At 41.3% G+C, this 144179-nt stretch overlaps 1 protein-coding gene and 1 long non-coding RNA gene across 6 annotated transcripts; both read right to left on the reverse strand.

Annotated features, from left to right (window-relative positions):
* Window positions 1–1631: 1631 nt before the first annotated feature.
* Window positions 1632–14002, reverse strand: LOC129858271 (uncharacterized). Of its 3 annotated transcripts, none has more exons than XR_008760000.1 (4): window positions 13852–14002; window positions 3256–3327; window positions 2633–3047; window positions 1632–2050 (listed from the first exon to the last, which is right to left on the reverse strand). It is a non-coding gene; the product is annotated as an uncharacterized LOC129858271 (long non-coding RNA). The 3 variants fall into 3 exon arrangements; XR_008760001.1 differs by having other exon boundaries at window positions 2979–3047; window positions 13852–13997; XR_008760002.1 differs by lacking the exon at window positions 2633–3047 and having other exon boundaries at window positions 13852–13992.
* An 800-nt stretch (window positions 14003–14802) lies between these two features.
* pitx2 (paired-like homeodomain 2) lies at window positions 14803–80896 on the reverse strand. 3 transcript variants are annotated; one of them, XM_055927394.1, is made up of 4 exons: window positions 80770–80896; window positions 22976–23044; window positions 18154–18356; window positions 14803–16805 (listed from the first exon to the last, which is right to left on the reverse strand). In XM_055927394.1, the coding sequence occupies exons 1-4, from the start codon at window positions 80774–80776 to the stop codon at window positions 16242–16244; spliced, it is 843 nt and encodes a 280-aa protein (XP_055783369.1). In that variant the 5' UTR covers window positions 80777–80896; the 3' UTR covers window positions 14803–16241. The 3 variants fall into 3 exon arrangements, with proteins under 3 accessions (XP_055783369.1, XP_055783370.1, XP_055783368.1); XM_055927395.1 differs by lacking the exon at window positions 80770–80896 and adding an exon at window positions 25474–25912; XM_055927393.1 differs by lacking the exons at window positions 22976–23044; window positions 80770–80896 and adding an exon at window positions 18984–19573.
* Between the last annotated feature and the right edge of the window lie 63283 nt (window positions 80897–144179).

Below are 144179 nucleotides of genomic sequence, written 5' to 3' on the forward strand. Positions count from 1 at the left end.
GTGGTTTAATTCATTTCAAGCAGTTAACTGAAACATTTTCCAATGACCTGAACACCAAAGCTCATTTAACTTGTCATGAACATACCAACTTCTCAATTGTGTTGACTAAATTTGCTGCCCTCTTCTGGCTAGATGTGTGCATCAACACACTGAGCATGCTCATCGAGGACTGGGGTTGTGTGGAGCTACCCTTTTTTTGAGCATACAGTCCTATTAGGAATGGACATATTTGTCCCAAAATGTATTCACAGGTCCAGAAAAAGTAAGGTTGGTGAAGTCATGGAAAAGGATGAATGCGGAAGAGATGAAGGCAGGAGAAAACCGTCCAGACCAGAGTTAGCTGAAGATGCGACCGCTGAGGCCATTTACTCCACCATAGGAGCTGAAAGGAAGAAGTCAAGTCCAGCAAAAGGTCAGCAACACACTTGATTCAGGAAGGAACATGTTCATGTTAAAGGATATAGTAGACCTCAGTGGCAGCCTGCCTACACGTCAAGAGAAAACGTATTTGTTAGGCAGTTTCAGAGGCTCCACGTCATATTCTCCCGCAGAGAACACCAACACATTTGATCTGCGGTTATGTGTTGGGAGTCACATCCATCTTCCATCCATCCAATCTCTTGTGTGTCTTGCCTTACCGTTCTGTCCATTCCATTAATGATCGTGGCGCCTTCCAGCCGGGATTACCGGGTCGCACACAGTGGATTTCCCACTGCGCCCAGTAATGAGCAGCGATGTTGGAATTGGACTCCCATTATGGGAGCATGCAGCAGATTGCTTTTCACCAGAGTGTATTGTGAGAGCGGGTTCGGACGTGCCTTCCTTATTAAATATTATAATTGGCAAAGGGAGGGAGGTTGGAGATGGCCAGGTAACTGCTAATGGTTGTATGGACATAAAAAGTAATGCAATGCACGCTTGTTATCTCAACCTGCCCGGCACATATACCCGTGCGTGGCCCTTTCACCGGTGTGCAATTTCACAGCAAACAATTGAAGGGAGTCATGTCAAACTGGCCAGTTTAGGAGAGACTGCTATTCATGGTTTAGTATTGCTGAGTGAGAAACTATAGGGTGTCAATTCAATACCACTTGTTGCGCCACAAAAATGACCTTTCAGCCGCCTCAAACCAATGTACAAGCTCTATCCTGCAAAGTAGTCCAGGCCTATGTGATAATGTTGTGAAGGTTGAACTGTGTTTTGTTTGTGAGAAGATTAACTATCCCTTTAATGTTTGTGAGAAGATCAACTATCCCTTTAATGTTTGTCAGATGTTGAACTCTTTTTAATGCTCATCAAATGAGGCATGTCTTGTCTTCCTGCTGTTGTTAAAGCTCTGTAATAAAGTAAGGTAACTGAGACATGGGTTGGTTGTCGCAGAGTGCTCCAGACCTGGGTCAAGTCATACATCAAATACTTGACATGCACTTGATTATGTTTACAATGGAACTAATGGAATATATAGTCCCAAAAGTGCGATCTCCAGGCTAAATTAAGCATATCTTAAATACTTTAAAGTACTTTAAAGTCTCTTCAATATTTACTTTATCTGAACAGTTATTTGGTAGTGTTGGATATTATCTGAATTACAGAGTGGTGAAAAGCAATATAAACACCCTGTCACTTATGGGAACAGTTTAAACCTTTTTAATCCCAACATGTTTTATGGACATCTTTATTTATTGAGACAATAATCATCTTTGTGAATAACAATGTAATAATCATTGCTTGCATCTTGTCAAGACGAACCATATACATTTTAGCAACTGCATATAATGAACACTGGTACAGTAGAATGAAACTTTAACTGAAACAAACTATTTTCAATATGATTAGATTGGCCATGCAGTATTACTGGGCATCATGTTCCACTGCAGTATGAGCATGAACCACACTCTAGTGTAGAATCTAGATGAATAGAGGTAGAGCCGAGGACCGTGGTGCCATGGTTCTCCCTGGTACTGTAGCAGGTGTCTGTCAGAAGACCGTAGGTTCTATAGGAGATCCCAGTAGCTTTGTCTCACTGCAGCCCCCAGTGGAAGTGGACATCCTGTGGAGATCAGGCATAGATAATGTTACCACAGATCAATATTCTTCAGTGTATTTCCTAGATCAACTTCCTGAGATTCTACCATCTGTGACATATAGCTTGAGCCAATAAGTCGCTTCTGGGTTCCAATACTATCCATTGGTCTCTACCCTATCTCCTTGTTGATTACCCATGTTCTTCTGATCGTAAAGATCTGGGTAGGTCTTTTTGTTGACATGGTCTATTTTCTGATGATGACAATGATTTAGTTATTTGCAGATCTGCAAGGGAACAAGTTTTTGGTTTGGAATTGGGCCATATAGACACTCAATACCTGCTAACCTCAAGACTGCAAAAAATGTCATATACCATTACAATGCACTGACTTGATGTCTTACCCAGATAAATTATCTTACTGCATTGGCAGACAATTTACCTTATTTTAACCTAAAAAAGGCTTGATACAAGTCAGAATATCTTGATACGACTAAATATATGGATTCATTTTATGGGTAAGCGAGATCAAAACAATTAATTTTACCTTCATTATTTCAATACTAGACTATCAATCTAGGTAAGATTGCTTTAAAAAAAAAGTAGTACCTAGGTTGGCTTCTAGGTGCCTCAAGACAGTGAAGTGATTGTGTCTGAGTGTCTCAGCTGAAATGAGGGCTGTATTTGGGTTGTCTTGTCATTTCTCTCACCATTTAATTGACATGAATAACATTAAAGGCAAACTCAAGCATTGCCAAAAATGACTTGTTTTAACTTCTTATGGCTGGGAGCAGTATTGAGTAGCTTGAATGAATAAGGTGCCCCGAGTAGAAACTTCAGAGTGTTTTCTATCCAAATCTACTAATAATATGCATATCCTAGCATCTGGGCCTGAGTAGCAGGCAGTTTACTCTGGGCACGCTTTTCATCCAGACGTGAAAATACTGCCCCCTACCCAAGAGAGGTTAAGAGTGGGTGAGGTGGCGATGACGGGACTGGCTTCCTCTCTCACATCAAAACATATCTGCAGACGAGAGACAGATGGATAGAGAGAGCATGATTAAGCCTTGTTTTTTTATTCTACCACGGTCAGTCATCATAATCATCAGGAGGTGAAATGCAAAACTGACCTTGGATCATTAACTCTGGGACTACTAAATCTCAATCTGTATTTCAATGTAAAGCATCTCTTTAATAATACTTCCCTTTGACCCGACCAAGTGACCTCTCACCTATGATCATGCTGTGCCCTCTGTGTCAGCCAGTTCAGATGCGGGAGGGTTTACCAAAACAGCTGATATAACCTAGAGGATTTAGGGAGAAGGGGGAGAGGGATGAAGTGAAGGAGAGAGACTGTTATTGTGTGTGTGTGGTCTCACCTGGTGTCCACACTAAGAGGCTATGGAGTACTTTATGCTGAAAAACAGAGACATGATTACAAACAATAGAAGATGATGTCAATAGAAGATACTGTATGTGACGCAGATACCTATCGGGGTGTACCTGAAACATTTAAATATAGAGGGCTATGTGTCTCACCACTTGGTTATTGCAAGGCTAACCCCCAGGGAAATCATGACTTGGCAGCAACAGATAAACACAGCCATTTCACTGGACTATGTGATGTAAATCTGAAAATTAGGGTTAAGGGTTAAGATCTCATACAAGGGTTAAGATCTCGTACAACGCTGTGTACTACTCCCTTCACAGAACAACACAAACTGGCTCTAACCAGATTAGAAAAAGGAGTGTGAGGTCCCGGTACACAACTGAGCAAGAGGACAAGTACATTAGAGTGTGTAGTTTGAAAAACAGATGCCTAACATGTCCTCAACTGGCAGCTTCATTAAATAGTACCCGCAAAACACCAGTCTCAACGTCAACAGTAAAGAGGTGACTCTGGGATGCTGGCCTTCTAGGCAGACTTGCAAAGAAAAATACATATCTCAGACTGGCCAATAAAAAGAAAAGATTAAGATGGGCAAAAGATCACAGACACTGGACAGAGGAATATTGGAAAAAAGTGTTATGGACAGACAAATCTAGGTTTGAGGTGTTCGGATCACAAAGAACATTTGTGAGATGCATAAAAAAGGAAAAGATACTGGAGGAGTGCTTGACGCCATCTGTCAAGCATGATGGAGGCAATGTGATGGTCTGGGGGTGCTTTGGTGGTGGTAACGTGGGATATTTGTACAGGGTAAAAGGGATCTTGAAGAAGGAAGGCTATCACTCCATTTTGCAACGCCATGCCATTCCATGTGGATGGCGCATAATTGGAGCCAATTTCCTCCTACAACAGGACAATGACCCAAAGCACAGCTCCAAACTATGCAATAACTATTTAGGGAAGAAGCAGTCAGCTGGAATTCTGTCTATAATGGAGTGGCCAGCACAGTCACCGGATCTCAACCCTATTGAGCTGTTGTGGGAGCAGCTTGACCGTATGGTACGTAGGAAGTGCCCATTAAGCCAATCCAATTTGTGGGAGGTGCTTCAGGAAGCATGGGGTGAAATCTCTTCAGATTACCTCAACAAATTCACAACTAGAATGCCAAAGTTCTGCAAGCTTGTAATTGCTGCAAATGGAGGATTCTTTGAAGGACACAATTATTATTTCAATTAAAAATCATTATTTATAACCTTGTCAACATCTTGACTATATTTCCTATTCCTTTTATAACTAATTTCATGTATGTTTTCATGGAAAACAAGGACATTTCTAAGTGACCCCAAACTTTTGTATATACAGTATGTATATATATATATATATTATGTATTATTATTATTATTATTTTTTTACAGTTGCTTAAAACTTCTTATGGCAACAGCCAGTGAAAGTGCAGGGCGCCAAATTCAAACAACAGAAATCTCATAATTAAAATTCCTCAAACATCTTATACCATTTTAAAGGTAATCTTGTTGTTAATCCCACCACAGTGTCCGATTTCAAAAAGGCTTTACAGCGAAAGCACCACAAACGATTATGTTAGGTCACCACCAAATCACAGAAAAACTGTCACAAAAAGCAGAAATAGAGATAAATTAATCACTAACCTTTGATGATCTTCATCGGATGACACTCATATGACTTCATGTTACACAATACATGTATGTTTTGTTCGGTAAAGTTCATATTTATATAAAAAAATCTCAGTATACATTGGCGCGTTATGTTCAGTAGTTCCAAAAACATCTGGTGATTTTGCAGAGAGCAACATCAATTTCCAGAAATACTCATAATAAAAGTTGATCAAAGATACAAGTGTTATAAATGGAATTTTAGATCCACTTCTCCTTAATGCAACCGCTGTGTCAGATTTAAAAAAAGCTTTACGGAAAAAGCAAACCATGCAATAATCTGAGGTCGGCACTCAGAGCCCAAACAAGACAAAAAGATATCCGCCATATTGTGCAGTCAACAGAAGTCAGAAATAACATTATAAATATGCACTTACCTTTGATGATCTTCATCAGAATGCACTCCCAGGAATCCCAGTTCCACAATAAATGTTTGATTTGTTCGATAATGTCCATAATTTATGTCCAAATAGCTACTTTTGTTAGCGTGGTTGGTAAACAAATCAAAACTCACGAAGCGCGTTCAGACGAAATGTCAAAGAGTTCCGTTACAGTCCGTAGAAACATGTCAAACGACGTATAGAATCAATCTTTAGGATGTTTTTAACATAAATCTTCAATAATGTTCCAACCGGAGAATTCCTTTGTCTTCAGAAAAAGCAAATGGAACGGGAGCTACCTCTCATCTGAATGCGCATGACCAGCTCGTGGCTGCTGGCAGACCTCTGACTCATTCCCCTCTCATTCAGCCCCCCTTTACAGTAGAAGCCTCAAACAAGTTTCTAAAGACGGTTGACATCTCGTGATAGCTGAGGTTCATAGATTGGTATGAACATTAGTTCAGAACCTAACAAATGTGGCTCGCGTCAAATTCGTTGTTGGAACCACTCGATATGATTGGTCATATTAAAAACCTTGGGACCCAAATGCATAATGAGTGTACTCCATCTTGTGGTGGTCTGAAGTAATGAAGCCTTGACGCTGGGTACCTCGAAGTCCCACGGTGTAAGCTCGCAACTTTTAAATGAGGAACCACTATATACAGCGTTGTTTGAGATCTTCAGTTTCTTGGCAATTCCTCGCATGGAATAGCCTTCATTTCTCAGAACAAGACTAGACTGACAAGTTTCAGAAGAAAGTTATTTGTTTCTGGTCATTTTGAGCCTGTAACCAAACCCACAAATGCTGATGCTCCAGATACTCTCAACTAGTCTACAGAAAGGCCAGTTTTATTGCTTCTTTAACTTCTTTATGATAGGGGGCAGCATTTTCACTTTTGGATGAATTGTGTGCCCATAGTGAACTGCCTCCTACTCTGTCCCAGATGCTAATATATGCATATTATTATTACTATTGGATATAAAACACTCTGAAGTTTCTAAAACTGTTTGAATAATGTCTGTGAGTATAACAGAACTCATATGGCAGGCAAAAACCTGAGAAAAAATCCAAACAGGAAGTGAGAATTCTGAGACTGGTCAATGTTCAACTCATCGCCTATTCAATTCCCTGTACGATATGGATCTGTTTTCACTTCCTATGCCTTCCACTAGATGTCAACAGTCTGTAGAACGTGGAATGAAGCCTCTAGTGTGTTGTGGGGCCGGATGGGAGGTGTTTCAGTCATTGGTCTGGCAGAATGCCAGTTCCTGGTCACGCGCGCTCCAAACGATATCGTCTTGCTTTCCATAACTTCTAGAGACACAAAGGAATTCTCCGGTTGGAACGTTATTGGATAGTTATGATAACAACATCCTGAAGATTGATTCTCTACTTAGTTTGACCAGTTTATTCGACCTGTTATATAACTTTTTGAAGTTTTCGTCCGAGTTCGCCTGCATCTGCACGAGCGTTTGGACATGTGCACTAAACATGCTAGCAAAAGTAGCTACTTAGACATAAGTAATGGACATTATCGAACAAAACAACAATTTATTGTGGAACTAGGATTCCTGGGAGTGCATTCTGATGAAGATGATCAAAGGTAAGGGAATATTTATGATGTAATTTCGTATTTCTGTTGAATCCAACATGGCAGAGAAATTTTGTTATTTTTGAGTGCCGTCTCAGATTATTGCATGGTGTGCTTTTTACGTGAAGTTTTTTTGAAATCTGACACAGCGGTTGCATTAAGAACAAGTGTATCTTTAATTCTATGTTAAACATGTATCTTTCATCAAAGTTTATGATGAGTATTTCTGTTATTTGACGTGGCTCTCTGCAATTTCTCCGGATATTTTGGAGGCATTTCTGAACATGGCGCCAATGTAAACCGAGATTTGTGGATATAAATATGCACATTATCGAACAAAACAAATGTATTGTGTAACATGATGTCCTATGAGTGTCATCTGATGAAGATCATCAAAGGTTAGTGATTAATTTTATCTCTATTTCTGCTTTTTGTGACTACTATCTTTTGCTGGGAAAATGGCTGTGTTTTTCTGTGGCTATGGACTGAGCTAACATAATCGTTTGGTGTGCTTTCGCCGTAAATCCTTTTTGAAATCAGACATGTTGGCTGGATTCACAACATGTGTAGCTTTAATTTGGTGTCTTTCATGTGTGATTTCATGAAAGATTGATTTTTGAAAGATATATTTGAATTTGGCGCGCTACATTTTTTCTGGCTTTTGGCCAAGTGGGACGCTACCGTCCCACATATCACAGAGAAGTTAATCAGAACAACAGTTTTCAGCTGTGCTAACATAATTGCAAAACGGTTTTCTAATGATCAATTAGCCTTTAAAATTATAAACTTGGATTAGCTAACACAATGTGCCATTGGAACACAGGAGTGACGGTTGCTGATAATGGGCCACTGTACGCCTATGTAGATATTCCATTAAAAATCAGCTATTTCCAGCTACAATAGTCATTTACAACATTAACAATGTCTAAATTGTATTTCTGATCAATTTGATGTTATTTTAACGGACAAAAAATTTGCTTTTCTTTCAAAAACAAGGACATTTCTAAGTGACCCCAAACTTTTGAACGGTAGTGTACAGTATACACAGTGGCAAGAAAAAGTATGTGAACCCATTGGAATTACCTGGATTTCTGCATAAATTGGTCATAAAATTTGATCTGATCTTCATCTAAGTCACAACAATAGACAAACATAGTGTGCTTAAACTAATAACACACAAATAATTGTATTTTTCTTGTCTATATTGAATACATCATTTAAACATTCCCAGTGTAGGTTGGGAAACCCCTAGGCTAATGACTTCTCCAAAAGCAAATTGGAGTCAGGAGTCCGCTAACCTGGAGTCCAATCAATGAGACGAGATTGGAGATGTTGGTTAGAGCTGCCTTGCCCTATAAAAAACACTCACAAAATTTGAGTTTGCTATTCACAAGAAGCATTGCCTGATGTGAACCATGCCTCGAACAAAAGAGATCTCAGAAGACCTAAGATTAAGAATTGTTGACTTGCATAAAGCTGGAAAGGGTTACAAAAGTATCTCTAAAAGCCTTGATGTTCATCAGTCCACAGTAGGACAAATTGTCTATAAATGGAGAAAGTTCAGCACTGTTGCTACTCTCCCTAGGAGTGGCTGTTCTGCAAAGACGACTGCAAGAGCACAGCGCAGAATGCTCAATGAGGTTAAGAAGAATCCTAGCGCGTAAGCTAAAGAGTCTACAAGTCTATGATACGTAAAACACTAAACAAGAATGGTGTTCATGGGAGGACACCACGGAAGAATCCACTGCTGTCCCCCCAAAAATTGCCACACATCTGAAGTTTGCAAAAGTGCACCTGAATCTTCCACAGCGCTACTGGCAAAATATTCTGTGGACAGATGAAACTACAGTTGAGTTGTTTGGAAGGAACACACAACACTATGTGTGGAGAAAAAAAAGCACATCACGCCAACATCAAAACCTCATCCCAACTATAAAGTACGGTGGAGGGAGCATCATGGTTTGGGGCTGCTTTGCTGCTTCAGGGCCTGGACAGCTTTCTATCATCGCCGGAAAAATTAATTCCCAAGTTTATCATGACATTTTGTAGGAGAATGTTAGGCCATCTGTCTGCCAATTGAAGCTCAACAGAAGTTGGGTGATGCAACAGGACAACGACCCAAAACACAGAAGTAAACCAACAACAGAATGGCTTCAACAGAAGAAAATATGCCTTCTGGAGTGGCCCAGTCAGAGTCCTGACCTCAACCCGATTGAGATGCTGTGGCATGACCTCAAGAGAGCAGTTCACACCAGACATCCCAAGAATATCGCCGAACTGAAACAGTTTTGTAAAGAGGAATGGTCAAAAATTCCTCCTGACCGTTGTGCAGGTCTGATCTGCAACTACAGAAAACATTTGGTTGAGGTTATTGCTGCCAAAGGAGGGTCAACCAGTTATTAAATCCAAGGGTTCACATACTTTTTCCATCCTGCACTGTGAATGTTTACACTGTGTGTTCAATAAAGACATGAAAATGTATAATTGTTTGTGTGTTATTAGTTTAAGCAGACTGTGTTTGTCTATTGTTGTGACCTAGATGAAGATCAGATCAAATTTTATGCAGAAATCCAGGTATTTCCAAAGGGTTCACATACTTTTTCTTGCCATTGTATATATTTATTTTATATATTTTTTGCTATAAAAAGTGCCTTTTAGGAAATGTATCCTCCTACATAAGGTAACATTTTAACCAGCATGAAAGTATGTTCTGTATCAGAATAGTTGTCAGAGACTCTGGGTGGCTGACAGTAGGGGGTAGAGGTAATAGCCATTTAGAATGTTATAGGTGATTGCAGAAAGGAAAACATTGAGAAGCGATTGACGCTGTTTGGCCAGACGGCAGACTTACAGTGTAAACTAAAGGTGTCTGAACATGATGACTCACATGAGGGGGAGATTCAGGTTAACATGAAGGGACATGAAGAGAAAGGTATTGGTAGTTGCAGTAGATGGGGTGATTAGTGGATAATATGGCTCTGTGTTTGAGATCTTTTTTTTTAGGCATACCTCAAAAGGCACTATGAATGTGCTTATAATGTGTCTATATAGGGCAGCCAACAGAGACACAACAGACGTATGGCATATTCAATAAATGATAATGAATTAGTGTATTTTGGGTTTAAAAACCCCTCACGCTGTGAAGCACAGAAGGCTGCTTAGGAAGGACGGCTCATAATAATGGCCGGAACGAAGCAAATGGAATGGCAGTTAATATCACGAGCCCGTTCTCCCCAATTAAGGTGCCACCAACCTCCTGTGCTGTAAAGGCATAACTTGTCCCATCCACCACCAATAAACGAATGTTATCCTTTTTCTGCTCATCTGAGTTGCTTAAATATGGTATGATTCCTATTTGTTTGGTCTTACAGCAGATGTTAAAACATTCCTATGACATGTTAAATAAGGCTTTCTGACTCTGTTTTCCCCCCAGTGAAATGGATCACAGGTCGTACAGCAACTACAGAACATCACACTGACAGAAGAAAAACACAAGGTTAGGGTTAAGTTCAGGCTTTAACTCCAAATGTATAAGGTTAGGCATTCACTTAGAATGGTTAAGGTAGGGGATAGGCTTCATCTGCCCATCCGCCATTCCCGCCTACAACACACCCGCAAAACCGAAACCTACTTGAAGGTAACAGTGCTCACTGTTACCCCTAGTGGCCTGTTTCCACATCATCTCCCGACATCCTCAGACATGGATGGACATCGAATACTGACTTGTATCACTGGTGACCTGGCTGGTCTCAAGTAGGAGAGCTGATCTAGGATCAGTTCCCCCCTGTCCATGTAATTGTATTCATTGTGGTCATAAGGCACTCCTGCTCTGAGACGCTTGATACATGGTCCCATGTCACCCAAAAGACACATAGTGCACATTTCTAATAGGCTATTACCTCCCATTCCAATACATTTCTAGAAGACTACTAGAAAACTGAATAGTCAATTTAACACCACATGGTTGAAGGCAAGACTGTTAGAAAACACAAGACTGTTTATTTATCTACTGAATCCATCCTCGATACATATTATTTTTATATTCAAGGCACATTAGGGCCATGGTACCGATCCTTTGAACACACTCAAGGGTGAAGCCAACATGCTCAATGTGTAGCAATAGATTTGGAGACAAAACATCAGATAGTTTTTTTCTGCATCCTTTAATATAACTTCACAGAGCAGGAAGTGTGTGAGTCATGAAATTTGCCCTGGTTATCTGCTTTCACACGCTCCAGCCGGCCGGCCAGCTAGCAGCCCACGGAAACGGGACGAGAGGAGCTAGAGCTGTCCGAGTCACACACACTTGCATGCTCCCAGGCTTCACAGCACAAGCATATACACACACAGGCATACACAGGTGCACACACACACATAGGTGTGCACACATGCAAACATACACACACACACACACACACACACACACACAACAAGTGACTTTAGAACCCCTTTATTGTAAGGTTCTTACTTGTGTAATGTACAATTATTTACCACAAACAGGTATATCAGATGTTTTATGCAAAAATGTGTTCCCACACTGTAATTACACTGTCTATGGAACTACCATGTAACATGTATAGGTATTTTTTTGAATGTTTTCTTTATTCATACAAACAAAGACCAGGTGATGTATACACTTAGCTATGGAAGACATCTTTGTCTGAGAGGGAATAATTGTATATCATCTTGTTATGGAGGGCCTCCTTGTGAGAGTGTGTGTGTGTGTGTGGGGGGGGGGGGGGGGGGGGGGGAGAATGTGTGAGGTCAGCTCATCTGACCTCTAGCAGCGACCCCTATGCTATGATTGGTCAGAAGCCCCCCACTGACCCAGAGTGGTATGGCCAATGTGTATGTGTGTGGATTATTGTGCTTGTGTGTGTGAGAGGTGAATAATTGGAATTGATAAGCATGAACGAGTTTGTCTGAGATTATTCAATGTATTCCTACTATCCAGCCAATTCAAGAGGGCTTGCCATTCTCTTTGATATTTCACTGATTATGACAATACCAATTTGCCTTGTAATGCATAATGAAATCAAAACATCAAAAGGAAGAGGTGTACATTTCTCGGGCTGAATGGGATTTGCGTTTAGGCAACACCTCTAATGTAGGCCTGCTCAATAGTTATTTGTTTATTGCTAGCCAATTTAACTCATGAGAATGTTGAATCTGACAAAAAAGTAGGCATATTCTTCTCAAATAATGTTGTCAATTCCGCCATTGACAAGCTAGCCTACAATGCAACAGTGTTGAAAGTGTTAATAAATTGGTAGTTTTTGAAATACTGTAATTCAACTTGACACATTGGCAAAAACAAAGGATGAATATATAAATAGTTGTTTCGATAGTTAAGACCTAATTCACCCCGTTCCCAGTTCAAACGAGAAGAAACTCCATGATTCTATTGAATAATCGCCCGCCATAACCGCTTGGCGCCCACATGAAAAAAATACATTTCTATTTTGAAAACATGAATTTTCTATTTGCTTAAGATTTTTCATGTATTATATATAATAACCCACTAAGATGACCAAATCTATGCCTGATTTGGTTGATATTTGAATACAAAATTATTTGAATAGGAAATTGCTCATGCATTTTTTTCAACTTGTGCACCCGTGTATCTGAAATAAAAAATTGCAAGGGCATGTCGAGCACATTTTGCACAGAACAGAAAGACCTAAACAAGTTGACGTGCATAACAAAGTCGTTGGAAAATAGCTTTCAGAAGATCGGAGTTGCATGTAATTGGTGTGTGTAATTGGACAACAAATAGACACCATATTGGCAAAATGTCTCACATGTTTGGCACACCATGACATGAATATTGAGAGCTTGTTAATTATTTAGATTAGAAGTAACGAGTCATGCACGGATGTGTGCTCTCACTTGCTTAATTTGAATTCCCAGGGGTGGGATAGAGGTGATAGGGTCTGCATTTTCTGTAACTTTTCCTTATCATAAGAACCCCAACATGAGGTGACTAAATTAGACAACGGATTGAATCAGCATTCACATTATGTTTCGTGATATTTCTATTTCTGTAAAGAGTAAGCTACAATCACAACGGAAATAAAACAACCAAGCGAAAAAACCTGCAAAAGGGTAACACATCTTCAAAAAGGTAACAAAGCGTTGCTTATTCTCTAAAGTCGAAGTAGTTATTAGTCTTATTGGTGCTGTTTGTGGTAGCCTAATAAACTGTGAGGTTTGACTGTACGCTTGTTTATTCCATGTGTAACTCTGTGTTGTTGTTTGTGTCGCACTGCTTTGCTTTATCTTGGCCAGGTCGTAGTTGTAAATGAGAACTTGTTCTCAACTAGCCTACCTGGTTAAATAAAGGTGAAATTAATACAAAATGATTAGGCTATTAGCGAAGAAGGCCCAGCATAGTGGAGGATAAGCTCTTGAAATAACATTGACTTCATGAAACAAGGAGTTGAGTTTACTTTTGAATGGTTGTTTACATCATCTTTAAAATGAATCTCAATAATGACAGCTATCAAACCGAAGCGTTTTTAATATTATTAAGGACGTTCGTTTTGCAGGAGGTAAAATTGAGCTGCAACAAAATAAACCTGGTCAAATAGATTTCCTTCCTAAATTTTAAAAGCTAAAAGCATTTTGCATCATTTTAAATTCAAAAACGTGAAATAATTCGGTCACAAATAAAAAATGTTTGAGCAAACCACTTGTGGTCAATTACCAAAATATAAGTCTGTCAACCCTGTTATATTTTTGTAATTTATTGAAAAGATTGAAATATATTTCTTACCGGGTAGTCCATGCTTAACAGAAGGAGAGGTCTGGAGTCTTGGGCGGTTTCTGGGCGAGTGAGATGTCTCCCTGAAGACGTGTCTCTTCAGGCCCTCTTTGCCCAAATGTTGATTGGGATGTGTATTGAGACGCAGACTGCATATTCGCCAGGCTGCAAGACTTATCCTTGTCAGCCTATTATTGCTTCATGTTACCGACTCCATCAAACTCGAGCGGATCTGAAATTGAAAATGTACTGCTTCCAGGTCTTTAGGAAACATTTTTAGGGGGGCTGTTTTTATGGAAAAGGTTTGTTTGGTGTAGCCTAGGTGCTCCAGCTGGTGGATGCTGCTATAAGGGCAAAAAAAAATCAGACCAATATTTATTTCATGTCATGTTATATTTGATGAGCCTCAACGCGCATTAATATGGGCTAATAAAATTGTGATTGACTTTCGCAACAGCACAAGTAAATTAGGTCAATTATTGTTTCAAACATTGTATGAGCATAATGAATAACACATTATCAAATGAACAAGAGCTCACCTGAAAATATGAAATAATCCCTCTAGGCCAAATAAACCCCCCTGCACAGTGCATTTGATTTCGAATGGAAGGCTATTTCCCTCGACATCTGCTGAAGGTTTGAGTTTTCTTGTTAGCCACAGTGCTAACTCTTCCATTTTTCATCAGCGCTCTACAATGATCTCGAGCTCTGCGCTGACATCAGATCACAAGTCCCAGCCGCCTCCGTCCCCGAGCTACATACCTGTCTTTGTTTGTTCAAACTTGTGAATTATATTTTCTCGGTGCCTTGTAGTTGTTTTGATTTTCTATAAACACACTGGTGCATTTGATAACGGACCACATTGTAAACAGGACTGTCGAGACAAAACTACAATGCCGGATCGAACATGTCAACACAATGCGTAAAAGAAGGTGCATGGGCTCTCTGGAAAAAATAGTAGGCCACATTTAAAAATGTTTAATGTACTATTCAGCCAAGTATAACATTGTTATTATCGTAGTCATTGTTAGCCAATTGTTATTGATATTATGATTGGTGTTGTTATCTAATTGAAAATACAGATTGTTGTAGATCTGCACAACAAATATTGCAAAAGTGAAAATATTTACAATATGAACATCTACGCCCAGAACACGACGCCATAGGCCTGTCATATAGCCAATCTCTCAATAGGCTAGAGAATAGTTTTGCAATAGTTAATCGTTGTGTTTATGAGAGATTCGTAGAACATTGCACAAGTCAAAATAAAAACAAGATGCTAACATTGTATTGGTATTATTGATTATGGTAATGTTTTGTGATATAGAATGTTATGTAAGTCTATAATCACTTTCCACTGCATCAAGAGGCGCATCTTACACGTCCAGTGCTGCTCATTGTTTGGCTATATATAGCACTCGTGATTATTATGTGTCAGAAGGTAATGAGCTCGGGCCTTTGTTGTGTGGTCCAATTCCAGTTTGTTGATTCCAGTGTTATTTCAAGCACCAGTGATCACTCCGGGTCCTTGGCTAAAAAGCAGACATGTATTCAGCAGTTAATCTGGCGGGGCATCTCGCCCTCTCCACCCGTGCATCTCCCTGCGTCTCGATTCATATGTGTATTGGAGAGGGCCATTGTTTTCGCTTTAGATTAGTAGACCTAGTAGCTAGCATAATCGAACCCCGATAGACACACTGTCATTCCCTGCACTATAGACTCGACAAAACTCACACTAACACTTGGATCAGCACAAAAATCCTCAACAAAACGTTTTGAACAATATTTTTACTTCCATTAAATAAAACACAATAGTTTATTTATTTTTTTGTTGAAAAAAAACGAAACAAAATTCCGTACTAAATAGTATACACAGAGCAAAACCAATTTAATTTCGCAGGAACATTTGATGCGTCTTTTTATACGCAAGATTGCTACTCTAAATCGATATTCACACAGACATTTAATAATAAATTTATAATATGTTAGAAACACACAACTGGTGCGTTTAGTATGTACATTCCCTTGTTTGCAAGCAAAACATTATTCCTTTAGGGTTTTCACATGCTTTGTTAAATTTAACCTTGAGAAAACTGGAGAGCAACAGCATTCGCCTCAATAAACTGGAGATGATATTTCCATATATATACAACCTTTCAGTCAATTAACGTCCAAAATTAGAAACCTCAAAATAAACAAGCGTGGAAAGTAAAGTATCATACATTCTCCACTCGCCGATGTAGAACAAAATTCTAATTAGGATTGGAAAAAAAGCCTAATTACTTCCGTTTAAGTTTGAAACTCCATCGCGGGTTTCGGTGGTTTAGTATTCTAGTGCCCTTCTGAAAAAAAAAGAAGTAGTCTCTCGTTCCTCTGACTGGGGCTCGTGAAATTCTCAGGTATTACACTGGTCTATCCACGGCGTACTGGCACGCGCTCAGATTTGAGCCTGGATTCTGAACACTGGTGTATCCAAAACTCGAGTGCTGCTTGGCTTTCAGTCTCAGGCTTGCCAGACTGGAGTTACAAGTGTCCCTGTACACATAAGGAGGGGTCGGCGGGGCGTACGGGCAGGTTGGCGTGGGAACTCCCGAATTCAGAGAGGGGTTGCTAAGGTTGTTTAAATTATTGAGGCTGTTGAGGCTCGACCCGGGCACGCCAGTAACCGAGGACGGCACCATACTGGAGGTCATGCTCATTGAAGAGATGGAGTTGGGCGGGGAGAACATCGTCTGCGATGACAAAGGGTTGACGTTCATGGAATTGAAAAAAGGGAAGCTTTTGGTGGACAAGGAGGCCGAAGTTAGCCCTTTGGCGGCCCAGTTGTTGTATGTGTAGCTGGGGTACATGTCTTCATAGGGCTGCATAAGTCCATTGAACTGAGGACCGAAGCCGTTCTTGCATAGCTCGGCTTGCTGGTTTCTTTCCCTTTTCCTCCATTTTGCTCGCCGGTTCTTGAACCACACCTATGACAAAGACAAATATGAGTTCAGAATTTAATAATAGGCTATTAATGCAATATGAAGGCGGCCCCATGTGTTTATTTTATAGCCAACAGACCAACATAAGAATATTTGGACCTGTTGGCTATCCTGTGCAATTCACAAAATTGTAATTGATGGGTAGTCTAATTGGTCTGCAAGGAACCAGATGTGGTATTCATGTGTGGCCTTCAGGTGTGTCTTAAATCAAAATCAGACATACAACTGTAAATCAATTAAATTAATTTCTCACAAATGACAAATCTCGACCTTACCAATTTGCAAAATAATTTAAATATACACCTCAATTATTATTGTTAACACAGGCTTGGCAAAATAATATAAATATACAACTCAATTATTATTATTGTTAACACAGGCTATGCCAAAAATGTATAACGAGTTATTCTCAAACGTTTAATTAATTTACATAATCCCCCCAAAAAACGAGTATTGCTTGAAAAGCGCAACGCTATTTGTGATAACAATAGTATGTCGGATTGCAACTCTACCAGGCCTAATTGAGTCACTTTCTCTCATGCAGAGCAATCTGGGTTGATTCCAACAGAATCCCAATACACATCCATCGTTCCTAACTCTCTGAAGATGTGTATTCCTCCACAGGCAGAGACAAACACGTTAGTGGCTTTAGTTATACAACACGAGAATGACAAACGCAAAATACAAGCTTTGCACCTCATTCACACGAACATAGTAACAAGATTGGTATCTGTCACCCATTAATGTTAATAGTCCGAACAGCTAACAAGTTAATTAGCCTGTAATTATGCTTTGTTTCTCTAAAACAACTAATAACAACCTAATTATCTAGTTATCAGCAATGTCAGATATGTAACAAAACTGTGATATTATAGCCTAAATATAGTAAATGTGTGAAATTGCTATATTTAATCAAGTTCTATTTTATCCACTGCAGAGATATTGACAGTAAAATCGTACTGTTGTACAGGGAAAAATATATGAGTAAAGTAGGTGGATGACCTATCATTATAGATTTTCTAAATAACAATGCATTATAGGCGTAGCCATCTAATGTATGGTATTTTACTATTTTTTGACATTATAACTGAGTCATATCATTGCAAAGAATAGCCAGTCTGAGTATTTGTTTTTAGGCAGCCAATTATTTACCAAGGATATTGGGAATGCAACTTTATTTCCTTAAGACAACATGTTCTAGAGGTGAGTAATTATGCGTGCCTAAATTCCCTGCGTAATAATTGACACCCTTGCCTCGACTCCATATACGAGTGGCACAAATAACCCGAAATTATACACATAAATGGTGTTCGTTTTTTCTCAAGGGCCTTACCCTGACGCGGGCCTCTGTGAGGTTGGTCCACACGGCTATCTCCTCTCTTGTAGACATGTCCGGATAGCGATTCCTCTGGAACGTGGCCTCCAGTTCCTGTAGCTGCTGGCTTGTGAAGTGAGTCCTCTGTCGCCGCTGTCGCTTCTTTTTAGAAGGATCATCTGAAGAGTCGTCAGTTTTGCTCTGGCCCTTTGAGTCTTTCTCTGTTGAAACAGTAAACAAAATACTACATGAGTCACTGTCTGGTCGGTCACAGGCGTGAAGTAGCCTGTCCTGGGTGGTATTATAAAAGGTATCCTCATCAAATTGGAACCCATTTTAAAACTTTTGGATGAAATGTTACTCTCATGGTTAAACTACTAATAATGTAACGATTCCTTATTTGAAGCATGTAGGCTACATGAAAATTAGTTTAAAAGCCTACAACGTGACTTCAAAACAATGTCAGTATGCACAATGGTAATACTATACAAATGGTATTTAAAAACGTTTATAGATTTTGTAATTAATCGAATATAGGTTTACATTTTTTTTTAAATGTAAATGTTGTATTACAATTATTACACTTACAAAAATATGCGCGAAGACAAATAAATCAATTACTGGCGCAATCACAATATCTGCATAGTCAAAAAGAGAGTGATCCTCTGTCTGATATTTCCAATACCCAGACTATTTGCATACATAAACTAATAACGTCCTCGATCTCAAACTGTTTTTGTTGAGAGAGGCTGTAGGGAGACATCTTGTTTCCTATCATCAGAAAAACGGCCATCCATCCTCAAAAAGCCATGTGCTGACAGTAGTCTGCACCACGGGATGATTCTTACCTACGGACTCCGGACTGGAGGTGTCTGATACTGTGTGCACCTCTAACCGGTGTTTGGAGTCCACAGACCGCTGCAACGGCTGCAGACTAGAGGCCATTGCTAGTGCCGTGTGGTGCGTGGAGGAGAGTTTAGTCCCGGTTAGGTGGTGGTGGTGATGATGGTCCAAATTCAATGGATCCTTCATAGAGTTCATATGAATAGGATAGCGCGCAAAACTCGCTGTCAGAGGCGGATTAAGTTCCCTCAGTGCAAGCAAAAAAAGAGAGACGTCCGACGGATAGAGAAAAGGGGGAATCAGTGGTGTTAAGATTCACAGCAACACGTCTCCTCTGGCAAATTAATGTTTAAAAAAAGTTGTTTAAACGGCTTAAAATGTATTTAGAAGAAACCTAGCATTATTCGCGTTGGATGAAAATGCAACGGCGTTTTGATTGAAGGAAGAGCAAATATGTATCTCGGGCTGATACCGCAAGCTGTGCGGAGTACCAGAGTGACAAGGGCAGGTAGGTGATATTAGATCCAGAGGCTAGGCACACTACGCCGCTCACTCTTCATTTCAGCTGTTCGCTGTGCTCTGGCTGTCCCACTGTGACTCTCTCATACACCTTTGACGTCACCGAGAGCCCTCCCATTTTTTTGACAGGCCGTCAAAGTGGACATGACGGTTTGCCCAGCCAACCGGTGCGCGGAGAAATAAGAGACGTCTGCCAAGGGGTACAGTACCGTGCTTATTTTTCTTTTTAAAAAAGCATGTAAAGAGAGACGGGATGCACCGTGTAGTGTAGCCTACCCAAGACGAACCGAATGCCCGTTTTGCAGAATTGAACACTAACCCAACTAAGGCAATCATATCTAAAAAGCAAGTCAAACGAACAGCATGATGTATTTATTTGGTAACAATTGGCCTATTCATTGTATTCTTGCTAATCTTATCTTCTTCCCATTGAAGAAACGAAGCAATAAAGATTACCTGATGAACTGACCTTTCCATTAACAGTCATCTATCTCTAAGCAAGGCGCACAAGAGCAACGCTACATTATGTCTATGATGGGGATATGGTGATGCGCTGACCCCATGCAGGGCCCAGTTCACTGAACTGATGTTGTCACTTTCAAGTTGTTGCCCAATTCGGGCCTACCAGATAAATTATGACCAGCAAAATCAACCACATCAGAAGTAAAGTGATACAATCTAGTCACACATTTATCCTAATTTGTCACCAATTGGGTAAAAGTTAAATGGCCTTGGTTTAGGCAATAAGTAACCATTTCATTCTAGCTCGTCAAAATGACGCAGTTTATCTCGGTCCTTAGCCGATATCCTGTACGTTTGGACCTCTCAGCGGTTCTCAGGGAGTCGACTTGTAGTGGTTTTTAATCTGATAAGACTCTCATTTGCATAAGAATTTGGTATAAGGACTTTTAATGACTTAGAGCTGATTTCCCATTGCATTTTCGCTAATTCCCTCAAGATCATGACGCGTAAAAATAAAGTAAACATATGTCCAGTATCCTAGCAGATAAATGGCCTATGCTTGGAGGATATTCTCTAAGCATGCTTTTGACAGCAGTTACATGTGACCACTATACTTCCCCTTAGGTCTTTGTGTTAACATTGTAAATGCAAACAGCATTAAAATCTTCATTCATGCAACACTATACACAATAATTTGGAAGAAAACGTTGTCAGTCCCCACAAGTCAGATAATATATTAATTGATAATATAGTATTATTTATGAATGCATTGATATTATTAATTAATAATAATACAAATAATAATAATAATATCACACAAATTCTTCATAATTTGAGTTGATAAAAAAATAAAATTGTTGCATGCATTCTTGATAAGGCAATAGGCCGGCATGTAAACTGCTGAATATTTAGCCATCACGCGTCTTTTCACCCCATTCTCGTAGATATCAGGATATGGGCTACTAATACGTTATTGAGCTAATCCCGTGAAAGCCCTTGATATACACCTTATTTGCACTCTTGTGGGAGAGCCGCCCGCGGACCATGGAGGAAGGCAGCGAGAGCTGTCGAAACCAAGGGTATGATTATTCCTCCATCCTCCCTCCTTATAAAAAATTATTTCGTGCTGTGTGTTTGGCCACCCCACTGTAGGTACGTACATATGTAGACGTACATATGTAGCTGGCCGATAATATATGCAATCCTTGACTGAAGATGTGAATTTAGCCTGCATGTCTTCCGTTCATCATTTATTTCTTCAGTTTATTTGAGGATTCTAGGGAATGCCTATCCGTTCGCCCCTGTTATGCATATCAGGTGGATTTTATTTGTTTAAATCTCCCTGATATGCGATTCATTTGGGGTCTAATGCTTCATGATCTAAGTGGTGACCCATTTTATTTGAATATGACATAGGCCTAAAGCATTCACCTGCATTCTGCGTGTTGGCGAGGATTCTGAGAATTGATTTATGTTGACTGATTTGTCTTTTAATAGGCAATTTAAAAAAATAATAATTCAAAAGAAAAACATGTAAATGGCATAACAGTCCAAAGGTTTTGTGTAGGCTATGCAAGCAAGTGATTGCTCAATTATTTTCTGAAAGTAATACTAGATTTGCAGTGGATTATCGGTTTCCTCTTCTTTTTTACCTTCAGAATGCTTTATCTCTCTTCCACGGATTACCGCGCGCGATACGCCATAGAGGGCCATTAATTAGTAATTCAGTCAATATAAGGGAGACGACAAGGCTTTTTACATAAGATTAAGGGGACATCAGATTCCCCCATTAGTATATTCCTCCTCACGAATAAGCTTTCATTATACATTTAGTTTTCCCTGGAGTCAATCTATCAAGACCTGCATATATTAAGGCTGGCGTAAAACAGTTGAAAGGGGATCCCAATAATCAGGTCGCTCGAGTGTCTCTTCACTCCGGTGCCTACATTTGCAAGCCTCGTTGGCTCATCATTGCATTACCTCAAATAATTATGTTTTCTATTTATCTTATTATTGTTAATCAATGAGTGATCACAACGCCGTCCTTGCACAAGTTGCTGCTATGGAGCAAAGTAGGCTCAAGGGATGATGCGTGCTTTGTCACTTGATTAGATCCAATACAGCATGAACGAAAATAAAATGAGCTAAATTAAGAGTTGACAAACTGGTAATTCGTTTAGCACTTAAACAATATTCGTTTTATGTCATTCCCTGAAAACACAATCAATTAAATCCACTCCAACATTATTGACATGGCCCAGACGAAATAAACGGTATTTTTCGTTAATGCAGTTTATACTCATACGGACAATAGCAGTTTTTGTTTATGTGCATATTTCTGTGTATGCATTTAAAATGCGTCATCATATTTTGGCATAGGCTAACTGATATGGGCCACAACTTGGTGTAAGATACATTAATACAGCATGGAGTGCAATATCAATTACAGCTACTGTAAGTTCCAATGGGAGTCTCATAAAAGTAAGAGTTCCTTATAGGCTAATTTAATACATAAAATTAAGTAGCCTGTCATTCATAGGCCAAGGGTCGGCTATTAGACTACTTAATACGTCAAATGAAGAAAACAGACAACATGACAACAAAGAAAAGTAGTCCATATATAGTATTGCGTGTAATTTGTAACCTCTGGCACATTTAACAAAAGCTGTGTGTATGAAGATAGAATTTATGCTTAGGCCTTTCCCAGTCGCCCGCTACTGCACATCCATACCCAGCCACCAGGTGCCACTCTAAGACAGTATAAAACCACTTTTTACATATTAACTGGACTAAAGGCCTAGACTGGTCTCTGATATTTTGGGAACGAAGAAGTAGGCATATGTAACAAAAAGTGACAATTAAAGAAGAGAAATGCATCGTATTTCCTGCTATGCAACGGAAACAAAACGCGAAATTATGCTGCTATAATCTCAGCATCTGTTTTCTGCAGTGGGCGAAAAGGATGTCACGTTGAAGTGTGGTGATGGTGCGTCAAGAGTTACACATAGATACTCACCTATTTGTGCACAAGTTGATGCAAGTTTGCGGCAGTGGGAGTCCATTGTCGCAATTAGAGGAACGGCTTCTGGAAAAGAGAGGGACTGGATGTATTATGAGAATGCTGAAAATGTTGCATCGATTACACACTACATTGTGTGCTCCAAAAAAATCACACAATTATAATTAATTTACACTCAATAAATTGTAGTACAGGACCTAACACAATTTTCACCTATATGTTTTCATAATTGTTAATATATGACACTATACACAATTTTCAAGTTTCCTCAAATATCCAACATTTGAATAGGCCCCATTACATAAACTGCTCTTCAAATGTGAGGCCCATGCAGTCCCACAGAAAAGCAGTGCAACGGAGCTCTGTGACGGGGTTGGTGTAAATTGTGCCAGGCAGCATGCAGCAGTTTGGGGCGCTGGAAGTTGAGTGAATCCGCAGTAAAATCACGGGATTAATGGCTGATTGAGATGTCTGTCGGTGGGATATTACAAAATTCATTATCGCAGCTCTATACTAACTCGATATGAAGTAACACAGATGGGATTTTATTAGACCAGACTTCCGACTGTTTGCTTATGATAATTTAAGATGGGAAATTTGCATGCAATCATGCTGTTAACCGTTTTTCTCCTTCATTATTTTTCTCTCTGGACCCGCCTGCGCAGCACGGATCTGCTACTCGCCTCACCTGCTTTATAGCATACATCTGTGATTCTATTCAAACGGGTGAGAAATTGGAGGTTAGTTTTCCCATGGCGTGTACCTGCTAACCCTGGTTTGAGTGGAGTAGGTTCTCGTGTATTCCGCCGTAAAATGAAAGATGGGGTGTCAGATTGCAAGGTGTAAGGTTATTGCAAATCCCTCGTGTTATCTAATCAGCGGCAGAAATACGATTTCATTCATATTTCAGCAGGCTTCCCTTCGCCCCTTCTCTTTACAACTGATTTGGAAATGACATTGACGGGGAATAGCCGTTTCAAAGAAGTCACATATAAAAAGGAGCAGTAGCCTTGTATGCACATAGGCCTGTGTGGGAAATGTTAGAAGTTCAATTGATCATATTAATTGGATTCACGTTACTTAAAAAAAAGAAGTAATAATTCAATTAATATTGCACGATTAGGAGGTAAATGTACCTGTTTGTAGAAGTTTATTTTAACTCCAATTTAACTTGCAAGCATAGTTAATACATACTATACATTACTTTGCATTTCTCTCATTATGATAACCATTGTACTACTACTAGGCCTACTACTACTACTAGGCCTAGTACTACTACTACTACTAGGCCTAGTAGTACTACAAGACCTGCTACAACAACTACTACTACTATTATTACTACTGCTACTTCTACTACTACTGTTGCTGCAACTACTACTACGATTACTTCTGCTATGACTACTGCTGCTGCTACTATTACCACTGATCCTACTATTACTACTATTACTACTACTCCTACTACTGCTACTACTACTACTACTACTACTACTGCTATTGCTACTACTACAACAACAACAACTACTACTACTACTACTAGACCTACTACTACTGCTGCATCTACTACTACTAGGCCTACTACAAGGCCTACTACTAGTAGTTCTACTACTACTACTACTACTACTAGGCCTACTACTACTACTACTACTACTACTATTACTACTACTGGTACTACTACTGGTACTACTACTACTACTTCTACTGTTACTACTACTAGGCCTACTCTATTATCACCATTTATAAAACATGTTGATAATAATAATAATAATAAATAGGTCAATATAAATGTGTGTATTGTGACACCATGAATGTCTAATTATTTTTGTCCTAAATCATAATATTCGGTCTATATTCGTTGTTAGCCTAGTCATACGCATAAATGATCAGTATGTATCTATATCATCATTAATGTGTCTTTTACTTGTGTAAAATATTTTGAGGGTGTTACTATAATCGCCATATAAATAGCCAATATTATATTTATTTTAATCGGAGACATGGCCAGTTTGAGATTAAGAATGCAATCACAGCAATATACGCAACGCAACTGATGTGCAATCAGTCCAATAGCCCACAACCAATTGTTGAATCTGAAGCGATATTTGAAGGTTCGATGTATGCTTCTTTATTTCTTTAGTTTGCACAATTCCCTTCAAAACCACGAACAACCCCAGTCCAGCCTGTCTGCATTAGGAAAATAAAAAAATAAAAAAACAAAAACATGTGTTTTTGCATTAGGCTAATTAGAGGCGCAAGACCATGAAGTCCAGTCCCTTCCATGTTCAATTCAGTGCTAACGATACATCATTATCATCTGGCGGACTTGTAAGGTGAAACCTGCCACGAACTCACTTATCATGTCCCTTCATGTTACTGCGGTGCTGATGAAATTCACATCAGACTTTCCCAGATTACGCCGAAAACGCTAACCCAAGGTGGAACGAATTATTTCACTTGCATTAACTCACATCTCCGCAAAGTGTAGCCTCAGCACTTACCAGTGGTCGAAGACGCCAGCGCTTTTCGTCCTTTCCTGTTTTATTCTTGTCTGGTTAAGAGGTAAATTCCACACCGATGGTTCCGCTTATCACCTTTCAGATAAGAACCGGAGACAGCGAAGTTCCAGGTCCAAAATATGAAAGTTGCTGTCTGCCTCCCGAAGGAAAAAGTCTCAGAGCTACTTAGATGTATTTTCTTTCCCGCTTATTGGATAACAACTGATGCCACATACGATTTTATAACCATCTAGCTAACAGTGCGATTAAAAATGGTGAAGCAGGCGCTGTCACTTCAGTAGATAATTCTCTTCTTGGATCGTCCTCAACCTTAACAACTTTTTTTCCCAGACAGACACTCAAAGAGTGGCGCATTTTTCTCTCTCTCTCTTGAGTTTTGAGACAGAGCGCGTGGGTGTGTGTCTGTGTGAGTGTGTGTTCCTCAGTGGGTGTCTTTATCTGCGCCGACGTGCATGTGTAGTTAAAGACAGTATAAACTTAGAAACGCTCAATTCACAACCACAATGAATAATAAAATAAAATAAACGAAATGTAACAGCATTGCATAAAACCTCATTAAAACAAATAGGTTACCCTTTGTATTTTCTTGTTTTTAGGCCTTCATTAATTAAGATAATATATAAAATATGGAATTAATTCACAGTGTATGTTTGCATAAGCAAATTGGCAATGACTACATATTTCTTGACTCTATAATTCCCGTATAAAATAGCCTTTACTATTTATATCTCTCAGTAAGATTAGGGCATTTGAAGCCTATGTGCATTTATATCACTGTCATTTCAAAGTCAATCATTTCTTTGCAGCCCACATAGGCTACAAGACATTTGCTGGAAGAGAGTCTTATACATGTTGAAATTTACCAGAAACCAGTTGCTAAAGCTATATATTCAATATATTCATGAATTGATTACATTTACTAACCAGCATCACAACAATAAATCATAAAAGTAGACTAGAATTTAGTTGGCAGGTGCAAATATGAGAGTTGTGAATGTTCATATCATGATAAAACAAATATCTGCCATTTGATACAGATTTACAGTGTCAGTGTAAATTACCATGTCTTAAATGTTAATTGAAACATTTACATAAAGTTTTTGGCAGTTTAAAGTGAAAAAAAATTTGTGTGAGATTTTTGGTGTAACAGAGATAAACATTTATGAAAATCTAGTTAGTAGGCCTACATTTTAATTGACACGTTTTGGGTTAGACTTATCGAATATTTTCTGCAGAAGCGAACAGCTGGCTGGGATGCAAATGCACTTTATAGATCCTTAAAATACAGACTGATATTCCTTTCACATCTTAAATGAGCCAAGCAGACCGGATGTACATTTCACGTGCCTAATCCTTCTTTCACATTTTTAGTCATACTCTCATTTAACAAGGAATTAATGCACACAACCACATGGGAATTTCGCGGCAAGGGGGCACTGAAGCAAAACATGCACACGACAAAGGCCTTGTATATCTTATGTTTTTCCCCACATTGCCCCTTTCATTTAATGATGCGCGCAGAATACCATTACGCATACTATTTGAAACACCTTCCTAACATGTAGGCCTTATAGCCTTGTGGGTAAATTATGCATTCGACGTGCATGTCTAATGAACTATTGTAAAGATATGATTATACTGGTGCTATCATTTGCGTGTAAGGCAATCGGATTAGATCTATGGACACAGGAAATCAATTACCCTTATTTATGAGAGTTGCATCCCTGATTTTCTCTGCGTCCGATCATAGGCATAACACATGTCTATAGCCTAGTTAAATAACAAGCACATTCGTAGGCTATTATGAATTAAGACACACGCAAGGTAGCCTGTAATGCAGATATAGGACTATATTTTCTGTTCTGCGACGCCTTATTTTAATATCAGGCCACAAAATGTTCTGAAGATGACCTATATACACCCATTATATTTTATCTCCGTGTGGGCCGCAGGATTCCTAAATCCCCCAACTCTGTTATCAAATATATCAACCTGGCATGCATCCCTTTGGTACATCACGCCCAACCCCGCCTGTCATATCAGAAGGGGGGAAAGGCTGCGTCTTGAGAGTCACGTTGTTCTATAACCGCGCTTACCTTCATCTGCAGAATAAAAACGAGAGCCTGCCTTCTCTTTTTCACGAAGAAAGGTGCAAAAGAATGCATGAAGTTCAGTAAAGACTGCTTGCTGCTGGTGCTATGAAATCTTTTGCCTCGGGGGCAAACCGACGGCTTCTTTTCATTTCAAGCACTTATCGATTCGCTGTTGTCATCTTTGGCGACGCAGAAGGACACTTGAAAGAATTTCTGATGGGGCTGTGATGTGAGAAAGGAGGTGACCTGACCAAGTGCGCTCTCCTGATTCTTAACGAGCACATCATCTACTTGGCACACATTCAGCTGTCGACAGCAGTACAGTTAGACTTTTCAACTTTTTACTTGTGCATACTCTAAACTTTTAGACATGACCCTCTCCCTTTCATGTTTATGGATGTATTTGTTATTCCACTATATGAATGTGTAGCCTAATGCAGCCACCATATAACCAAAGAGAGGGCAAATAATATGGGATTGACTATCAGTTGCTGAACTAATCAATCAACTCCATAGTCTATTAATTGTGAATATGGTATAATAAACATTGCATTGCAAATGGAATTTGTAAAAACCTGTGTCACATGCAGGTGAGTGTTTTCTTGGTTGGATTTAGATTTAGCCTACATCTACCTTTTTCTTCCTAAATTATTTATGATTTGATGTATGTTACATTAGTAAATGCTTCTTTGACTGTGTTGTGCCAGAGCAGGACAGTCCTCTCTCTCTCTCTCTCTATAGGCCTTGTTGCTGTGAGCCCAATAACTAGATTGTTATGTGGGGTGGGGGGTATAGGGGGTGACTGATCACTGTGTATAGCACACATTTGTTATAGATAATTTATCACTGATTAAATTATCACTCACCTGTACTACATCAGTGGAGGCTGCTGAGGGCAGGACGACTCATAATAATGTCTGTAATGGAGTCAATGGAGTGGTATCAACCCCATCAAAGACATGGTTTCCATGTGTTTGATAGCACTCCATTGACTCCGTTCCAGCCATTATTATGATCCGTCCTCCCCTCAGCAGCCTCTACTGATACTCATGCACCAAAATCAGAAGAGTTGAGATATTGAACTATTTGGAATTGTATCATACATCTCCCTCTATTCAGCTCCATAGTGTCATTAATATTAAGCCCCCGACACAGTGTGTTATAAGTCTATTTCAAGAACACTTTATTTCTTCTGACATGTAGGATAAATAGTTTGGCATATCCAATTATTTTTCGTATCCCAGTTTCTAGTCATTAAAGTCGAATCCAGCATAGACCATGAGGAATCAATTAAAGTATTGGACTAAAAATACCCCAAAGCAGAACGTTGTGCAAATGTTTCTCACCTCCACCAATCAAATCTCTACATCACTACTGTCAATACATTCCATTCCAGGTTGACATGAATTTGTACATTTTTCATACCATCTCCCACCCCAAAACACTGGACTATGCATGATGACACCATATGGTCCACTATCAATCTGTCTTCCAGTATAAAATCTCTCTTTCAGTGGCAGGCTTTGGTAATGTGGACGTGAAGTCGATTTCTCAGGAGTGTACGTCTGCCTGAGAAACTGGTCTGCCTCGTTTTCTGCATCAGCCCTCAAACCCACATGTGATTGTCGCCTAACGTAATGTCTGGCCGGCACTCCGTGGCCATGTAATAAAATTTGGAGTCAAATTGTGTTTCCAAGGCCACAAATCTTGAAACAAATCAGTTTATGTACTGCTAATATGTTAGAAAGTAATGGCTTGGAAATCAGCTTAATTTCCCATCGCTACATTTGAGCGAGGAGGAAAGGGAGGGAGAAGAGAGAGAGAGAAATAGAAAGAGAGAGTAAGAGAGAGAAAGAGATAGAGGTAGGGAGAGAGAAAAAGGGAGAGAGAAAGATTAGAAATTCACTACTACAAACTTCTTCAATGGAAAAAACATGTATTTCAACTGACCCAGCATTATTCTAAGTCAAATGAATAATAAAAAGCTGCCTGTAAATTAACCAAATGAAAAGGATGACTCCTGGATAGCTCTTGAGCTTGTTGAATGGCTTTCCGCCTGATCCTTATTATATCCAAGCTGTGTCTCAACACCCAAAGGGAAAAGATGCAGCATGACAGTAGGCTAGGCTACTAGTACAGTCCAGCTAAACATGAGTCTGTGGTTTGAATTTAATAGAGCTGGCACATATAAGGACTTACATGGTTGCTTGCACTCCCCCTTGCCTACCAACTAATGCAGTGTATATTTAAAAAGTACTCAGATGTTTGCCTATACTATCTTCTTTGTAATTATCCTAGCCTTGAGTTCCCAAAGAAAATGCACCGCTGATGTCATGGTGGTTTTGGCCTTTGACTGCTCTAATATGAATCTCATACATTACAACGGCTTCCAATGAGAAAGGATTAGTTTGAATTAAACTTGGGCCCACGTTGACATGTGAACAAATATTCTGTTGTCATTTCTGGTCAGATTTAACAGGCATGACTGTATTCTTATTGACTTAAGACATGACATTGCTATGGTCAGACGTGATTTAAAATGTTCCAGAGAACAACAAAAAATCCCCCAGGGAAGTCAACCCACGCTCACATAGAACACAATGCAACCTTTTTTAATACAAGTGCCAATATCCCACAATCAGTCTTGCAAAATATTGACGGACACATAGATAAGGGCACGTAGCATGCAGATCTTAATCACAGATGCAAGGGGACCAATAAATTGCTCAAGTAGTTCGCTGATCAATTCCACACAAAAAAAATCTATTGCGAACTGCCACTAACCCGCCGAAGGGGAAATTGGCCAAGAATGAAATTGGTGTAATAAAAAGACCATGATACTTCCATCTTGTCAATAACATGTAAAACAGATCGGCTACACGCTAACTCCCCTGACCATGTACCTCAGGTGTATCGCAGGTTGCAATCGGAATCAGCTTAGCCGTAATTGGTCTACTGAGGCAGAGAGAGAGTATGACTGTAAGGGAAAGAGTGAGAGAGATAGAGATAGATGTTGATAGTAGAAGGGGAGAAGAGATGGAGAGATAGATGTTGATAGTAGAAGGGGAGAAGAGATGGAGAGATAGATGTTGATAGTAGAAGGGGAGAAGAGATGGAGAGATAGATGTTGATAGTAGAAGGGGAGAAGAGATGGAGAGATAGATGTTGATAGTAGAAGGGGAGAAGAGATGGAGAGATAGATGTTGATAGTAGAAGGGGAGAAGAGATGGAGAGATAGATGTTGATAGTAGAAGGGGAGAAGAGATGGAGAGATAGATGTTGATAGTAGAAGGGGAGAAGAGATGGAGAGATAGATGTTGATAGTAGAAGAGGAGAAGAGATGGAGAGATAGATGTTGATAGTAGAAGAGGAGAAGATATGGAGAGATAGATGTTGATAGTAGAAGGGGAGAAGAGATGGAGAGATAGATGTTGATAGTAGAAGGGGAGAAGAGATGGAGAGATATATGTTGATAGTAGAAGGGGAGAAGAGATGGAGAGATAGATGTTGATAGTAGAAGAGGAGAAGAGATGGAGAGATAGATGTTGATAGTAGAAGAGGAGAAGAGATGGAGAGATAGATGTTGATAGTAGAAGAGGAGAAGAGATGGAGAGATAGATGTTGATAGTAGAAGAGGAGAAGAGATGGAGAGATAGATGTTGATAGTAGAAGGGGAGAAGAGATGGAGAGATAGATGTTGATAGTAGAAGAGGAGAAGAGATGGAGAGATAGATGTTGATAGTAGAAGAGGAGAAGAGATGGAGAGATAGATGTTGATAGTAGAAGGGGAGAAGAGATGGAGAGATAGATGTTGATAGTAGAAGAGGAGAAGAGATGGAGAGATAGATGTTGATAGTAGAAGAGGAGAGGGGAGGAGATGGAGAGATAAAGGTGGTAGATAAAGATAGAAAGAAAGAAAGAAAGAAAGAATGAGGGATAAAGAGCAAGAGGAAGAGGGAGAGCGATTATGCTAAGGGCCTGGGTCCGTTTGCATAAAACATCTTAAGTGTTTCCTTTAAAGATTTCCCTGAAGAAATCATTTCCCCTTACCTAAGGAAATTTAAGGGTGTTGCATAGAGCCCCTCAAACATTTTCCTTAGGTAAGGGCATAATTTAAGGGGTTTTAGGGTAGTTTGAATGCATACTGTAGATGCGGTAAAGAGGTCAATCGATCTCAACCAAAACAATGAGCTTGCCATGGAAACACGTGGAGGAAAGGGCCATGGGGAAAAGATCCCGAGTCTTGTCATTGCCCCCCAGCAAAATTTGCCTACATGTAGGCTATTGTTTATGCGTATTTCACACTTTGTTCAGATAAACATCTGAGTATAATGCTTGTATGGATGTCAACCCCAATACATGGTCATGTTATCCTTACCAATCAACTGCATTACAGTTAAACACAAATTTGATTACCGTCACTGATTTCTGTATGCTAGCTATGCTAACCAGTTTATACGAACGGGAGTAGGCATTTAACAGTCACTTCTTCTAAACCTGAAAACTGACAACTTCTACATGTCTGCATTCCATTGACTCCTTCACCACATCTATGTATGGCAGAAAGAGTCTCTGGTTACCATGGAGATGACCTGATTTACTGACTGAACATCTTGTCATACAGATGGCATTTTGGGGATCGCAAAATAGAACTCAAGACACAAGAAACAAATACATTCAGAAAATAATAAAACGCGCTTTGTTTAGTGACTTCTTCTCAACTTATTTATATTACTTTCTAGCACGTCAAGATATCTTAAAGCGCACGCTAAGGTTAGCTGTGTAGCCATGGATTGTGCACCTTCCATTGTTTAGCTAAGTAGCTAGCTATCTATACACCTAGCTAGCTGGTTGATGTTTTACGATAAAGGCCTGATTGATGGAGTGCTGCAGTGATAGTTGTCCTTCTGGAAGGTTCTCCACAGAGGAAATCTGGAGCTCTGTCAGTGACCATTAGGTTCTTGGTCACCTCCCTGACCAAGGACCTTCTCCCCCGATTGCTCTGTTTGGCCCGGCAGCCAGCTCTAGGAAGAGTCTTGGTGGTTCCAAACTTCTTCCATTTAAGAATGATAGAGGCCACTGTGTTTTTGGGGGCCTTCAATGCTGCAGACATTTTTTGGTACCCTTCCCCAGATCTGTGCCTCGACACAATCCTGTCTCGAAGCTCTACGGACAATTCCTTCAACCTCAGAATTTTTTAAATTTTATTTAACTAGGCAAGTCAGTTAAGAACAAATTCTTATTTACAATGATGGACTACACCGGCCAAACCCAGACAACCCTGGGCCAATTGTGCACCGCCCTCTGGGACTCCAGGATTCGAACCAGGGTGTCTGTAGTGACACCTCAAGATACAATGCCTTAGACCACTGTGCCACTCGGGAGCCCAGCTCATGGCTTGGTTTTTGCTCTGACATGCACTGTCAAATGTGTGACCTTATATAAATAGGTGTGTGTCTTTCCAAATCATGTCCAATCAATTGAATTTACCACAGGTGGACTCCAATGAAGTTGTAGAAACATCTTAAAGATGATCAATGGAAACAGGATGCATCTGAGCTCAATTTCAAGTCTTATAAGAAAGGGTCTGAATACTTATGTAAATAAGGTCTTTCTGATTTTTCTTTTTAATACTTTTGCATACATTTCAAAAAATCTGTTGTCACTTTGTCATTATGCGGTATTGTATGTAGATTGATGAGCAAAATGTTTAATTTAATACATTTTCGAATAAGTCTAATGTAACAAAATGTGGAAAAAGGGAAGTGGTCTGAATACTTCCTGAATGCACTGTAGCGAGGTGTCTTTGGTCATGTGAAAGTGGCTCACTTTTTAGCCAGGTAAATTTCTATGTCAACGAATCCTTCAGAACTAACCTACTCAGAGGCTAACTCACGGCTAACTCCACTTACCCTGAATGAAATGACTGAGCCACGAGTTGAGGAAAAATTAAATCAGTTTCCCTGCCTCTTACAAAGATTGCGTCATCATCCCCTTCATTTGAGGAAGACGACTGATTAAATATTTTATTAATCAAATGTTTTTTTGTGTTAAAAAAACAATGATGTAAAAATATATCAAGGACCTCAGCCACCTGAGCCACGGCTTGTTCAACCCGCTACCATCTAGAAGGCGGAGACAGTACAGGTAAATCAAAGCTGGGACAGAGAGACTGAAAAACAGCTTCTATCTCCAGGCAGTGTTGTAGTACTCTAGACCGGTCACGGACCCCATGTTGAGTGTCTTGGTCTTGTCTCCGTGTCAGATACATTTGTACTCGGTCTCGGACAGTGAGGACCCCTAAAAAACTCAAATTAGCTTCCATTCAGTCAGCGCATAAAACCCCTTCGCCAGGTCAAATATTTCTTGAACCCTTAATACAGTATCTTAACAGCCTTTTTATCTACTATAGACATGTTTGCACAGTGGTGAATCTATAGGCCTTCAGTGTGTGACAGGTTAGTAGAGTGGCGAACCTATAGGCCTTCAGTGTGTGACAGGTTAGTACAGCGGCGAACCTATAGGCCTTCAGTGTGTGACAGGTTCATGATTCTGAAAGGAATCATGGCCAGTGGTGTAGTGGAGGCTATATGCAGGTATAAACCGTCTACACACTTATTATTCAGTGGGCATTGTGTATACTCACTTCTTAATCCCTACTGATGCGTATCAAAGTAGGGTAGTGGAGCTATACAACTTATTCATTATGTAGTACAATAGAGATATCATGCACAAAGTAGCCTACACAATTGCAAAGCATGTGAAATATATTCACATGCACACCGCACACATAGCCTCGTTTCAGCGGAATATCATCTGCAGGCAGCAAGAGTGCGCAGCTCTCGACTGGTTTTGGCTTGGAGCAGCTCGCAGAAGAATGACATCGGTAGCCTGCCGGGTAGGAAAGACATTTCAACTTATGATATCTACCAGTAAATGCCAACTAAGGCAACAATGGGTATGCAAACCAGGTATTGAAAAGGTTTAATCCAAAGTGTTGGTTAGTAAGCTATTTCTGATACACAATTGTCATCATGCACTGTTTGCATCAGGGGTGTAGACATGGATGGGCCTGGGTGGACTGAGGCACACCCACTGGGGAACCATGCCCTGACAAGCACACCCAATCAGATTGACGTTCTATAAAAAAAATGTAATTTTGAGAGTGAAAATCACCTTTGGCAGCGATTACAGCTGTGAGGTCTTTTGTGTAACTCTCTCAGAGCTTTGCACACCTAGATTGTACAGTATTTGCACATTAATTAAAACATTCTTCAAGCTTTGTCAAATTGGATGTTGATAATCGCTAGATAGACATTTTCAAGTCTTGCCATAGATATTCAAGCAGATTTAACTGTAACTAGGCCACTCAGGAATATTCAATGTCATCTTGGTAAGCAACTCCAGTGTATATTTGGCCTTGTGTTTTAGGTTATTGTCCTGTTAAAAGATGAATTTGTCTCCCAGTGTCTGTTGGAAAGCAGACTGAACCAGGTTGTCCTCTAGGATTTAGCCTGTGCTTAGCTCTATTACGTTTCATTTTATCCTAAAACACTCCCTTGCCGATGACAAGCATACCCATAACATGATGCATCCACCACCATGCTTGAAAATATGAAGAGTGGTGCTCAGTGATTCCAAACATAAAGCTATGTATTCAAGACATAAAGTGCATTTCTTTGCTGCATTTTTTGCTGTGCCTTATTGCAAACAGGATTCAAGTTTTGGAATATTTCATATTCTGTACAGGCTTCCTTCTTTTCACTCTGTCAATTAGGTTAGTATTGTGGAGTAATTACAAGGTTGTTGACCAACCCTCAGTTTTCTCCAATCACAGCCATTAAACTCTGTAACTGCTTCAAAGTCACCATTGGCCTCATTGTGAAATCCCTGAGTTGTTTTCTACCTCTCCGGCAGCTAAGTTAGGAAGGACACCTGTATCGTCATAGTGACTGGGCATATTGATACACCATCTAAAGTGTAATTAATAACTACACCATGCTCAAAGTGATATTCAATGTCTGTATTTTTTATTTGACCCATCTACCAATAGGCGTCGAGGGACCTAACATATAATTGTATGTGTGGGGTACAGAGATGAGGTAGTCATTCAAAAATCATGTTAAATAATATTATTGCACACAGAGTTAGATTCCAAGAACACAGGATGAGATGTTACTATCCTTTGTGCAAGCACTTCCAAGAGTTCATGAACAGTGAGACTGGTGAAATTTGGGGAGCGCATCGTCAGTAGTGTACCTTTGGTTCCTAGGGTGTTTCGGCCTTTCACACTATACACCCTCCCCAAAGGCGGCCAGCGACAGGGTGATCAAACCTACGCTTGCGTCCCATTCCCAATTAGTCATAGGAGTTGCCTTGTTGTTGATAGCCAACATCCCATGTGACTATGCATGGCAGGGGCGTCCTCCTCCCTGAGTCAAGCATTGTTGACTGCATACCTCCTGGCCCTCTCACTCCGGGGCCCAGCTGGGGTCTTTCCTCTTCATCCAGAGCCATTGACTGCTGCCTTCTGCCGCCTCTGATACAGCTTTGATTGCCGAACGCTGGCTCTGGCCCTTAATTTCCAGGTCTCTAAGCAGTCTGGTTGTAGATGTTGCCACAAAACCTCTGCAGACCACCTCCACTGGTCGGACTTCTGTGTTCCAGCCATGATGCCGTGCTTCGGCAGCTAGATCGGCATAGCGCAGATGTTTTCGCTCATAAGCCTCATCTACTGAGTCCTCCCAGGGTACTGTGAGCTCAATGATGAAGACCTTCTTGAGCAAACGGGACCAGAGCACCATGTCAGGTCTTAGGGTGATGGTTGCGATCTCCGGAGGAAACACAAGTTGCTGGCCAATGTCAGCTAGCATTTTCCAGTCGCGGGCCAAGCGCAGCTGGTCTCGCTATAATGGTGTAGAGCCGCTCTTCGGTGGTTTAGCCCCTTCGCGGGCAAAGGTCGTCCGTAAGGGGTGTGATGCTGCTGGGCGTGGTAGGGAGTTGGTGGCAGCTCGCTTGTCCTCCAGGGCGGACGCAAGGTTTTTAAGGACTTGGTTGTGACGCCAAGTGTAGCGTCCTTGGTGTGAGTCCTTACAACTTATTATGTGACTTGTTCTGCAAATATTTACTCCTTAACTTATTTAGGCTTGCCATAACAAAGGGGTTGAATACTTATTGACTCAGGTTTTAATTGTTTATGAATTTGTTTAAAAAAAATCCTATTTGACATTATGGGATATTGTGTGAAGGCCATTGACAACAAATCTCTATTGAATCCATTTTAAATTCATGCTTTAACAGAACAAAATGTGGAACAAGTCAAGGGGTGTGAGTACTTTCTGAAGGCACTGTAGTCATTGAAAGCAGGACAATTTAATAATGTTTACATCATGTTTTACTCACTTCATATGTATTCTAGTTAAGGCTCATCCTATATAACTTCTACACCTTTTCTATTCATATACTGTCCATAATGTCTATATACATCATCATCTACAGTACATACAGTAAACACTGAGTGTACAAAACATTAGGAACACCTTCCTAATATTGAGTTGCACCCCCTTTTGCCCTCAGAACATCCTCAATTCGTTGGGGTATGGACTCTACAAGGTGTCGAAAGCATTCCACAGGGATGCTGGCCCATGTTGGCTCCAATGCTTCCCTCAGTTGTGTCAAGTTGGCTTGATGTCCTTTGGGTGGTGGACCATTCTTGATACACACGGGAAACTGTTGAGCGTGAAAACCCCAGCAACGTTGCAGTTCTTGACACACTCAAACTGGTGCGCCTGACACCTACTACCATACCCTGTTCAAAGGCACTTCATATTTTGTCTTGCCCATTCACCCTCTGAATGGTATACATACACAATCCATGTCTCAATTGTCTCAAAGCTTAAAGATCCTTCTTTAACCCGTCTCCTCCCCTTCATCTACATTGATTTAAGTAAATTTAACAAGTTAAATCAATAAGGGATCATAGCTTTCACCTGGATTCACCTGGTCAGTCCATGTCATGGAAAGAGCAGGCGATCCTAGTGTTTTGTTCACTCAGTGTATATTTATATTCCAAATCAAATCAAATCAAGCCTTATTTATACAGCACACGTCAGACATGAAATGCAACACAATCTGCTTCACAGGAAAAAACGAATAAAAAACAATGAAAATTAAAGCTGAAATATTTACTACACAAACATAAGATAATAAACCAAAAATTACAAAAATGTAATGACTAAAAAGCATCCGAAGGAGAAGCAAAGCTAAAACGATGTGTGCTAAGATCTTTTTTAGCTATGTCCACAGTTTCGTCCCCCCCAGGTTCTCTGGCAGGCTATTCCAGAGGCTGGAGGCATAATAACTAAAGGCTGCGTCCATGCCACTTGGCCCTAGGCTTTGGGATAGTTAAAATTGCAGTGCCAGAGGACCTGTATGTTTTGCAGTTGACCAATGGCTTTCTTGGGTAGACCAGACAGGAGAGCATTACAGTAGTCAAGCCTGCTTGTAATAAAAGCATGGATGAGTCTCTCTGTATCAGCCTGAGAGAGAAACGGATGTACCTTGGCAATGTTCCTCAGGTGGTAAAAAGCTATTTTGGTCACATGATTAGAAATTTTGTTCAGAATCTAAAATAACACCTAGGTTTTTTTTACCTGCTGTTTTATTTTTATTGTCCGTGAATTAAAATGTGCAGCCAGATTCTCTCTCTCTGTGCTTTGGTTCAAACAATATGTTTAATAATACGTTTTAATAATGTCTTGATTTAGCTGGAGGAAGTTATGAGCCATGCAAGTATTTAAATCACTAATACAGTCTAATAATTTATCCGTGGAGCTAAAATCCTCTGGTGAAACAGAAATGTAAAGTTGTGTATCATCTGTGTAGCGGTGAAAATGTTGTTCTTGTTGTTCTTTCTGAAAACGTTGCCAAAGGGTAACATATATAAACTGTACGGGATCCAAAACCAAACCTTGTGGAACGCCACATGTGATATGTATTTTCTCTGAGTGATGTTTCTCCATGGTTGACAAAAAACTCTTGACTGATTAAATAGGTCCTAAACCAATTTAGAACTGGACCGGAGAGGCCAACCCACCTCTCCAGTTTGCCCAGAAGGGCATAATGGTCAAAAGTGTTGAATGCAGCACTTAAATCCAAGAGTACAAGGACAGGGAGCCGTTTGGCATCTATGTTGGCTCTAAAATAATTGACCACTTTAACTAAGACTGTGCTGTGGTGGGCACGAAAACCAGATTGGAATTTTTCAAAAATACAGTTGCCACTTAAAAAATCCTTTAGCTGTTTGAAAAACAATTTCTCAAGAATTTTGCTTAAGAATGGAAGGTTGGAGATTGGCCAAAAATTGCTAAGAGCTGAAGAATCTAGTTTACCCTTCTTCAGAAGGGGTTTCACCATTGCAGTTTTTAACCTCTTTGGGCTCAAGGGGCAGTATTGAGTAGCCAGATAAAAGGTGCCCATTTCAAAAAGGCCTCGTACTCAATTTTTGCTCGTACAATATGCATATTATTATTACTATTGGATAGAAAACACTCTCTAGTTTCTAAAACCGTTTGAATTATATCTGTGGGTGAAACAGAACTGGACTTAGAGAAATTTTCCTATGTGTATGTCAGAATGCAGAATTTTGCTGGCTGTTCTGAGACCTGTGTATTAATTTGCCTGTCCTCTATTGGTTAAGATGCACTGCATACGCCTTCCACTGGGTGTCAGCGAATAGGGAGAGTTGAAATGGAGTTTCTACGTAGTTCCCAAAGGTTATAAATTGCTTGGAACCGAAGTGTCCCATCTTTCCACTCTTCGCTCTGACGCAGGGAGGGTCTTGGCATGTCATTTTAGAAGCTCCCGTATTAGCTCCTAGATATATCCGGCTCTCTTTTTATTCGATATAGGTGTTGAAGACATCGTAATGTTGTTATTTTAAACCCGAATTATATCAGTTTATGTCAGTATATTGCGATTTTCGGGTATTTATTTTCGTGATGTTGTAGGAAGTTGGGTATCTCTGGCCCACATGGCTATTGTTTACTGCTAATTGCAACGTTGAAGACGACGTTCTCCAACCTAGCAACGAATATTTTGGACAAAGGACACATTTCCCAAGATTCTGATGGGAGTTCATCGAAAAGTAAGAACTATTTATGCTGATAATTCATTGTTCTGTTGAAAAATGTCAAATGCATAAGACGCCATTTCCTGCAGTGTAGCCTTGCGTTATCGCAGCCTGTATTGCGCAGTAAGGTTAATTTAAAAAATGTAATTCAGCGATTGCATTAAGAACTAATTTGTCTTTCAATTGCTGTCTAACCTGTATTTTTTTAGTCAAGTTTATGAATAGTTTTCGATAAGAAAAGGTGCCTTTACAAGATGGCGCCGGACAGATTGCTTGACGTTATGGACACTATTCTCATTGTATAAGCACGATTTGTGCCGCTAAATATGCAAATTTTCGAACAAACTCTATATGCATTGTGTAATATGATGTTACAGGACTGTCATCTGAAGAATTCTGAGAAGGTTAGTGAAACAATTAATATATTTTGGTGGTTTATACGTTATAGCTATTTTTGCCTTGACTCAATGCTGTTGTTATGTTTGCTATTGTGCTAAGCTAATATAACGCTATATTGTGTTTTCGCTGTAAAACACTTGATAAATCGGAAATATTGTCTGGAATCACAAGATGCCTGTCTTTCAATTGCTGTACACTATGTATTTTTCAGAAATGTTTTATGATGAGTATTTAGTTATTTGGCGTTGGTGTCTGTAATTTTTCTGTCTGCTTTCGGTGCAATTTCTGACTGTAGCTGCAATGTAAACTATGATTTATACCTGAAATTTGCACATTTTTCTAACAAAACATATGCTATACAATAAATATGTTATCAGACTGTCATCTGATGAAGTTGCTTCTTGGTTAGTGGCTATTTATATCTTTATTTGGTCGAATTTGTGATAGCTACTGATGTAGTAAAAAACTGATGGAGTAAAAATAGTGGTGTCTTTTGCTAACGTGGTTAGCTAATAGATTTACATATTGTGTCTTCCCTGTAAAACATTTTAAAAATCGGACATGTTGGCTTGATTCACAAGATGTGTACCTTTCATCTGGTGTCTTGGACTTGTTAATGTGTGAAAGTTAAATATGAAAAAAATATATATTTTGAATTTCGCGCCCTGCACTTTGAGCTGGCTGTTGTCATAAGTGTACCGACGTCGGGCTTTCACGCCAAACAGGTTTTAATGAAGTGTGGAAAGTGCCTGTGGACAGGGCATGATTAACAACTGCTTGCGCTTCTTTAGATATGCATTTAAAACTGTTTTGAAGAAGGTGGCACAAATCATCAAACTTCTCATTAAGTCTTGCTTGACTGATACCCAGCCGAATGTTGGTTATCTTATCTCTGAAATACGCCACAAACTCATCACATTTATATGTCGAGGAAAGTTCACATACAGTTGAAGTCGGAAGTTTACATACACTTAGGTTGGAGATATTAAAACTCATTTTTCAACCACTCCACAAATTTCTTATTAACAAACTATAATTTGGGCAAGTCGGTTAGGACATCTACTTTGTGCATGACACAAGTACTTTTTCCAACAATTGTTTACAGACAGATTATTTCACTTATAATACACTGTATCACAATTCCAGTGGGTCAGGAGATTACATAGACTAAGTTGACTGTGCCTTTATACAGCTTGAAAAATTCCAGAAAATGATTTCATGGCTTTAGAAGCTTCTGATAGACTAATTGACATAATCTGAGTCAATTGGAGGTGTACCTGTGGATGTATTTCAAGGTCTACCTGCAAACTCAGTGCCTCTTTGCTTGACATCATGGGGAAATCAAAAGAAATCAGCCAAGATCTCAGAAAAAAATTGAAGACCCCCACAAGTCTGGTTCATCCTTGGGAGCAATTTCCAAATACCTGAAGGTACCACGTTCATCTGTACAAACAATAGTACGCAAGTATAAACACCATGGGACCATGCAGCCATCATATCGCTCAGGAAGGAGATGCGTTCTGTCTCCTAGAGATCAACGTACTTTGGCGCAAAAAGTGCAGATCAATCCCAGAACAACAGCAAAGGACCTTGTGAAGATGCTGGAGGAAACAGGTACAAAAGTATCTATATCCACAGTAAACGAGTCCTATATCAACATAACCTGAAAGCCCGCTCAGCAAGGAAGAAGCCACTGCTCCAAAACCACCATAAAAAAGCCAGACTCCGGTTTGCAACTGCACATGGGGACAAATATTGTACTTTTTGGAGAAATGTCCTCTGATCTGATGAAACAAAATTAGAACTGTTTGGCCATAATGACCATCGTTACGTTTCGAGGAAAATGGGGGACGCTTGCAAGCCGAAGAACACCATCCCAACCGTGAAACACGGTTGTTTTGCTGCAGGAGGGACGGGGAACTTCACAAAATAGATGGCATCATGAGGCAGGAAAATTATGTGGATATATTGAAGCAAAATCTCAAGACATCCGTCAGGAAGTTAAAGCTTGGTCGCAAATGGGTCTTCCAAATGGACAATGACCCCAAGAATACTTCCTAAGTTGTGGCAAAATGGATTAAGGACAACAAAGTCAAGGTATTGGAGTGGCCACCACAAAGCCCTAAACTCAATCCTATAGAAAATGTGTGGGCAGAACTGAAAAAGCATGTGCAAGCAAGGAGGCCTACGAACCTGATTCAGTTACACCAGCTCTGTCAGGAGGAATGGGCCAAAATTCACCCAACTTATTGTGGGAAGCTTGTGGAAGGCTACCCGAAACGTTTGACCCTGTCAGAGTCCTCTACTTAATACCGATCCCGGATCCGGGATTGAAAATAGACAACATACAGTGATCGCCACAAATAGTCATATTAAACATTCCTGAAAATAAAAGTGTATCACATACTTCAAAAGCCTAGAATCTTGCTAATCGAACTTCGTTGTCAGATTTAAAAAAGGATTTACTGCGAAAGAATAGGATGCGATTATGAGCTCAGCGCTCCATAAAAAACTACTTTTCAACCAGCACTAGCGTAACATTATCACAGATTGCGTTGAAATAAATCGTTTACCTTTGAAGATCTTGCTCTGTTTGCAATCCCAAGGCTCATTGTTGCACACTGAATGGTCTTTTGTTCGGTTAAATCCATTTTTTATAGCCTAACACGAAACATTTTGTGAACGCTTATGTCGTTGAATTTCATGTCATTAAATTTTCGGCGAAACATCTTATCCAAATACACCTACTAAACCTGACGTTATCTAGTCATGTTTGGTTTCCTTGCAATCAACTGTTTGTTTGTAACACAACCAAACTTGATGGGTCATTTCGCGGGACGTATTGAGCCGGGGGAAAAAACGATTGGAAGACAACGAGTAACGAGCACATTGCGCAACAAACATAGGACCACTGTCTCGTTGATTGACTGTATTTTAACCCAATGACCACTCATCGTCTTGAAATCTAGCTGGGTAGATAGCCAATGAACAGAGGTAAATGGCACTATCAAATGGTTCTTTGTTTGGAGACCAACCCATATGGTAAACTTTGGCGTAACGGCGGTCTTTACCATCTGCGTTTCGACCAGGAAAGAACGAAAGCGATTACGCACAGCAGTATTTCGGCAACTTGCATCTTCAGCTGTATATTTATCCAACATCATAGCGAATAAGTCTGGGAAAGCTAAATCCAAGACTAGATATACCAATGTAGAGACAATTTTAGAGGAAATTGATCGTGAAAGTGATACAGAAATTTTATCTGAGGAAGATTCGATTAGCGCTCACTCGTACGATTCTGAAACTGAGGCCTATTTTTTGAAGGAGAGGACATTGTTTTGGACTGGTAAGCTCTTGTCATGCTAATGCCGTTGTTTGAAATGAATAATATAAAATGTTATTTGTGATTGTTTTTACGTTTTATTTGCAATATATGAACATTTTATGAAATGTGTAACGTACACGTAGGCTATTCATTGTGAGTGAGGATACGTTTGTATGTATGTGAACGACCCATAGCCTATGTTTGTGTGTGTGTATATATATATATAAATAAAAATGTATTGGTGTAGAATGCAACAGCAAACCCATACATCCAGCATGTTTACTCTATTTTGGCTATATATTATGGTTCAGGGAGCATGGCCGAGGCGCGTGTTGCTACACCCCACCCCAACATGAAATGGCCTATTTGAGGCAGGGCCCCAAAATGTCCACAGATATGAATTGTAACCACACTGTATGTTCCCTGTACTCTCTCTATATATAAATAAAAATGTATTGGTGTAGAATGTAACAGCAAACCCATACATCCAGCATGTTTACTCTATTTTGGCTATATATTATGGTTCAGGGAGCATGGCCCAAAATGTACATTTATTGGAACCCTCTGCTCTCTGCGCCTGACTCCAACCCACTGTTCTTAAAGGACTCTGACAGAATCCCGCACCATTAAATGGAGTCAGCAGGAGCAGCTGCACCTCCTCTCCCATCGATGGAGGAGCGACCAATCATTGGTCGAGAGCAGTCTTGAATTATTCTGATTAATAGTGATCAAGTAGGAAAAATTTGCCTATCTGGCATTTCTAACTGCCTTGCCAAAATGTAGAAAAAGGCAATGGGTCTGAATAATTTCCCGAATGCACTGTATATGCCATTTAGCAGACACTTTTATCCAAAGCAACTTACAGTCATGCATGCATACATTTTACATATGGCCCAGGGCCTGGTTGCAGAACACCCTTTAGGTTAATATTCTCCTTATCTTTTCCCTTGAAGTTTCCTGAATTTCCCCTTAAATTAAGTGAAAAAGTTAAGGTTTGACCATGATGTCCCTTAAGTGCTTAATTTAGTATAGATATCATTGTAAACAGGATTTGTGGAGGTGAATGTTGCTTTCCTCTGCCCTGGTTTCAAAAGGAAAACATCCACCAGCTAGCTGGCTAAACAATGGGAGGTGCACAAACCATGGCTACAGAGCTAGCTGGTTAGTTAGCTAGCTATCCTGTAAGCTAGCTTGACACGTGAGAAAGCACTAGAAACAAGTTGAGAAAAGGGAGCCTGAAGAAACTTGTTTCATTATTTTATGAAGCAATTTGTTTCTCCTGTCTTGACTGTAAAAGTTCTATTTTGGGATCTCACAAAATAAATGTGATCTCTTTGTTTAGTCAATGAATCAGGCCGTCTCCATGGTAATGAGATACTGTTTCTTCCATACATGCTTTCAAATTCCCTTAGGTAAGGGGAAATTATTCCTTAAGGTAAAAACCTTAAGAAAAAAACGTAAGATGTTTTATACATCCGGGCTCTGAAATCAGACTGTGTAGTACTGTATCATAAACATGAAGCTGTTGTCACTTTTGGCGATTGAACACTGGTCCTGCTATCTAGACCTGAAACACATTTTATTTATTGTTGTCAGTTTGTTCCAATTGAGGCAAAATTGGTCTCTGCTTCATGGTACTGCTTCATGGTACTACCCCCCATTGCCTCACACGGAAACATGCTATCCCTTGTGTTGACCAAGCATCTTCTTGCTGATGGTCTTCACTCTTACTCTCAGTGTTTATTTAAGCTATAAGGCCCGAGGAGGTGTGGTATATGGCCAATATACCACTGCTAAGGGCTGTTACTTATGTACAACACACCGCGGAGTGCCTGGGTACAGCCTTTAGCCGTGGTATATTAGCGATATACCATAAACCCCTGAGGTGCCTTATTGCTATCATAAACTGGTTACCAACATAATTAGAGCAGTAAAAATAAATATTTTGTCATACCTGTGGTATACGGTCTGATATCCCACGGATGTCAGCCAATCAGCATTCAGGGCTCGAACCACCCAGTTTATAAATGTAGATAAACTATGTCCTCCCATTCCTCAGTATTGTATTCCAATGACAGTCAATGCGATATAAATACAATGGTAAAACAGTTAATATTGACATGGGATAAACAACACATATCTACAGTATGTAGCCATGTCGCCCTCTCCTCAAGCCATTTAAAGAAACACTAATCCATGGGTGAGGAACTGTCGGGGAAAGGTGTGTGTGTGTGTGTTAGCTAGCAAGGAGGCGCCTAATCCAGTCCCTGTGTGAAACTGTTGACATTTGTGCTTTTTTCCCCTTCATTATGTGACTGAGGCTGTTTTGCGTTGGATTAGCTACAAATCTCCCATGCAGCACATTCAGCATGCCACTAGTAGTTTAACTTCATTAATAATGGATGAAGAGGTTGTAATCCTCAAGCAAGGGAGCAGGAGTGGCAAGACACTAGGAGAGAGGAGAGAGCGGTAGAGGGAGTCACAGTTTTTCATCCCAACACTTTCCTGAATTGTTGATTCACTGATAACATTCCCAATCATCGTTGTCCACTTGTAATATCCAATCTCCGATCAATAACATTGTTTGGGATTTAATTTGCCGGGAACTCACAAAGGTTGGGGTGTTTAAGCCAATGTCGGGAGGTGGAAAGGGGAAAATAAAGAGTGAGAGACTTCGGAAGTCTCGGCGGTGCATATCCCGGTGTCTTCCATTGATTGTGTTTACTCAAGCTTCTCATTGCTGACTATTACAGAGGACTGAGGCACACCCTGCCCTAACAGCAGGATAAGCGGGATTAGCATTCAACGTGTTCACAATCTCTCCACCGCCGGCATTGCTTTATATCAACATAATGGGATATACATGTGCCGTATAGCTGCCTATTGCCCTTAGGATAAGCATGATGAGTATGTAATGGGGAATCACCTCAGACTTCAGGATCTGCAATCACTTCATATGGTTTATTGAAACATGTTGTCATAGCTGGCTTGTTTGGATGCGGTTGGTTTGTGGTGAAGTCATTTGTTCTCCAACTATAGCCTTGTGGTGCTGGTGAACTGGCTGGCTATTGGTCCATCTGCACTGGTTGCTTATTGAGGGCTTTGCTTTGTGTTGCGGCTGCTGTCTCATTTGGATGACCGTGGGTATCAAAGGGGAGAGGTCGGTAATCCTGAGGAGACTCTCCACAACCACCATCTTTAGTAATTATGTCACATTCTGCCCTAATGGAATAATTCTAGTCAAAGAGAGGAGATAAAGAGAGAAAAAGAAGAACAGAGGCTTTGATGTTTTCCTAAACCTTTTCCCGGAGGAATGGCCATCTGAAGAGTTAGAGACACTGCTGTTATAGTATCTGATGTGCTTCTTCTTCACTCCAGTCTTCTTCTTCTCTGTCTTCTTTCTTTCATTCATTCCTTCTTTCTTTCTTTCTTTCTTTCTTTCAAGATTGCTCTTCTTTTTGTTCAAGATTCAAACCCTTGAATGTGATTGGATTTGTATCATAATATTATTCAAATATTGTATCACATAACTGATTGTTCAAATATTGTATCACATTATTGATTGTATATTAACTAATGAATTACTGTCTATTGATGTCTATTCCATACATATATTTTATTTGTATTATTATTCTTTTTTTTCTCTTTCTCTTAGTAACTAAGATGAACTGTATGACATTATACCATGGGAATCCCACACAGTATCCATTAGACACCTCAGATTCCTGTCATATATAGAGTGGAATGAGGAGTAGATTAACGTTCTTTCCCTCTATTAAATAGGTATGGACTACTTTTTAAAAAGGACAAGGGTTAAGCACCCAATGGCATAAATCTGACAGGGCAAGCTTTAACAAAGTGAATACTGTACGCTTGACAGGGGCTCCAGTATGCCTTTGATGTTTATAAACAGCTTGAGGATTGTCAATGTCTACAATTACAAGAGCAGCAAAGTACTACCGTAGCGGATTTGGAGGGTAAACCAGTGGAATTCAAAAGTGTCAAGAGTAAAATGTCACTATACATGTATGAACTATTATTGTTTATAATTTCCATGCAAATGTTTTTCATTGAAACATTACCTTTAAATATAACTTGCCCAGGAGGTCTTGCTAATTGGCTGTGGAGAACACGTTGAGAAATGAAAGGTAGGTTGGGCCTAGTGTGGCAGCTTTCAAAGCTTTTATAAATGCCAGAGAGAGGTCAGTTTTCCTTGGCACATCAACAGACTTCTCACAAAAGACACAAACTTGCCATTGGAATGCTTCTCGTTTTGAACATGTTCCTGTCTAACCATATATCAGTAATCCTGTTTGCTCATGTCATTCTAAATGGAGCTTGATTGCACAGCGAGGCAACTTGCCCCTCACTGATGACTCGCAATAAAAATAACACCACCTCGCCTTTCAAAACAAGCCAGCTGATCCAGTGTTTGCTCATGTTCAAAAATGAAAATGACAGAAGATATGGAAGTTTGGCTTTGAATGAATTCCTATGCTGAGATAAATCAAATCTATATTTAACAAAGAATATTGAAATTGTGACCTTGCAACAATGCTCCTATTAGGAAACAGCTCATAAGCTTCCAATACATGTTAATTGGTATCTAACAACAATCCATTACAATTTACCATCTACTGTCCTGAATAACATTTTTGTATCAGTGAAAATTAAACACAGTGAGTGCCAAGTTGGTTATACAAAACTTCACACTAGGCATTCCTGCAAACAGTCCTTCTTCAAGTTATCAAACCAGATCAGGGAGTGGAAACAACCCATTGCCCATTGCTGTGCCGTGCTGTGGGTTAACATCCAATGTTATGCACACCCATTGCTCTGCCCTGGGTTAACATCCAATGTTATGCACACCCATTGCTCTGTCCTGGGTTAACATCCAATGTTATGCACACCCATTGCTCTGCCCTGGGTTAACATCCAATGTTATGCACACCCATTGCTCTGCCCTGGGTTAACATCCAATGTTATGCACACCCATTGCTCTGCCCTGGGTTAACATCCAATGTTATGCACACCCATTGCTCTGCCCTGGGTTAACATCCAATGTTATGCACACCCATTGCTCTGCCCTGGGTTAACATCCAATGTTATGCACACCCATTGCTCTGCCCTGGGTTAACATCCAATGTTATGCACACCCATTGCTCTGCCCTGGGTTAACATCCAATGTTATGCACACCCATTGCTCTGCCCTGGGTTAACATCCAATGTTATGCACACCCATTGCTGTGCCTTGCATGTATTTGCATTCAATGTTGTGCAATGCATTGTTACAGTTTGGATGTGTTATTACATTTAGCCGTGGGACTATGAAATGGCATAGTAAATACTAACTGGACAGCTTTGATATGTGAGGTGCCACATTGTGACAAATAAATGTGTAATAGGCTAAGCTTAGGCTTTATCGTCATTTACTTTAATGGCAGATGTCTATCTCGTAAATACTGCTTAAAATAAAGTATTTCAGAGGACACCTTTAGACTGACACCTCGGTTTACCGCAGGGTTGGTGAACCCGGCATGCCCTGGATGCTACGGGACAACACTAGAGTTTCATTGTAACCCCCCCCACAACTAGCTTGTTCCAGCCTTGGTGTCTCTGTGAACACCATTTTGTCTTCCTGTTAGGACTGTAAAGCCTGAAGGAAATGGTGGTGTCTGTAAAGATTGCCACCATAGATGTTTTCCTGTCTATATACTTGCTATTGAAATACCAATGGGGTTAACACAGCTAGAACATTGGTCACTTGATTCTTCGCTACCCTTGATGAATGTCACCTTCATCTTCTCCATTCAAGGTCGGTTACGTATGCAAAAACACACCGGCAAGTTATGCTACTGGATTCCCACAACAAACACCAATACAACTTTGTATAGACTAATTATTGTAAGATAGATTGTGTCACTAATAGATTATTACATTACACAGTGACAAGGTTTAGTGTCATGTGGAGGGGACTGCATTTTGTCAGAGCTATATCGGCACATCGTCTCGTCTCTCCATGTTTCTCACCCCTGGCTTCCTTCCTGGTACTGCTTCAACAAGTCAATAAATCATGAAATGGTGTCCCACAGTTACCTCGAAAATAAGCCACACCAAAGCAATAACTTTGTCACGAATGGGGACATTTCTGTGGCCACGGTCTCTATATGATGCGACTGCTAATACAGAGAAGGCTGAGTACTAAGTTACATCTGGCCCCCCTGGTTGGAGGGAAAGCCAGCCCATTGACTTCAGCTAAGCTGCCGCTTGATGTCTTGCTGCTTTCCGTGTCTACGAGTCTATGTATCCTATTCGATGGCGATGTGTCAGCCAAGGCCATTTGAACTCTGCGCACATTCCACCCATCTAGCGTTACAATTAATTGCAGGGCTGTCACAAACGATGTTTAGCTAACAGGAAAGACATTGGGCCTTGACACAAAGTCCCAGATTGTTGATAGATGTCATTAGAAGTGTTAAATCTTGTTGCAGGTTGTTTCACTCCCCCGCCACAATGTACTGTACATTGTGTTTCATAAGAGACACAACAACAGTCATGTCTGAAGACATCGGGGTTGTGTGATTCCACGGGACACTCTGAAGTTCCTTCATCCTTCAAATGGGTACACATACAGTTGCCAAATGACTCATCAATAAAAATATAATGATAATGGTTATCATTTGTAATATCAAATCTTATACTTTGGAATCAGACACCTAGGAATAGAATCCAAAGAGTAGGATGACTTGTGAGGAGAGAGAGGGAAGGAAGGAAGAAAGGGAGGGAGGCTTAGAGGGAAAGAAGGAAGGAAGGGAGGGAGGGAGGGAGGGAGGGAGGTTGGTTGGTTAATAACTGAAGAGGTGTTAACTGAGTTGAGAAAAAAGCCATAGAGCAGAAAATGGTGGCTGAAGCATTTTTTCTATAACTGATAATAGCTGCTTTGATAGATCATTTAAATGAGATCATCTCTTCTCCCTATGCATATTCCTTTTTTATTTTGTTTTGCATGTCTGAGAGGGTAGACGTTTCTGGCTTGACAACTTTTGGCCCGTTGAGTAACTCCTTTATGCATTCTCACCCATGTGCAATTAAGTGCAATTAATAGGAAACATGACACAAAATACATTTGATTAACGTAATTATCATTCCTCTTTCACCCCAGCTGCCAAACTTACCCTGATTCAGATGACCATCCTACCCATGCTAGATTACGGAGACGTAATTTATAGCTCGGCGGGTAAGGGTGCTCTCGAGCTCCTAGATGTTCTTTACCATTCGGTCATCAGATTTGCCACCAATGCTCCTTATAGGATACATCACTGCACTCTATACTCCTCTGTAAACTGGTCATCTCTGTATACCCGTTGCAAGACCCACTGGTTGATGCTTATTTCTAAAACCCTCTTAGGCCTCTCTCCCCCCTGTCTGAGATATCTACTGCAGCCCTCATCATCCACATACAACACCCATTCTGCCAGTCACGATCTGTCAAACATCCCCAAAGCACACACATCCCTGGGTCGCTCGTCTTTTCAGTTCGCTGCAGCTAACGATTGGAACGAGCTGCAAGAAACACTCAAACTGGACAGTTTTATCTCAATCTCTTCATTCAATGACTCAATCATGGACACTTTTACTGACAGTTGTGGCTGCTTTGCGTGATGTATTGTTGTCTCTACCTTCTTGCCCTTTGTGCTGTTGTCTGTGTAATGTTTGTACCATGTTTTGTGCTGCTACCATGTTGTGCTGCTGCACTTTCGTGTTGCTACCATGTTGTTGTCATGTTGTGTTGCTACCATACTGTGTTGTTATATGTTGCTGCCTTGCTATGTTGTTGTCGTATGTGTCTCTTTATGTAGTGTTTTGTTGTCTCTCTTGTCGTGATGTGTGTTATGTCCTATATATAAATATATACAGTATATACATATTATCCCAGCCCCCGTCTCTGCAGGAGGCCTTTTGCCTTTTGGTAGGCCATCATTGTAAATAAGAATTTGTTCTTAATAATTGACTTACCTAGTTAAATAAAGGTTAAATAAAATAAACACAAAATATTATTGCGCCACATTGCCATTTTGACAAGTCTCAACTGCAGACAAACATTTTGAAAGCACCTTGTATTTTGACAGAGTTATCTGAAGTTCACAGTGAGGAATATATGAAAGTCTCTACCCTGATGTTGTGGGCCAGAATGCGGAAAGGTTATATTTCTGATAAATAGGGCTCAAGTGGTTTCCTTTAGGAAAATCTATCTGAAAGCCAGACAATGCATAGACAAACTGACTCAAGGGACTGCCTTAAATTAACCTAAAGTATACATGAATCATGACTAATGAAGGACTTGAAATGACGTGGTGATGCTCACTATCCTCTTCTACCATCAATAGTGAGGTGCTTTTTTCATCCATGTAAGGATGGAGTTACATGGAGAAGGCTTCTATTGAAGTATAGGTAATGGTTTACAGTAAAGTACCCTTCATAAGGGGTTTATATATGTTTTGTAAGTAGCTCATATTAGGTTCATTTTTCATCCTGTAGTTATGTTTCTGAGTTATAACTGTCTATAAACTAATAATTAATAGCCTATAACCCCTTTTGAACCTTGGGTACCTTAATATAAAGTGTTACCATGTTGGGCTATACAACAATGCAATGCACATACATGTGGTTATTCCTCACCAAAGGTGCACTTTGCAGCACCTTCACATTGCTGCACAAGATTTACTGTCATGGGAACATGAGTGATGTTGGATGCTAATATATGCACAGTGTAGATGCAACTGCCATTTGTTGATAATGTGTCAGGTTGACTTTTTCTGATAGATCTGCCAGCTGAAAAGTCAAAATTGGCAATATTGTAAAAATGTATGAAAACAAAAACATTATTTTGGTCTAAATTAAAGGTTAGGGTTAGCAGTGTGGTTACAGGTAAGGTTAGGGTTAGCAGTGTGGTTACAGGTAGGGTTAGGGTTAGGGTTAGCAGTGTGGTTACAGGTAGGGTTAGGGTTAGCAGTGTGGTTACAGGTAGGGTTAGGGTTAGGGTTAGCAGTGTGGTTACAGGCAAGGTTAGGGTTAGCAGTGTGGTTACAGGTAGGGTTAGGGTTTGGGTTAGCAGTGTGGTTACAGGTAGGGTTAGGGTTAGGGTTAGCAGTGTGGTTACAGGTAGGGTTAGGGTTAGGGTTAGCAGTGTGGTTACAGGTAAGGTTAGGGTTAGCAGTGTGGTTACAGGTAGGGTTAGGGTTAGCAGTGTGGTTACAGGTAGGGTTAGGGTTAGGGTTAGCAGTGTGGTTACAGGTAAGGTTAGGGTTAGCAGTGTGGTTACAGGTAAGGTTAGGGTTAGCAGTGTGGTTACAGGTAGGGTTAGGGTTAGGGTTAGCAGTGTGGTTACAGGTAAGGTTAGGGTTAGGGTTAGGGTTAGCAGTGTGGTTACAGGTAAGGTTAGGGTTAGGGTTAGGGTTAGCAGTGTGGTTACAGGTAAGGTTAGGGTTAGGGTTAGGGTTAGCAGTGTGGTTACAGGTAAGGTTAGGGTTAGGGTTAGGGTTAGCAGTGTGGTTACAGGTAAGGTTAGGGTTAGGGTTAGGGTTAGCAGTGTGGTTACAGGTAAGGTTAGGGTTAGGGTTAGGGTTAGCAGTGTGGTTACAGGTAAGGTTAGGGTTAGGGTTCGGGTTAGCAGTGTGGTTACAGGTAGGGTTAGGGTTATCAGTGTGGTTACAGGTAGGGTTAGGGTTAGGGTTAGCAGTGTGGTTACAGGTAAGGTTAGGGTTAGGGTTAGCAGTGTGGTTACAGGTAAGGTTAGGGTTAGGGTTAGGGTTAACAGTGTGGTTACAGGTAGGGTTAGGGTTATCAGTGTGGTTACAGGTAGGGTTAGGGTTAGGGTTAGCAGTGTGGTTACAGGTAAGGTTAGGGTTAGCAGTGTGGTTACAGGTAAGGTTAGGGTTAGGGTTAGGGTTAGCAGTGTGGTTACAGGTAAGGTTAGGGTTAGGGTTAGGTTTAAAATCAGATTTTATGACTTTGTGGCTGTGGCCAGTATGGGTGAGTCACTCTGCAGAGCTGCTCCAGTGCAAGATTAATGACAATAAATGCCAATCTACGATAATGTGCCCCTAGAATCACTTGCATTAGTGCACGCTGTGGTGTGACCGCATTTGTTGAATAAAGGGGGCTATGTGATGCTTGACTGTGATGAATTTCAATGACGTTAGGCTTAGCACTAGAGCAAGGTATAAGCTAGGGGTTAATTTGACGACGCTACTAATAATGTTGACTAAATCAAACAAAAGTCTGCATGATGTCCAAGCGTGATTAAGCTTGCAGGTGTGCATTTCGGTGGCCGTGTCCAAATACCTGTACTTGCGTTCTAAATAGGCATTTGGGTATGTATAAAGTTTATAGTATTAGATTAAATTTGATTGTCCTCCCAGGAGGAAATTCATTTCCACATGCTCGTACATAACATTTAGTCATAATAGTCATAACATTCTAAATATAGTCATAACATTTACGATACCAAACCAAACTCCTGACAGCAAAGCCACCGGTACCTGTGGCCAAAGGAGAGTCTTTCAAGACAGTGGTGGAGTGGGTGGTCCAGGTCAGAGGCAGTGGTGGAAAAAGTACTCAATTGTCATACTTGAGTAAAAGTAAAGATACCTTAATAGAAAATGACTCAAGTAAAAGTGAAAGTCACCCAGTAAAATACTACTTGAGTAAAAGTCTAAAAATAAATGGAATTGCTAAAATATACTTAAGTATCAAAAGTTAAAGTATGAACCATTTAAAATGACTTATATTAAGTAATCCAGACGGCGCAATTGTCTTTTTAAAATGTTTGTTTGACGAATAGCCAGGGGCACAGTCCAACGCTCCAATTTACAAATGAAGCATTTGTGTTTAGTGAATCCGCCAGATCAGAGGCAGGGGATGCCAGGGATGTTCTCTTGATAAGTGTATGAATTGGACCATTTTCCTGTCAAAATGTAACGAGTACTTTTGGGTGACAGGGAAAATGTATGGAGTAAAAAAATGACATAATTTTCTTTTGGAATGTAGTGAAGTAAAAGTTGGCAAAAATATAATTAGTAAAGTAAAGTACAGATACCCCAAAAAACAACTTAAGTAGTACTTTAAAGTATTTTTTACCTAAGTACTTTACACCACTGGTCAGAGGCCCTGTGAAATTTAGAAAATTGTGTATGCTTTAAATGCCAGGATGTTATAATAGTTTCGGTTAGTATAATCTAGTAGAATTCACTGCATGTTATGGAGAACGAGAATTGTCCTTTCAGACCCACGTGTGTTTGACAACAACTGGTAATCACGGCAATGGCCCATTAGATGACTCCTTCTCAGTATCGGGGAGCCAAGTATGTTGATATTTGTTCCTTACTGCAGACATTTTTACTAAACAGTGCATTCTAAATAGTACAATTAGTAAACAGTATTTTGTTTTAGTAAGTAGTAGGCAAGATAGATTTAGGACACGGCCAATGTGTGCCTAAGATACATTATCACACCTTTGGGGAGAAAAGGGGGGGACCATTGTTGCAGATGACCCTAATACAGTAAAACATTAGTACTGGTCATGGGATAGAGTGAATAATCTATATTAACAGTTCCTGTGGCACCATAAATGACCTGCTCTGTATCCATTCAAACTCCATGTGTGAGGTGGGTTCCATAGTGTGCTTACAGAAGGGTGCTATAGGGGCAGGACCATGATCCTAGCAGAAAGAAGTGACTATCCTCCAGTGAGTTCAAGGCCCTGCAGAGCACCCCAGTCTTAACCTCCTTTATGGTGCTCATGGGTACAACACCGGGCCTCAAGTTCAAATACCGCCAGTTCACTCAACTGCAAGAGTCTTTAGGGGAAGGAAATCCATCAACTTCTATATGACTCCATGACGGTACCGTGACAATCGAGAGCTAAGACAGTTTATAGTTACACTCAGTTACCATCACTTACTAAATTTAAACAAAACCAACAACAAGGAGGACTATTTCTAACATTAAAGACAAAGGGAGGAACAAGCTAGATTAAGATGCTCTCTGAACAATTTCCCAGGAAACCAAATAGAAAATGGCAGCCGTATCTCCTGACACCCAATGAAGTTTTCATCCAATTACAGTAGCACACAACACACACACACACACACACACACACACACACACACACACACACACACACACACACACACACACACACACACACACACACACACACACACACACACACACACACACACACACACAGATCCCCCAAGTCTTTCAACCCAAGGATCTAACGAAAATTACATCTTGAAATCTGAGCAGGCACATCGTTCAACAAGACAAACTGAATGGGGGTCATAAGTACAGTTCCCCCTGTGTTGATGTGGGGGAATGGAGAAACATTGCAGGAACACTGCAGTGCAGCAGCAAGCAGGCAGGAGTTGGCACCGAAGGTGGATCCCGCCGCCCAACGCTTCAGAAGGTCACAATTGGGCATTTTTTCCCCCTCGACTCTCGACATGGTGTGAATGGAGTGGAGCACTCTGGGTCGCCTGTCAGCTCTGCAGCCCAGGGCCAACAGCTTCATGCTGACCCACTCCGTCACGGCTCCAGAGCTCCAGAGGCTGCAGCCATGCAACTCACAGTGGGGCAGAACAGTGGACAGAAGTAGAGATGGCTGAAGCTTGCACCTGTTCACCTCAGCCAAACATCAACCCCTTCACTGTCCTCCCTCCCATTGTCCCTTTCTCCATTGCTCACGCTCAAGTTTCCTCAAAGTGTTCTACAAATCAGTGTTATGAAACACCATTCAAATAGATCAGAGGTAAGCAACCCTGTTCCTGGAGTGCCACAGGTACAGCAGGATTTTATTCCAACTAGGCGCAACACCTGACCAACTGAGCTAATTGATCAGGGATTGCCTAAATTCAACACAGCTGGGTCGTTTAAATCAAAAATATGAAGCCCCTGAAAAAGATGGTGACAGACTGGGATGTACCTGTTTTGATTTGTGATTGGAGTAATGGAAGCATACCCTGAATCATAAGGCTCCCTACTATGAATGACGTATTCCAATGCCATTGGGATCCTCACATAGTTACATGACAGTGTGATAGCATCACTTAATAAGTGAAGTGCTATCTTCCTGCTTGGTTTGGATAAACAATTTCGCCCAAGTAGGGACATGATGCAGTGGAGACACGTCTTCCGTATTGGTTAGCACAAGGCACAATTATGATGTGCTTTGCAAAATCCCCTTATTAAGTTCCCCCATTTTGGTGTATTTGGATGTTTCAAGGATTACCAGGTCGTATTCTAAGGAGTGTCGCTCTAATTCTAGTTGAGCCTACGAGAGCTAAATCTGAATGTGCACTTGGGATGAATATGCATCCTGTAAAGTACAGGCAGCACATATCATCTCATGCCATATAACCATGGAGACCCCACCGTTAATCTGAGCAACAAACAGCGACTGTTGAAAGGGGGCACGGTTTGGAATTAACGATTAAGCCTCTTTCCTGACAATTGCATGACGCACAAATGGAAATAACATCAGAAAATCCAAACCAATTTATTATTTATTGTGTCCCTATGCAGAAGCCTCGCTACCAGGTGATGAAAGCCGATGGAGATGGAGGAGATGTGAGTATATCACCTGGGACTTTGATATATCGCTATCGAGACCAGTGAACTGGAAAAGACAGGATTTAATATGGTATCTGCTCCTACTAAGTCCCTACTAATTCAATAGCATTATGCTTATGATTTATTAGGCATCATCCGATTTAGCATAAACACATTTGCATGTTAAATTTCCAAGCTGTGGCACATGTACTCCTAGGTGGATAAAGTTCCAGAGTTTCAAAATGGTTTGCTTGTGTAGACCAGACCTGGGGTCAAATGACATTTTCAATCGTTTAAATACAAAGCTGGGCTTGATTGGGCTTGCCTGGCACAGTGGAATCAATGGAACAGCCCTGGAAGTCAACGCCCACTGTTCTGGCACTCCAGGAAGGCTCAAGCAACTGCTGAAAGTATATGAAAGATTTATCTGTAACATGTATGAACATAAACAATGAAACAGCCTATAATACGCCCACATATTAATTGAATGACTGAACCAACTTTTCAGTGCCTTTGTTATGGCCTGTGTAGTCTCTAAGATTGCAGTAGTCTCTCCACATGAGTAGCTCCAATGTTGAGTTTATTTGAGTGTCATCCGTACCCTTCTAGGTCGGGGGATGATGATGTCTGTTGGATGAGTGCTGGGGTCTGCCGTTGTACCACTCCCACTCGCCCACTGTACCATTACTAACCTCATTATCAAGGAATGTGTTGAAGTTCCTACCCATTTCCTTTAGTTCTCCCACTCTGCTATCACTTGCTGGCAGGGTACGGAGCGCTAGCTATCTCTTTATAGAGTGTTCAGGGGGAAATTAATAAACGAATCAAATGGAAATGGATTCCTCTAATCTTTTTTAATGTGTACTCTTGTCCCTCCTCTTATAGTTGTCAAGTTGTAAAAGGTACACGGAATGAGTTTCAGAGAGACACATTTAATGGCCAGACCACCTTCTCTCCTGGAATCCATTAAGAAGTATATTATAAGGCTTCCTAGCAGTTTGATTTGTGGTTTGAGTGTTAACCCCCCGAATGTCGGTCTGAGATCCTTGTGAATTTGAAACCCCAGAAGTGAGTGATTGTTTCATTGTAAATGGGGTATGAAAGTTCTTCTTTAACTTTAGTTTTTGGTCTTGTCATGCTTGATTACAATTCTCCAGAGACGCCTTTCCTTCGTTGTAGGTTGCTCCTTGTGACTTGCAGCACCCTATGTACTATTAAGGCAGTCAAACAAAACATACACTACATGACCAAAAGTTTGTGGACACCTGCTTGTCGAACATCTCATTCCAAAATAATGGGCATTCATATGGAGTTGGTCCCCCCTTTGCTGCTATAACAGCCTCCACTCTTATGGAAAAGGCTTTCCACTAGGAACATTGCTGAGGGGACTTGTTTCCATTCAGCCACAAGAGCATTAGTGAGGTCGGGCACTGATGTTGGGCGATTAGTCCTGGCTCACAGTCGGTGTTCCAATTCATCCCAAAGTTGTTTGATGGTGTTGAGGTCAGGGCTCTGTGCAAGCCAGTCAAGTTCTTCCACACCGATCTCGGAAAACCATTTCTGTATGGACCTCGCTTTGTGCACAGGGGCATTGTCATGCTGAAGCAGGAAAGGGCCTTCCCCAAAGTTGGACAGCACAGAATTGTCTAGAATGTCATTGTATGCTGTAGCGTTAAGATTTCCCTTCACTGGATTTCCCTTCACAATAACAGCACTTACAGTTGACCGGGGCAGCTCTAGCAGGGCAGAAATTTGACAAAATTACTTGTTGGAAAGGTGGCATCCTATGACAGTGCCACGTTGAAAGTCACTGAGCTCTTCAGTATGGGCCAATTTACTGCCAATGTTTGGCTATGGCGATTGCATGGCTGTGTGCTCAATTTAATACACCTGTCAGCAAATGGGTGTGGCTGAAATAGGCGAATCCACTCATTTGAAGGGATGTCCACATACATTTGGCGATGTAGTGTATCACAATCACCAGGAAAAATATAATCTGATCAATTCCAATTCTATCCTGGTTGATGTGTCAATTTCTATTTGTTGCTAGTCACAAAAAAAGAGGTCTAGTCTTTCCTTGTACAGTCACAGGAGGCTCCGTGTCAACATGGGATGTGTGTTGTGACAGGGGGATGGCTGTGTGCACAAACACAGGGCTAGTTTTTGTGGGGAGGTAACTAAAGCTGGCGTGGTGTTGACACCTCCAGCTGTCTCCAGGGTGGAATAAAGATCTGACACCAGCAACAGTATAGAGCTACAGACACCAGCTGGGCCTGGAGCCAGAGGAACAAGGAACTGTCTGTCTTCTCTCCCGTTATTCTCTCCTCTCTCCCTTCCTCTATCCTCTCCTTTCTTTCTCTTTGGTTTTTGTTCTCTCTTATCCCCTGCTTCTGTCTCACCTACCCTATCCCCTGCTCCTGTCTCACCTACCCTATCCCCTGCTCCTGTCTCACCTACCCTATCCCATGTTCCTGTCTCACCTAACCTATCCCCTGTTCCTGTCTCACCTACCCTATCCACTATCCCCTGTTCCTGTCTCACCTCCTGTATCCCCTGTTCCTGTCTCACCTCCCTTATCCCCTGCTCCTGTCTCACCTCCCCTATCCCCTGTTCCTGTCTCACCTCCCGTATCCCCTACACCTGTCTCACCTACCGTATCCCCTGCTCCTGTCTCACCTACCCTATCCCCTGTTCCTGTATCACCTCCCGTATCCCCTACACCTGTCTCACCTACCGTATCCCCTGCTCCTGTCTCACTTACCCTATCCCCTGTTCCTGTATCACCTCCCGTATCCCCTACACCTGTCTCACCTACCCTATCCCCTGCTCCTGTCTCACCTACCCTATCCCCTGTTCCTGTCTCACCTCCCGTATCCCCTGTTCCTGTCTCAACTCCCGTATCCCCTGCTCCTGTCTCACCTCCCGTATCCCTTGCTCCTGTCTCACCTACCCTATCCCCTGTTCCTGTCTCACCTCCCGTATCCCCTGTACCTGTCTCACCTACCGTATCCCCTGCTCCTGTATCACCTACCCTATCCCCTGTTCCTGTCTCACCTACCCTATCCCCTGTTCCGGTCTCACCTACCCTATCCCCTGTTCCTGTCTCAACTACCCTATCCCCTATCCCCTGTTCCTGTCCTAACTCCCGTATCCCCTGTTCCTGTCTCACCTCCCTTATCCCTTTCCTGTACAAGGAAAGACTGCTCCTGTCTCACATCCCCTATCCCCTGTTCCTGTCTCACCTACCGTATCCCCTGCTCCTGTCTCACCTACCTTATCCCCTGTTCCTGTCTCACATCCCCTATCCCCTGTTCCTGTCTCACCTACCGTATCCCCTGCTCCTGTCTCACCTACCTTATCCCCTGTTCCTGTCTCACCTACCCTATCCCCTGTTCCTGTATCACCTCCCGTATCCCCTGCTCCTTTCTCACCTACCCTATCCCCTGCTCCTTTCTCACTTACCCTATCCCCTGCTCCTGTATCACCTACCCCATCCCCTGCTCCTTTCTCACTTACCCTATCAACTGTTCCTGTCTCACATCCCCTATCCCCTGTTCCTGTCTCACCTACCCTATCCCCTGTTCCTGTCTCACCTACCTTATCCCCTGTTCCTGTCTCACCTACCCTATCCCCTGTTCCTGTCTCACATACCCTATCCCCTGTTCCTGTCTCACTTACCTTATCCCCTGCTTCTGTCTCACCTAACCTATCCCCTGTTCCTTTCTCACCTACCCTATCCCCTGCTCCTTTCTCACTTACCCTATCCCCTGCTCCTGTATCACCTACCCTATCCCCTGCTCCTTTCTCACTTACCCTATCCCCTGCTTCTGTCTCACCTACCCTATCCCCTGCTCCTGTCTCACTTACCCTATCCCCTGTTCCTGTCTCACCTCCCGTATCCCCTGCTCCTGTATCACCTCCCGTATCCCCTGCTCCTTTCTCACTTACCCTATCCCCTGCTCCTGTATCACCTCCCGTATCCCCTGCTCCTTTCTCACTTACCCTATCCCCTGCTCCTGTATCACCTACCGTATCCCCTGCTTCTGTCTCACCTACCCTATCCCCTGCTCCTGTATCACCTACCCTATCCCCTGCTCCTTTCTCACTTACCCTATCCCCTGCTTCTGTCTCACCTACCCTATCCCCTGCTCCTGTCTCACTTACCCTATCCCCTGCTCCTGTCTCACTTACCCTATCCCCTGCTCCTGTCTCACTTACCCTATCCCCTGCTTCTGTCTCACCTACCCTATCCCCTGCTCCTTTCTCACCTACCCTATCCCCTGCTCCTGTCTCAACTTCCGTATCCCCTGCTCCTGTCTCACCTCCCGTATCCCTTGCTCGTGTCTCACCTCCCCTATCCCCTGTTCCTGTCTCACCTACCGTATCCCCTGCTCCTGTATCACCTACCCTATCCCCAGTTCCTGTCTCACCTACCCTATCCCCTGTTCCTGTCTCACCTACCCTATCCCCTATCCCCTGTTCCTGTCCTAACTCCCCTATCCCCTGTTCCTGTCTCACCTCCCGTATCCCCTGCTCCTGTATCACCTCCCGTATCCCCTGCTCCTTTCTCACTTACCCTATCCCCTGCTCCTGTATCACCTCCCGTATCCCCTGCTCCTTTCTCACTTACCCTATCCCCTGCTCCTGTATCACCTACCGTATCCCCTGCTTCTGTCTCACCTACCCTATCCCCTGCTCCTGTATCACCTACCCTATCCCCTGCTCCTTTCTCACTTACCCTATCCCCTGCTTCTGTCTCACCTACCCTATCCCCTGCTCCTGTCTCACTTACCCTATCCCCTGCTCCTGTCTCACTTACCCTATCCCCTGCTCCTGTCTCACTTACCCTATCCCCTGCTTCTGTCTCACCTACCCTATCCCCTGCTCCTTTCTCACCTACCCTATCCCCTGCTCCTGTCTCAACTTCCGTATCCCCTGCTCCTGTCTCACCTCCCGTATCCCTTGCTCGTGTCTCACCTCCCCTATCCCCTGTTCCTGTCTCACCTACCGTATCCCCTGCTCCTGTATCACCTACCCTATCCCCAGTTCCTGTCTCACCTACCCTATCCCCTGTTCCTGTCTCACCTACCCTATCCCCTATCCCCTGTTCCTGTCCTAACTCCCGTATCCCCTGTTCCTGTCTCACCTCCCTTATCCCTTTCCTGTACAAGGAAAGACTGCTCCTGTCTCACATCCCCTATCCCCTGTTCCTGTCTCACCTACCGTATCCCCTGCTCCTGTCTCACCTACCTTATCCCCTGTTCCTATCTCACCTACCCTATCCCCTGCTCCTGTATCACCTACCCTATCCCCTGCTCCTTTCTCACTTACCCTATCCCCTGCTCCTGTATCACCTACCCTATCCCCTGCTCCTTTCTCACTTACCCTATCCCCTGCTCCTGTATCACCTACCGTATCCCCTGCTTCTGTCTCACCTACCCTATCCCCTGCTCCTTTCTCACTTACCCTATCCCCTGCTTCTGTCTCACCTACCCTATCCCCTGCTTCTGTCTCACCTACCCTATCCCCTGCTCCTGTCTCACTTACCCTATCCCCTGCTCCTGTCTCACTTACCCTATCCCCTGCTCCTGTCTCACTTACCCTATCCCCTGCTCCTGTCTCACTTACCCTATCCCCGGCTCCTGTCTCACTTACCCTATCCCCTGCTTCTGTCTCACCTACCCTATCCCCTGCTCCTTTCTCACCTACCCTATCCCCTGCTCCTTTCTCACTTACCCTATCCCCTGCTCCTTTCTCACTTACCCTATCCCCTGCTTCTGTCTCACCTACCCTATCCCCTGCTCCTGTCTCACCTACCCTATCCCCTGTTCCTGTCTCACCTCCCGTATCCCCTGCACCTGTCTCACCTACTGTATCCCCTGCTCCTGTCTCACCTACCCTATCCCCTGCTCCTGTATCACCTACCCTATCCCCTGCTCCTGTATCACCTACCCTATCCCCTGCTCCTGTCTCACCTACCCTATCCCCTGCTCCTGTCTCACCTCCCGTATCCCCTGCTCCTGTCGTACCTCCTCCAAACGGTCTCTCTACTCTCCTCTGCTATTTTGTCTCCTCCCTCCCTCCGTGTTTTTCTTCAGCCTGTGCTTTCCAGTCCCCCTTCTCCTCCTCCAATTCTCCAGTTCTCAAGAGACACTCACAGACTCTGCCAACTTTACTTCCCTCCTCTAACATTGCTATCAGTGACACGGTAGCTTTTTACTCCAGTGATGACTTCATTCCACTACTCCCTTGGCCAATGTGACAGACTGAGAACTTAACCAGGGAATGAGGAATAGTAATACTATCTTAACGCTACCGGCAGGCCTCTTCCAGTAGTGTTATGGAAGCGTGATATATTGCTGATAAGACATTTAAGTGTTACAAAACGGCAACAATGGGAGATATACCTACTACACCCTTAGAACAAATGTTTCCAAGCTATGTTAATTTTGGTTTGTTTATCAGCAGTAATTGTTCCTTGGTAGTTGTGACATTATGCATCATGCCACTAGGACTGCAATCGTACACACAGCATACTGTTGCAGAAAAGTACGGCATCACTCATACGTACTGTTAATATTTTTTGCTTTAGCCAAATGTGCCATTACAACCTCTTCATAACTGACTATTCCTTCAGCCTAAACCCATTTTGATACTGAAGAGTAGAACATTAATATTTAAATTAATATAATATACGAACCCTCCACCTCCAAATCGATCGCGCTCCAGAGTATTGGCCTCGGTGTAACGCTCATTCCTTCGACGATAAACGCGAATCCGACCATCACACCTGGTGAGACAAAACCGCGACTCGTCAGTGAAGAGCACTTTTTGCCAGTCCTGTCTGGTCCAGCGACGGTGGGTTTGTGCCCATAGGCGACGTTGTTGCCGGTGATGTCGGGTGTCATTGCCTTACAACAGGCCTACAAGCCCTCAGTCCAGACTCTCTCAGCCTATTGCAGACAGTCTGAGCACTGATGGAGGGATTGTGCAGTTGTTGTTGCCATTCTGTACCTGTCCCGCAGGTGTGATGTTTGGATGTACCGATCCTGTGCAGGTCTTGTTACACGTGGTCTGCCACTGAGAGGATGATCAGCTGTCTGTCCTGTCTCCCTGTAGCGCTATCTTAGGCGTCTCACAGTACGGACATTGCAATTTATTGCACTGGCCACATCTGCAGTCCTCACGCCTCCTTGCAGCATGCCTAAGGCACGTTCACGCAGATGAGCAGGGACCCTGGGCATCTTTCTTTTAGTATTTTTCAGAGTCAGTAGAAAGGCCTCTTTAGTGTCCTAAGTTTTCATAACTGTGACCTTTATTGCCTACCGTCTATAAGCTGTTAGTGTCTTAACGACTGCTCCACAGGTGCATGATCATTAATTGTTTATGGTTCATTGAACAAGCATGGGAAACAGTGTTTAAACCCTTTACAATGAAGATCTGTGAAGTTATTTGGAATTTAACTAATTGTCTTTGAAAGACAGGGTCCTGAAAAAGGGACGTTTCTTTTTTTTGCTGAGTTTATATACAACTATATTTCTAAGTTACATTTCGTGCTTTTGTAAGAAAAAAAGGTTCAATGTATAACCTTCAATGCAGATTCAATGCAGACGTGGAATTGCAGAGTGCTTTGTGCATTCTTTTCCCGCAGCCGAAAGCTGCCAAAGTAAACTGGTAGAACACTGACATGTAACATATCAGACAGAACAAAAATTATCCTGTAGCTTTTGCAGCCTGTAAGATAGTGGCTAACAACAAAAAGAGCAACCTTTTGACACTGAAGAAAAAACTGTCAGCAAGAGCTCAATCAGTTACATTAATTTACAATTGGGCAGCGGTCTTAGGCACTGCATCTCAGTGTAAGAGGCAACACTACAGTCCCTGGTTTGAATCCAGGCTGAATCACATCCGGCCGTGATTGGGAGTCCCATAGGGCGGCACACAATTGGCCCAGCGTCATCTGGGTTTGGTCGGGGTAAGCCGTCATTGTAAATAAGAATTTGTTCTTAACTGATTTGTATAGTTAAATAAAGGTTAAATAAAATAAAAAGCTATACTGCATGATTATAGCCAAGAAACAGAAAGAAGGAAAATACACATGCTCAGCCACACAGGCACAAAAGACAATAACAGCATGTTTGTTTCTAATTTATGCCTCTCTTTAGTCAATGAGATGTAAGTCATCATTGTGTACTTCAAGCATCACTGTCCCAGCAAATACATTGTCAACCATATACAGTAGTTCATGGCCCTAGTTCATTCAACCAAAATCACAAAAAGATAAAGATGAGGATTAAACAGAAACACATTACTAGTGGTAGAAAATGTACACAATTGCCATACTTGAGTAAAAGTAAAGATACCTTAATAGAAATGACTCAAGTAAAAGTGAAAGTCACCCAGTAAAATACTACTTGAGTAAAAGTCTAAAAGTATTTGGTTTTAAATATACTGAAGTATGAAAAGTAAACGTACAAACCATTTCAAATTCTTTATATTAAGCAAACCAGACGGTACCATTTTCTTGTTCAGAAATAATTTACAAACAAAGCATTTGTGTTTAGTGAGTCCGCCAGATCAGAGGCAGTAGGGATGACCAGGGATGTTCTCTTGATAAGTGTGTGAATGTCAAAATGTAACGAGTACTTTTGGGTGTCAGGGAAAATGTATGGAGTAAAAAGTGCATTCTATTCTATAGGAATGTAGTGAAGTAAAATTAAAAGTTGGCAAAAAATATAAATAGTAATGTACAGATACCCCAAAAAACGACTTAAGTAGTACTTTAAAGTATTTTTACATAAGTACTTTACCCACTGCACACTACACAGAGTGTCATAAGTACTGCATCACATGACATCACATGAGCAGAAATTTACACAGAGACTTTCACAGTGATGTGGCCCATGGGACCCAGTCAGTTTGCTGCAGTAGCAAGACCCGAAACTATAAAAGATCATTGTTATTTTAAGAAGTTTCATTGAGAAAGTCACCAACCCAGATTTGCTGGAATACCAATCAACCCAGAAAAGTCTAGACATGCAAGGAAAAGGGCAACATTTGCATTTTCTCTCAACTGCAGCACAGAATAGTCCAATTCATTAGCTGTCTTTTGTGGTCACCGAAACCACATATAAGAAACATCCGATCTACGAACAGAGCTTTCCACTCCATGAATTTATCCCTCAGCTCTCTCGCTCTCTTACTTTACTCTCTGAAAGGTTTCATTATACATATAAAGGCTGAATAACTGTAATGATAAAAGTCAACAAACTTCAATTGAGGGGGTACTTTTACATTTCTTCTGTAGTAAAAGAGAAGGGCATAGCTTTGGTGAAGGCTCCAGTGATTCTGTAAGGGTGCAGAAGGGGAAGGGATTGCCTTCAGATGTCATTTGGAAGGAAAAGGCTGATGCTGTGGTAACCGAATGCAGACAAAAATAACTAGTAACAGAGAGAAAAAAGGAAAAGAATGATAATAGACTGACGTGTTTCACAATAAAATGTTGTGGTCACACAGAAGCAAGAAATTCCCAGTTTTTCCCAAAATGTTTTCCTTTCCCTGGTCTTACACACTTTTTATGGCCCTCATATCCTGCTTTATCACTGGTTGAGAACTCTGTGTTATGGTATGTATGGGGACTGACATAGGTGGAATTCCTTGCTTCTCTGGTAAACGCGAGTTGGATCTGTGTAGCTGGATCGCATCGTAACCTCGCCAATATCCCAGCATGCTGTTGGGCTTTCTAAGAACAAAGGGTCTGTGAAAGCCCCTGCGGCAGTGCTGCCAGACACCACCCCCTACGACGCCCTCTAGCCATAAAGTCACTACCTTGTTGACAGTGGACGGAAGATTGTGTCAAATAATTTCAGAACCTTTTGACCTGCTTGGGTTTTATAAGAATTAAGGGAGAATATTATTTTCATTTAAACCTGTTGGTGACAAGAAGGATGGGCCGTGGGCCAACATTGGTGACTGATGGAGAGGGCTGTCTCTTCAGCTACCTCCTAGCCCAGTGAGAGAGCGGCCCAGAGAGGTAGAAACGAAATATAGAAGGCTATTTTTCACCAGGGGTGGGTGGATTACTACCAAGTGAAACAATGTACAATGTCCAGTGGGGTAACACTACGGCAACAACACATTATGACATATGCATTCATTCAGCATTTATTGTCCTGTAAGGAAACTGCATTTGAAAGTACAATGATTTAGCATGTTACAATAGACTTACCCGTTTTTGTTGTTGTTGTGACAATTTATTTTTTTGTTGTTTTACTACAGGACGTCACAAACTAGACAAAACAAAAACAAAATGCTCACTATAAAAAATATTCTGCCTCACAACCACAGGCAACTTGTATGGCGTTGTGTGGGCGAGCGGTTTGCTGATGTCAACGTTGTGAACAGACTGCCCCATGGTGGCGGTGGGATTATGGTATTGGCACACATAAACTACGGACAACAAACACAATTGCATTGTGTCGATGGCCATTTGAAAGCACAGAGATACCGTGGTGAGATCCTGAGGCCCATTGTCATGCCATTCATCCACTGCCATCACCTCATGTTTCAGTATGATAAACGGCCCCATGTCGCAAGGATCTGCACACTGTTCCTGAAAGCTGAACATTTCCCAGTTCTTCCATGGTCTCCGTACTCACCAGACATGTCACCCATTGAGCATTTTTGGGATGCTCTGGATTGATGTGTACGACAGCGTGTTCCAGTTTACGCCAAAGTCCAGCAACTTTTCACAGCCATTGGAGAGGAGTGGAACAACGTTCCACAGGCCACAATCAACAGCCTGATCAAGGAGATGTGAAGGAGATGTGTCGCGCTTTATGAGGCAAATGGTGGTCACACCAGATACTGACTTGTTTTCTGATCAACGTAACAACCTTTTCTTTAAAGATATCTGTGACCAACAGATGCATTTCTGTATTCCCAGTCAGATGAAATCCATAGATTAGGGCCTAATAAATGTATTTCAATTGACGGATTTCCTCATATGAACTGTCACTCAGTAAAACCTTTGTAATTGTTGCATTTCTATTTTGATCCAGTATAGTAAAGATTTGACAAAATGGACAACAGACACAACAAAGTCTACAGTTCACTGGAACTAAGTTTGAAAAACTTGGAGAAATACTCCAGCATTACCCAACCAACGCATCCACAAAGTAAAACTCAAAACATATGGGAGATGCACTTCCTAAAATTCCCTATGTAGATTACGATTTCATTATTCATTAACCGCACCATCTGTGGCGGAACACAGCTAAGTAGAAAAATAAAAACAAAGTGCATATTGAGTCTAAACTGGAAGCTACTGTAACAAAGAGTGTGGCATGCTGTTTTGAAAGGAGGTCTGCACTCCTTCTGGAGTATTCTGTTGTCAGCTGGGTTTGTGTTCTTTGGAGAGCGGCCCAACAACCAGATGTTTCTCTCTGAGCCACTGAAACTGATATCTCATAAAGCAGGGCAATTTTTCAAACCCACTTCGACTGCGCCACTCAACACCCACATAGTGTTTCATTTATATAAGTGGAATGAATATGGACTTTGAGGTAATATTCTCCAGCAAAAGTTAGTGGGTGCTGGAGTGGCATCTTTAAACTTGCTAAAAATGATCTTTCCAAGGCAAAGCTCTGTGTGGGAGCATTTGGTTTCTGAGAGAGAAAAATGCAAAAAACAATCAATATGATTTTAAATCGAGCAACATGTCATTAATTCCTGTGCTTTGTTTGGTGAGCAAACAGGAAAACACATTGCTCATTTGGGGGAGGATTTCCCCCTTTCCTTTCTCATATTGCCTTGGTGTTTTCCTCCTCTGCAATAGTAAATTAGCACCGGGGATAGATGACGTTTGCTCATGGACAGTTGAAAAAGTTCCACAGTGATGTGCAGAGATAGCAAAGATCAATACCCAATGAAAAGAGGTGAAATTAAAAGACAACAAGAATAATGTATTGCTGGATGAGTTTGGATTGTTAAGCTTTTGGAACTTCTCACTTACGCTATTCAATGCCCTCGTGGTATGTTTGCATCCTTTCAACACTGGATGAATTTATGGATGCTATTGCGTAGACAATCTCACTGAAATAAAGCGTACCCAGGTTCTATAAATATTGTCACAGCCAAAAATACCCCTGCCCTTCCAGGAAGTCTTTTCACTTGTTAAATCACCAAGCGCATCAGACCAAACTATCAGGACAGAGGGGAATACTATAAGGTATAATAGAGCTTCTCTCTCTTACACCAGATCATATGACACATCGTAATACAGCATTGTTGAATACTTATTAGTGATTGGCTAGAAGGGTATTTTAGGGTGGACATTACATTCATATATACGGGACAGTTGGAAACAATATAGGACACCTCTGTTGTAGTTGCAGCAGTAAATGCCTTTTTACCATTTTAAATCACTGCACCATGCAGACTGTACTTGCTACAAAGTTGCAGAAAGACAAACTAACAATGACACAAACCGAAATTGGATACATTTTAAACGCAGGTCCAACAATGAAAAACTTAGCTAGCTAACATTCATTTAGCTAGCATTCATTCGTTTTTGCAGAGACATATTTTTTGCAGCACTTGATGACGTAACGTGATGAGTGATGAACATGGATTTCTCCGGTCCGTCGATGTTTCAGTCATGACGCAAGTTGCCCTATATCGTCATATCCTCCCACATGTTTCTGGTTTGACCAGCTGTTCACAGCAACTGCTATAGGTGAATTTGGTTGTCATATTGGCATATCGACTAGGGAAAAACTATTTAGCTAGCTTCTAGCCTAGTGTTTGATTTGCAATGCGATCTCCTCTACTGTAATGAACAGTTACCTGAAGAGACACAAACTTTTCTATTCCAGGCAAAATCGTGCATCGTCAGATCATTGTCATGGACGTATTCAACTAAATGTCACAAAAAATAGCTCAAGCAAATGCAAATGCAGCTACTTTGTTATTGTTCTGGCTGCACTGGTTGACGTGACTCTGTTAGTTGTAGTTGGCTAGCTAGCAAGCAAGGGACAGGAACGTTGCCTGCCAGCGTAGCAATCGAGAATGTAAACATTGAACGACTGGTTTGGTGGTGTCACGTTCCTGACCTGTTTTCTGGTGTTTTTTATGTGTGTGATGGTCAGGGCGTGAGTTTTGGGTGGGCAGTCTATGTTTTCCGTTTCTATGTTGGTTTTGGGTTGCCTGGTATGGCTCTTGATTAGAGGCAGGTGTTTTGCGTTTTCCTCTAATTGAGAGTCATATTAAGGTAGGGTGTTCTCACTGTTTGTTTGTGGGTGATTGTCACTGTCACTGTGTCTGTGTTTGTTGCACCACACGGTACTGTCTCGTCTCGTTCGTTCGTTCGTTCCTGTTTATGTGTTCCTCGTTTCATGTAAGTTCATAGTTTAGGTCTGTCTAGTTCGTTTTCTTGTTTTGTAATATTATTCAAGTGTTCTTCGTGTGTTTAGTTTCGTCTTGTTAAATAAAGTTCATTATGTATTCACAACCCGCTGCGCCTTGGTCAACTCACTCATCGAAAGAGAGCCGTTACAGGTGGGGGGGTGAAAAACTATGAATTCATTTATCAAAATTAAAATATCTATGAAAACATGTTTTCTTTAGCAACCATGGTGTTAGCGGGATAAACGGCTCTGCTCTGTACATTATCTTGGAACTATTGAACCCCGCGGACCACCATTTGAACTCTGTGGACACCCATGTCGTCCATTATTTCAAAGATAATATACAGAGTGTCTGCATTTATTCCTTACACATCCCAATGACAAAAGAGTCAAAGGTCACAACAGATGCCAGCCCCCCTCTTGAGACACAAGGAAAAAACTAAAATGCCAATAGTGACCATTTGCCTCATGGGGACCTTTGAATTGTCCGTATAGCTCACACAAAATGTGTGCCACTGATATCCCTGAAGCAATGTTGCACAAGTGGCTCTTATTTGCTTGTTGATTGGGCAAGGTTTCATTTCTCCATCAATACTTTTCATGGCACTTGGACAGAGACGTTCCCAGGGCATTAAAACATGCCAGAACCCTGACAGAACTAACTTATAGCTTTTCTAATGGGTCAATCCATATGTGCGTCACAATAAATAAAGGAGGCCAGCCAGTTCTCAGTCAACTTACCTGGTAAAATAACGGTAAAATAAAAAAAATTAAAAAAATTGAATATGTGCAAGAGTTATTTTTGCTACAAATGTATGTGCGTCTCTGATTTCAGCACCGTTCCAACATACACACCACACACATCACAACAAATACATTTATTTCTGAAAACAGGTTTTTCTTTTTTTAGGGCCTAGCTAATTTGCAGAAGGGGCATTACCTATGTTATGGAGGAAAGAAATCAAGCAGCATGTGTGGGGTGAGATGGCTTACATCATGAAAGTTCCTGGTTGTTTGAACTGACCCAAGTATTTTCATAGGGATGCTTACGGTCTTGAAATATAGCTCCCTGTCGTAATCCTTTGCATTGTTCTGTTAGTGGGGAGCTATGTCAGACACGTCGCTGGATATAGGACGGCTAGAATATAGAGGGGAGGACACTGTGAGTCAAGTGCAGTCCAAGTTCGCCTCGTGCCATTGTGTCAACGACCAGAAATGAAGAATCACCAAACAACTGGAATCGCAGGGGTCAGGGGTCATGGTTTCGGGTGTCTCTTCAGCTCAAAAATAACCAATCAATGTCAAGAAAGCAGAGCACAACTTAGACTAGCACAGCAGGGGGATGTTCAGTTTGTTGGCTTTGGAAGTGGTGGAGAACAACTTGTACATGGTTGTTTAAGCTCCTGAGACTTATTAATGTGGCTACACAATACAATTTGTCAGCAATTCCCAATTTCCTCGGCTGTTGTTTCACCTTTGAGTGACAGAGAATCCCTCGACGTGATCTGGATACAAGGCAGTACTTTCAAGCGTTCTCTCTCTCTCTCTCTCTCTCTCTCTCTCTCTCTCTCTCTCTCTCTCTCTCTCTCTCCCTCTCTCCCCCTCTCCCTCTCCCTCTCCCTCTCCCTCTCTCTGTCTCAATCAATGTTGAAGTTTGTCCAAATTTTATTTTAGAAATGTGATGTGTAGACAAATGTTTGTGTTGTTTATGGTACACAGGTACTTAAGCTGTGATTACTTCTTGAGTACTATTACAATGTATTGTTGTTGACATGGTCACATTGCCACTTCCCCTCTTGTTTTTACCATTGTTTCACAACAAAGGGTCAAAGGGTTAAATCACATATGTTGATGGCCGCTTCTAAAATCGACACACATTCTCAAGAGGTGTTCTCATATCGACATTCCCCGTTTTGTTTGTCAGTCGAAAGGGGTGCGTGGCGGTCTGGGAAATTAATTAACTCTGTAACAGGGTATCAAAGGGGGAAACACAATATCTATGCAGGCTACAGTGGGGAACCCCACCTGTTTAGGCAGAGAATGGGGGTGGTGGGGTTCTCTGTCCATAGTGTGCTTGATGGGGTTTCCATATTACCACTGCCCCCACTCCAACCCTACCAGACCAAAGCATCACAGGTGGGTCTCAAATGGCCGTCCTAGCCCCACGCCGGAACGACAGGTGGGCGAGTGCTTTTTCTTTTCTTTACGATGTCTGCCCTCTCCGTCTGTAACATTTGGGGAATGCAACATGAGACGTCAGAAATGCCAGCTGTAAAGAGGAGGCTAATGGAGGCGAACGAGGGGGAACTGTATACCTGAACTGTTAAGTTTATGGTTCTGGTCATTGTGACGTGACGTGGTTGGACATTTATTAGGGAACAGAGAAAAGCTATTGGTTTCAATAAAGTGTGAGGCATAACAGATAACAGATAAAAAGATATCTACTTTTTTTTATCTGTGATCCAGTGTGGTCAGCCAAACACCAGCCACGCCACCTTGTTTGGAAAAGAGCAAACTCTTGTCAGTTCCCGGTTCTTGACTCAACAACCACTGTTCGACCTAAAAAACATAGACAAACTCAGTAGCCTAATAATAATTGATAATTGGACAAATATGTGAGAAGGCTCTGTCATAACAAGGCATTTTCTACACTAAGCCCTGAGTCAATCTTCAAAGTCTACTGGGCCTAAATTAGAGCTGATTTTGAAATTGCTTTTGCAAGGCTTGGATGTAAAATCGGTTTCAGCAAGTAGGAGTGTGGTCAAAGTAATGATTCATGACGGTGAAAGTGACAGAAACCAGACATCACAGACAGAGAAGTTGATGAAAGACCAAAAATTATCATGTCATCATTACTCACATGCAGTAAAACGATATAGACCAGTATTCTCAGAATGAACAAAATCTCTCCTTTAAAACCGTTTTGGTAGACGGTACTGTATCATTTAACTGAGGCATGCTTGAGTTCCGACAACTGCGTTGAATCGTACTCAAATTCCCTTATTAATGCAAACCGTAGGATTCCTGAAGCAAGGGTAGAGGTAAATGTAGAAGCCTAGTAAGTGGTAGCGGCAGTATTTGTCAGCTAAAGGGTTGGTACTTTACGCCATGGCCTCAAGACACATGCAGGCAGCCAAAAGGCAGAAGGTACTGAACACTTAAATGAACAGCCAAAGCCAGGTAAAGCCCCATCCAAACCACTTGGAAAATAGCACTTGTGAATTTCCACTCCCAAGTTGGGTAAAGTCCAAATGACCAGGGAACTAAGCATCTCCAAACCTCCCGTAGGCCTCTTACTACTTGACTATTTATTTTTGTATTCTTTATTTAACTAGGCAAGTCAGTTAAGAACAAATTCTTATTCTCAATGACAGTCTAGGAACAGTGCCTTGTTCAGGGGCAGAACAACATATTTTTACCTTTTCAGCTCGGTGATTTGATCTTGCAACCTTTTGATTACAACACTCTAACCACTAGGCTACCTGCCGCCCCTACCCCAGACTTTAGGTCTGGTGGAATTACAAGACAATGTTATGCACATATAGTAGCAATACAAATGACAAAATAAATACATGTATTTTTGAGGTGTATATATTTCAAACGAGTCCCCCTTTTCATCCTACTTGATTCTGGTGTATGGAATGCTAAGAAAACACAGCGTCAAGATTTATTTAAAAAAAAAATTGGAATGTCGAATTTCTATTCATTCCAGTTGAGGCTCCTTGAGGAATCCTTTAACCTACTGTCCACCAGAGTTGTTCCATTACATTTCAAAACATATCCATAGCACCACATTTTACGTCCCATTGAACTACAGCCAAATGTTACAGGTTTATCGTATACCAAATCAAATCAAATCAAATGTATTTATATAGCCCTTCGTACATCAGCTGGTATCTCAAAGTGCTGTACAGAAACCCAGCCTAAAACCCCAAACAGCAAGCAATGCAGATGTAGAAGCACGGTGGCTAGGAAAAACTCCCTAGAAAGGCCACCCTATATGTTATCCAAATAAGCGTACAGAAATTGTCATTATTCTCGCTGCTCCAGGGGCCAACATATAGTTAGATCAAAGTTCCATCTCAAGTGGAATTTGTTACCGTCCCATCTATCTTTAGATCTCCTTGCTAACTACCTGCTATTCTGGACTTGACTGGAGATTAGCACCTTTTCCTTCTTGGAACAGAGTACAAGTAGATTTGGCAATGGGTGAACATCCATCGTTTTATTTAGAAGCTTTAAGTCCTCTCCGTCTTCTAACTGGATGTGCACCTTCTATTTCTGGAGAACAGAGGCAATGGGCTTCTAAAGAGTACAGCTTGTTGATCAGGACCTATTAATAAAGGTCCCCAGGGGGTCTTTGTGTGTGTGTGTGTGTGTGTGTGTGTGTGTGTGTGTGTGTGAGTGAGTGAGTGTATTGTCAGCAAGTGAAACTGTGTGTGTGTGAGTGTAGACTGTAAGAGAGCTCCCAAGTTCTTGGCTGTAGACTCTGTAAGAGAGGTCCCAGCTCCTTGGCTGTAGACTCTGTAAGAGAGGTCCCAGCTTCTTGGCTGTAGACTCTGTAAGAGAGGTCCCAGCTTCTTGGCTGTAGACTGTAAGAGAGGTCGCAGCTTCTTGGCTGTAGACTGTAAGAGAGGTCGCAGCTTCTTGGCTGTAGACTCTGTAAGAGAGGTCGCAGCTTCTTGGCTGTAGACTCTGTAAGAGAGGTCGCAGCTTCTTGGCTGTAGACTCTGTAAGAGAGGTCGCAGCTTCTTGGCTGTAGACTCTGTAAGAGAGGTCGCAGCTTCTTGGCTGTAGACTCTGTAAGAGAGGTCCCAGGTCCTTGGCTGTAGACTCTGTAAGAGAGGTCCCAGCTTCTTGGCTGTAGACTCTGTAAGAGAGGTCGCAGCTTCTTGGCTGTAGACTCTGTAAGAGAGGTCCCAGCTTCTTGGCTGTAGACTCTGTAAGAGAGGTCCCAGGTCCTTGGCTGTAGACTCTGTAAGAGAGGTCCCAGGTCCTTGGCTGTAGACTCTGTAAGAGAGATCGCAGCTTCTTGGCTGTAGACTGTAAGAGAGGTCGCAGCTTCTTGGCTGTAGACTCTGTAAGAGAGGTCGCAGCTTCTTGGCTGTAGACTCTGTAAGAGAGGTCGCAGCTCCTTGGCTGTAGACTCTGTAAGAGTGTTCGTAGCTCCTTTGTTGTAGACTCTGTAAGAGAGGTCGCAGGTCCTTGGCTGTAGACTCTGTAAGAGAGGTCCCAGCTCCTTGGCTGTAGACTCTGTAAGAGAGGTCGCAGCTCCTTGGCTGTAGACTCTGTAAGAGAGGTCGCAGCTCCTTGGCTGTAGACTCTGTAAGAGAGGTCGCAGCTCCTTGGCTGTAGACTCTGTAAGAGAGGTCGCAGCTCCTTGGCTGTAGACTCTGTAAGAGAGGTCGCAGCTTCTTGGCTGTAGACTCTGTAAGAGAGGTCGCAGCTCCTTGGCTGTAGACTCTGTAAGAGAGGTCGCAGCTCCTTGGCTGTAGACTCTGTAAGAGAGGTCGTAGCTCCTTGGCTGTAGACTCTGTAAGATAGGTCGCAGCTCCTTGGCTGTAGACTCTGTAAGAGAGATCCCAGCTCCTTGGCTGTAGACTCTGTAAGAGAGGTCGCAGCTCCTTGGCTGTAGACTCTGTTTAGACATTCACAGGGCAGCATATGGGACAGACAGCTGGTGGGGCTCAGGACTCTGAAGGTTATGATCACAGTGCTCTGGTAGGAGCCTGGTAGGAGCCCCCCTCCCGCCCCACCATACACATACACCCATATACGGACGTACTGTACACACACACACACACACACACACACACACACACACACACACACACACACACACACACACACACACACACACACACACACACACACACACACACACATACACACACACACACACACACACACACACACACACCCACACCCACACCCACACCCACACCCACACCCACACACACACACACCATGGCCCTCTCAGACCCCCCTAGACAGGTGGGCCATGGTTCTAGTTTCACCACCACCTTTTTTGAATATAAACTCACTCCGCTAGAGGAAGGGCACGCACAAAACCCAGGGACTTCCTGCAAGAACTCTTCTCGAGTCTGGACCTGCGAGAGGCTGAACCATCTGTCCGTCAACAGGCTCTCACTCTCTCCTATTCTCCCTGACTTTTCCGGTCCCCACCTCCCCTACTCCCCTCCTCCTCCCCTCTCTTTCTTCCTCCCCCCTCCGTCTCCCTCCCTATCACGCCAGCTGTGGTCTAGCACAAAAACAGATTTTTGGAGCGTTAACTATGATGTTCTTCCTACCCGGCGGCCGGATTTCATTTGCAGAGCACAGGGGGGCAATATCTAGGGTAATTCCTGGGGTTTAGTGTCACTGATCTTCTCACAGCTCACCTCGGGAGAGAAATTAAAGCCCAGATAAGGCCATCTCTGCTTCCATCTCTGTCTTCCTTAGGCTGACCAGGACCATTCCTCACAGCTCTGTGCTGTCAGGGCTGTCTGAGGTGACACTATGGTACTGCTGTCCTACTGCATGTCCACCCTCCACTGGCATTTTAATAGGTCTGATCTAATCTCTGATCCATAGAATTTACATACACACAACACTTCGATTATGCATTCCCACACACCTGAATGTTCGACATAAAGGCAATAAAATAAAAGGTTTAGTACGTACTAACGGAATAATTGATTTCAGCTATACTCAAGCACCCTTACCGGATCAAATGTAATCGACGCTGACCAAATATCATTCAGTGTCATGTTTGATTTAGTTGTTATAAAGGTGTGTGTGTCCTTTAGTTAATGACACTCAAACATAAGGAAATGTTATTTTAACATATTGCAAGGACTTAAGGTTTGAGGTGATGGCTACTTACATGTGGATTTGCAGTCTCTTGTTTGTTGGGTAAAGGCCATGCAGGGAAAGCAATAAAAAAGACCAATGATTTTAGTGGAATTTTTCTCCCTTTCAAGCAGCAAACGGCTTGCCTAGTATTTAATGAAAACCTTGTCAACCAGACTTTTTAGGACTCTGGTAAATGTCATCTAGTGAAAATGGGACTTCATAAGAATCCTAATTTAATTTAAAAGCTGTTAAACTCGACAGCATCGCCTTCAAAAGGGGGGAGAGGACATATTTCTCCTGATTGTATCAATGTGATGAAACATAAATGAAATGTCAGAAGATTTATTAATTTTCTAAATTCAATCAAAATATGGCAGAGCGGAGCCCTTAGAATATTGAACTGAATATTAAAATGAAAAAGTATGTGTTATTCACCGGCGCAGGCATACTGTATACTAGCTTTAAGCTTGGTGGTCCTGCCAATGACATTGGTTGTCATCGCTCAAGTAGTGTGTCTGAGCTGTGCGGTGGGAGCAATTAAAACAGGAGGCCTTGTTAACCATGTGCTGTGGCTTAACACAGTGGAAAATAAAGTTACAGAATAGTGCCCAGTCATGTGCTTTATGGCCTTCTCTAAACACCATACAGGCGGCCAAGTGAATACACACACCACGCACACTCACTTACATCCCTATATAGTAGAGATCATTCCAACGGATTAAGGCTTCCACCTCACACACATGCGCACGCGCACACACGCACACACACGCGCACACACGCACACACACACACGCACACACACGCACACACACCATTCCGCCAAACCACTCGACCAACACAGCCCTGCATGTCAGGGGGCTTCAGAGTGTGAATCCAAGATTGACTAAACCAACCATTGGCTTGCTGATTAAATGGTACAATTATCCTAACTTTTTCTCATACTAATCTCAATCTTTTTACGCCTGGAACAGAAAAAATAAATACTTGACAGCATCAACAAGCATGCCTGTCGGTTGGTTTGACATTATAACAGCGAGCGCCTCAATGTGTTTTCAATGTGTTTTCAAGATACGAGGGTCTGTTATGTGACATGCTTCCCTTTGAAATGATGTGCCAGCCTGAGGAAAACATAAACAAATGTTTACCACCAAGCACGTTCAAGTTCCCTCTGGAAAAAGCCACAGCTTCACATGAGAACCATTACTTGGAGGGAGGACTCTGAAAAACCTATTTTTGGAATTAAAACTTTCAAACCAGATCAATTCTCTAATTGGCTCCTTTCACAACATTTGCATATTAAGTTAGATTGAGGAGGTTGATTGGCTCTGGTGTCTTGAGACTGAGGTGTTTGGTGGGAGATGGGTGGTACAAACACACACACACACACACACACACACACACACACACACACACACACACACACACACACACACACACACACACACACACACACACACACACACACACACACACACACACACACACACACACACACACACACACAGTGCATGTTGGAAAGCTGCTGAAGATAAAAGCCTCTCTAGGAGAACAGAGACCGTGTTGACATACGAGGCAAAACAAACAGTCTGACTTCTAAGCTTTGACATGCCGGGTGACTGGGACCTCAGTTTCTCATGCCGAGTGACTGGGACCTCAGTTTCTCAGCTTTGTCATGCCGGGTAACTGGGACCTCAGATTCTTAGCTTTGGCATGCCGGGTGACTGGGACCTCAGATTCTTAGCTTTGGCATGCCGGGTGACTGGGACCTCAGTATCTTAGCTTTGGCATGCCGGGTGACTGGGACCTCAGTTTCTCAGCTTTCCTACTAGATGCCTATAGGCTTTGTGTTTTACTAGTACTCTGTTTCTCCCTTCCTCTGTGCTTCATTGCTTCATTAACCCCCAGAGAGGGGATGAGAGCGAGAAAGAGAGGAAAAGACTGGGAAAGAGAGAGAAAAATGGAGAGAAAAATGGAGGGGAAAATGGAGAAAGCGAAAGAGAGATTTCAATTAATTTAGTAGGCCTCATACTTTTTGGTAAATAATTGGTACAATTTAACACAGTGACACAGACACACACACACACACACACACACACACACACACACACACACACACACACACACACACACACACACACACACACACACACACACACACACACACACACACACACACACACACACACACACACACACACACACACACACACACACTATGTTTTCGTGAAATGGCAGGACTTTTTGGAGTGTAAAAATGTTTGACCATTAAAAACCCTGGTTTCCCTAACAGCTAACCCTAAACCTAACCCTAATACTAACCCTTAAAGTGGAACTGACAGCGTTTTAACAACTTTGTGGATATGAAACAAACAGACAATAATAATACCAGTCCAAAATATACAATTCCCAGTTGATGCTACAACACCAACTTTATAAGAGGTCTTAAAAATAGGTTCTGTTTGACTCAACATTCCATGACGTACACTAAGGCATTGTTGGCCAAATAGATGGATACAGTTTATTGCATGACTAATATAATTCACCAACACATTTCTTGGTAGTCCCAAAAATATTGCTATCAGGTTGTAAATCACATCTGGCCTGTTCAATGTTTTGCTGCCTCCATTCGGGATGCACTGTTTCAGTTTCAATGATTCAATATTTCAGACAAAAATGTACAAATGTAAGTAAGGCTGGGAATGCCAAAACAAATAAACTAGCAAGGGCAACAATCACAAGTCAGTCATTACGTGGCTAATAGGTTACCGTATCTATTTACGTAGAAAGCAAAAAACAAGGAGCCTACTGTTAGCTAGATAGCTAGCTTGCTGCTATGAGGATATCATGTCATTGCAGAAGTGGGTGAGTGACTGACTTTTCCCCTCACATCGTTTTTCGGTGGCTATACACAGCTAGAGATGCAGGTGCTATTTGGTTAGCTAGCAAGAACTTGAACGACTGTTATCCAGTTAGGATGTCTACTCCGATTTCAGTGCGCTCTCATCTGAGTGTGCCTGGGGGCAGAATAACTGATACATTTGCCACACCCACTCGATATGACAGTGTCAGTAAACGTAGTCAAAAAAAGTAATAGTTAGTCACGACCACTAGATAACATGTAAACAGCCTAACCAACTCTGCTACGGTGAGTAAAATGGTCAGAGTAAGGTGTTCTCTCATTTGTGCCTGGAAGTAGCTAGCTAGCAAGCTAGCTAACTTTAGCAGTTAGCTTGGGTGCTTGGTTGGGACAAGAATGAATGCATTGGCAGGCAAACTGCTGAAGGACAAGTAGGCTTCAATTCCCCATCGTTTATCAGTGCAATTTTGATGGGCAACTAGCTGAAAAAGTTTGAGAGGTTTTATGTAATGTTCCTTCGTTAAATATTAGCTCATCTTGCTCTGGCTAGCATTAGTTTTTGATCTTGTTGTTGTGCATCACTGAGGGAGAGAGAGCCTTACCTTTCATGGTTGTCTGATCGATAGGACTGTAAAGTTCCCAAATGTTAAAGGACTCCTGTAGTATTTACATATTTGCAGAAATCCGTTCAGGAATATTTTGTCACTTTTGGCGAATGCGTTCAAATGATCTAAAGTCGCGCTGTTGCAACTTCCTGTAAACACACAGTCAAGTTCAAAGTAAATGTTGTCAGGCCAAATGGCTTGTTTGCATAAAGGCCTACTGTAGCTCTGATTGGCTATGGCACATCGGTCTGCATAGACTCCGGTTTTGGACGAGACAGATGTTTTTATTCGGTTTTATTTAATTAAGTGTCTATTAATCGTCCAAACGCACGGCTGTTTTCCCACTCTAAATTGCTATAGAATTTTTACAAATGCCTTAGTATACGTAATTCCGAAACGTTTTAAGAATTTATGAAAAAGTGAAACTGACCATATATATATAGTTTAAAAAAGTGTCATATTCTTCCTGGGGGTGTCTATGAACAGATGATTTTAATAAGATTTCATGTTGCCAAATTACTGTCAGTTCCACTTTAACCTAAACCTAACCTTAACCTAACCCTAACCCCCAAAACCCTAAACCTAACTGTAAACTTAACCCAAAACGTAACCCTAACCCTAAACCTAACATAAACCCTAGCTCTAAACCTATCCCTAACCGTAACCCCAAAACCCTACATCTAACCATTAAGCTTAAAATAGCATTTTAATAAATTCAGGACCTGAAAAAGTGAAATGTTAGGACTTTGGAGTCCTTATAATGTAGGAAATCACACACACACACACACACACACACACACACACACACACACACACACACACACACACACACACACACACACACACACACACACACACACACACACACACACACACACACACACACACACACACACACACACACACACACACACACAGAGTAGTACACTCTCAATAGCCCACCTTTACAATACCGAGCACAGCTAACTCCACTTTACAACCGCATCATAAAGAGACACAATAACTCCACCGTTTCACCCCTCAATACGAGAGTCCTCACTTTTGCTGTCAAGTCGCGACAACACAGACGTCGACGGCACCACTCAACGTTTTTCTCCTGTCTTTTCCTCCTGTCTTTTCCTCCTGTCTTTTTCTCCTGTCTATTCCTCCTGTCTTTCCTCCTGTCTTTCCTCCCCTCTTGTCCTCCTGCCCTCCTCCTGTCTTTCCCTCTTGTCTTTCCTCCTGTCCTTTATAGTGTCTTTCCTCCTGTCGATCCCCCCTTTGAACCGCTGCCATGTTAAGGAAACCCAATCTATTGTTTGAAGTGAACAGACAGATTTCCTTCTAGAGATTGTCAAATACTTTGTTTAAACAGTGTGGTGCTTTGCTGAACCTATCCTAGGTGTGACTTAATAAAGATGAAGACTATAAGGTGCTGGTTGAGAATGCGAACCACATGCACAAATACGGCGCGGTGCTCAGCGTGAGTGTGTGAGAGAAAACAGTAATCACATCGGTTTCCTGTGACAAACAATAACATTTGTTTTAAACCGCCGGCATTCTTCTCAGGGCGACTCTGTAGCTCCCGTGGTAATACATCCCAGACTGTCTAGATCCCTGAGTACTGGGAACGAGCTAGCTTCATAGGCTACTTCTAGGGCCAGTAGGAGGTCAGATTGGGAAGCTATAAGCTAAAAGGGGTTTATTTGAGAGAATTTATTTAATCACAGAATGAATACCAAACTTACAATAGACTGTACTCATGGCCAAAGTATACAGTGATATTAGTGGACAGAAACATAGTAATGATCAATGAAAAATGATTTTCGTCAGTATATAGATGCTGTCTCATATGTAGCATTAGCAACAAGTAAACCACTCTTAGACTTAAAAATATCTCTCCTTGACATTGTGATCAGTTGCTGTATATAGGCCTATGTACATACACACAAAAAACATTTCAAATCATTCCTCCCTCTATTTAACCAATGATGCCATGCGCAAACCACTTGGCTCCGTTTAACCTTGATCAAGAGGAAGCTAACAGGGAGCTCCCAGCGTGTCTAGTCCCTTAACGTATAGGGGCACTGTGGCGATGATAGATCACACTGTTTTCATCACAAACCCATCGGGCTCTGCTTGCCTCAACTTTGGGGTTTCTGACCTAAGAGTTTCCCCCCTGTCGGGGTGATTTTACTTGGACAAATTTCTCCTCCTACTGGGGCCTCTTTACTGCAAGGGGATCCATGTCAGACACTCATCTGCCTCCCATTACACTTCCCAAATAGAAAACCTACACGGTGGATGTGTTAATGGATGAAAATGCAGCGCAGGAACATTGAGTGCCGGACTGTTAAAGAGCAACTCCCCCCTAGCCCCTTAAACTGCTGGTGCAGTCAAACCTCCGTCCTTAACCTTGCTACAATCCTACTAGCCATCTTATGGGTGTTCTTCACAGCTCGGTACATGGTGTTACCAGCAGTTATGTCACAGGACTAGCAGACAAGGCCTACACACTTACAATAAGTGAGTCACATATTGGGAACTTTCCGTTGAATTTACATGACTTGATTCATTTAAGTTTTCCTTACAACTTTTTGTTGTTGATGGTGCAAAACCCTGTCCCACACTTACATTATGCCACTATTTTCACGCAATGAAAATATAGCACCAGATGGCAGAGTTAGCGATAAGGTATGAGAATCTACGTCTGTTGTAACATCGACTCTGTTTGGTGTACAGTAGACCTAGTCTTCCAACCCCAGCCTTTGTCCTCACATTATTAGAATGTTGGTCCGATGTCACTTTACAGAACCTCTAACACCCTGAAAGACCCCAGATTAGATCAGATTAGATGTCAGAAACAAGCGGAGGTGGGTTACCTTTCGCTAGCTGTCAGTGGTGGCGGGTGAAGGGTGCAGTCAGTCAGTGTGGGCAAGTGTCTCTGATGGCAACAGAGAAGGCTGGGTGTTTGATACTGTTGACTGGTATGATGGGTGGCACTGTAATCCCACAGGGGATCATTCTTGACCCCAACACTTAAATATAGAAAACTCCTGCTATTCTGGAGGATGAGGACGACGGGCTGATGGACCTTCCAAAGCAGAGTGCTACTTGTTTTTCTTCAATTAAAGCACATGTTTTTGTTGAGTGGTCATCTACTTAATTAGTCTTGGACATTATAATTTGAACTGTTTTAAAAAATTAGGCTTACAGCACTATGAAAAACGATGACAAAGCATATCAATCAATTTTCTCTATTAAATACTGTCATTTAGTGATTTAGTGTTAAGGTGTTTTACTATAAAAAAACTTCACACCTGTGCAGATGAACAATTGACACTAGGATGCAATATAGATGCTTTTCATATCCACAACTATGTCCTAACCTTAGATTTTTGCAATCAAATCCAACTACAACAGGGATACCTATCAGAAAAGGCATTTTCAATAAGCAATTGTATACCCTCAGCTGTAGAGTGACCCCAGACACATGAGTCTGACCTGGTCATATGACTCGGTAATGGATTTCTAAACATTAATGAATGCTCTCGTTCATTTATTATTAATGCAATTTTCAACGACTGCAATTATACCCCCTTGATCCGTTTATCTTACACATGGCAGTCCAAACCCCCCAACCCCCCACCACCAAATTACAGTGAGGGCACAGTTGAGAAAAAAAAGGCATAGGTGGAATGAGTAGGCTAAAAGGCAATGCAACCCAGTGGTAAGGCCCACTGATGCTTCCCATAGTCTTACTCAACAACCCCCCCCCCATCACCACCACCAGCATAAATCATAAGGTTCATTCAGTGAGCTGTCTGGTCTAACCAAAGAAAGATGTGCACCGCTAAACCTGCCAAGGCTCACTTTGATGCTGGAAAGTCAATGTCTTCTGGATGGATTATGAAACCAATGAATGCAATTAGGGCAGCTAGGGATAAACTCAACATATTCTGTCTTACTGACGCATCCTTTAACAACTGCTGTGTCAAAATACGTTGACTGTTGCCAAGAGAAAACATTTGAATATGTACCACATTTTCTCTCACTTATGCACGAGATGAAGTCGAAATGAAAAAAAAAAAAATGGAGTAAGTATTATGGACAGGCTTTGGTCTAAATTGAATTAGTCCTTATGAGATGACTTGCAGTAAGAAATGAAATGTCATCCTCTCAAAGAGAGAGGGAGTAGAAATGTGAAACATATGAATGTGAAAGAGAGTGCGGTTCCAGCTACGCTTTTCTTATGTGCTGACTCCACTTACTAAGATATGTCATGCATAAATCAGTGCTGTGTTGTGGGATGAGAAGCAGCACCCCACAGCGCCTCAAAACACACACAGACACTGTGATTTGACTCCACAGTCTTTTGTCTTTCATTTTCCAGTGATAACTAACCCGGCATAGTATCATTGCCATTCCATGTGTTTATAATCAATAAAACATATATTTGTCATTTTAACTCCTCTGAAAGTGTCAGCGAGCTCCTCCTAATTTCCAAGAGTTTGAAATATAACGCTGAGTGCTAACGTGGAATGCTGAGTGAAGTAGAAGGAGAAAAAAGATTGTCAAGGGTTTTTAATACCGGATCTAAAACACGGAGCTCACAGAGTTACATATCATGTTTCACCAAGGTTTGAGTAGCTCTATATGTATAGACACAGAATCCTAACCTGCTGTGAACGTTTTTTTCTTGTTCTAGGAAAGTTACACGCTCCCTGCTGCTAGACTTGATGTTGATACTCGCGACTCATCAAAGAAAATAATGTTCTGAGCAGATGCAGTGAAGTGGAATTTGCTTTTATAGTTGGCACGTTTGAATTTTCATGGCCCATAAAGTGATACTGTCAGTTACGATATCAGGATTTGTCAGGTTAGTTCTCCCCTAACCTAATCAAGATGACATTCTAGCCATGGACTATCACCATCCTACATTGAAAATTGTTTCATTGTTTTAAATAGTCAAACGATTCAGAAACAAACATTTCTAGTTTTAATCACTACTGAATGATCTGACAGGTAAGGTTATTAACTCTTATATAACTGGTTAAGAATGCTGCCACCAAAGCTGTGAAGCAGCCTGGGAGAAATGTGGATGTCTATTTTGATAATTAGCTTTAAGTATTCCACAGTAGCACTCCAAGCATGTGTCAGAGCCTGTTAGCAGTCATATCATTATGTATTTCAGATATGGGGCAGAGAACAGGAAGTTGACAAACTGTCACTTCCTGTGTCCGTGTCTAGACCAAACTCAGCCTGGGTGGGGGTCATCACACTGCAGACACATTGCACATGTTTCTGGGTGATGATGGGTTTGAAACTAGGTTATCCATCACCGGCCTTACTAAGTTCACTGGCCTCCTGCCAATACCACATCCATTTTCAGGTCGCTGGGAAAAAAACAGATAAAATGACAGGGCTTTTTTCCCCCACAGGAACATACATTAGAAACGTATGGAGAGATGTGAGAGTTAGACGACCTTCCACACATACTGTACTATCCTACCCGAATAAGACAGCATCAAAAGACTTCTCTCTACACTCAACAATGTTTCATAATTGATCAAATACTACATGGTAGACTGGCAGAATTTCAATTGAGCTGGCTTCAGTTCTGTCTGTCTGACTTTTAACCAAACATAGGCCCAAAACCCCACTATTTTTCCACTGCAGTGCGAGAGATGAAAAAATCCCACCGAGACTGGGCCAAAAGTACTTTTCATATTATAAATTAGGGAGAAGACTGGGGATTTCAAAGCAAACCATTATGACAGTTAACATAAAACCACTTAAAAGGCCAGCTGTGGGAGTGACGTGAATAATGGTGTTTAATTTGTCTAATCTTAGCTGGAGCAGTGGGTGGTTGAGCGGGGGGGGGGGGGGGGGGGAGGAGGAGTAGAGTGGTGAGGGGTGCCTCTGCTTGGTTAGGCTGGTACCCTGCTGGCACTTGAAGAGATTGGGTTTTGCCACAGTGCGGTACAAATGCCCTAAATGGTTGGCTGGCTGTGTTGTTGTTTTTTCTGCGTGTCGTCCCCTTTCATTTGTATTTGGTCTGTTGTTCGCATACTTTGTGAATGCTGTGGACATGGAAAAGCTCGTTGGAAAGTTAGTGCTCAGTTAAAAGGCTGCTGCCACTTGGCTCAAGCCAAAAGGAGCTGATTGAGGAGATGATTTATTTTTCAAGGCCACTGTAATTTTCTACAGCACTACAAAATCTCTAGAAATAAATCATTTAAGAACTTGTTCATATAGTTCGGAACTATTTTCAGGTGTATATGTCTCCACTTTTGTATTGTGCACAGCATAAATATGAAATGAATTCGATTTAATCATTTTCCTTATTAGTGTATAGCTTATATGATGTAACATATCTACTGTACGTTGTCAATAAATGTAGCCATTTATTAATAGTAGTTTTAATTTCTTACATTACATCGCATGTGGGAGAAGTATATACAATAATTTACACATTGAGACATTTGCAAGTGTTCGTCATATACAGCTTGCGTTTTAAGTTTATACATTTCCTCAGTTTTATGTCCCAAAAGAATAGAGCGATGTCTGAACTTCTGTATCACTATCCAGAACCAGTTTGGCAGGGCAATGCTTATTGCTGATGTTATACAGCTGACGTTATACAGCTGACGTTATACAGCTGATGTTATACAGCTGACGTTATACTGCTGATGTTATACAGCTGACGTTATACTGCTGATGTTATGCAGCTGATGTTTACTGCTGTTATACAGCTGATGTTTACTGCTGTTATACAGCTGATGTTTACTGCTGTTATACAGCTGATGTTTACTGCTGTTATACAGCTGATGTTTACTGCTGATGTTATACAGCTGGTGTTTACTGCTGATGTTATACAGCTGGTGTTTACTGCTGATGTTATGCTGCTGATGTTATACAGCTGATGTTTACTGCTGTTATACAGCTGATGTTTACTGCTGATGTTATACAGCTGATGTTTACTGCTGATGTTATACTGCTGATGTTATACAGCTGATGTTTACTGCTGTTATACAGCTGATGTTTACTGCTGATGTTATACAGCTGATGTTTACTGCTGTTTACTGCTGATGTTTACTCCTGATGTTATACAGCTGGTGTTTACTGCTGATGTTATACTGCTGATGTTATACAGCTGATGTTTACTGCTGATGTTATACAGCTGGTGTTTACTGCTGATGTTATACTGCTGATGTTATACAGCTGATGTTTACTGCTGTTATACAGCTGATGTTTACTGCTGATGTTATACAGCTGATGTTTACTGCTGATGTTATACTGCTGATGTTATACAGCTGATGTTTACTGCTGTTATACAGCTGATGTTTACTGCTGTTATACAGCTGATGTTTACTGCTGTTTACTGCTGATGTTTACTCCTGATGTTATACAGCTGATGTTTACTGCTGATGTTATACAGCTGATGTTTACTGCTGATGTTATAGAGCTGGTGTTTACTGCTGATGTTATACTGCTGATGTTATACAGCTGATGTTTACTGCTGTTATACAGCTGATGTTTACTGCTGATGTTTACTGCTGATGTTATACTGCTGATGTTTACTGCTGATGCTATACTGCTGATGTTTACAGCTGATGTTTACTGCTGATGTTTACTGCTGATGTTATGCAGCTGATGTTTCCTGCTGTTTACTGCTGATGTTTACTCCTGATGTTATACAGCTGATGTTTACTGCCGATGTTATACAGCTGATGTTTACTGCTGATGTTATACAGTGGATGTTTACTGCTGATGTTATACAGTGGATGTTTACTGCTGATGTTATACAGCTGATGTTACACAGCTGATGTTTACTGCTGATGTTTACTGCTGATGTTACACAGCTGATGTTTACTGCTGATGTTTACTGCTGATGTTATACAGCTGATGTTTACTGTGAATGTTTACTGCTGATGTTATATAGCGGTTGTTTACTTCTAATGTTTACTGCTGATGTTATATAGTGGATGTTTATTGCTGTTATACAGCGGATGTTTACTGCTGATGTTTACAGCTGATGTTTACTGCTGATGTTTACAGCTGATGTTTACAGCTGATGTTTAATGCTGATGTTTATTGCTGATGTTATACAGCAGATGTTTACTGCTGGTGTTATATAGCGGATGTTTATTGCTGTTATACAACTGATGTTTACTGCTGATGTTATATAGTGGATGTTTACTGCTGATGTTTACTGCTGATGTTATATAGCGGATGTTTACTGCTTATGTTATATAGCTGATGTTTACTGCTGATGTTATATAGCGGATGTTTACTGCTGATGTTTACTGCTGATGTTATATAGCTGATGTTTACTGCTGATGTTATATAGCTGATGTTTATTGCTGATGTTATATAGCGGATGTTTACTGCTGATGTTATATAGCGGATGTTTACTGCTGATGTTATATAGCGGATGTTTACTGCTGGTGTTATATAGCTGATGTTTACTGCTGATGTTTACTGCTGATTTTATATAGCGGATGTTTACTGCTGATGTTATATAGCGGATGTTTACTGCTGATGTTATACAGCTGATGTTTACTGCTGATGTTATATAGTGGATGTTTACTGCTGATGTTTACTGCTGTTATACAGCGGATGTTTACTGCTGATGTTATACAGCTGGTGTTTACTGCTGATGTTTACTGCTGATGTTATACAGCTGATGTTTACTGCTGATGTTATACAGCTGATGTTTACTGTTGATGTTATATAGCGGATGTTTACTGCTGTTATACAGTGGATGTTTACTGCTGATGTTATACAGCTGATGTTTACTGTTGATGTTATATAGCGGATGTTTACTGCTGTTATACAGCTGATGTTTACTGCTGATGTTATATAGCGCATGTTTACTGCTGATGTTTACTGCTGATGTTATATAGCGGATGTTTACTGCTGATGTTATACAGCTGATGTTTACTGCTGTTATACAGCGGAAGTTTACTGCTGATGTTATATAGTGGATGTTTATTGCTGTTATACAGCTGATGTTTACTGCTGATGTTTACAGCTGATGTTTACAGCTGATGTTTACTGCTGATGTTTATTGCTGATGTTATACAGCAGATGTTTACTGCTGGTGTTATATAGCGGATGTTTATTGCTGTTATACAACTCATGTTTACTGCTGATGTTATATAGTGGATGTTTATTGCTGTTATACAGCGGATGTTTACTGCTGATGTTTACAGCTGATGTTTACAGCTGATGTTTACTGCAGATGTTTATTGCTGATGTTATACAGCAGATGTTTACTGCTGGTGTTATATAGCGGATGTTTACTGCTGATGTTTACTGCTGATGTTATATAGCGGATGTTTACTGCTTATGTTATATAGCGGATGTTTACTGCTGATGTTTACTGCTGATGTTATATAGCTGATGTTTACTGCTGATGTTATATAGCTGATGTTTACTGCTGATGTTATATAGCGGATGTTTACTGCTGATGTTATATAGCGGATGTTTACTGCTGATGTTATACTGCTGATGTTATACAGCTGATGTTTACTGCTGTTATACAGCTGATGTTTACTGCTGTTATACAGCTGATGTTTACTGCTGTTATACAGCTGATGTTTACTGCTGATGTTATACAGCTGATGTTTACTGCTGTTATACAGCTGATGTTTACTGCTGATGTTATACAGCTGGTGTTTACTGCTGATGTTATACTGCTGATGTTATACAGCTGATGTTTACTGCTGTTATACAGCTGATGTTTACTGCTGATGTTATACAGCTGATGTTTACTGCTGATGTTATACTGCTGATGTTATACAGCTGATGTTTACTGCTGTTATACAGCTGATGTTTACTGCTGATGTTATACAGCTGATGTTTACTGCTGTTTACTGCTGATGTTTACTCCTGATATTATACAGCTGGTGTTTACTGCTGATGTTATACTGCTGATGTTATACAGCTGATGTTTACTGCTGATGTTATACAGCTGGTGTTTACTGCTGATGTTATACTGCTGATGTTATACAGCTGATGTTTACTGCTGTTATACAGCTGATGTTTACTGCTGATGTTATACAGCTGATGTTTACTGCTGATGTTATACTGCTGATGTTATACAGCTGATGTTTACTGCTGTTATACAGCTGATGTTTACTGCTGTTATACAGCTGATGTTTACTGCTGTTATACAGCTGATGTTTACTGCTGTTTACTGCTGATGTTTACTCCTGATGTTATACAGCTGATGTTTACTGCTGATGTTATACAGCTGGTGTTTACTGCTGATGTTATACTGCTGATGTTATACAGCTGATGTTTACTGCTGTTATACAGCTGATGTTTACTGCTGATGTTATACAGCTGATGTTTACTGCTGATGTTATACTGCTGATGTTTTCTGCTGATGCTATACTGCTGATGTTTACAGCTGATGTTTACTGCTGATGTTTACTGCTGATGTTATACAGCTGATGTTTCCTGCTGTTTACTGCTGATGTTTACTCCTGATGTTATACAGCTGATGTTTACTGCCGATGTTATACAGCTGATGTTTACTGCTGATGTTATACAGCTGATGTTACACAGCTGATGTTTACTGCTGATGTTTACTGCTGATGTTACACAGCTGATGTTTACTGCTGATGTTTACTGCTGATGTTATACAGCTGATGTTTACTGTGAATGTTTACTGCTGATGTTATATAGCGGTTGTTTACTTCTAATGTTTACTGCTGATGTTATATAGTGGATGTTTATTGCTGTTATACAGTGGATGTTTACTGCTGATGTTTACAGCTGATGTTTACTGCTGATGTTTAATGCTGATGTTTATTGCTGATGTTATACAGCAGATGTTTACTGCTGGTGTTATATAGCGGATGTTTATTGCTGTTATACAACTGATGTTTACTGCTGATGTTATATAGTGGATGTTTACTGCTGATGTTTACTGCTGATGTTATATAGCGGATGTTTACTGCTTATGTTATATAGCTGATGTTTACTGCTGATGTTATATAGCGGATGTTTACTGCTGATGTTTACTGCTGATGTTATATAGCTGATGTTTACTGCTGATGTTATATAGCGGATGTTTACTGCTGATGTTATATAGCGGATGTTTACTGCTGGTGTTATATAGCTGATGTTTACTGCTGATGTTTACTGCTGATTTTATATAGCGGATGTTTACTGCTGATGTTATATAGCGGATGTTTACTGCTGATGTTATACAGCTGATGTTTACTGCTGATGTTATATAGTGGATGTTTACTGCTGATGTTTACTGCTGTTATACAGCGGATGTTTACTGCTGATGTTATACAGCTGGTGTTTACTGCTGATGTTTACTGCTGATGTTATACAGCTGATGTTTACTGCTGATGTTATACAGCTGATGTTTACTGTTGATGTTATATAGCGGATGTTTACTGCTGTTATACAGTGGATGTTTACTGCTGATGTTATACAGCTGATGTTTACTGTTGATGTTATATAGCGGATGTTTACTGCTGTTATACAGCGGATGTTTACTGCTGATGTTATACAGCTGATGTTTACTGCTGATGTTATATAGCGCATGTTTACTGCTGATGTTTACTGCTGATGTTATATAGCGGATGTTTACTGCTGATGTTATACAGCTGATGGTTACTGCTGTTATGCAGCGGAAGTTTACTGCTGATGTTATATAGTGGATGTTTATTGCTGTTATACAGCTGATGTTTACTGCTGATGTTTACAGCTGATGTTTACAGCTGATGTTTACTGCTGATGTTTATTGCTGATGTTATACAGCAGATGTTTACTGCTGGTGTTATATAGCGGATGTTTATTGCTGTTATACAACTGATGTTTACTGCTGATGTTATATAGTGGATGTTTATTGCTGTTATACAGCGGATGTTTACTGCTGATGTTTACAGCTGATGTTTACAGCTGATGTTTACTGCTGATGTTTATTGCTGATGTTATACAGCAGATGTTTACTGCTGGTGTTATATAGCGGATGTTTACTGCTGATGTTTACTGCTGATGTTTTATAGCGGATGTTTACTGCTTATGTTATATAGCGGATGTTTACTGCTGATGTTTACTGCTGATGTTATATAGCTGATGTTTACTGCTGATGTTATATAGCTGATGTTTACTGCTGATGTTATATAGCGGATGTTTACTGCTGATGTTATATAGCGGATGTTTACTGCTGATGTTATATAGCGGATGTTTACTGCTGATGTTATATAGCGGATGTTTACTGCTGGTGTTATATAGCTGATGTTTACTGCTGATGTTTACTGCTGATTTTATATAGCGGATGTTTACTGCTGATGTTATATAGCGGATGTTTACTGCTGATGTTATACAGCTGATGTTTACTGCTGATGTTATATAGTGGATGTTTACTGCTGATGTTTACTGCTGTTATACAGCGGATGTTTACTGCTGATGTTATACAGCTGCTGTTATACAGCTGATGTTTACTGCTGATGTTATACAGCTGATGTTTACTGCTGATGTTATACAGCTGATGTTTACTGTTGATGTTATATAGCGGATGTTTACTGCTGTTATACAGTGGATGTTTACTGCTGATGTTCTACAGCTGATGTTTACTGTTGATGTTATATAGCTGATGTTTACTGCTGTTATACAGCGGATGTTTACTGCTGATGTTATACAGCTGATGTTTACTGCTGATGTTATATAGCGCATGTTTACTGCTGATGTTTACTGCTGATGTTATATAGCGGATGTTTACTGCTGATGTTATACAGCTGATGTTTACTGCTGTTATACAGCGGAAGTTTACTGCTGATGTTATATAGTGGATGTTTGTTGCTGTTATACAGCTGATGTTTACTGCTGATGTTTACAGCTGATGTTTACTGTTGATGTTTACTGCTGATGTTTATTGCTGATGTTATACAGCAGATGTTTACTGCTGGTGTTATATAGCGGATGTTTATTGCTGTTATACAACTGATGTTTACTGCTGATGTTATATAGTGGATGTTTATTGCTGTTATACAGCGGATGTTTACTGCTGATGTTTACAGCTGATGTTTACTGCTGATGTTATACAGCAGATGTTTACTGCTGGTGTTATATAGCGGATGTTTACTGCTGATGTTTACTGCTGATGTTATATAGCGGATGTTTACTGCTTATGTTATATAGCGGATGTTTACTGCTGATGTTTACTGCTGATGTTATATAGCTGATGTTTACTGCTGATGTTATATAGCTGATGTTTACTGCTGATGTTATATAGCGGATGTTTACTGCTGATGTTATATAGCGGATGTTTACTGCTGATGTTATATAGCGGATGTTTACTGCTGATGTTATATAGCGGATGTTTACTGCTGGTGTTATATAGCTGATGTTTACTGCTGATGTTTACTGCTGATTTTATATAGCGGATGTTTACTGCTGATGTTATATAGCGGATGTTTACTGCTGATGTTATACAGCTGATGTTTACTGCTGATATTATATAGCGGATGTTTACTGCTGATGTTTACTGCTGTTATACAGCGGATGTTTACTGCTGATGTTATACAGCTGGTGTTTACTGCTGATGTTTACTGCTGATGTTATACAGCTGATGTTTACTGCTGATGTTATACAGCTGATGTTTACTGTTGATGTTATATAGCGGATGTTTACTGCTGTTATACAGCGGATGTTTACTGCTGATGTTATACAGCTGATGTTTACTGTTGATGTTATATAGCGGATGTTTACTGCTGTTATACAGCGGATGTTTACTGCTGATGTTATACAGCTGATGTTTACTGCTGATGTTATATAGCGGATGTTTACTGCTGATGTTTACTGCTGATGTTTACTGCTGATGTTATACAGCAGATGTTTACTGCTGGTGTTATATAGCGGATGTTTATTGCTGTTATACAACTGATGTTTACTGCTGATGTTATATAGTGGATGTTTATTGCTGTTATACAGCGGATGTTTACTGCTGATGTTTACAGCTGATGTTTACTGCTGATTTTATATAGCGGATGTTTACTGCTGATGTTATATAGCGGATGTTTACTGCTGATGTTATACAGCTGATGTTTACTGCTGATGTTATATAGTGGATGTTTACTGCTGATGTTTACTGCTGTTATACAGCGGATGTTTACTGCTGATGTTATACAGCTGCTGTTATACAGCTGATGTTTACTGCTGATGTTATACAGCTGATGTTTACTGCTGATGTTATACAGCTGATGTTTACTGTTGATGTTATATAGCGGATGTTTACTGCTGTTATACAGTGGATGTTTACTGCTGATGTTCTACAGCTGATGTTTACTGTTGATGTTATATAGCTGATGTTTACTGCTGTTATACAGCGGATGTTTACTGCTGATGTTATACAGCTGATGTTTACTGCTGATGTTATATAGCGCATGTTTACTGCTGATGTTTACTGCTGATGTTATATAGCGGATGTTTACTGCTGATGTTATACAGCTGATGTTTACTGCTGTTATACAGCGGAAGTTTACTGCTGATGTTATATAGTGGATGTTTGTTGCTGTTATACAGCTGATGTTTACTGCTGATGTTTACAGCTGATGTTTACTGTTGATGTTTACTGCTGATGTTTATTGCTGATGTTATACAGCAGATGTTTACTGCTGGTGTTATATAGCGGATGTTTATTGCTGTTATACAACTGATGTTTACTGCTGATGTTATATAGTGGATGTTTATTGCTGTTATACAGCGGATGTTTACTGCTGATGTTTACAGCTGATGTTTACTGCTGATGTTATACAGCAGATGTTTACTGCTGGTGTTATATAGCGGATGTTTACTGCTGATGTTTACTGCTGATGTTATATAGCGGATGTTTACTGCTCATGTTATATAGCGGATGTTTACTGCTGATGTTTACTGCTGATGTTATATAGCTGATGTTTACTGCTGATGTTATATAGCTGATGTTTACTGCTGATGTTATATAGCGGATGTTTACTGCTGATGTTATATAGCGGATGTTTACTGCTGATGTTATATAGCGGATGTTTACTGCTGATGTTATATAGCGGATGTTTACTGCTGGTGTTATATAGCTGATGTTTACTGCTGATGTTTACTGCTGATTTTATATAGCGGATGTTTACTGCTGATGTTATATAGCGGATGTTTACTGCTGATGTTATACAGCTGATGTTTACTGCTGATGTTATATAGCGGATGTTTACTGCTGATGTTTACTGCTGTTATACAGCGGATGTTTACTGCTGATGTTATACAGCTGGTGTTTACTGCTGATGTTTACTGCTGATGTTATACAGCTGATGTTTACTGCTGATGTTATACAGCTGATGTTTACTGTTGATGTTATATAGCGGATGTTTACTGCTGTTATACAGCGGATGTTTACTGCTGATGTTATACAGCTGATGTTTACTGTTGATGTTATATAGCGGATGTTTACTGCTGTTATACAGCGGATGTTTACTGCTGATGTTATACAGCTGATGTTTACTGCTGATGTTATATAGCGGATGTTTACTGCTGATGTTTACTGCTGATGTTTACTGCTGATGTTATACAGCAGATGTTTACTGCTGGTGTTATATAGCGGATGTTTATTGCTGTTATACAACTGATGTTTACTGCTGATGTTATATAGTGGATGTTTATTACTGTTATACAGCGGATGTTTACTGCTGATGTTTACAGCTGATGTTTACTGCTGATGTTATACAGCAGATGTTTACTGCTGGTGTTATATAGCGGATGTTTACTGCTGATGTTTACTGCTGATGTTTACTGCTGATGTTTATTGCTGATGTTATACAGCAGATGTTTACTGCTGGTGTTATATAGCGGATGTTTATTGCTGTTATACAACTGATGTTTACTGCTGATGTTATATAGTGGATGTTTATTGCTGTTATACAGCGGATGTTTACTGCTGGTGTTATATAGCGGATGTTTATTGCTGTTATACAACTGATGTTTACTGCTGATGTTATATAGTGGATGTTTATTGCTGTTATACAGCGGATGTTTACTGCTGATGTTTACAGCTGATGTTTACTGCTGATTTTATATAGCGGATGTTTACTGCTGATGTTATATAGCGGATGTTTACTGCTGATGTTATACAGCTGATGTTTACTGCTGATGTTATATAGTGGATGTTTACTGCTGATGTTTACTGCTGTTATACAGCGGATGTTTACTGCTGATGTTATACAGCTGCTGTTATACAGCTGATGTTTACTGCTGATGTTATACAGCTGATGTTTACTGCTGATGTTATACAGCTGATGTTTACTGTTGATGTTATATAGCGGATGTTTACTGCTGTTATACAGTGGATGTTTACTGCTGATGTTCTACAGCTGATGTTTACTGTTGATGTTATATAGCTGATGTTTACTGCTGTTATACAGCGGATGTTTACTGCTGATGTTATACAGCTGATGTTTACTGCTGATGTTATATAGCGCATGTTTACTGCTGATGTTTACTGCTGATGTTATATAGCGGATGTTTACTGCTGATGTTATACAGCTGATGTTTACTGCTGTTATACAGCGGAAGTTTACTGCTGATGTTATATAGTGGATGTTTGTTGCTGTTATACAGCTGATGTTTACTGCTGATGTTTACAGCTGATGTTTACTGTTGATGTTTACTGCTGATGTTTATTGCTGATGTTATACAGCAGATGTTTACTGCTGGTGTTATATAGCGGATGTTTATTGCTGTTATACAACTGATGTTTACTGCTGATGTTATATAGTGGATGTTTATTGCTGTTATACAGCGGATGTTTACTGCTGATGTTTACAGCTGATGTTTACTGCTGATGTTATACAGCAGATGTTTACTGCTGGTGTTATATAGCGGATGTTTACTGCTGATGTTTACTGCTGATGTTATATAGCGGATGTTTACTGCTCATGTTATATAGCGGATGTTTACTGCTGATGTTTACTGCTGATGTTATATAGCTGATGTTTACTGCTGATGTTATATAGCTGATGTTTACTGCTGATGTTATATAGCGGATGTTTACTGCTGATGTTATATAGCGGATGTTTACTGCTGATGTTATATAGCGGATGTTTACTGCTGATGTTATATAGCGGATGTTTACTGCTGGTGTTATATAGCTGATGTTTACTGCTGATGTTTACTGCTGATTTTATATAGCGGATGTTTACTGCTGATGTTATATAGCGGATGTTTACTGCTGATGTTATACAGCTGATGTTTACTGCTGATGTTATATAGCGGATGTTTACTGCTGATGTTTACTGCTGTTATACAGCGGATGTTTACTGCTGATGTTATACAGCTGGTGTTTACTGCTGATGTTTACTGCTGATGTTATACAGCTGATGTTTACTGCTGATGTTATACAGCTGATGTTTACTGTTGATGTTATATAGCGGATGTTTACTGCTGTTATACAGCGGATGTTTACTGCTGATGTTATACAGCTGATGTTTACTGTTGATGTTATATAGCGGATGTTTACTGCTGTTATACAGCGGATGTTTACTGCTGATGTTATACAGCTGATGTTTACTGCTGATGTTATATAGCGGATGTTTACTGCTGATGTTTACTGCTGATGTTTACTGCTGATGTTATACAGCAGATGTTTACTGCTGGTGTTATATAGCGGATGTTTATTGCTGTTATACAACTGATGTTTACTGCTGATGTTATATAGTGGATGTTTATTACTGTTATACAGCGGATGTTTACTGCTGATGTTTACAGCTGATGTTTACTGCTGATGTTATACAGCAGATGTTTACTGCTGGTGTTATATAGCGGATGTTTACTGCTGATGTTTACTGCTGATGTTTACTGCTGATGTTTATTGCTGATGTTATACAGCAGATGTTTACTGCTGGTGTTATATAGCGGATGTTTATTGCTGTTATACAACTGATGTTTACTGCTGATGTTATATAGTGGATGTTTATTGCTGTTATACAGCGGATGTTTACTGCTGGTGTTATATAGCGGATGTTTATTGCTGTTATACAACTGATGTTTACTGCTGATGTTATATAGTGGATGTTTATTGCTGTTATACAGCAGATGTTTACTGCTGGTGTTATATAGCGGATGTTTATTGCTGTTATACAACTGATGTTTACTGCTGATGTTATACAGCTGATGTTTACTGCTGATGTTATATAGCGGATGTTTACTGCTGATGTTTACTGCTGATGTTTACTGCTGATGTTATATAGCGGATGTTTACTGCTGATGTTATACAGCTGATGTTTACTGCTGATGTTATACAGCTGATGTTTACTGCTGTTATACAACGGAAGTTTACTGCTGATGTTATACAGCTGATGTTTACTGCTGTTATACTGCTGATGTTTACTGCTGATGTTTACTGCTGATGTTTACTGCTGATGTTTACTGCTGTTATACAGCGGATGTTTACTGCTGATGTTATATAGCGGATGTTTACTGCTGTTATACAACTGATGTTTACTGCTGATGTTATATAGTGGATGTTTATTGCTGTTATACAGCGGATGTTTACTGCTGATGTTTACAGCTGATGTTTACTGCTGATGTTATACAGCAGATGTTTACTGCTGGTGTTATATAGCGGATGTTTACTGCTGATGTTTACTGCTGATGTTTACTGCTGATGTTTATTGCTGATGTTATACAGCAGATGTTTACTGCTGGTGTTATATAGCGGATGTTTATTGCTGTTATACAACTGATGTTTACTGCTGATGTTATATAGTGGATGTTTATTGCTGTTATACAGCGGATGTTTACTGCTGGTGTTATATAGCGGATGTTTATTGCTGTTATACAACTGATGTTTACTGCTGATGTTATATAGTGGATGTTTATTGCTGTTATACAGCAGATGCTTACTGCTGGTGTTATATAGCGGATGTTTATTGCTGTTATACAACTGATGTTTACTGCTGATGTTATACAGCTGATGTTTACTGCTGATGTTATATAGCGGATGTTTACTGCTGATGTTTACTGCTGATGTTTACTGCTGATGTTATATAGCGGATGTTTACTGCTGATGTTATACAGCTGATGTTTACTGCTGATGTTATACAGCTGATGTTTACTGCTGTTATACAACGGAAGTTTACTGCTGATGTTATACAGCTGATGTTTACTGCTGTTATACTGCTGATGTTTACTGCTGATGTTTACTGCTGATGTTTACTGCTGATGTTTACTGCTGTTATACAGCGGATGTTTACTGCTGATGTTATATAGCGGATGTTTACTGCTGTTATACAGCGGATGTTTACTGCTGTTATACAGCGGATGTTTACTGCTGATGTTATACAGCTGATGTTTACTGCTGTTGTTATACAACTTCTTTTCAACTTGACACAGTTGTATGTTGGTGTTAAAGCCAGCATTTAAAGACGGTCCTGCAATGCAGAGAAATCTCCCGTAAATATCCCAATCACCATGCGGGGAGTGTATGGGAAAAGCCTCTCCTTTAAGTTTTAATATAGAATATAGAAATCCTGAATATAGACATCCTCTATATAGACATCGTGAATATAGACATCCTAGACATTCTCTATATAGACATCCTCTAAATAGACATTCCGTATATAAACATCCTAAATATAGACATCCTGTATATAGACATTATCTATATAGACATCCTATAAATATACAGCCTGTATATAAACATCCTGTAAAATAGGCATCCTGTGTATAGATATCCTGTATATGAACATCCTGAATATAGACATCCTGTATAAAGACATCCTGAATATAGACATCCTGTATATAGATATCCTGTACATAGACGTCATGTATATAGACATTCTCTATATAGACATCCTCTAAATAGACATCCTGTATATAAACATCATGTAATATAGACAATCTGTATATAGACATCCTGTATATAAACATCCTGTATATAAACATCCTGAATAGAGACATCCTGTATATAGATATCCTGTACATAGACGTCCTGTATATAGACATTCTCTATATTGACATCCTCTAAATAGACATCCTGTATATAAACATCCACTATATAGACATCCACTATATAGACATCCTGTAAATAGACATCCTCTATATAGACATCCTCTATATAGACATCCTAAATATATACATCCTAAATATAGACATCCTCTATATATACAGTTGAAGTCGGAAGTTTACATACACTTAGGTTGGAATCACTAAAACTTGTTTTTCAACCACTCCACACATTTCTTGTTAACAAACTATAGTTTTGGCAAGTCGGTTAGGACATCTACTTCGTGCATGAAGTAATTTTTCCAACAATTATTTACAGATAGATTATTTCACTTATAATTCACTGTATGACAATTCCAGTGGATCAGAAGTTTACATACACTAAGTTGACTGTGCCTTTAAACAGCTTGGAAAATTCCAGAAAATGATACTATGGCTTTAGAAGCTTCTGATAGGCTAATTGACATCATTTGAGTCAATTGGAGGTGTACCTGTGGATGTATTTCAAGGTCTACCTTCAAACTCAGTGCCTCTTTGCTTGATTTCCCCATGATGTCAAGCAAAGAGGCACTGAGTTTGAAGGTAGGCCTTGAAATACATCCACAGGTACACATAGATGCACATGCTGAGAACCAAGGCTCTAACCTAACAACTCCAACCACTGTTCAGCACTGTGGTAACCCGAACCAACATCAACACCGCTAGAGGAGGGTTCAAACCACTGTTCAGCACTGTGGTAACCTGAACCAACATCAACACCGCTAGAGGAGGGTTCAAACCACTGTTCAGCACTGTGGTAACCCGAACCAACATCAACACCGCTAGAGGAGGGTTCAAACCACTGTTCAGCACTGTGGTAACCTGAACCAACATCAAAACCGCTAGAGGTTTCAAACCACTGTTCAGCACTGTGGTAACCCGAACCAACATCAACACCGCTAGAGGAGGGTTCAAACCACTGTTCAGCACTGTGGTAACCCGAACCAACATCAACACCGCTAGAGGAGGGTTGAAACCACTGTTCAGCACTGTGGTAACCCGAACCAACATCAACACCGCTAGAGGAGGGTTGAAACCACTGTTCAGCACTGTGGTAACCTGAACCAACATCAACACCACTAGAGGAGGGTTCAAACCACTGTTCAGCACTGTGGTAACCCAAACCAACATCAACACCGCTAGAGGAGGGTTGAAACCACTGTTCAGCACTGTGGTAACCTGAACCAACATCAACACCACTAGAGGAGGGTTCAAACCACTGTTCAGCACTGTGGTAACCCAAACCAACATCAACACCGCTAGAGGAGGGTTGAAACCACTGTTCAGCACTGTGGTAACCTGAACCAACATCAACACCGCTAGAGGAGGGTTGAAACCACTGTTCAGCACTGTGGTAACCCAAACCAACATCAACACCACTAGAGGAGGGTTCAAACCACTGTTCAGCACTGTGGTAACCCGAACCAACATCAACACTGCTAGAGGAGGGTTCAAACCACTGTTCAGCACTGTGGTAACCCGAACCAACATCAACACCGCAAGAGAAGGGTTGAAACCACTGTTCAGCACTGTGGTAACCCAAACCAACATCAACACCGCAAGAGGAGGGTTCAAACCACTGTTCAGCACTGTGGTAACTTGAACCAACATCAACACCGCTAGAGGAGGGTTGAAACCACTGTTCAGCACTGTGGTAACCTGAACCAACATCAACACCGCTAGAGGAGGGTTCAAACCACTGTTCAGCACTGTGGTAACCCGAACCAACATCAACACCGCTAGAGGAGGGTTCAAACCACTGTTCAGCACTGTGGTAACCCGAACCAACATCAACACCGCAAGAGAAGGGTTCAAACCACCGTTCAGCACTGTGGTAACCCAAACCAACATCAACACCGCAAGAGGAGGGTTCAAACCACTGTTCAGTACTGTGGTAACCCGAACCAACATCAACACCGCAAGAGAAGGGTTCAAACCACTGTTCCGCACTGTGGTAACCTGAACCAACATCAACACCGCTAGAGGAGGGTTCAAACCACTGTTCAGCACTGTGGTAACCCAAACCAACATCAACACCGCTAGAGGAGGGTTCAAACCACTGTTCAGCACTGTGGTAACCTGAACCAACATCAACACCGCTAGAGGAGGGTTCAAACCACTGTTCAGCACTGTGGTAACCTGAACCAACATCAACACCGCTAGAGCGTTCAAACCACTGTTCAGCACTGTGGTAACCCGAACCAACATCAACACCGCTAGAGGAGGGTTCAAACCACTGTTCAGCACTGTGGTAACCTGAACCAACATCAACACCGCTAGAGCGTTCAAACCACTGTTCAGCACTGTGGTAACCCGAACCAACATCAACACCGCTAGAGGAGGGTTCAAACCACTGTTCAGCACTGTGGTAACCCGAACCAACATCAACACCGCTAGAGGAGGGTTGAAACCACTGTTCAGCACTGTGGTAACCTGAACCAACATCAACACCGCTAGAGGAGGGTTCAAACCACTGTTCAGTACTGTGGTAACCCAAACCAACATCAACACCGCTAGAGGAGGGTTGAAACCACTGTTCAGTACTGTGGTAACCTGAACCAACATCAACTCCACTAGAGGAGGGTTCAAACCACTGTTCAGCACTGTGGTAACCCAAACCAACATCAACACCGCTAGAGGAGGGTTCAAACCACTGTTCAGCACTGTGGTAACCTGAACCAACATCAACACCGCTAGAGGGTTCAAACCACTGTTCAGCACTGTGGTAACCCAAACCAACATCAACACCGCTAGAGGAGGGTTCAAACCACTGTTCAGCACTGTGGTAACCCGAACCAACATCAACACCGCTAGAGGGTTCAAACCACTGTTCAGCACTGTGGTAACCCGAACCAACATCAACACCGCTAGAGGAGGGTTGAAACCACTGTTCAGCACTGTGGTAACCTGAACCAACATCAACACCGCTAGAGGGTTGAAACCACTGTTCAGCACTGTGGTAACCCGAACCAACATCAACACCGCTAGAGGAGGGTTCAAACCACTGTTCAGCACTGTGGTAACCCGAACCAACATCAACACCGCTAGAGGAGGTTTGAAACCACTGTTCAGCACTGTGGTAACCCGAACCAACATCAACACCGCTAGAGGAGGGTTCAAACCACTGTTCAGCACTGTGGTAACCCGAACCAACATCAACACCGCTAGAGGAGGGTTCAAACCACTGTTCAGCACTGTGGTAACCCAAACCAACCAACACCGCTAGAGGAGGGTTCAAACCACTGTTCAGCACTGTGGTAACCTGAACCAACATCAACACCGCTAGAGGGTTCAAACCACTGTTCAGCACTGTGGTAACCTGAACCAACATCAACACCACTAGAGGAGGGTTCAAACCACTGTTCAGCACTGTGGTAACCTGAACCAACATCAACACCGCTAGAGGAGGGTTCAAACCACTGTTCAGCACTGTGGTAACCTGAACCAACATCAACACCGCTAGAGGAGGGTTCAAACCACTGTTCAGCACTGTGGTAACCCGAACCAACATCAACACCGCTAGAGGGGGGTTCAAACCACTGTTCAGCACTGTGGTAACCCAAACCAACCAACAAAGCTAGAGGAGGGTTCAAACCACTGTTCAGCACTGTGGTAACCCGAACCAACATCAACACCGCTAGAGGAGGGTTCAAATCACTGTGGATGGCACCTACCCCTCCAATATTCCAAGAGGCCTTCGTCACACCCCCATCCCCTACCACCACCTCCGCCACCACCCCAGCCCAATTCTTCCTCCTCAATATCCCCTCTCCCTCCTTCAAAACAGGGCCTTCCCAGTGCCTCATTGTCCCAAAGTGAGTTTTGATTACCAGCTTAAGTCCTAAGAAGGCTTGCCTCGGTGGCCACAGCTGATCTTTTATACTAATTTTGGATTAATGCGGGGTCTGCAACACTGCCTCAACACCGACGCTGAGAAGGCCCCTGCCACACACAGCTAAACATTAATCCTCCTTAATGCGCAGAGTCAACTCTGAGTCCTTATCAGAATTTGCCTTAATCTCTGCCTAGGCTGTACAAAACTCCCTACTGCTCTATAGTACAAATGTATACACCAGGTACAAGCAGAGAAATAGGAAATCCTCTTTTACCTTGGAAAAGTTGGATGAGTTGTTCTAGTTAGCAGACTTGGAGTTGAGAGAAGATATTCTGTAGACAGACGGGGTGTCGACTTGAACTTTATTTTTATTACTGCTGCTGCTATTTCTTCCGACTCATCCTCACGGTCCTGATACTCACATGACAGAATATCTGACAAGGCTCTTGTCCAATCACAAGTTATGCTTCTGTTAGCTATCCAATTGGCATCTGATTTGACTTGAAGAATCTCCTTCCTCCCAGTTAACTTCTTGCCAGACTCTTTAGAACAACTTTCCCCCTGTCTTGGTCCTTTTTCCTGTATTCCCTTTCAGAATGCTGGGTTCTGCTTTTCTGTGGGTGCTAGTCAGTGACTGGCAGGGAACCCTCCCTTGAAGACAGCGTTGCCTGTAATCAGTGGTGTAAAGTACTTAAGTAAAAATACTTTAAAGTACTACTTAAGTCGTTTTTTGGGTATCTGTACTTTACTTTACTATTTATATTTTTGACAACTTTTAATTTTACTCCACTACATTCCTAAAGAAAAGAATGTACTTTTTACTCCATACATTTTCCCTAACCCACAAAAGTACTCATTACATGTTGACAGGAAAATGGTCCAATTCACACACTCATCAAGAGAACATCCCTGGTCATCCCTATTGCCTCTGATCTGGCAGACTCACTAAACACAAATGCTTTGTTTGTAAATTATGTTTGAGTATTGGAGTGTGTCCCTGGATATCCGTCAATAAAAATTTTTTGTGTCGTCTGGTTTGCTTAATATAAGAAATTTGGCTTGTTACAATATTTTAGGGTGTGGTTTGTTCACTGCTCTTTTTGTGCAACTGTGAGTGAGAGTGTCATTCCAGTTGATCTAATCTGTTGACATTACTGTACATGTTATATATGTCTAGGGCCAGTGACCATAGCATATGGCCTTGTGTCAAGTGAGAATGGTTGAATAAGTCAGTAGTTCTCAATTCTCTCATCAGGGACCCCCAGCTGTTCCAGAGCTAGCACACCTGATTCAACTTGTCAATTAACATGATAATAACACCTATGGGAATGTTTACACTACAATATGGCTTAACAGAATAAAACAAACCTGTATGGTTCTTCAAAATGATCTGCAAAGGGTTACAACCATAGCAGAAACCTGTTTTGGTGCTATATATATATTTTTGTTATGGTTCTTTATAGAACCTTAGGTAAGGGTTCTTTATAGAACCTTCACAAAAAAGTTTTACATAGCACCAAAAAGTGATCTTCTATGGTTACAAGCCAAATAACCCTTATTTGGCACTACATAGAACCATTTGTTTTTAGTGTGTAATTGATTCACTTTGTAATTGCTAAACTGACCTCATACAAAGAACATTCTTTGATACTCTTTAATAAAAGTTTCAAATAAATGACATGCTGCTTTATCAACAACAACGTATGGTCAGAACGTTGCATATAGGCCAGAATAGGCTTTTGCAACTACCAGCAGAAAGCCTACTGTATGTAGCCTAATTACCATGTCATTATTTTTTTTTTATTTAACCTTTATTTAACTAGGCAAGTTAGTTTTAGAACACATTCTTATTTACAATGATGCCGGCTGGTTGTGATACAGCCCGGGATCAAACCAGGGTCTGTAGTGACGCCTCTAGCACTGAGATGCATAGACCACTGCGCCACTCAGGAGCCTTTAAATTAGTACACACTGTTTTCATCTTAAATTTTAAAAGAGTATTAGCTCGCAATACTATACAATACTGTTACCTTCTCTTGTATTACTTTTTTTCATTACTCATTATTCATTTTGATTTAGGTTCCCATGTGGCTTAGTTGGTAGAGCATGGTGTTTGCAATGCCAGGGTTGTGGGTTCGATTCCCACGGAGGCACAGTATGAAAATGTATGTACTCAGTACCATAAGTCGCCCTGGATAAGAGCATCTACTGAAATGTAAATGTTGTTCCAATTTAGATAGCATGTAACTATTCTAATGACCTTGTAGCTTATACGTGGTGCTGTATTCTCCAGCGTTATGTTGGTGCTAATATTGTTCTTATTGCATTTGAAATATGATTAGTCTTTCAAGTCAGTCCCCAGACAAACATGTTCAAAGATTCATTGGAGGGGATGCCATAAGAAATGAGTATTCTTTCAATCACAGTTTGTCAAATAAAACTTCAGGGTTAGCCTACTTTTTTACAATATAGCAAGTCAGCTAATGTGAATGCCGGTACAGTGTTGTTAAGAAAAATGTAGTTTATCACCCAAAAGTATGTTTTATTTGAGCATTAACTCACATAAAATACACATTTTCTTATATACAATGTAATGTATGAGTTCACTGCTCCTGTTTCTAGCAGGAGGGGTTACTAAGGAAAATAAGGGGTTATTTCAAAGGGGTGGGATTTCATAGGGAAAATGAGTGGCCGAGCCCTTTGGGGCGAAAGTGCGCTACGGCGCGGCACCAAAGGGAATGCCAGAGGACTAATCTCACTGGAACCTGAGCCCACAAACTCAACCGCTAATACCATGTGGAGCGGGGAGTCAGTGTGACTGTGTGTCCAGCGGGTCCTATGCTTGTTAAGCTGGCAAAAGTAAACACGATCAGCCTCGAAAAAACGGGGACCGCTTAATTATAACATTTTAAAGTAAACGCCACGGCGGACAGTAAGCTCTTATAAAACAGAGAGCATGGAGTAGAAAAGGGTCTGGAAATGCTACGCCCATACCGGCATACTGAGGCCTTAACAGACTCACTGTTTAAAATGACTTTTGCTTTCACACGCCACGGATTGGATAACACACGCCACTGTCTTTAAAAAAAATAGAGTCTCTGTTGGCCAGTTCTCGGCTTTAATAAACGAATCGCTCGTTCTGAGGTTGAGGGTTGGAGATTTTAATTGAACGCTTTCACATTTGGCATCAAGGACTCCATGCGCTGAAATCCATAATTCTCTAGGCTACTTTTTCTCCCACATTCAGTCTCAATCGAGTTCCTTGTAATTATGGATATGAAGAGATCAATGTTCTTGGAATATTTTGTTAATATCTCTGTGGTCCAATAACTCAGTAGTATTCTTCCTGAACACAACTCTGCTCTATTCCAACTGCATATTGCCCTTCTGCATGACTCACATCCACTACATACTCTTTTCTTTCCTTTATGAGCTGTGAACTGACCACAAACCTAAGCCACCGTTCTTAACGTTGTTGTACCTCTACTTCTTTTCTCATCCTTTTCCAGTGTCCTTCTCAAGCCTCTGAGGAAGAAAGGAAAAAACTCCAAACCCAACTTTCAAACGGAAAAATCCCTTAATGCAATTCCTACCTTATCTAAAACACCTACATACTGTCTCCAGTCTGCGGCCTTTGAAAGGATATTTCAGGCCTGGGATTGAGGGAAAAGCTTCCTTCAGAGACAGGGCTAGGGATGAGTTATAGGCATCTAGGAGATGGTGAATCTCAGGGGCCTTACCATGGCTTTAGCAAACAGCTCCAACTACGAGCAGGGCAGCAGCAGAAACAGACGCCCTAATAATTTGGAGAAATAAAGCAAGCCAAGGAAAAGGAAGGGAGAAACTAAGAAATATTAGACTTTAATTTCTGTCCGAGTAAAAACACCTTATGTCTCTGTCCAAGCAAATTGTCTGTGAGGGAAACTAGACACTGGTTGAATCATTCCCTTAGTAGGGTGGAGGTATACAGAGCATACTGTTATGATGTTCTGTGATTGAAGATATGTTAAGTTGAACAATGGACAATGAGGCACATAATGCATGTATCACTATATATATATTACTACACTGTTTACATTAATTAATGGGTCAAATCATAAAATGAGAAAAATTGCTTTACTCAAACTTTTGCAGAACTCATGCATATCAACAGGACATTTGTGTAAAATGTTTAAGTTACATTCAAACATCTAAACATCTAGTCCTCATCTTATAAATCAGGACTAGACATTGTAACATCATTCATTTTTATGACGATGCCAACACCTCTAACTTACTTTCCTAAGATATCAGAACTCTATTCCCATAGCTTTAGTAAAATGTTGAATTGGAAAGGTTTGGCACTGCATTCATGTCATCCTGCCCCTGTTCCCCTTATATTAGTAAGACTTTAACAGGCTGGACCGATCTGGCTCGGTAAATCATCCAGAGGATAAAGGATAAAGTTCAAGTAGTTAAAATCAAACAGATGTCGGTTGGAGGGTAGTCTTCATGACCCATAAAAGTGTGCTCATCAAAGAGCTGAATCAATTGTTTTGAATTATTACATTGTTATCAAAAGGGACGGCATCGGCATGTTTGCGGAGGAATAGGATCTGTTTATGCGAAAACAAGGGGAGAGATGCCCGAGCCCAGCGGAACCTTGGAAGAGTGTGGCGAGAGTGACGGCTGACAGGAGGAGCCAGCTGGGGGAACCTTTTGATTGACAGCTGTCACGTCTGGGTTTGTGTTTGTGTTGTGCAGTAGAGTAGAGAGTGTTCTGTCTGGATCTAGCCTACGCAACAAAGTCAACGCAAACATCAGTCCACAGAAAAAGATTAAAGAAAGAGGAATGTGATTTCCACAATAGTTTTGTTGAATTTCATAGAATATCATACTTGTGGTTCACTGATCATCATTGCCTATATAGGGTGTTTCCTGTGTTTCAAATTCGATTAAGTGCCTCCAAATTACATTTGGGATAAGATCAAACTCAAATTAAGATTCTGAACTGATAAATTGAATTAATGTTGACTTTTTCTGTATCATCGACACACAGGACTTTTTTCATTCAATTTTAGACCTCTTGAAGATAATTCCATTCGGGGTTGGATATTCAGTGAAAGTTCAAGTCGAGGTTAAATATTTGCCTTATTTCTTAGATCTTGTCTGCAGTGATCAGTATAAGTGACGGCCTGGACAAACCAAAGCTTTCCTTTAGTGAATATGCCCCTGAAATATTTTAATTTATGTTTTGGTGGAGGAAATAAATATCGTCTATTTTGCCTCACCTTTCAGACAATTGATTTGCAACTGCTGTGATAATTCAGCCCTTCTGAGAAATTCACAATGAGGATAAGTTGTTTGTGAGAGGGTGCAGTTCCAATTTAAAAAATTTCTGATGTGCTTGCATTTACGGCTTTCTTAATACTTACTTTTCACACATAATGTACCTCTTAACTTAACAACAATCTAAGATATATAAACTGGTTTTGTTCACTGCAATGAAATAGATTAGATACTATAAAATCATTACCTTACAGAGACAAAGTACTGTAAGAATGAAATCGACTTATTTTTCTCTGGCTTCAATTTGTGACCTTGTTAGTCACGAAAGCATGTACATACAGTATATCACAAAAGTGAGTACACCCCTCACATTTTTGTAAATATTTGAGTATATCTTTGCATGTGACAACACTGAAGAAATTACACTTTGCTACAATGTAAAGTAGTGAGTGAACAGCTTGTTTAACAGTGTAAATTTGCTGTCCCCTCAAAATAACTCAACACACAGCCATTAATGTCTAAACCACTGGCAACAAAAGTGAGTACACCCCTAAGTGAAAATGTCCAAATTGGGCCCAAAGTGTCAATATTATGTGTGGCCACCATTTTCCAGCACTGCCTTAACCCTCTTGGGCATGGAGTTCACCAGAGCTTCACAGGTTGCCACTGGAGTCCTCTTCCACTCCTCCATGACGACATCACGGAGCTGGTGGATGTTAGAGACCTTGCACTCCTCCACCTTCCGTTTGAGGATGCCCCACAGATGCTCAATAGGGTTTAGGTCTGGAGACATGCTTGGCCAGTCCATCACCTTTACCCTCAGCTTCTTTAGCAAGGCAGTGGTCATCTTGGAGGTGTGTTTGGGGTCGTTATCATGTTGGAATACTGCCCTGCGGCCCAGTCTCCGAAGGGAGGGGATCATGGTCTGCTTCAGTATGTCACAGTACATGTTGGCATTCAATGGTTCCCTCAATGAACTGTAGCTCCCCAGTGCCGGCAGCACTCATGCAGCCCCAGACCATGACAGTCCAACCACCATGCTTGACTGTAGGCAAGACACACTTGTCTTTGTACTCCTCACCTGGTTGCCGCCACACACGCTTGACACCATCTGAACCAAATAAGTTTATCTTGGTCTCATCAGACCACAGGACATGGTTCCAGTAATCCATGTCCTTAGTCTGCTTGTCTTCAGCAAACTGTTTGCGGGCTTTCTTGTGCATCATCTTTAGAAGAGGCTTCCTTCTGGGACGACAGCCATGCAGACCAATTTGATGCAGTGTACGGCGTATGGTCTGAGCTCTGACAGGCTGACCCTCCACCCCTTCAACCTCTGCAGCAATGCTGGCAGCACTCATACATCTATTTCCCAAAGACAACCTCTGGATATGACGCTGAGCACGTGCACTCAACTTCTTTGGTCGACCATGGCGAGGCCTGTTCTGAGTGGAACCTGTCCAGTTAAACCGCTGTATGGTCTTGGCCACCGTGCTGCAGCTCAGTTTCAGGGTCTTGGCAATCTTCTTATAGCCCAGGCCATCTTTATGTAGACCAACAATTCTTTTTTTCAGATCCTCAGAGAGTTCTTTGCCATGAGGTGCCATGTTGAACTTCCAGTGACCAGTCAGTATGAGGGAGTGTGAGAGCGATGACACCAAATTTAACACACCTGCTCCCCATTCACACCTGAGACCTTGTAACGCTAACGAGTCACATGACACCAGGGAGGGAAAATGGCTAATTGGGCCCAATTTGGACATTTTCACTTAGGGGTGTACTCACTTTTGTTGCCAGCGGTTTAGACATTAATGGCTGTGTGTTGAGTTATTTTGAGGGGACAGCAAATTTACACAGTTATACAAGCTGTTCACTCACTACTTTACATTGTAGCAAAGTGTAATTTCTTCAGTGTTGTCACATGCAAAGATATACTCAAATATTTACAAAAATGTGAGGGGTGTACTCACTTTTGTGATATACTGTATATCCCTCTTTAAAATTGCATATTGAAACCTTACAGCGTCACTGGGAGTTTCACCTTGACTTTTCTATCATTTGGAAAACCATTGCATGACCTGCAACTGAAGCTAGTTGAGAAGCATCTCATATCTCTCCTTGGGCCTCCCTACTATCAAGTATACAGCTGACAGAAGAAAAACAGCTCTCCATTTAAAAAGGCAAGTCAGTTAAGAGCAAATTCTTATTTTCAATGACGGCCTAGGGCCTTGTTCAGGGGCAGAACAACAGATTTGTACCTTGTCAGCTCAGGGATCCGAACTTGCAACCTTTCGGTTACTAGACCAACGCTCTAACCACTAGGCTACGCTGCCACCCCAAATAATTATGACAGTAACTGACTTATTCAAGTGCAATAACGGAGGATAGTTTCATCTGTCAGTTTACACAACCTCTGAAATGCAGCACCAATGTTTAGTCTTACAAAGGACTGCTTTTATCACGGAAAATTCACACAGAAATTGTGACCTGTTTGGTAGAAATGTTGAAACAAGACTCATCTCTCAGCTAACATTTACTAACAACTTGATCTACTGTAACTCTTTTTCTATTTCCCCACTGCAACGATCCTGGATTGTCCATTGAGTTTTGTCTTTAGTGAAGCAGAAGGTATTTTTGCGGTCAAGGAGGCCCCAGAGTGCAGTGCGCCCACTAGATTATTCTCCCAGTCACAGTGTGGCGGCAGCAGACCGGTAACCAGATAACTCCCCTCAGCAGTCATTAGGCTCTTTATAGCCTTACTTCTGAGTTTCTTACTGCCTCCTCTGGGGATCGAATATCACTGCAATATCACTTACTAAAATAGCTATGTTACTAAAGTTATATTATAACTATCAATTATTGGTATTGCTCTTTCAATAAACCCATTAAACAGTTGGGAACATTCACTAGTTTTACATTTTAGTCAACTTATCCAGAGTGACATACAGGATCAATTAGGGCTAAGAAATATTGAAAGACTTCTCACCTAGTCAGCTTGGGGACTCGAACCAGCAACCTTTCAATTTTTGACCCATCACTCTTAACCACTAGTCTACCTGCCACCCATACTGTACATAGTAGAAAATGTCACAATTTGCACACAAAAAAATAAAAATAAAAAGCCATATTTTGCTGTAGGGAAATCTTAACTTAGCCAGACAGGAGAAAGTCATTTTATAAACAACAGGTCACAGAGTATGAGAATTGCCCCAAATAAATTATGTCAGGAAAAGCTGTTGTTTTTCTGAGTGAATTCCTTGCCCCTTGCAACACATGGGGTCTTTTGCAAGGCAGCTTAACTTTGAAACATACAATAGCTCCCCAAAGGATGTAATTGCAAGCATAACACTAGTTCAAAACTCCCAGGGAGTTGTTAGTCAACACCCATTACCTGTGGGTGCTGCATTGATTAACCTGTGTCACATTTCTTTAACACCCAGCAGCGTGAATAGGACTGGTGGGAGGGACCTTAAGGGTTACATATGATCGAGAATTTGCCCTAGTCAGACTTTAAGTTCATATAGGCTATATATGTTGGACATATATACGTAAATATATCCAAATTGTGAATCCAGAAGTAATATCCAGAAGTAATATCCACTGTAATATGGGAGTAGCCTAAATGTTAAAAAAAAGAGTAATTGCATTTTCACATTGGGCACAATTTAGGTATTACAGACCCTCAACAGACGTCACAAAAGTAAAGATAGCTTGCTTTGACTATATTTCTCAATACTTATTTTCAGAAGACACCTGAAGGCACTCGAAGACACTCGATGACAACAGTAGACACCTGAAGACATCCTCCAGATGTGTAATTTGTTGATGCGCGCTCCTCCTAGATTGGCACGTGTTAAGACAGTAGTGGTCATCATAAGACTCCTGCACCGCTGACTCCATGAGCGGGCCAACCGTACACGGGGAACTCAGTTGAGATTAGTTGATATTTCACATTGACATTTAGCAGCTACAGGTGACGCTCGGCAGAGAGGAGAGCGGAAAAGGACAGCCGACCTTCATATCTGCCAGAGGCTACACACCTAATGAACAGTGTGGGTTCACCACTGGACGTCTCAGTTATTGATACTGTACGGTCGGTCGAAGATAGCTCTAGTTTTTCTTCCCGGGTTCTGGCATCAGCGGCGTAGCATGGTAGTGTTTACATACTGTATTTCTCAGTGTTTGCACTGTGGAAGGGGGCCATGGTGGAATTTTTTATTGACTCTGCTAATGTTTAGTGAGTAAGCAGCAACACAGCCTCTGGTTGCTGATGAAATGATGACAAAAGAGTTGTGGGTACACCCGTGTGTGACTGTGGCCAACAAGACAATAACAGCCAATGACTGACTGATGTAGTGGTGGAGGAAAAGATGACTGGCGTTTGCAAAAGCATTATTGTGTTGGATAATGCTTCACAAAAGACACTCTACTAGACTAATACAGTATAGTCCGGAGATTATTTTCGTTGCACTTGATTTAGCTCGCCCAGAATGCTGCAAAGGCAGAGATTTCGCAATTGAAACCATGGCCCTATCCCTAGGATGCAATTTCAGCTAAACTTTGTGTATGGCAAAGTGATGGGGGGGGGGGGGGGGGGGGGGGGGGTGATTTACCGCATTTCTACACAATTCAAAAACATTCAAATGCTATTTGGAGAACAGCAAATCAAGCAAAATTGACTCCAGCCATTATCACTTTGGCTGCTGTAGCTTCATTCACATCAGTCGATAGGGGATTTAACAGTCTACAAACACGTCGTACAGCAAATAGCTGCTACCCACTAGCTCAGCAGTGGGATTAAAACTCTAGTTTAGTTTCATGTCAAGTCAAACAGCAGTTAAACTACATGACCAAAAGTATGTGGACACCTGCTCGTTGAACATCTCATTCCAAAATCAGGGGCATTAATATGGAGTTGCCCCCCCCCCCCCCCCCCCCCCCCTTGCTGCTATAACAGCCTCCACTCTTCTGGGAAGGCTTTCCACTAGATGTTGGAACAGATGAAGAGGACTTGCTTCCTTTCAGCCACAAGAGCATTAGTGTGGTCGGATACTGATTTTGGGCTATTAGGCCTGGCTCGCAGTTGGCAATCCAATTAATCCCAGAGGTTTTCGATGGGGTTGAGGTCAGGGCTCTGTGCAGGCCAGTCAAGTTCTTCCACACCGATCTCGACAAACCATTTCTGTATGGACCTCGCTTTGTGCACTGGGTCATTGTCATGCTGAAACAGGAAAATGCCTTCCCCGAACTGTTGCCACTAAGTTGGTATCACAGAATCGTCTAGAATGTCATTGTATGCTGTAGCGGTAAGATTTCCCTTCACTGGAACTAAGGGGCCAAGCCAGAACCATGAAAAACAGCCCCAGACCATTATTCCACCACCATCAAACTTTACCGTTGGCACTATGCTTTGGGGCAGGTAGCGTTCTCCTGGCATCTGCCAAACCCAAATTCATCACTCCAGAATGTGTTTCCACTTACACCACTCCAGCCGACGCTTGGCATTGTGCATGGTGATCTTAGGCTTGAGTGTGGCTGCTCGGCCATGGAAACCCATTTCGTGAAGTTCCCGACGAACAGTTCTTGTGCTGACATTGCTTCCAGAGGCAGTTTGCAACTCGGTAGTGCGTGTTGAAACCGAGAACAGAAGTTTTTACACGCTACGCACTTCAGCACACGGCGGTCCCAATCTGTGAGCTTGTGGGGCCTACCACTTCATGGCTTAACCATTGTTGCTCCTAGATTTTTCCACTTTACAATAACACCACTTACAGTTGACTGGGGCAATTCTAGCAGGGCAGAAACGTGAAGAACTGACTTGTTGGAAAGGTGGCATTCCATAACGGTGCCAAGTTGAAAGTCCCTGAGCTCTTCAGTAAGGCCATTCTACTGCCAATGTTCGTCTGTGGAGATTGCATAGCTGTGTGCTTGATTTTATACACCTGTCAGCAACGGGTGTGGTTAAAAAGCCAAATCCATTCATTTGAAGTGGTGTCCACACACTTTTGTATATATAGTGTACCTAGCCATGCCATCTACTACAGCCATCTTTACCTCTGCACTGTTTTGAGAGAAAAGTTGCACTGTTCTCTGCAGTTGCATGGATGCACTCTCAGCCATACCTCAGTCAGTGCTCTCAGAAAGCTGGGCAAATAGCCTGCCTGTCAGCTCTGAGCCTTCCGCATGGTCCTAAAAGCCAGCCCGTTAATCCTGATTTCCCTTTTAATCAGCATTGGAATGATTTTAGTAGCCTATTTGAAACTGTTGGTGTTGAGCTGGGGTATTGCAAATGCAGCGCCGTGCACAGAATTTTCAGATGGCAGGTGCTCAAACTGACCCCCCACCCAACCCCCTGCAACCCCACCCCCAGCTTAAAAAACACTTTCATTATTCAATCTCAATACCTTAAACATACCAACTGCCTCTGTAGCAAAACAATATATATTTTTGGACTATTTATGTCTGCAACCACACACTCATTGTCACAAATTGTAAGCAAATGAGTTACAGTGCCTCCTAAAGACATGATTGACATCTGGAAAAGAGGTTGGGCTATCAGCTGATCATTCATGTTGATGATTGTTGAAAATCTGCTAGTTAGCTAGCTTGATTTATTTTGGATTCATCTTCAATGCTCTTAAATAATCTTCATAAAAAATCTTCAAACTAAAGCTAAATGGCTGGCTGGCTAGTGGCTTGTGTGGATATTTTAGTATATGGTGGTTAGATAGAGTCTAGACTACCTGTGTCGCTGCTGCCGACTGAAGAAGGGATGGAGTTGGGTCGGAATGAGGGCCGTTGATGCAGCCGCTCCTCTCTGTCTTTCTGCCTCTCTCTGCTGCTCTTATCAGCCAACCAGACCCAATTTTGATGATGATGTAAATCAAGTGTTATCAAGTGTTAATCAAATGTTATGCTGCTGTGGCAGTACTGTTGATAATTAAACTAGGTAGATAGTTACACACACTCGGCCAGTCCCACCACTTGGTGACTGGGATGGCAACAGGGAAGTTGGGATGGCAATGGCGCAGGAAGGATGGTAACAGGGAAGTTGGGAGGGCAACGGGGCAGGTGGGAGGGCAACAGGGCAGTTGGGATGGCAATGGCGCAGGAAGGATGGCAACAGGGCAGGTGGGAGGGCAACGGGGCAGGTGATAGGGCAACGGGGCAGGTGAGAGGGCAACGGGGCAGGTGGGAGGGCAACGGGGCAGGTGATAGGGCAACGGGGCAGGTGAGAGGGCAACGGGGCAGGTGGCAGGGCAACGGGGCAGGTGGGAGGGCAACGGGGCAGGTGGGAGGGCAACGGGGCAGGTGGGAGGGCAAAGGGGCAGGTGGGAGGGCAACGGGGCAGGTGGGAGGGCAACGTGGCAGGTGGGAGGGCAAATGGGCAGGTGGGAGGGCAACGGGGCAGGTGGGAGGGCAACGGGGCAGGTGGGAGGGCAACGGGGCAGGGCAACGGGGCAGGTGGGAGGGCAAAGGGGCAGGTGGGAGGGCAACGGGGCAGGTGGGAGGGCAACGGGGCAGGTGAGAGGGCAACGGGGCAGGTGGGAGGGCAAAGGGGCAGGTGGGAGGGCAACGGGGCAGGTGGAAGGGCAACGGGGCAGGTGGGAGGGCAAAGGGGCAGGTGGGAGGGCAAAGGGGCAGGTGCTGGGCACAGGTTGACTCCTGTCTGTGCATGTGCCTGGGCGACAGCCATACTCTGCCATAACTAATTGACCCAATTGACGCTCCCCTATCCATGGCACTATGCTTTCAATTCTCTTTTGGGGGGTTTCAGAAATAATTGGACATTCAAATGAGGCCTGCAAGTACATGTTTTGTGTTCATTGAATAAAGAACAGTTTTAATCACTACAAGCAAGAGTTGCACTACTCCACTACGGGCTTATTTTAGCTCTACCTTTCCACACTGTCATTTCTTTGGGTTACAGAGGGACACACTTGCCTCATTACATTTTTCGTACCTGTGATGGTTCTTGGTCCACAGTGGAGCCAACATAATACTTTGCATGTGTCCGATCTTTCAGCTAACGTGGATAGTACAGTCCACAAAGCTAGTGTCTCTGTCACTTGACAGCAGAATTGCAAGCCAGTTGAATTGAGATCGTTCAAGGGATCTCAGCCAACCTCTCTTTCTATTAAAGGATTTAGCTACCAGAGACTGCAGGATATTTCTGCATGATTATAATGTATATGGAGACGGAGTGAACTGTGGCATTAAGCCAGTAAGTTGGACAATTTTGTCTCCAAGAGTGTCCAGGTATGTTAATGTAGGACTGTACACCCCTGTCTCTTTCACAGCTTCAATGGAGAGGCAGCACAATATGGATATTTTAGTTCACCTTAACTGATAATAACTAGGTAACTTGTGAGCTTTTTAGAATGAAAGCCATAGCTGAATATCTCCCTAGCTGGCCAGTGTTGGCCCTGTCTGTCTATCTGTCTGTCTCTAGTTCATGGCTGATAGACTCTAATTTTAAATCAGACGCCATTCCCTATGATTGAAAATACTCTGACCCCTGCCCTTGGCCAATGCCCTTCATTCTCTATGCCTCCTCTCCCCCGTTCTGTACAATAAACTAGACAACCAATTTGGTTTCCATTAGATAGTTTACCTGAGTTCTTCAGACACTATTGATCTATTTTGTTTCTTTGAGCTCTGTTAACCAACCAGTGTTATTGACTCTGCAGAGGTGTCTTTCAAAAACAGAGGCCTTCAAAGAATTAGAGTTTTGGTAGACTTTCAACATGTACAGTGTTGGATGTTGAATGAAGAAATGATCAGTGGTATGCATTTTGCAATGTTAGATCACCTTTGAGTAAGTTCCATGATTAACTTACAGGCCCTCAAAAAATAAACCTCAATCTGTCATGGTTGGTTACATGGTTGATGACATTACAAGCAATGAGTATGGACTTCCATGAAATTTAAATGGATATTTAAATGGATATCTCGACCACAAGTTAGAACTAAATAAACACTTTATCTAGTAGTGCCTTTACCCTAGTACTGCTTCAGTCATTTTGACTGTCAAATCTCATGCCAGATATTCCCAAGGAGGGTTCATTTCATGGTAAAAGTTAATTTCTCCGCTAGAGATGGCGGGCGTCCTGAGTCCTGACCTTTCTCATATGACCAGTAATGACTAGATGGCAGCCACCTCCCTGGTACTACCCAGATCACTATCCAGATCACTGTTAGCATTTATAAGGCCATGCCCTCTTATAAAAGTGTATTAATATACCAGAACCAGAACATTCAGTGACATTTTACAGCCAGAGAAATCTGTAAAACTCACATTACAACGCATCACAATTGAATCAAGTGTAAATCAAGGATACTTACATTTACTCTTAATTCAGAATGAGCTGATTGGTGAATATTCTTCCCACTGTCATGCATAGGTGGTCACAGAGTGACAGTTACACTTGTAGGCCTAAATTCCAGTGGCAGCAAAATACATTTAGAAAGGAAGCGAAAAAATACAGCACATTTCTTAAAAACATCAACACAGTGGTCAAGTTAGACCGACATAAGTGATTGGGGACACATGCATCATGGCGTCTATGTGGGCCAACGACAGACATTTTGGATGCTTTGCCCCTTGTGATGTCATTACCTTTGGGTTTGATTGGTCAGCAAAGTTTCCACAGGAACTCATGGTATGTCCTGGCCACTGTGGTAGACCTATGTTCTGGGTCAGTAAGGTTTGGCAAATGGAGCTCAGATTTTACAGCCATTTAATTTAAGAAGATAATCCAAAAGCAGGCATAAATGTATCATATGGAAAATTGAATACTGGCAGAATAATACTCTGAATCTGAACGTTTTGTAATGTCAACTCAAAATAATTTTCAGCTTCTATATAATGCATTATTAAGAGACATGTGCTGTATGTTTTGGATGTTGTATCTTGACTGACTGACCTTATAAATTCAAACCCAGGCTAGCAAACTGATACTGAATTACCAATCTGCGAAAATATCATCCCCCGCTCACTTATTTTCATGTTCTGCAGGACATTCTGAGGTGGAAAAAAAAGAAGATGGAAATGAATTTAGCCATTTTCTTCAAATTAGTCTGTTTACATTAAATGTCAGGCGAACATGACTAAATATTACCTTCTCTCACCAACCCCTATTGCACGTTCCTCCTTATTATTACTACAATGGTGGTTTCACCTTTTCATTTGAATCATTCCCGTAGATATTAAACTGCACATGCAGCTGGGGGCTATATAGCATAGGACTTACTGAGGGATTTGCATCTTCCTGTCAGCAGTTCAAATCTCTGTCTTCACAGATCAAATTATCATAACCACCATCGGGCAGAACTGCACTATGAAAATACGGCACAGAGAAATAAAAAGGCTGTCAGCGATTCCCATCGTATGGTCGTTTTACTCGATGGTAAAGCCAGGGATGTTGTTCTGGTTCTCACGCCTGTCTAAGGCTGTGTCCTAGCAAGATACAGTTATTGTGGATAAGGTTGCTAGACAACTCAGTGTATTTAATTGAAGTGGCGCCTGACGTATGACATTTCACAAGAGGTAGAACAATTATAAGGGTAGTGGGTAGAAAATGACTGGTGGTCATGTTGACACTTCACTGCAAATGGAAACAGAACATCTTGTTTATGACATAAAAGCAGAAACATGCTATGTTGCATATACATTTTTATTTTCATTTATATACAATACTTTGTTTAATAAAACAATTGTAAAAGATCATCTACACTAGCAGATGTAAGGCCTATTTGGAGGCTTCCATGCAAAACTTGAGGGGCCATTGAATTTTTAATACTGGTGAACTTTCACCTATTACCTAAGCATTATTTACCCAACTTAATACATCATCAAGGAGTCTACATTCCATCGTGTGACTGGCTGTGATGCCATAACGCTGAAAGTAGATGAAGATGACGCAGAGGAACCCGAGAAAGTCTATAAAAGATGAAACTTGTATTATTATTTATTTTATTTTGGATAAGCTGAAAGTGGCTGAGGCAGGTCAGCACAATCTTCAAATAGTTTGGCACCTCATGCACCTATATACCATCCAGGGGAGTGCAAACACACACACACACACACACCTATATATCGTACCAGAGGAGACAAACACACACACCTACAGGGGTACCGATATATTTCCTGACCTTAAACCAGGGCCAGGCTAGTGTGGGAAAAAACACTTTCTTTCCTTTCTCTCCGGAACAGGTCAAATCCTCTGCTAGGCGCCTCAGGCTATTTTTCCACTCCTCTTTTTCAGAACACCTCCATACCAATTGAGCAAAATCCCAGTCAGTCGGAAAAAAATAGAACTAGTCCTCTGTTTCCACTTCAGAGTTTGTTCTCCAGGGCTGAAATAATTAAGATCAATATATATGAAAGTTCAAGATGTTTTTTTTGCGAGGTAATTAAAGTGTGGAGTAGATTGTGTGTGAGCCTCTTCAGATTGGGCTCTCTGCGTTGACATAACATTCGCTCCGCAATGGCCAGCTCACTAGCCCCACATTTCAGACATGCTAATTGTTCCCCCCTCCATTTTTTATCTGCCCCCCCCCTACACTGTAATGAGAGACATTCAGAGCCTGACACGAAGGTTTGATGTTTGTGCGCCAATTATTGGAAAATTAGACACACATACACGTGAACACACCCACACACACACCGTTAAGACATTTTATTTCTGAAAAAGATTTAGTTTGCACACAAATGCATCTTTCAATTATTTTAGCTTTTATATTGAAAATTATTTAACAATATTTTCTACACAGACATTAAAAGTATATTAAAAAAAACATTTAATTTTCCCGCACTTTTCTTTCATCAATATTATTTTTTGCATCACAGGACTTATTAACAAATATTAAAACAATCATTTCATTTCCATTTAAAAAAATAAAAGTTTGACATGAGGTTACAGAACACACTAAATTGTTCCAGTAAATATCAACGTTTACTGACTCTGATCCCATACTTAGATATACAGTGCTTTCAGAAAGTATTCACACCCCTTTACTTTTCCACATTTTGTTGTCTTACAGATAGATTCAAATGATTAAATTGATCTACACAAAATACCCCATAATGTCAAAGTGGAATTTTGTTTGTAGAACATTTTAGAAATTAATAAATGAAATGTCTTGAGTCAATAAGTATTCAACCCCTTTATTATGGCAAGCCTAAATAAGTTCAGGAGTAAAAATGTGCTTAACAAGTCATATTATAAGATGCGTGGACTCTGTGTGCAGTAATTGTGGTTAACATGATTTTTGAATGACTACCCTACCTCTGTACCCCACACATACAATTATCTGTAACGTCCCTCAAAGCATATCCCTTTGAGCATCATAAAGTTATGAATTAGGCTTTGGATGGTGTATCAATACACCCAGTCACTACAAAGATACAAATGTCCAACTCCTTCCTAACTCAGTTGCCAGATAGGAAGGAAACTGCTCAGGGATTTCATTATGAGGTCAATGGTGATTTTAAAACAGTTACAGAGTTTAATGGTTGTGATAAGAGAAAACTGAGGATGGGTCAACAACATTGTAGTTACTCCACAATACTAACCTAAATGATAGCGTGAAAAGAAGGAAGCCTGTACAGAATAAAAATATTCCAAAGCATGCATCTTGTTTGCAACAAGGCACTTGCAAAATATGTGGCAAAGAAAGGAACTTTTTGTCCTCAATACAAAGTGTTATGTTTGGGGCAAATCCAATGTATCACATTACTGAGTACCTATTTTCAAGCATGGTGGTAGCAGATTCATGTTATCGACTAGCACTAGGGAGTTTTTTAGGATAAAAATACATGAAATACAGCTAGCTACAGTATGAGCACAGGCAAAATCCTAGAGGAAAACCTGGTTCAGTCTGCTTACCAATAGAAGATTGGGAGATGAATTCACCTTTCAGCAGGATCATAACTTAAAACACAAGGCCAAATCTACACTGGAGTTGCTTACCAAGATGACAGTGAAATGTTCCTGAGTGATCTAGTTACAATTTTGACTTAAATTGGCATTAAACATTATGGCAAGACTTGAAAATGGCTGACTAGCAACGATCAACAATCAACTTGACAGAGCTTGAAGAATTTTTTAAAGAATAATCGTCAAATATTGTACAATCCAGATGTGTAAAGCTCTTAGAGACTTTACCCAGAAAGACTCACAGCTGTAATCGCCACCAAAGGTGATTCTAACATGTAATGACGCAGGGGTGAAAAAAAATATGGAACGGATTGTGGGGTTAATAGTAAGGGAATATGAAATATATGGCTACTTCTCTTTCAGACTGTCAATAGTTTTTTTATATAACAATTGCAAAGTATTTTAAGGGAATTCAGAAATAATTGGAAATGATTGTGTTTTCCATTTCTTCCTAACACAATTTTCCTACACACAATCTCATGTAGTTAGGATGTACTATGTTGTATTTAAATGAATTGAAATTCCTCCTGAAATGTGTTCTCTCAAGTAGCACTGGGTGCCATGCATCTCCCCATTACTAGTACCATTATAGTACTAGTAAACCTGTTCTCTGAACCATGGCATGTGAGAAAACATTCTCTCTGCAACAGTTTAGAATGGCATAAGTCCATTACACTGGAGAAGATCCCCCCCTCCCTGTAGAGGTCACCTTGGCGTCTACATCACTCCCTGGTCCACCCCAGCCCACCCTTCCCCATCTATACCCACCTACTGTAGTATACAGACGCACAGGGAACCCCCCCCAGGGGCCATCAGGAGACAAACAGAGGATGGTTGAAAAGATGTGTGAGAGAATCGGAGAGATGGAGAGAGGGAGGAGAGAAAACGTACATCTTACTGATGCGATGGAGGATTTATGGAGGAGCTCTATCCCATGGGTTCTGGTGGAGGGCTGCAGCTGTCTGGGGCTGCACTGGAGTGAAGTTATAAGAAAGTTAAGGGTGAACTCACATAGGCATCGTAGGGCCAACTTTGTGAGGAAGAGACGCACACATGAATGTACGTACGCACACACACACACACATTCAGTGAGAGGATGTAAGGAAATTGACAAATGTTACTGGAATGGACCAGTAGTTTTAATATGGGCCATTTCATAAGGTCAATATCAGTGTACTGTAGATAGTATGGTGTGTGGCCATCTAATCCAATTGGATCAGCGTGCTCATTCAGTTGCCCAGCGGTGCTCGGTGCCCTCCCAATTTGGATTTAATATTGTGGGCAATGTGTGCCCCCTCCCTCCCCCAAAACTAGAGACGGGATTCCTCTTGTGCCCTGGGCGAGCTAGAAATGTGATTGGCATCATTCCAGGCAGGTGCTGCCAATGTACAGGGTATGGATGTCATTCTGGCTTGGTGAATGGTATTATAGTATCATCATATGGTTGACCTGAGATGTCAAGCTAGTTTACATTAAAGATCTGGAATTTCACTGAGTAAACATGTTGACAATGCTAATTTGATGTCCATATGACACATCAGAGTCAAAATGCTCACTTTTCGTGGTACAGTGATTGACAACCGTACATGTTTGATTGGTTTGTGAAACTTGAAACTGAGGTCCACCTAATCCATATGACTGTATGCCTACCATGGTCTAAATATGTCTCTTTTATATTTGATAACACCATAACGTGTAATAAATATTTTATATTTAGGAAAACTGTGTTCTAATGCAGGCTTAGGGTACGCTGCTATATTGGTGCCATATCATATCTCCAAGAGACAACCAAGGCAGAGCGAAATACAGAGAAAAAGTAAACTAATTCCACTGAAGTGCAAAGGACCACTGTTATAAATTAAAGGTTTAGAAGGTAAGTCAATGGTGCGCTGAGGTAGGATTTACAGTATAATAAGTTGGGGCGTAAATTTGAATGTTACTTTTACAACCTGTCACCTACATTTTGTAACAACAAAAATGTGTCCGTATGTCACGTTCCTGACCTGTTTTCTTTTGTCTTGTATTTATTTAGTTGGTCAGGGCGTGAGTTGGGTGGGTTTGTCTATGTGTGATTTTCTATGTTGAGATGTTTGTGTTAGGCCGGGTATGATTCTCAATCAGAGGCAGCTGTCAATCGTTGTCCCTGATTGAGAATCATACTTAGGCAGCCGGGGTTTCACGTGTGTTTTGTGGGTGTTTGTTCCTGTGTCAGTGTTTGTGACACACAGGACTGTTTCGGTTTTGTCACGTTTGTTGGTTGTTTTGTATTTTGAAGTGTTTTGTTGACTTTCAGTAAATAATGAACACTGACCACTGCGTTTTGGTCCTCTCCTTCTGTCAGCGAGGACAGCCGTTACACCGTACATGTGTGTTTGTGCTTGCATACGTGCTTACATGTCTTTTTAGTAGTTGCTGTTTATTTTTGGGATATTGGCATCAAAAGAGAAAATCGTGGCAAAAAAATACAGTTCACAGATCATGACACAGTGAGGTAAATCTCAAAAACTAAATGAAAATGTTAGAGACTCTAGTACACAATTTAATGTCTGAAATGTATAATACAAAGCATCTCTCTGACAGTGAATGCTCTTTGTCAGGGATATTACAGTATGTAATAACATCATCTGAAAAAGAAAACAATATAGGAGCCAAAATAGAGATATTATTCCCAGGAGCTTTGCCACGGATTCAGTGGAGTTAGTAGCAGGGTTATCCAGAGGGCAGCCAGAAGCAGTGTTTAATTTGGTAGACACGGAACAGGCACTAGCATGGACAGCAACAGGCCAATATACTGCTTCTTTACATCGGGAAATAACAGTGAAAAGGGTGAGCTAAAGAGAGACAGGGATGAAAGACAACTCTGAGACAGAATAAAATAAAAGGGAGATGTGAAGAATTGAAGCAAGATTCGTAATTTAAGTGAGTAAACAGGAACATTTTCCATAAGTGCAGTCCACAACTGCAAAACAAACCGTACTGAGAGAAAATGAAGACATTTTATGGTACCCGAGTGGTCCACCTGGGATACTGAGCAAGAGGATTTTTGAACCGAGTCCAAAGGCAAGTTCAGCCAAACACACAAACTGTTATTAAACTTCCTGTTTTGAGCCACCGGGAACAGACACACACACACACACACACACACACACACGCACACGCACACGCACACGCACACACACACACACACACACACACGCACACACACACGCACACGTACACGCACGCGCACACGCACACGCGCACACGCACACGCACACGCACACGCACACGCACACACACACACATAAAACAAGAACCAAAAGAGCTGTGGTGATATCAACGACCAACCTTCAAGGTCAATTTGAAACGGTGAGGTTGAAATACTAGGCAGCAGAGGGATAGACCCAGCAACTTGCAAACAATTCCAATATACAACTGTACACAAACACCCCACTCTGCTCAACAACATTTCTTACCCCTTCCACCTATTTGCTCCGAACACCTCCAATTTTCCCAGCATTAACAAGCAGGCTTAAGGCCAATGGTAACACAGTAACTATTGGTCTTCAACCATAACTGTCCACATAGTCTAACCGCCACTCGCTGGGATGGGCCGCCTATATGATCAAATGAAATAAAGTCACGATAAGTAAAAGTAAATGGATTTTCCTATTGAATGTTATTACTTGAGAAATTGGTGCAGATGGCTATTGATCTGCCTCATCCTTGGCCATTACCGTTGGGATGGCAATCAGGGCCCCAGTCTGTTCGCCGGGTAAACAAGCATTTTCTCCTCCTGCTCACTGGAGCCTCCGTGGAGATTGAGAGCAGTAAGAGGTTTTGGAAAACATTTCTATCAGACCTCTTCTTCTACCAACGATTCTGCTAGGACGATTGAAATGTGTCTGTCATTCCTAGGTGGCCCCAAAACACACTATTGATTCTTCTCCCACTGTGGTGTGTAGCGTTTATAGTGATGTGTATCAGCCTTGGGATGGAAGGTGTTGGTTAGAACCCAAACACACACCCAGGAAGAGAAAATGTTTACAGATACACAAGGCTAGGCTTGAAATGTGCTATATTGTATGATTACATATAATTTTTTAACAGCATATACTGCAGTGGAGGCTCCTCAGAGGAGGAAGGGGAGGACCATCCTCCTCAGTGAATTTCATAAAAATAAAAATTGTAAAACATTGAAAGGTTATCATTTTTAGATGAAACTACACAAAATATATTCATATCACCAAATCATTTACTAAAACACATTGTTTTGCAATGAAGGTCTACAGTAGCCTCAACAGCACTCTATAGGGTAGCGCCATGGTGTAGCCGGAGGACAGCTGGCTTCCGTCCTCTTCTTGGTACATTGACATCAATACAAACTTAGGAGGCTCTTGTTTCTCACTCCCTTCCATAGACTTACACAGTAATTATGACAACGTCTGGAAGACGTTCTCCAACCTATCAGAGCTCTTCCAGCATTAAATGACATGTTGTTCACCCAATCAAATGATCAGACAATGAATCTACTACTGAAAGCATAAGCTACAGCTAGCTAGCACTGCAGTGCATAAAATGTATTAGTTGACTCAAAGAGATAGAAAGACAATAGTTGGTGCCACCAGAAACTCTGGGTTCGAGCCCAGGCTCTGTCGCAGCCGGCCGCGACCGGGAGGTCCATGGGGCGACGCACAATTGGCCTAGCATCGTTCCGGGTTAGGGAGGGTTTGGCTGGTAGGGATATCCTTGTCTCATCGCGCACTAGCGACTCCTGTGGTGGGCCGGGCGCAGTGCACGCTGACCAGGTCGCTAGGTGTAAGGTGTTTCCTCCGACACATTGGTGCGGCTGGCTTCCGGGTTGGATGCGCGCTGTGTTAAGAAGCAGTGCGGCTTGGTTGGGTTGTGTTTCGGAGGACGCATGGCTCTCGACCTTCGTCTCTCCCGAGCCCGTACGGGAGTTGTAGCGATGAGACAAGACAGTAACTACTAACAATTGGATACCACGAAATTGGGGAGAAAAAGAGGGTAAAAAAAAAAGAAAAAAAAGAAAGAGAATAGTTGAACAGATTTCAACAAATACATTTCTTAAAAAATGAAAGAGAAGCAAGAAAGAGAGAGAGAGAGATTGTCATTTTCTTTCCCTTTCAGTTTCACTTACTTAGGTGGCAAATGCAGCTGGCTAGTTTAGTTACTCAAACACCCGGCTCTAACAGAGAGATGCTACGTTAGCTAGCTGGCTATGGCTATCAAACACAGCACTGGAACTCTTCCAAGTCAAGGTAAGCTTTTGGTTTTATTAATTTATTGCCACTGTGGCCCGCCGGTGTAACTGCTTACTAACTATACCCTGTAACATTACTGCATGATTGTAGCGGGTTTACTAACGCATCAGTTCTATTAGCTATGTTGACTAGGACGTTACTTTAGCTAATATGGCTACAACAATGTAGGCTGTGTTGTAGCGGTTATGACATGGTTTGGCTTGGAAAAGTTTTTTCGCCTGGTCACATACAGCTGATGTGTTGTTCATTGAAGTTCACAAACGAAGGGAAAATGTGAGAGGAGGAGAGTACATAGAGGTGAGAAGGAATACAACATGGCTGCTATGAAAGTAAACTGTGTTTATGTGTGATCAGGGGTGTATTCATTCCGCCGATTCTGTTGAAAAACGTTTCTTAAACGGAAGCAAACGAAACAGGGATAAAAATACCTGATTTTGTCCAATAAAAACTCTCGTTTGCAACTGTTGGACTAATGATTACACCCTAGATAAGCTAGATGCAGGCAAGATTGTGCAAAGCGGTATTGAATGTGTTGCTGTCTGTCCATATGTCACTGTCAGTCATCTGAAATCTGTGTGCTCCTACGTTGTAAACTTTCATTCATAGGCTAGGTTGTAGCAAACTCACGATGGGCATAGGGAAAATTTGAATGTCATGTAGTAGCCTAAACCTATCGATGTTACATTGAACTGGGTGGATGGAATATGAATGACAGTCATCCAACATGCTGTAATAGAAATAAGGCTACTACATGACACTCCTAAGTGGGAAGTGCATGTATTTTCTCTTTCATTAACAGTTGTACCCTGCAATTCATTCTGCAGCAATTCTGAGTGACTATGGTGGTTCTCTTTAGACCAAGTCAGATCAGATGCAGCTAAATACAGCCTCTCCGTGGCTAAATGTCATTCCAACATCATTAAGTTACTCTCATGTCTGGCCAACGACCCATCACGCTTCTGACCTTGAGAAAATGAAGAGAAAGGTAAGAAGAGCGAGAGCATAAAATCCTGCAGTGGAGGTGGGAGTCTGGGGACGGGAGGGGCGGTGCAGCATCGTGAGAAACATTGAATTGGTTAACATCAATCAGTCCATTTTGATTATGTGTTATGGAGAGACTAACTGTGAATGAATAGCAGCGCTGGTGTTGAATGAATACTAACACGTTGTGTAGTAATAAAGCTTGACCTTACAATCCATATGCCATCGTTAAGATGATTTTAAGATGACAGGGGCTCACTACGATAGCTGTCCACAGGTGAGAATCGGACTTCTCACCAACAGACCAGACATAGATGGGTTTGGATCCAGCTAATACTGAGCTATTCCACTTTGAACACTTCAACAGACTCCTCTTGATTTGAGTGGTGTATGACCAACAAGGACGCCATCTTTGTTCTCCCAAAGTCATGCAGTCACCTTGAAAAGGTTTATTGTTGTTTTTCATCTAGTCCATCTATCTCTGTCCTTCACTCCAAACTTCATCCCAACTCTATTCTTGACTGAGGTGGAATCACACAACAATATACGTTCGGAAGACCCTATTCAAACACCTTCCTGTCACGCCCTGGCCATAGAGAGCTGTTTATTCTCTATGTTGGTTGGGTCGGGGTGTGATTAAGGGTGGGTTATCTAGGGGAATTGTATATATATGTTGGCTTGATATGGTTCCCAATCAGAGGCAGCTGTTTATCATTGTCTCTGATTGGGGATCATATTTAGGTAGCCATTTCCCCATTGTATTTGTGGGATCTTGACTATGTTTGTGTGTAGTTGCTTTCTGCACTGCATGTAGCGTCACGGTTCGTTTAGTCGCTTTATTGTTTTTGTGCTTTAGTTTCTCTTCCAAATAAAAGGATGGAAACATACCACGCTGCATCTTGGTCCACTCCTTATAACTATCGTGACACTTCCAGTAGCTTCCTCAATTCAACCATGAGCTTGTTGAGTTTTCACACTAGTCAAGAGAAATAAGATTGAACCCGTGTACTTTCCTCAAATTACCTAATTTAATGAGGAAGATAGTCCTCACTGAATAAGTGTCATCTGAGTGAGAAGTTCAAATGACACTTGGCAATATTGCTGCCTGTCAGATGCTAATTCAAATGCTAATTTATGACTCAGATGTAGTTATATTTAGGAACACATGGCAGTGTTGATTTAGTCAACAAAAATAGTGACAAAAATATTACTTAAATACATATTTTTACGTAAAAACTTACGAGACTATTACTGAATAAGTACACCCCGACAAAACTATAACTATGAGAAAATGATTTTTTCATTTCAGTTGACTAAAACTAGACGTGACTCAATTTTCTGTGACTAAAATCGGACTACTAAGTGGACTGGAAAACAGTTTTTTGAGAGATTGAGAGGTTTTCAGTGATTAATATTGGCTGTACAGATGCGCAGCACAGTTCTGTTCAGCAGTGGGAAGGACACGTCACACCCGGCACACACAGCCTACATCAGCTGGTGAGCTGAGGGGGAGCAAGCGATGAGTGTGGGCAGGCAGGCTCTAATCCAGCTCCGCCTCCGGTTATACACGTTGTGCAGGTCACCACTAGGCTTCTAGTTAGCTAACCAATCACCACTAACCTTCTAGTTAGCTAACCTTTGCCTGATTAAGAAACACAAGCTGCAATGAATTCAATCGTAAAACAACATTCTAGCTATGTTTTCCTCTCCTTTGAGTATAGAAAAGTAGGCTGTCTTGAATTTCTAGTCTCGCTCAACCCTTGCACTTTCCCCACTGCATTACATAGCCAGGTTCTGTAGCCAATGTAGCCAAGTCTCCCTCTTTTCTTCAGAGAAAACGGCTTGATTCTAGCCCTTACTGTTCGAAAGACATGATCCACAGTACCGGCACTACGGTTTTGACTTTCTATCATGCATTGGTGGGCCGTATTTTACATTCATAAAGTGGGCCATTATAAAACTAGGCTACTTGCGGACAGGACCGTTAACCATTTGATTAGGTTACACCTTGTTCAGTCATGTTACCTCATTAGCTAGCTGTAGCTAGCAACCTGTGGCGCATTCAGCAGGACGCAACATTTTGGAACGTTCAGATAGGAATATACTATGTCATAGGGACTCGTGACTCGACTCATGACTCAACCATTGGTGACTCAGACTTGGAATCAGACTCGAGCACAGGGGACTTGGGACTCGATTCAGACTCTAGGTTTAGTGACTCGACTAAATCACTGGATGAAATGCCATTAGGTCCCGTTCAAAGTCATTAGCCCCCGTTGTACTTTTGGACATCAATGTTGCTGCAGCATCAGTAGAAAGTGGATAACAATGGCAATGACGTGACCGAGTGACGGAGACGCAATCCATACTACTTTGCCAATACTTTGCGGCACCATCTGGTGATTGTGCTACTACTTTTTCTCTCTCTCTCTCTCTCTCTCTCTCTCTCTCTCTCTCTCTCTCTCTCTCTCTCTCTCTCTCTCTCTCTCTCTCTCTCTCTCTCTCTCTCTCTCTCTCTCTCTCTCTCTCTCTCTCTCTCTCTCTTTCTCTCTCTCTCTCTCTTCTCTCTCTCTGTCTTTCTCTCTTTGCCTTTGTGTGTCTGTTTGTTCTGTATGTAATGTGCAATATCTACAGTACCAGTCAAAAGTTTGGACTCACCTACTCATTCAAGGGGTTTTCTTTATTTTTGCAATTTTCTACATTGTAGAATAAGAGTGAAGACATCAACACTATGAAATAACACATATGGAATCATGTAGTAACCAAAAAAGTGTTCAAATCAAAATATATTTTATATTTGAGAATCTTCAAAGTATCCACCTTTTGCTTTGATAATAGCTTTGCACATGCTTGGCATTCTCTCAACCTGCTTCACCTGGAATGCTTTCCCAACAGTCTTGAAGAAGTTCCCACATATGCTGAGCACTTGCTTTTCCTTCACTCTATGGTCCAACTCATCCCAAACCATCTCAATTGGGTTGAGGTCGGGTGATTGTGCGGCCAGGTCATCTGATGTAGCACTCCATCACTCTCCTTCTTGGTCAAATAGTCCTTACATAGCCTGGAGGTGTATTTTGGGTCATTGTTCTGTTGAAACACAAATTATATACCTACTAACCGCAAACCAGATGTGACGGCGTATCGCTGCAGAACGCTGTGGTAGCCACGCTGGTTAAGTGTCCCTTGAATTCTAAATAAATCACAGACAGTGTCACCAGCGAAGCACCCCCACACCATTATCCCTCCTCCTCTATGCTTCACGGTGGGAACCACACATGCAGAGATAATCTGTTCACAAACTCTGCATCTCACAAAGACATGGCGGTTGGAACCAAAAATCTCCAATTTGGACTCATCAGACCAAAGGACAGATTTCCACCAGTCTAATGTCTATTGCTTGTGTTTCTCGGCCCAAGCATGTCTCTTCTTTTTATTGGTGTCCTTTAGTAGTGGTTTCTTTACAGCAATTTGACCATGAAGGACTGATTCACGCAGTCTCCTCTGAACAGTTGATGTTGAGATGTGTCTGTTACTTGAACTCTGTGAAGCATTTATTTGGGCTGAAATTTCTGAGGCTGGTAATTCCAATGAACGTATCCTCTGCAGTTGAGGTAACTCTGGGTCTTCCTTTCTTGTGGCGGTCCTCATGAGAGCCAGTTTCATCATCGCACTTGATGGTTTTTGCGACTGCACTTGATGAAACATTCAAAGTTCTTGACATTTTCCAGATTGACTGATCTACATGTCTTAAAGTAATGATGGACTGTTGTTTCTCATTGCCTATTTGAGCTGTTCATGGCACAATTTGGACTTGGTATTTTACCAAATAGTACCAAATACCCTTACCGTGTCACATCACAGATCATTGGCTCAAACACATTAAGAAGGAAACAAATTCCACAAATTAACTTTTAACAAGGCACACATGTTAATTGAAATGCATTCCAGGTTACTACCTCATGAAGCTGGTTAAGAGAATGCTAAGATTGTGCAAAGCTGTCATCAATGCAAAGAGTGGTTACTTTGAAGAATCTCAAATATAAAAAATATTTTGATTTGTTTAACCTATTTTTGGTTACTACATGATTCCATATGTTTTATTTAATTGTTTGGATGTCTTCACTATTATTTTACAATGTAGAAAATAGTAAAAATAAAGAAAAATCCTTGAATGAGTAGGTGAGTCCAAACTTCTGACTGGTTCTGTATGTAGAATAAATTAGGAATTTGCATGGCCAGATAATTCTTATATATTCTTATATATATTTAGCACATTTCTGCTCTTGGGAATAGAATAGAATGTAATGCAGAAAAATATGTTGGTAGGACAAGGCTATGTATGTTTGTGCACATGGAAGTCAGTGATTTATGTTTACTATACGTTAATGAGGCAATACGAATGTGATGTAACTAAAGTGAAAGAACATTTAGTTGACTAAAATGGACCAGAGTTTTTGTCATTTTGACAATAACAAAAACAAATCATTATTCAAATGAAAAAAAATTGACAATGATGTTTTAGTCAAAATCACTAGGACTAGACTAAATCCACCCCATGAAACCTAATCCTCTCTGAAATTGCACAAGGCAGCCAACTACCATTACAGTGTGATACATTTCTTATTTCCTCAGATTATTGTAGCTTTGGGAGATAAAGTGGTAATACTGTATACTCAAGGAGAGGAGCGGCGATGCAGCTAGTAGAGTCAGTCGTCCCTGTGCCAAAATATGTGGAGGCATGCATGGCTCCCACCAGATTAGCAACATGGGCTTGTTTCCCTGGCATTACCCGAGTATCTTAGCAACAGGATCACGCCAGATTCTTACCTCACCGTGTGCGGCTCCATGTATTAACCTCAACATAATATTTGTTCTCTTTTTTGTTTCAGAATTTCACCAGATCGAAGAGATATTATAGGTACATGTGTTCGGTGAGTGATCTTTATTTAATAAGAGAAATGCAGCACCAGTTGAAGATTTGCTCAGTGTCACAAGTGGACACCTAAGAATGTGATTGGAACTAAAACCCCACCTTGTCTTTTGTCCTAGATTGACAGGAGTCTTACTTAGCCAGATTAATCTGGGATGCTTAGCTTCATATCTTTGAACTGAGGGATTCAAAACTATGCCGGCAGAATGCTTAATATCGGCAATATCATTCAGAGTCAAATAGAATGCAAATTACTTCTACATTTGAAATGTCAACTTAAACATGCCACGCATTGGGCTAGTGGGTAGCCAAGGAACTAATTTAAAGTAATTTCGTTGATTCAGAGCACCACTAATCCTTAATTTTCTTTCTGACATCGAGGTTACAGGAAGTATGGGTGGGAAGGGAAGAGAACAGACGATGACGCTAGTGAGAATCGTAGATTTATTTCTACCTGGCCCTGTCGTCACTGACGTGCTAATGCGGAGTTATTTCCTCCTGTAGACTTCGTTTTATGTCAAGAACAACTCTATGTTGTAGATCACAACAACACACACACTGTACACTAGAATTGCCTGGGTACAGACAAGAATGCTATACTTACATATACAGTACCAGTCAAAAGTTTGGACACACATATTCATTCCAGGGGTTTCCTTTATTTGTACTATTTTCTACATTGTAGAATAATAGTGAAGACATCAAAACTATGAAATAACACATATGGAATCATGTAGTAACCAAAAAAGAATCAAACAAATAAAAAAATAAAATAAAAAAATAAATAAAATAAATATATTTTATATTTGAGAAGTAGCCACCCTCTGACTTGATGGCAGCTTTGCACACAATTTATTCAAAGCAATTGAAAGAAATTCATATTTTGAAAGATATTTGTACCAAAAGATTTTACCAAAGAAACACCCCCAAAGAAAAAAATCTACCAAAGAAATATCAACATTTTATTTTTGTCATGAGATGTTAGGTTGTTCCCTTTCATTCTGGAATGTTTTATTTGATCTAATGAGTGTCTGTGTGGCAACAAGGACACACTGCACTATGTGTGAACAACATAACTGTATGCCGCCATAGGACTACTGCAGTCCAGTACAACTCAACAAAGCATTTTATCTCCCTTATAAATGAAGATCCTGGTCATGGACTTTCATCAGGAGCAAACACAGGTGCTCCCAATGGGGAGGCAATTCAAAGAGAAGAGAGGAGGGGGACAGAGTAGGAGCTAAAATACAGCGCAAATTGATGGCCACACGTCAATGAGATGGAGACAACCAGGGCGAAAGGTAAATGTTCCTGGGTAGATGTTTGTGCATGTATATTAGTGGAGTTCACACTGGGCCCCTGGCTGTGAGTGTGTGTGTGTGTGTGTGTGTGTGTGTGTGTGTGTGTGTGTGTGTGTGTGTGTGTGTGTGTGTGTGTGTGTGTGTGTGTGTGTGTGTGTGTGTGTGTGTGTGTGTGTGTGTGTGTGTGTGTGTGTGTGTGTGTGCGTGTGCATGTGTAAATCATGACTATCCCCTCAGCCTTGCCCTTTAAGGGCCCAATGGAGCACTTTCAGCTATTTTATACAGCAATAATAATTTTTATATTTCATAGTAACAGGATATATCATGTGCAGTTGAGTGGGAGCTCTCCAACGTGACAACGTTTGAAGAAGCACGCCAGTGTGTCACAAACATTTTCTCATCAATGTGACCATTTCACTGGGAGATTCTAGAGTCTACATGGAGATTCCAACATGGCTACATCTCAAAGTGATCACAAATGATATGAAACAACTCATGCTGACTGATGCTGTCCTAATATGGACACCAGAAATATAATTTAAGGACTTCCCACAGTTAACATGTATATAGACACTTGCAGTGGTGTAAAAATATTTTAAAGTACTACTTAAGTAGGTTTTTGAAGTATCTGTACTTTACTTTTACATTTATATTTTTGACTACTTTTACTTTTACTTGACTATATTCTTTAAGAAAATATTGTACTTTTTACATACATTTTCCTTGACACCCAAAATGTCACGACTTCCACCGAAGTCGGCTCCTCTCCTTGTTCGGGCGGCGTTCAGAGGTCGATGTCACTGGCCTTCTAGCCATCGCATCTCCATTTTTCATTGTTCCATTTGTTTTGTCTTGTTCCCCGCACACCTGGTTTACATTCCCTAATCACATTGTATATATATATTCCTCTGTTCCCCCCATGTCCTTGTGTGGAATTGTTTTGTGTTACGTGTTTTATGTGACGCGCCAGGCTGGTTTTCCATATTCCGTGTTTATTTCACGAAGTATGTTTATTTGGTAAACTATAGCTTTTGTGACTGTTTTCGCGCTTTGCACTGTTGACATTTTTTGCTGGAGGTTTTGACGCAGTCGTGTCCGTCTGTTGTTTGCTCCTGCCTAAATAAAGTGTGCGCGTGTTCACAACTCTCTGCTCTCCTGCACCTGACTTCACTACCAGTGCGCACACCCGTGACACAAAAGTACTTGTTACATTTTGAATGCTGAGCAGGACAGGAAAATAGTCACTTATCAACCGAACATCCCTGGTCATCCCTTCTGCCTCTGATCTGGTGGACTCACTAAACACAAATGCTTGTTAATAAATTATATCTGAGCGTTGGAGTGTGCCCCTGGCTTTCCGTAAATTAAAAAAACAAGAAAATGGTGTCATCTGGTTTGCTTAATATAAGGAATCTGAAATTATTTATACTTTTACTTTTGATACTGAAGTATATTTTAAACCAAATACTTTTAGACTTTTACTCAAGTAGAATTTTACTGGGTGACTTTTACTTTTACTTGAGTCATTTTTTATTAAGGTATCTTTACTTTTACTCATGTATGTCAGTTGGGTACTTTTTCCACCACTGGATACTTGTATATAATATCTTAATAATTGTATCTAATATGTATCCAAATACTCACACCAGCAGATTACTATAACATGGGATCAGCTTACACCGTGACAAAATGAATCAATGTATTTTATCGCTTCAATTTATTACCTCTGATGTCTCACTTAGCTTGTGCAATATCTTCTGTTATTCGCAATCTCTTCGCCATAACAAAGTCCTCCTATTATATTGTCCAATCAAGTGGGGCCTGGGATAACATATTATAATGAGTCACTTCTTCACACACCAAGTTATTCACACACGCACAATAGATATATTAAAAGGCATGAGTATCTATCTGATCATGCCTATCTGGTTTTATCATTGGTGTAATGTTAAAATGGTTTTATGTGCAGTGCAAACGTTTATTGCTCGAACACAGAGCAAACGTTTATTGGTGATGAGCGATTCAGCTTTAATTTGACAATAAACTCAGCGATGTCAAAACTTGGTGGAGCTCAAGGACCAGGAAACATTTGTATCTTGAGTCATCTGACATATTCACCATGAAACCAGAGACAGGCAAGAGGCCATGATGGGAGCACATAGCCATTGAGTATAAGCTAGAGTCTTTTGACGTTTCGTGGACAAGAGTTGTCCTCTGTAGCTCAGTTGGTAGAGCATGGCACTTGCAACGCCAGGATAGTGCGTTCGATTCCCGGGACCAACTGTATCTGAAATGTATGCATTACTGTCAGACACTTTGGATAAAAATATCTGCTAAATGACATGTAAACAATATTGCAGTATGTCCATCTCAAACATTTACACGATTTACATTTCTAGTTTCAGCATATTCTAAATGAGCAGAGACAGTTAAAACACAGCTCATATGTTCTCTTTTGTCACAGGTTATGAAGATAAACCACACAACATCCTTGTCAACAGACCCACAGAAACCATGACTAAATGAATGAATCGTGGATATTAATTGATGTTTAAAACACATACCACACGTGTCCCACTGTAACCGAAAACCCCCGGCATAGTTTATGTCGTGATCGAGGTGATTCAGCAGACATGAATTCTCTGAACCATGTGTAGTGTCATTTAATCTCAAAGTCTTTATTTTGTGTTCTTACAGTGACTCCCCATCGTAACTGGACAGACACGGGCATCATCTCTATATAGCTACACACGTACAGTACATTTACCTTTCTTTTTATTTCATATTGCAATTTTTTTTTTTTATCAATGGCTTTGATTAATCACTTTCTATCAAATGCATTGAATACTTGCTTCTACATTTTAAATAAGGATTCACTCATGGTTATGACTCATGGTTAATACTCAGTATCATCTAGTCATTGGTCACAACTAGGTCTAAGTGACAGCCAATCAGCGCAAGTCGAAGAGACCTCATTGACATAAAGGTAAATTAAAGAGACTGCATTGAAGTCCCTGCCACCAATACTTTATTGGTTGGTTTGGACGTGGTTGTAGCGTACAGCGATACATGGATACATGGATGTCCCCACTTAATAATGTGTCCAAAACCAACTATAATCCAGCCACAGTGACCCTTAAACACAGGCCTGGAATCAGTTCATATGACTCTGCCGTTGATGCAGTGCCCGTATGGACAACGTCAGTCACACAGAGTTGGTGTCAGTGTCACACAGACTTGGAAGAAGTACATAGTACATAGAAGTATAGATACACAGGATACATAGTTATCAGAAAGTACCAAGTATGAGGTTTCCTAGACATTCATGTTTCATCTGAAGGTGAACAGTAAAGTGAAGAAACGTACCCACATCAATGTTCTCGTGTTTAAATTGTTCTGGCAATGTGTGGGCAACCAATGTCATCCCTAATTAGGACCGGAGTATCGGTTGACATGGGTGGGTTTGGAATCTGTGATCATTATTGTTCAGCAAAATTGGTCCAACTACATACAGAAACTCTAGCTGGGTAAAGTTTTTGACAATTTGACAATTTTAGATTATAGCCTTGCTTCTTATTGTCATTCGGTTTTATGCAATTGTTCCAGGGAAGACTCAGTAACCAGGAACATATTAGGACCATCATTGTGTTTTATTTGGAACAGTCCCTTCCTCGGATGTGAGTGAAGATCGAGGGAGTGAAGCAATTAATTGGAAAACTTTCTATCGCCCATCTCGGATCCAACTCCAGCATAAGCCAAAAACATGTGAATAATCCATTTTAAAGTATGTTTTCTTCTCCGTGCTTAAGAGGAAACTTCATAAATGGGGAAAATCCCCCTTTGATTCCCATTAAATGACAGTGTAACAAATGGCTTTGTTTAACAGCCCCTTCAGTGTCTGGGGTTTTATTGATAGAAGCTGGACCGCTGGTTCAGGATTTATGGAAGAAAGAGAGGAGAGGGTGATAAAGTATTTGTGTGAAAGTTACCGATTTCTCAGGTGGCATGTCTGGACCTTGGGGAACTATTGGCTCCAAGCGGCCGTGTCGGCTCCTCCAGTGTCTGTCCTCAATAACAAGCGTTGGACAGCTGTGATTTCAGATTAAGGAGTTTTCCTTCGCGTTCCTATCCCGTTCGGTCTGCAATGCGCCCCTGGTACCTAAAGTGTTAGGTCTTCTGGGAGCCATTGAGGGCCCAGCTGTCAAACAACGGGGAGAGGGTCCATTTGTCTAAGCCTGCTCATCTCTAGCTGAGCGCCCTACATTTCCCTCTCTCTCTTTCCCTCCCTGGTGGACACAGGCTTCTGTGAGGACACAGGCTTCCAGTGAGGACACAAGGGCAAAAAGAGGGAGAAAGAGAGGAAGTGAGGGAAGAGGACAGAGACCAGGGAGAGATGAGGGAGTGAAAGAAGAGGACAGAGCCCAGATAGAAATGAGGGAGTGAAAGAAGTGGACAGAGACCAGGGAGAGATGAGGGAGTGAAAGAATAGGACAGAGCCCAGATAGAAATGAGGGAGTGAAAGAAGTGGACAGAGACCAGGGAGAGATGAGGGAGTGAAAGAAGAGGACAGAGCCCAGATAGAAATGAGGGAGTGAAAGAAGTGGACAAAGACCAGGGAGAGATGAGGGAGTGAGGCAGAGGACAGAGACCAGGGAGAGATGAGGGAGTGAAAGAAGAGGACAGAGACCAGGGAGAGATGAGGGAGTGAAAGAAGAGGACAGAGACCAGGGAGAGATGAGGGAATTAGGGAAGAGGACAGAGACCATGAAGAGGTGAGGGAGTGAAAGAAGAGGACAGAGACCAGGGAGAGATGAGGGAGTGAGGGAAGAGGACAGAGACCATGAAGAGGTGAGGGAGTGAAAGAAGAGGACAGAGACCAGGGAGAAAGGAGGGACTGAAAGAAGAGGACAGAGACCAGGGAGAGATGAGGGAGTGAGGGAAGAGGACAGAGACCATGAAGAGGTGAGGGAGTGAAAGAAGAGGACAGAGACTAGGGAGAAAGGAGGGACTGAAAGAAGAGGACAGAGACCAGGGAGAAATGAGGAAACAGCTGAGCATGCTCCCTGTTAATGCACTCTAATCAGACAGGGCTGATATACATATTTTATGGTGTTTTATCTTTCTTTATTGAAGTCTTGTGAATGTTTTATTAATGTAATATCCTATATATGTTAGTTTATACAAATGTACAATATATGTTACCATTGATCAACATACTGTGTCAGCAAGCAACTGAAAGGGAACAGCTGTGATATTTTCACAACATAAATATAATTAAAAAAATGAACCCCCCCATCACCAAATTGTCTATATAATAGTTCAACAATTCTCGCCTGAGATAAACCTGTCACACTCATTAGCTCTCCTTTTTGGTCTCCGTTCTCCATATGAACTGTTTTCTGTTGTGCCATCAAAGCTAAAGAGTCAAATGTGTTTTAATTACCAATGTGATCTTCACCGCAAATAACAGTACCGATCAATAAAGGCTATCAGGATTCCATTGTGAATACACTGCAGGGATTTAACATCAATTTCATCATGGTTACCTAATAGTCATATTTTTAAAATTGTTTTATTTAACCAGGCAAGTCAGTTAAGAACAAATTCTTATTTACAATAACAGCCTACCCCAGACAACGCTGGGCCAATTGTGCTCCGCCCAATCACAGCCAGATGTGATGCAGCCTGGATTTGAATCAGGGATTGCAGGGACACCTCTTACACTGAGATACAGTGCCTTAGACCGCTGCGCCACTCGGGAGTCCAAATTGCCTCTGTAAGAAATGTAATTATAATGTATGGTATCCATGTTAGGACAGCCTCACTCCGATGTATTAAGAGATTATAATACATAGGTTGTAGAATGCTTTTTTTTTTAGGTTTGGTGTTTTTGTTGATGGTACAGTAAGCATAGCCCAAATGCCTTTGAGAGTATTTAAGACTGTAGTACTGATTACTATTTTAAAGGCCTCTAATAGTACCAGACAGGATATTGATGACTGTGGCCTGTGGAAGACTTCACTCCTGGGGGATTTCCTGGAATGTTATCCCCTGTAGGGCTCTTCTCTAGCGGAGAGGATGATGTCCCAGAGTTTCTCCCTCCCCTAGTCACTTTTCACATTATGCCTACTGTGTATTCACAACTTGTTGCAATTATTTCACTAGTCATTAGGAAACAAAGATGATTCTAGATACATTAGTTGTACGTTTTCAGAGTCAGTCATCCACCACCTAATGACCCTGTGAATGGTTCATTACACTACAGGGAAGGCAACAACAGGACTTTTGAAGGATAGAATAAGGGGCTTCAGACAGCTATTGTTGTTTGTTTGCTAGGGGGTACATAGTGTGTAGTCATGGGTTGGGGGTTTCAATGAGACAACACAATGAAAAACGGCCCTAATATCGCTGGCTTCAGACTGTAGCTAACGGGGAAAGCCGGCCTGAGAAGATCATTTTGAACTTTTCCCAAAGCTTTGTTGGAGGTAAAAAAAAAAGAAGAAGCCTAGTCTAGACATGCAATTGGACTAGGAAAAGGGGAGCAAGAAATTCATGGATTATGCCGGCAGGAAAGAGTAATCTCTATGCTACTTTGTTGGGCTTACTGTTGCATGTCAATGTTAATGGCGCTTGAAAGATCCCTCAGAACCAACCCTGATATTTAGAGGTTTTCATCGGGCTATCGACCCATAATTACCTGTGTTTTGACGAATTACAGGTGTGTGAGGCATGGGTTCCACTTCCTGTGTAAACAGTGAAAGAGAGATGAGTTGGTTTTCTGAATGAAGAGAAGCATCATACAGGTTTCACTCTCTATGGACATGCTGCTAACTCTAAATGTGCTATATTGTGAACACTAATGAAAAAGAAGAGTATGGCTAAAGCTTATGGTTAAGGATAGGGTTCATTTTAAATCAGATATTTTGGAGAGAAATTGTAGAACTTTTGGCCAGTTAGTAAGTGTTGGACTTACTATTAGGCAGAAGAGGCAATTGCGTCAGGCCTTATATCATCAAGGGACCTTGTGAGTTGAGCATAATAAAAAAATAATACTAGTAGTTAAATATATATATATATTTTTTTTTTTAATCCCCATGCTCAGACTGGCCTCTGCCTGGGGCCTGTAAATCACAAAGTCTGCCCATTCAGTTAGTGACAACCAACATACAGCGGCGAGACACCTCAGCCTTGCTAGAGACCTGAGAGGTTGTGACACTGGACGTTGGCCACAGGGGTGAACTGATCCGCTGCCAAATTGATCCGTGTGTCGATTTCCATGACAGCCCAATTGAAGAGCGCCGCTCCTCGAATTTATCACCTTGAGCTGAGGCAGTCGACTGACAGACCAAGGAAAATAAAACATCCTTGTAGAATCCCCACATTGGATGCTGGAGAGAGACGATAGGGACTTGGGGTGTGTAACTGGCTATCATGTACAGTATGTCCTATGCTATGACAATAACCTGTCCGCAACATATCCTATTTACATCTGAAATATATTATTCAAAGTGCCTGAGTAGAAAAAAAACGATAACAATTTATTATCTAAGAAATCTATTTTCTTTGTATCATGCTGTAGGAATTGCAGGAGTATGCTGGCACATTGACTCAAAGAGAAGGCATGACAAAATATGCCCTATCGAGTGAACTGGCACGGTAACCTCTGCCTGAGTCACAAGTTGAAACCAAAAGCAGTTTGTTTTCTCTGCCTGGGCTTGATTAGCAAAGGCAACAATCGGCGCGCATGCAACATGTTCTAACTTTCTTAGGAGCATAAGTGTAGTTTACATAGGCTCTTGTCACTGAAGCAGAAGGTCAGCAGGAGATCGGCAGAAGATCAGCGCGAGGGCAATGTTTTGAGAACCACATTAAATGTTGGTTTACCCTTCAGAGTTATTTTTAAGACTTTATTGACCACAGATGGCTCCTGTACAACCAAACCAGGCAAAGACAGACAAAGTAGGTCACCTAACTTGAGCACTTTATCACTATCGGATGAGATTCATGACACCTACATCTGAGGGATATCTAGAACTGAAAAGGGTTCTTCAGCTGTCCCCATACGAAAACCCTTTTGAAGAAACCTTTTTGGTTTCAGGTAGAACCCTTTTGGGTTTCATGTAGATCCTTATTCACAGAGGGTTCTATACGGAAGCCAAAAGAGTTCTACCTGGAATCAAAAAGGGTTATCCTATGGGGACAGCCAAAGAACCCTATTGGAACCCTTTTTTCGAAGAGTGTAGGTTTAAAAATGAGAGAAGAATTAAAGGCAAGGCCTTTAAGGGCCATAAGGGCAACATGTTCATGTTGTTTTTATACCTAAACCTTTATTAAACAATGATGTTGCTTCTTACAGGCAGACATGGAAGATTAATTCACTCTATTGAATACAAAAAATTAAATATATTTAATTTGTAAAAATCACAAAAGTGGAAATGTATATTGTAGTTAAATTGTATGTCAAACCCTTCAAAAATGGCAAGAACTCATAAGTCATAACTCTCTGCCTAATTGTCTAATGCTGCTGCAATTGTTACCACTTCCCCTTGGATGCTCATAATATACAGTAAAATATTGCATAAACCTAAATCCAAACAATTTTACAACCTAGCAATGCAGACATAACGTCACAAAAACAAAATAGATTTATCAGTGGGTAAAGAGCTTGAAATGTCCTATCTGTCACAAAGCTATGGTCAAAACAAACTGTGTGTTGTGGTAAAAGCCAAGTACAGCGCACGTTTTTTGATCAAACGCTAGTTTGTAGGGGCATGTGCACTCCCAAAGAGTTCAGTCTGCATCAAAGTGTAGTAACATCTGGTTCTGGGCAGAGGGCAGGTGGACACAAGAGGCCTTCATTTTATCTAGGGG

This window comes from Salvelinus fontinalis, chromosome 6 (genome assembly GCF_029448725.1).
Source record: "Salvelinus fontinalis isolate EN_2023a chromosome 6, ASM2944872v1, whole genome shotgun sequence".
NCBI classification, from domain to species: Eukaryota; Metazoa; Chordata; class Actinopteri; order Salmoniformes; family Salmonidae; genus Salvelinus; species Salvelinus fontinalis.

Bases quoted from the DNA above. Each gene is read 5' to 3' on its own strand.
- pitx2 (XM_055927393.1), bottom strand. From the start codon at position 19,176: ATGAACTCTATGAAGGATCCATTGAATTTGGACCATCATCACCACCAC. The intron at 18,357-18,983 runs GTAAGAATCATC...CTGTTTCAACAG, and splicing joins CTCCAGTCCGGAGTCCGTAG to AGAAAGACTCAAAGGGCCAG. The intron at 16,806-18,153 runs GTAAGGCCCTTG...TCTTTGTCATAG, and splicing joins TCACAGAGGCCCGCGTCAGG to GTGTGGTTCAAGAACCGGCG.